We start from the raw sequence: 117,808 nt of genomic DNA on the forward strand, positions 1-117,808 counted from the left end.
TTGACTCTATCTAACCTTTAATAATTATTTATTAAAGGTCAATGAGTGTTTGAGTTTAAAATAATATTCAAGGTACAATAATATAATATACATATATAATAATAGAACCTCCATAGTATGTAATATGAATTATAAAAGAAATACTTTACTTGAATTTCTTATTGCATATAATTTCTAGTTTTAAAAAGATATACGCATTTCTAAATATGTAGATAATATAAACAGAAAAGTCCAGTCGCTAAGAGGCATTGAAATAACTGGAGTAAAACACGCTCAGCAAAACTCAAAGCGATTTTTCTAAACGTTCATTCTATGGGATAAAACTTGCTCTTTCCACTCACGAAAATTACGAGACCGTAAAAAGTTTTTCAATTAAATCTTTGTTTTAAAAGAAATAACTTATACAACGTAAGACATGCATTAATTTCTTATATATAAGGTAAGGTGACTTTATACATTCTAAATAAAGATTATAATATTATGAACTTAATTATATTTCAGAGAGCTAACTAAGGGTCTATTGTTTACAGGACAAGGACATAAAACAGGTAATGTCCCGAAGATTAACGCTAAGTAAGCGGAAATGTAAGGCATTAAACTCTTAAATGTGATTCAGCATCGGTAGAATGAATTATACGAAGGAGCTCTTTAAATGGTCCGGAAGATACGTTCCGGGCACCCTAATAATGTCCTTGACTTTACTTTCAACAACTAAGAAAAAATGTTATTGTTTTCTCAACTCGAATTTGTTAATGTCGTTTGCGAATTCGGAATAATATATAATTTGTCTAAGGCTCACGAACATTAGGAAAATGAATTTTGAACTTATTATCAAAGTTGTGAAAAGGTAGAAAGGTGCTATAAGGTTTAATTAAACTATCCCATTTAGGTTAACTTTATTCGAGTGATGTTTTAGAAATACCAGTTTATCACGCGAAGTAATTACTGTTCCCTGTAGTGCTATATCCACACGGCATCCTTGAAAAGCTTATTCTAAAATATACGTCAAGTTTACAAAATACCAAAACTCGTGTCAAGTTTTGAAAATAAAACTTACAAAAACTAAATAACAAAGCGTTCTCGACCTCGATGCGAGTCTGAAATTCGAAGTTGTTCAAGAGCGAGTGATCAATAAGAAAGTGATTGAGCAAACGTTAACTAACATTTTGAAGCCCAAGAGTCGCCCAAACGGGCCATGAATTAAATGGCTCTGCTAATATTGACCGGTAGGTACGTTAATTTGTATGTAAATCGGTTAAGCCACAGTAGAGGAAGGCTAACATAGGGTATAATGGATTAGAACGCAGTGATTTATTATGGTCGAATAGCGAACGGTATCGATATTTTTAAGTGTCACCCGTTGGGGACAGCTTTAATCTTAATTTATTTGTGGATTTGAGCTTTTTATAAAGTATGAATATAGTTTACTACGTAAGCAGGAAAACCTTATTAACGACTAAAGGATTTTCAATGAGAAATTCGTTTGATTGCTATGATGAATAAGTAATCTTATTTATCCTTTGTGATATCTTTTGTGATTGAGTCATTAAGTCATTGAGATTATGAAATTATTACAGTACCTAACTAAACCTAAATAACAGTACCTACTTACCTCAGAAACAACGTGGAATACAATTATTCACTGAAGATAAACTCCTCTTTATAATAATAGCGGTACATTTCTGAAAAACAAAATACACATACTACACTCCAAATGAGGTCAGGTTTAGACAACACTCATAGTGGAGGCAAAAACAACTGACCGAACAAAAATGGCAGAATATTAAGATAAGGATAGCAATAACGCTTATATTCTCTGGCGCAAATTGCCCCACTTTAAATGCAAATTATCCACGCAATGATCGCTTTCACACGTCGGCCGTTTAATTACGCGGTACATTGTGTTTTTCATTGGCTGACGGAGTCTGATCGTACGTGATTTTTCAGGGATCATTTTTAGGGTCAGGGTTTGTTTCTTCAAACTCCTATTGATATTAGATTGTTATACAAATTTACATTACTATGGGCACGTTATATTAGCAGATGTGCTGAGATTCTAATTTAATATTTGCGATATAGAATTACAAGGGTAGAGAGTACAGATTCAGATGTCCAACATTCAGTATACGAAAATAGAACTTGTGTATTCGACAGTATGAGTGAAAATTCATTAGTATCATTTTTCGGCCTATGGCTAGACATAGGCCTCTTTTATGGCAAGCCGTTAATAGGGTCTTCACCGCCTATTATAGCCAGTACCCCTGCGGAGTCGTCACTCCATCGAGCCGCCAGACATAATATAATAAAACCAGATACAGACCAGATCCCTGACCTTTTACTCGTTAATTAAATTAGCAATGCCGATGCCTTTTTGTTTCAAAGTGTATTTCGTTATAGGTATCTCTTAAAAATAGAAAATCTTCTTGATAGCCGACTCGCTTTTAAAATATTCGGATGAAAATCTGTAAATGGTCAAAAATTAACTAAACTGTAACTAAAAATGATTTATCCACAATTTCATTAAAGTAGGTAAACAGTAGAAACACTCCAAAACATACGCGTTCAATCTAAAAGTATTTCGTCAGAAGAGGAAAGTACCTAAATGTCTTGTATTTGTACAAGGTAAGTTTATAAGTTTAACTCCAATATAGAGAACCCTTTCCTCTGTTTCAATACCAACTTTGCCGTTTCTAAATATAAGAGCAAATTGTATAAATATAGATATTTCAAACTTTAAAAAATGAATTGCACGTTTAATAAAATATATATTCATAACGTTTGCTTATGATTTATGTAAATTAGTGTCAAATATCATCCAAATGATTAATTATGTATGCCGAAATATGCAAACACATATAAAGCTTAAAATTGTGCCAACGTTTCAAATTACAAACCAAATGTGTATTTGTTACAATGTTATTAAAAAGTTGTCTTCGTGTAAAATTCATATTTAACTGCTAACTATCCAATACTAGAACATGTATTTAATATTGCGTTATTGTAATGCATTCTAAGTTTGTAACAAACGCGAACGACTTCTGTTACAATGAAAGTCACGATGTATCGGCGATACGTTATGCTCTATAACGTATTTTCCGCTACATCCTTCATCCACTGGCTTTATCTCGATCACGTCCCTCCTCACACCTCCTCTTTCTAACAATTTACCTCATTAATTTTTCCTCTCGTATAATGAATTATTTTTATTAAACTCTGATTACTAAAAATGTTAAATTACATCTATGTCGTAGCGATAGACTTGAATGGATTATCATATCAAGTCGTAAGTGATTAAATAAATTATGTGTTTTAACAATTTTCTCCTTGACTAATAGGTCATGCTCCCATGTGTTAGTTAGATAAGCATATAGGCTCTAACCAACATGGAAGGTACAATATTTTTCTATTGAATGATATGATATAGATACAGCAACGTGTGAACAACTTACAGGCTTCATTACATTAGAGAGACTATTTTTATGACTTCTTTATATAATGAAACAACGGTCAACGACATCCATGAACAATCACGGATATAGTTAACGACCGTGTTGCTGTCCTTAAACATAAAGGAAAGCTCCTACACGACAAACAATAAATAAAATGAGAAGTTCATTTAACGCCATGGTTACGTATACGTGGATTACACAAGTTTAGCGTTAATGAAAACCAGGAAATGGGACTTACAAGGGAGAGATTAGGGAGAGAGAACAAAGGATTTGAGCGCGCTTTAGACGACCTAAAAAGAAAATTACAAATGAATGATATTTATCTCCTGTAAAAGGGAGATCCATTAAACCTACATTTCATAATAGTCGTTAAATTCAGATAGTAAATTTAGACATTAGCTTTGAAGAAAATGTTCAGTCTTCACCTCCGACATTATTTCCGTTAAATGAACTTACTAATAAAATCCTTGTATATTTTTAATTTTAAATATACGCTTCACCAAAAAATATACTGTACGAGTACATATAATGTTAGAACTAGTAGGTATACCCGAGCATTTTATGGGTATTTTTATTCACGTGTGGTTTCAAATTTTACGGCAGGCGATATTATCTTAGAACTTTGTAATTTTAATCTTCCTCCGCTTTGGTTTTGCTTTATAACAACAACGTAACTGCACCGCAAATTAATATAGGTACTCCAAGGCATACATCCTCCTGCCGGCAAGTAAAAACATAATTTATGTGGTGCTCCAATTACGAATTTGTGTTTATCTTATTGTTGGGCGTGGTTGCGGAAAATTAATGACAATGTACAGTAAATGATTATAAATAATAGATATTTAAATGGTCATATCTAATAATAAACGACCGATTTTTAACTACATATTATGATAATTTTGACTATTAACATTACTGCGAAGCTGCAAATCTTTTTTTTTTAATAATTTATTTTAAATTAAAGTCACTAATTTAAAAACAATAAAGACTCAATAAGAACTTCACCGAAAAATTTATGGTAGATCATATTCATTTATATATTTTGTAAGTATCTTCACAAAGGTAAATTATGCATGTATCAATACGATGTTTCACATTGTAAGATATATTCTATCTCATTCTTTCAATTCTTATACAACATTAGTGAAACAAAATCAAAATAAGATGTTCATTACTATTCAGTGCCGGGTAGGCTTGGCCCAAAGTAAATCCTTATTTATTATGATGGGATTCTTGATACCGGAACTTGTGTCTCTTGGGAAGAAACATAATGTTTTTGTGGTTGGGTGATAAGTGAATTTTTGTGTTCTTTACATGTTACATTCAATGATGTAAAAACGGATACAGAATATTGTCAGATAAAATCCATATTATTATGAATGAGGTAACGAAATTGTTCATTATTTCTTAATTTGTAGCAATATAGTCCGTCAATTCTAAAAAAGGAGGCGTAGCGAAGACGGGAAGTTTTTAATATAGATACATTCAATCGAATTGAGGAAAGCTTTTTTTCTAAAAAGTAAATAACTCATCCGGTAAATTCCTCAGAAACAATTTGGAGAAAAACAACATGCTCCATTCTAATACACGAATGTTACCTATTCTTCCTTTTGTTTTAGTTTTTTTTTCTTTTTGTTTCTTGCTACTAATGTTTTTCAATGATAAACTTTGGAAAGCATCTTATACTTACCTATATGACAAACCATTTATCAAAAGGAATGCGTTCATTGACCCATTCCTATTTTCAAACAAAATAAGTAAAGAAACTCACAAGAAACATTTCGAGTCGTCTATTACCATAAAAACAACTCTGCGTTATGATAAATGGGGAAAGTTTTTATGTCCACGTGAAAACTTTCCAATATTACCCGTGAAATGAAAACAGCTTATAAGAAATTACTTAATATAAACAGATATAATTGAATCTATTCAAATATAAAGCTCCTTTTAAGACTCTGCAATATCTATTCCTTTAAAGATCTTATCCAATGTAATCATTGGATGAACTAATCCGATTTTATAAATCCTTTAACTTACACGAAGATACGGTATCATAAAAGGTATAAGTGATATTAATTTAGCTTACCTGAGCAGGCAATGTTTATTAGTTTCAATATTTTTTATAAGTAAAAAAATTCAACAGTAAGCCAATAAATAATTGTACATACTTCTATCGTTATCTTTGATAGATATATAATTATTGACAGCTGGGAACAAAGTGGGAACAAACAAAACAAGTGGGTGGGAAGGAAAAGGGTTGTTTTCACTATTTTCTTCGTCATTTTTAGGCTTGCTATTACAATGAAAAGCTTCCTCGTGTTCTATCATATACGTAAGATAATATCGGAATTGATTCAGCCTTTATTTATTTTTGTGCAACACATTTAGCGATTCACTTCTATTTATTTAAATCTTATAGATAGGAAATACATTAATAATTTATAACGCTATTTAAAATACATAAGTCAAAATTTTGATATTAATTAATTTACATTTTTAATCCTGATAGGCAAAACTTTGCAGCAATTAATCAAAATTATTTTCTAACAACCGGGTTGCGAAGAAAAGCCCATTTTCCGTGTATAACGTTATACATATAATTAACCCGTGTGGAATAAGTTATAATTGATCATTTTAAATTGTTTATCAAATTTAGTTCCACTTCCAAGAAAATAGAGAAGTAAAACGATTAGAAAAAGTTTCGATCTGCACATAACAAACAGGTGGCTTATCATTCTGCGAAATAATGAGACGACGACGAATATTGTCATAAGTGACTACTTAATTAATCTATTAATCAATCAATACGTGCGTGTGTATTTAGTTAATTAATTTGGACTATCTAAACAGTTCCGGCTAAAACCACTTACAAGGCCTAAATCAAGCGTATTCGATACAGTACTAGCACAGTATTACCATTATTTCCTACAGTAAGGAATCGCCTTTGATGTCGCGCGATGCCGCCGCCAGCGTAGGTACTTACGCTGCCACACGAAAATACGCTAGGGTTGCAACAAATGGGAAATAAAACAATTGTGATTATTAAATCTGATGTAATTATTTGTTCATAAATATAGAATTACAGATATTGCACTGCTAAATATTATTTACGTGGACACTTTATTTTTGGATGTTCTTACTTGTATATTATAACATTTAACTAAGTAATGCATTCGCATTGGGATGTACAATCTGATTAGAAAATAATGAGGACAACATATATACATAGCTTTGATTTTAATTCAACTGATACAATTAATACAATCTTTCTGAAATATTGTTTCCTTCTGGGATTTCAATGTAGATTTACATCCGTAAACCGAACAGTTTGTGCGCGCCATAATAGAATATGTAAGTACCTATGTATAATAAAATTATTACACAAAAAATACGACTGCGTCATCCTTTCGCGCTAGGTAAAGCAAACTAAGCGTGTTTGCTTTACGCGGCCCGCGTCGCCCGACCCCCGCCAGTTCCCCTCCGTTTCTCTGCACAAGTACATTCGTCGCACTACTGTAGGAAATAATGGTAATACTGTGGTACTAGTATGTTTCGTTAATTAAGGGGCCCTGCTCCGAAATGTATGTTTCTAAATCATGGTTTTTGGATAGAAATCATCATATTTAAAATCCTAAAAAAATATATAGCACAGATAAACGTTTGATCTAGTGACTTTTTTGGATAAAAACACAATATTAAACATTTGACTCGATCAAAAAAAAATCAGAAGTAACATCGATTTTAAAAGCATAATCAGTTTTATGAGAATTAGGGGAACGCTATGTTTATGAAAATTTGACATTTCATTTACTAATCAGGTTTTACAGGGAAATTTTTGGATAGATTTTTAATTTAGCCCTTATTTTTTTCTATATAAAATATAATACGTAAAATGCGACTCGCGCGCACCACGTCAGTGCCGCCAGAGTCCAGCCGGACGTCATCGAAGGAGGACCTGTGCTAGTTTTGCTCCCGACCACGTTGCAGTCGCCGCTCGCGTATTAGAACCGAGCGGCGAGTAAAACGGCGAGCATGTCACGGTATAAATAAATCAGTAGTTTGATTTTGTTAGTTATCCTAGGATTATTGTTGTAAATATAAATTAACTTCTTATTCTATACTATTAAACGAACAATATTTGCATATTAATATATTTGTTTGTAAATACAGTGTGGAAATTTTCGATGGGCCCTGGGTGAAAGTACTAGAAATACTGGAGATAGCAAATATCCTTTATTTTTAAAAAGAAATAGAACTGCATTCAAAGATTTTCAAAAATTCATTTTCTTCGACCGGGAATCGAAAGAACTATTAAAACCGCATCAAAATCCGTTGCGTAGTTTCAAAGATTTAAGCGTACAAAGGGACATATAGACTAGAGTAGATAATTTTTGAAACAAAAAAAAATCGCAGTCGGATGAAACCCATTAGAAAAGGAGGGGAATATGATGAAAATTAAAGGAAAAATAAATTACGGTCAATCCGAGTTCGGGAAAAGGGAGGGGGGAGCTTTTAAGAGAAAAAAATGGTTTCTCTTGATTTCCGACAAAACTACAAGTCCTACGGAAAAAAGTTCAATGGCAAAGTTGTAGATAATAAAAAGATCTACAACTTTTGTATTGACAATTTTTTCACATAACCTCAAAATTTAGGTGAAAAATTCAAAAAACCAAGTTTTTGGTTTTTTATTTTTATCTACTTCAAAATTTATTTATTTTCTACGAAATTTGGTGGAAACTTGCTTTATTATGTCCCAAATACACTGTAATTTATTTGACTGAAAATATTTATATTTTCGCCTTATTTTGAATTAATACCAAAAAAACAACCTAATTTTCAATCGAAAAGTCACCCGTCAAAATATCAGCTTTTTTCAAAAACTTGGAGAGCCTTTTATTCATTGAAATCTCTACTTTCATATGGTGTAAAAAAAAATAAACATTACCATAGTAAATGTTCTCAGAAAATGCATACAAACAGTGTGAAAATGAGATTTACTAAATCAGGCACACTTCTCAAACTACCTGAAATGTTTTTATCGACATCATTTTGCTTTTGAATATGCTGTAAAATATTATACGTAGAACAGATAATTTTTTTTCTTTTGAAATATTACCGAAAAGCCGATACAAGAGAAGATATAGAGTTCGAGAAGTGTGCCTGATTTAGTAAAAGCTAATTATGACACTGTTTGTAAGCATTTCCTGAGAACATTTACTATGGTAAGGTTTATTTTTTTTACACCATATAAAAGTAGAGATTTTGATGAATAAAAGGCTGCCAAAGTTTTTGAAAAAAGCTGATATTTTGACGGGTGACTTTTCGATTGAAAATTAGGTTGTTTTTTTGGTATTAATTCAAAATAAGGCGAAAAAATAAATATTTTCAATCAAATAAATTACAGTGTATTTGGGACATAATAAAGCAAGTTTCTACCAAATGTCGTAGAAAAAAAATAAATTTTGAAGTAGTTAAAAATAGAAAACCAAAAACTTGGTTTTTTTAATTTTTCACCTAAATTTTGAGGTTATGTGAAAAAATTGTCAATACAAAAGTTGTAGATTTTTTTATTACCTACAACTTTGCCATTGAACTTTTTTCCGTAGGACTTGTAGTTTTGTCGGAAATCGAGAGAAACCATTTTTTTCTCTTAAAAGCTCCCCCCTCCCACTTCCCGAACTCAGATTGACCGTAATTTATTTTTCCTTTAATTTTCATCATATTCCCCTCCTTTTCTAATGGGTTTCATCCGACTGCGATTTTTTTGCACTTTTTATTATTTTTAAAGGGATCTACCCCAGTGTAATAGGGACAGTGAAAGCGACTTTGTTTTATACTATGTAGTGATTTAAAATTATGTTTTAAAAATTACCTTGCCTGAGATCCTCTTTTTTATGGGTTATTGAATAGGAATAGCGGCAAAGTTTTGAAGTACTAGTAGAAAGACTATTATGATGTTGGTTGATCTGTATTCAATGAGTATGACAAATATTATTTTTATGAAACAACAATCCAAGATGGCGCCGACGAAAATTTGACTTTTTTCGTGATGGGTGTCATTTTCATGGTTTTTGGGGTAGCAATTAACGAATATGAGGTCAAAACTATAATCCAAGATGGCGCCGACGAAAATTTTACATCTTTTCGTCATGGGTGTCATTTTCATGGTTTTTGGGGTAGCTATTAACCAATATGAGGTCAAAACTAAAATCCAAGATGGCGCCGACGAAAATTTTACATCTTTTCGTCATGGGTGTCATTTTCATGGTTATTGGGGTAGCTATTAACCAATATGAGGTCAAAACTAAAATCCAAGATGGCGCCGACGAAAATCTTACATCTTTTCGTCATGGGTGTCATTTTCATGGTTTTTGGGGTAGCTATTAACGAATATGAGGTCAAAACTATAATCCAAGATGGCGCCGTCGAAAAATTTACATCTTTTCGTCATGGGTGTCATTTTCATGGTTTTTGGGGTAGCTATTAACGAATATGAGGTCAAAACTAAAATCCAAGATGGCGCCGACGAAAATCTTACATCTTTTCGTCATGGGTGTCATTTTCATGGTTTTTGGGGTAGCTATTAACGAATATGAGGTCAAAACTATAATCCAAGATGGCGCCGTCGAAAATTTTACATCTTTTCGTCATGGGTGTCATTTTCATGGGTTTTGGGGTAGCTATTAACCAATATGAGGTCAAAACTAAAATCCAAGATGGCGCCGACGAAAATTTTACATCTTTTCGTCATGGGTGTCATTTTCATGGTTATTGGGGTAGCTATTAACCAATATGAGGTCAAAACTAAAATTCAAGATGGCGCGGACGAAAACTTTACATCTTTTCGTCACGGGTGTCATTTTCAAGGTTTCTGAATTCTGCTCGAAAAATATGTAAACGGTTGTAAGAAAAATATACTTACCAAATTATCGACGGTAACATTGGGGATTTGTACATAGCTGTCTCAAAAACCTTGAAAATGAAACTCATGCCGTAAAGATGTAAAATTTTCGTCGACACCATCTTGGATTTTAGTTTTGACCTCATATTGGTTAATTATAGCTACCCCAAAAACCATGAAAATGACACCTGTGACGAAATTTTGTCAAATTTTCGTCGGCGCCATTTTGGATTTTAGATTTGACCTCATATTGATTAATAGCTACTCCAACTCTTTGAAAATGACACCCGTGACGAAATTTTGTCAAATTTTCGTCGGCGCCATTTTGGATTTTAGATTTGACCTCATATTGATTAATAGCTACTCCAACTCTTTGAAAATGACACCCATGACGAAAACATTTCAAATTTTCGTCGGCGCCATCTTGGATTTTAGTTTTGACCTCATATTGGTTAATCGCTAGCCCAAAAACCACCCACATTTGCTACTTAGGAAAAGTTCAGATTTAAAGATAATGTGACGAATATAATTTATTTCATTCCGACCGTTTCTCGGAATAACATACATTTACTAAGAAGGGTTTAATATATTGCCGGTAACATAATATTATGATGTATGATAATAATTAATAATTCATAAAAAAGTATTTTTTACATTTCTTAAAAAGCTTCGATATTGTATACAATAATACAAATCATTAATTGATTATTATTCAAATTGTTGTAAAATAGTCACACTTTTTTAAGTTGGTTGAATACACTAACTTACTTATTACATACTTATATTCAATTATTATTTTGCCTTTTTTATTTGTTTTACTTTTAATTATTATTACCAATATTTTCAGAAGAAAATAAATTAATGTATCCAGAACGAGAGTTTCATTTTAAACTTTAAATGTATGTATAAAATAGACCAAAAAATTTTTACGAGAAATTAACAATAAATTATCTTTTATATTGTTTCTATCGATTTGAATAATAAAATAAAATTTGAAAAAGGAATGTTTCCTTTCAGAAAAATTTGCTTTCCCTAGTATTTCAAGTACTTTCCATTCAGGGCACATCGAAAATTTCCACACTGTATATATACAAACAAATATATAAATATGCAAATATTGCTCGTTTAATGGTATAGGATAAGTAGTAAATTTATTTATCAACAACATTCCTACGATAGCAAATAAAATCGAACTACTGATTTATTTATACTGTGGCATAATCGCCCGCCTTCATAGGTCACCGGAGTTCATGCCGCGCCTGCTCCTGCGCAACGCGGGCGCGAGCCATCTCAGTGCCTAAAATGCCTAAACTTTCAGTACAAGGGGCTCTTAAGAACAATTAGTGGCAGCACACAGTTCTCACGGTTAATACGAGACTTTTTGAAGCGAAACTTATTCAGGCGCGTTGAGTGTAAAATTTCATTCGCGTCATGGCTATGACCATGACGCCGTCACGTCATGGCGTAAGGCGACGCTTTTGGTCTTAAAACTTCAAACTTTGAATTGATCAACAATCCTGAAATTACTATAAATACCTTTTCTTATGTAGGTATTTACAGTAAGTAGGTAAGTTTGAGATTTTCTTCTTCCATTCTGAAGGACTTTTCAATTTAAAATATTTTTATACGTATAAATGTTAGGAACATTCAATTACCCATGTATGTAATATGTTTTTCTAAATTAAAATATGTATTGCCTTATCTTCTTCGTAATCTACAATAGGTAAATTTTCCGTTTACTTTATCTTTTTTCCACGAGACGCACGGGAAATATTGAAATAACATTAACTTTTCGTCTTTCTTCACGTAATAAATAATAGGTAATAATGTAGACCACAATATTTTATTTGTATGTAAGCAAATTACATGATACAAGGTGTATGTATATGTATATGAATATATCATGATTCATGAGATAAAGTCCTCATTAAAAAAAATGTTTTGTTGACTTATTGATCTTAATAGCACTAATAAAGCATCAAATTGCTTTAAATATATATTTTAAATAAGGTGGTAAAAGGATTAATATAGTTTCATTTAACTCTATGATCTAGGCATTCATTGTTTTCAATTCAATATTTACCTTTCACTAAAATAACATATTCCAAAATAAATACAATACTCCGTTTCGACAAACCATATACATTATTCACTTTTATTGTATTCTTAATGTTCCCGAGCATACAATATTTATAACTCCCAAGGCTCCAACACTGACGATCAAAATAAAAAACTATGTTACGCTTTGTTGTATGAACAATAACAAATTGGTGTTGGATGGGTGTAGAAAAACTACGGCAGCCATTGTCTCATTTCCAAGCTCTAGTTATAATAGTTAAACAATGAATTGATAAATTTAATACCTACTTATAAAATGCCTGATAACGATCAAGTTTGAAATACCTCAGCTACGGTAGGCTTGAGTTGTATTAGTAATAAATATAAATTACTATTTCTTTGCACTATTTCTACTCCTAAGATAGACTGATAGCACTATATTTACATACCTATATGATTATATCTGTAGGTAAATTATATTATTCAATAGAAACAAATTCAACACGCCAACAAGCTACTCAAATTCAGTTTTTCCTTTTGTTTTCCCAATCACTTAGTTCCAATGTATATAGATACTAGATAGTCACTTTAACGCTGATTCGAATCTCTTCATCGCTAATCTATCAAAGTAAGAGTGGATCTTTGTATGTTACGGTAAACAACCTTTATACGTAAAGTCCCGCTTTTGTCGCGCCTCTATAATTAATTAGAAATGCCTTTGTGGGGGATTCAACTCAACTATTCGAGCTTTACTGAGTTCCCGAGATATTACAAGTTATGTTCAAGTGAATATCAAAATGAAATTCACGAAGGTACTGAGCCCTTAGCTTTACCGTATTTTATAAATGTTGGAAACAATAGTTTGAAGTGCACCCGTAAACTCATTTCTTTTCTATTAAATTTCTATTAGAATTGAATGTTTTATTACTTTCCATTTTAAGAAATAATGCAGACTATGAATTGAGAGGTCTTGAACGGACGACGACTAAACGTTATTGGCTCTTTTCTATAACACGTGTCAGCTGCAATATCAAAGTAAGAGTGGATCAAGGAGTTGTTGTTAAAAAGTTGCAGTCAAAAGAGCCTCAAATCGTGTCAATAGTATAAAACTAAGACTACTGCGCTTGTGACTGCGCTTTATCATTCACCAGTCTTGTGTAACAGTGGTGGGAACTACCGGAGTGGTTTTGTTTTCTAATAAATACCTCTTTTTCAGCGTTTTCTTGATTTACAACTCTGTAGCTTGTCGATATGAAGAAATTATAAGAAAATTCATTCCGATGAATAATTGCATAAAGATAGAGTTTTTAGTTAGAGCATAAAATGCCGATGTTGTTGAAATCAATCCTAGGCGAAAGTCTAAATATGTATTTGATTATAACTTAAATCGAAGCCATAATCGAAAAAATAAAGATATATTATAATTTTTAAATCTACATCAATCATATAGCAAATTCCATTATGATTCATGTAGATTCAAAAATTTTCTTCAGAATACTTTTCAATGAATTAATAAAGAAATTGACTCCATACGATTATTGCGAATTCCGCTTTACACCTTCTTTGAATTACGAAATAAGCTATTATTTATTCAACAATAAACAGCTTTTACAGCTGCGACAATTCACATCGAGAATTTTTTTCCTTGAATTGGTCGAAGAGTAACTTTTTACTTTTATCGGATCGCTTTTAGATAAAGCAGTCCATAATTAACTTTCATAAACTGTTATATTGTAGTAACTATCATTTTGTAATTTCTACTCCTTAAGGTTTTGTTACATATCATTTGAAAAGAGCCTATTTCCTAGCAATTATAGCCAATTGAGCATCCACTCACAAAAAAAAGACGTGTGGTATTCGGGGACTGCCGCGGTAAAGCTATTGCATAGCATGCCTTCAAGCCACACCTTCGCCGTGCCCGTTGGAGTGGGGAGCGTGAGGATTTTTCGTTACGGAATTTCTGGATTCGGTCCCCGCGCTCAAGGCCCGCGATAGAAGCTATGCAATAGCTTAATAGATTTACGGATTTGAATTTTCTTAGTAATAATCATTTATTTTTTAATAGATTAAAAAAGAAAGAAGTCAACTTAATCATCCATCATTTCATGGCATTATTATAATCAATATTTAAAGTTGTTATGAAATAAATAGGACATTGTTATCAATTCACCATTATCACATTATTATACTATGCATTTACATAAACTATAAATGTACCCAATTGTAATTGCACCTTCACCATAAAATGTTGTATCCTTATCATAATAATGTATGTTATCCTTATGGTTTTGCGGGTTGTCTGGCAGAAATCGCTTACAGCGATAAGACCGCCCTCTGTACATGTTTTAACTTTTATCGCTCTTCTGTTGTAATCCTGTATGTGTGTGCAATAAAGAATTTTTCATTCATTCATTCATTCAAATTTCAAACTATACTTCCATTTGATAAGTACATTTATGTAGTTGTTCAAATTCGTTGTTGTAATGGTAAATGTTTTATTTAAAGTAAAAAAAAGTAGTTCATTCGTCTCATTATCGTTAACCTGATAAAAATATTACAAAATTATTAAAAAAATATCAATATAACTTAAATTAACGCTCTGTTAGAATTTTCCACGCATATAATTAATAAAGAATGTGTTTTTTCTGATAAGAGAGAGAGAGAGGGTGTTTTTTCATAAGCTGTCCAAATTCACACGATTAAATATAGTTGATAAGATAACCATTTTTATAAATTCATTTATGATTCCGTGCATGATGTATATTGGAAAGGTTCTATGCTATTTTTAGGGTTCCGTAGCCAAAATGGCAAAAACGGAACCCTTATAGTTTCGTCATGTCCGTCTGTCCGTCTGTCCGTCTGTCCGTCTGTCCGTCTGTCACAGCCGATTTACTCGGAAACTATAAGTACTACAGTGATGAAATTTGATGGGAATATGTGTTGTATGAACCGCTACAAAAATATGACACTAAATAGTAAAAAAAAGAATTGGGGGTGGGGCCCCCCATACATGTAACTGAGGGATGAAATTTTTTTTTTCGATGTACATACCCGTGTGGGGTATCAATGGAAAGGTCTTTTAAAATGATATAAAGTTTTCTAAAAAACATTTTTCTTAAAGTGAACGGTTTTTGAGATATCAGCTCTCAAAGTCGTAAAAAGTATGTCCCCCCCCCTCTATTTTTATAACTACGGGGTATAAAATTCTAAAAAAAATAGAGGTGATGCATGCTAATTAACTCTTTCAACGATTTTTGGTTTGATCAAAGTATCTCTTATAGTTTTTGAGATAGGTTGATTTAACTGTAATTTATTATATTTGCTGCTACGGAACCCTTTGTGCGCGAGCCCGACTCGCACTTGGCCGGTTTTATTTTTTTTAATATACAGTACTAGGAAAGTAGGTTGGCTAGGAACAATATTGAAGCTATGTAACCTTGAAATAAAACTTAACAAGGATCGTAAATGGCACCTTGCAGTAAGTTTTCTGATATCGGTGTAGTAGTAATGATCTATTCTTAAATTTCGTAGTAGTTAGTAGTTGTAGTTTATGGTACTTAAGTGAAAAGGACGAAATATAAAAAAAATGCCATACATTTTGAATATATTTTATACAGCTTGGTAAAAATAACGAAATCCATTAGGTCAACAGCACTTTTTTCTCAACAATTTGTACTAAGTATTGTTTCGCGTGTTTAATTATAATTGAATTGACTTACCTTGTTCGTGAGGTGCTGGTACTCGCACCCGACCGTCATCGACTCGTCTCTCCATCTCAATCGATACACATACACGCTTTTTACATTATGTGTTTTAATTAAACTATTTTAATATTTGTTTATTAAGAAAATGTGTTAATTCCGCTTGAATTATTAGATTATACTGTTTTTTTGCTAGAAAAATATGTATTTTAATTAAACAATTTACTTTTTTTCTATTTACAAAAATTAAAAGTAGAAAATTTAAGCATCATTATTTTTATCTCATCATTAGTTTTATATCAAAAATCATTATATCTGAGTTGCATTTATGTTTTATCATTTACTTATTAAAGCTTTCTTTCATCCTTGCTTCAATGTATTGTATACGATAAACGGCATACGTTCATAATAAAGCACCGTAGAGAATGCTACAAAATCGTAGCACTTGCTACGCGCACGCTACAGGTTTATGTAAGGACTTTCGCCACGTAGGTAAAAAACATTGTATATGAGAAGAACAAGCATAGAAACGAAGTAATCAAGTTTATAAAATCCAATCTCTGCTTTAAAGTAAAGTCACGTAAAATAATAACTTATTTCTAGATACATAAAGCGACATGGTATATTTTGTTTATGAATTAATAAATTAGATTTTTTTCATACATATTACACTATTCATGTTTTACTTATTTGAGTTTAATACAGTGTAATGAAATAATATATTTGATAAACTTTTACGATTCTTAAAGGAACAACGACGAAAACAATAAAATAAATATCTATACAAAATATAAATTATACGTACTGACTTTCAATGTGCTATTTAATTTAACTCACTTAACTGCTGAAAATTTTATCAAGGCAGAGCTTTTCACTCAACGAATTTTTAAAGTTTACCGCCCTTTTCACGATACAACTTAATTTTTAATTAAAAACTTTATATAAATTCACTAAAAATGCAAATATTTTGCTCAAAATGTATGATGCGAGTATTTTTTAATACTCTAAGTTTTTGTTTATTGTGATTTATTTTAGGGTCTCCGTTACGGTGAGCAGAAAGCACGCTCGCTCGGTTAGCGGCTTCAAGCGCGACTGACCGTGGATTCTCAGTTCCCACTTGGTCACAGTAAACCTTATATAAGACCTAAGCCATTTCGGATTTAAACATCTCAAATGTATATTCTATTTATGTAAGTGCACAATCGAAACTATAAATCTACAAGAGAGATGTTTTATGTTTAAATTTTTCATTATCTATTCGTCGCGCTATGTTCGATTTTCCTTTGTTTGGTGGAAATCGAACGCATTAGCATATTTTTATTTAATGATAACAATGCTAAGTGCTTTCATTGTAGGCATTGAGAGGATTTTAAAGAACGTTTTATGAAAATGACAAATAATTCTAATTTGTTTCTATACTAGATAATCAAACGAATATTAAAATGATTATATTCTGCCCTAACAGCCCTAATAGTATACTCTGTTTATTATTTATTTAATATAAGAAATATTATTTGTTGATTGCATTATAGAATTCTATTTAATTTTATGGAAATTTTTATACTGATTCTCATTCTGTATTAATTTTTTTTACAATAATAACTGAATTTATTTCAATGTAAATATTACATTATACTGTATTATACATAATACATCATATGTTTTAACAGATATTTTCGTTTTATGATGATGATTACCGTCTCCCCTGGTTACATAAAGTATAAGTGGCAAAATTTCCCAAATACTTCGTATAACTTATATAATTGACTAACGAAAACACCTGTCTTTAAAGACTGCTTTGTAATATAATATAAACATGGAAAAAGAGATAACTATAAATATTTATTCCATTCCGTTTATTTCTATTTCGTTTTGTCTTTTTTTTCCACAACGCCATCTAGAACTTACCAACAAAGCTTCTTGTACTACTCTCTTTGATAAATGTGAATAAGTCCTGACTAGCCTGTCTGATAAAGCAATGTAATGTTTTAATTCTACTACATACAAACAATTAGTATACTATATTTAAAACTGGCTCACCAACTGCGGCTTCGTCCTCGTAGCCAAAGGTAATTCCCATGGGAATGACATGTTTCACCACGCTAAAACTAGCCCTATGTGACTCTCTAACCTAAAAAATATCTCCTATCTCCGAACACAAAATCGTATTATAAAATCGTTCCGTTGCGGCATGAAAAAAAGACAAATAAACTAATAAATAATCATTTATTATAATATTAAAATCAATAAAATTAATTGCAAGGATATCTTGCATAGATGTTGATATTAGTTACCTACCCTGGAAACTTATTTCACGAAAATATAAAAAAAGTACTGTAGGTACTTTATCTCGATAATTACATCGATCATCACGATTAAACAATTGTTTACAACTGCACAGAACATAGGTCTTTCAATAGTTGATGCAAGGGTCATTTCAATAGTTAGTACCAATCTAACTATAACTATCTAGTATCTACTCTATTAATGATAGTGGGAATGAACAAGTATCTGCAACTACACCGAAAATGATTAATGTATTTTTTAAAAGAGTAAGGTACACTTTTTTGTTTTTCACATAAATTATTAGGTAATTAAGTTACTCGCCTCAAGACTTCGCCTAAGTTCCTCGACATTGTGAGTTTGGGGATGAACGTCTATTTTATTATTTTCTTATGTCTTCAGAAAAAACAACATTTCATTCTAAATATATGTTTTATACGAACGAAAACGGTCTCTTTTATCAAAAAATGGAAGCCTCTATTTTAAAAGCAAGATAAACATGATAATGAAAAATATGTTTACACATGCACAAAGTCTGGGGAGAAACTTAAAATAGTTAAACACTCATAAATTAGAGACAATTCTGTTCCTATGACATAGCTCTACATATCGTTATAAAACGATTTAAATAACAAGCGTGAACAGAAAATTCAATAACAGAAAAATTTAACAATAAACATATAAAGAGCAACAGCTCCAAGGCAAAGTGTATTTCTAAATCTTGTCTAGGAACACCTGAAATTGTTTATGGTTACAAATTTTTATGCAACCATAAATAATTTCAGGTAACAGAAATGCAGCTGACAGAAATGTAAGAAAATACAATTAATTCAAGTAAGATTGAAAGGTTTTTAAAATATTTTCTTTTTTTGAACTCAGATTTAAATTATGTGGCCTTTTATTAGATACCTTAAATGTATTGAATGAAAATATTATAATTAATATAAGTATATCTATTGCAGAAATTTCCCGAATGTGTGCAAATTTCGTCCTTGCAGTTGCAACCCCAGCCCCTGTGGACGATCAATATCAGTCACAACACAAAGTGAGCGGCGCTGGTCGGTACTGTCTCCCGGCGGGAGCGAATTCACTGACATCTCTACTTTGTTGTGAGTATTTTCTCACCTAATTATATTATATTTATTTCATGTTTATGACAATCTTTACAATTCAAACCCGTAGTGAACGTGAAATTTACGTTTTTTTACGTTTTTTTTTTTTAATTTTTATCTTTCATTTAATTTATATGAAATAAAATTAGAATTAACAATTCAAAATGAATTAAAGCGATTGATGAATAACATTCAAATAATGGTAAAAAAATGTAGAGGTATGTTTGAGCGCGCTTCACTCCGAAACAACCTGTCGCATTAGAACCCTTAAGAGTCTGGATAATATAGAAATTCTTGTAACTACAAATAATATTTAAGTATGTTTTGATTAGCTTCTATATACACATGCATGCTTATATAAAGAAAAAAATATGAAACATTGTCCATCTCTTTAAGCTATTGTTTCCGCAAAATATGATTGATAGGTGTGACTCCATAGTCCTCTATTATAGGTATAGTAGCTTTCCACCCATGGCTTTGCCCGCGTTGTTTAACGAAATTCTCATGGCAATGCCATGTTGCACCGCTCGCGCTGTAAAAATTTGCATATGCAACTCTAAAACCTGCAAACAATGTCCAGACAAAGAGATCATATTATAGCATTCTTCCGTTGCGTTATGGAGAAAGACAACAAACAGATGTAACACCTTCGCATTTAAAATATAAGGAAGAATTAATAATATAGGTCACGATAGAGTACCTACTCATTCTATAGATAATTTTAATTTTGTAGAATGATAAAGGCTATCATATTTCAATTGAAGCTTTTTAAAGAAAATTAATGAGTAGGTACTGCGTCCAAAACGTGGCAGGATTAAAACTAGTTAATATACATTGTATGTTAACATTGTGTTTTAATTTTCCAGGTCCAGGAGAATTACATCAAAATGGCATCCAAGCGAAGTAATAGCACTGCAATTAAAGGCAACGCGTCGAAAAGAGCTCGGTCATCACGAGATGATATCCAAATTAATCAACAACTAGCAGAAAAGGACAAATCGGAAACTGAAAATGGACAGTGTTCTTCAATAGCTTCTGAAACTGCAAGTGATTCTAACAGTATCGAAGGAAGTGAATATAACACCGATGCTATTATTTGCAACACATCTAATGAAGAACCTAATCATGACTCTGCAGAATTGAATTTAGAACAATCAAAAACATTGATGTCTGAAAAACAAGAGGGAACAAAACAAATATTAGAAAATCATGATCTCTTTAAATACACCACTGATTTACAAAACAATTCATGTGATATAATATCAAACTTACATTCTGAACTAGTATCAGAACAAAAACGAGCAGACGAAAACAATGAAGATCGTGGAAAAGATTTCAATGCTAACAATGTCGGATCTTCCCTTATGAATAGTTGCACTGATGGTTCTGTCAATTCAAACATCGTGATAGCAAGTACAAGTAACACAATATTATACCCAGTGGAAGTAACGATGCCAAAAGAGACAAAAACTTCATTCAATTCAGATAGTACTAAACTTGAACCGGGCATCCAACTTAATAGTTATTTGATGCAACAGGAAGAAAATGTTTCGACTCAAGCTGAAGTTAATTCAAATTCTATGACAAACACCGACACAGTTAGCCTATCAAAAAATGATGAAGGCAATGAAAGTAGCCAATGTATGGAAAATGTATTAATTATGAAATTGCAGGAACGCAAAGATTCGGAATATTGGTATCCAAGCAAATTTGAAAGTGGCATAAACGCTTTAAGAAAATTGTTCACTTCGGATGACGATATAGAAATGAATGAAAACTCAATAGACGTACAAAAACCATCAGATACTAATAATAATGATACAGATATAGGCCAATCAAATGTGTCAGAAACTGAATCAAATAATCCAATTTCCAACTCTGATAATTTAGAAATATTTGATGATCGATCGGAAACATTTGAAACTAATATTGACGATATTATGAATGATTCTGAAATATGGTCAGTTGAAGATTCTCCAAGATTCGACTTTTATTTAGATGGGGTAAACCATACTTCCTTGGATAATGAAGAAGATGATGAAGATGAAGACGGAGATGAAGAAAATGGCGAAGATGAATATGATGAAGATGAGTATGCAGAAGAAGAATATGAAACAGGTTCTTATGCAACAGAAGAATTAACTGAAGATTCTGATGACAGCGACAACGAATCACAACATAGTGAACCGGGAAAGCTGACGAGAATAAAATCAAAAGTCATTGAAATGTATAAAGTAGACGTTAAGGCTGAAGAAACACCTGATAAGAAAATTCATGAAAACCTTACAGTTGAAAGAACTTTTCACAGTATCGAAAATGCAGCTAAATTGCGAAAACTGCGAAGAATTCTTGAAAATAATTCAATTCCACGACCTCTTGAACGAGGAGCAAGTAAATTTAACATGGTTCTAGGAGAAATACCTGATATAATAGAAGTATTAAGAGCATATCCGGATTCATCACATCACGCTCATGTTCGTTTTATTAACCCGGAGCAAGAAAACTGTCAGAGTACGGTTGGCGATGTGTATATCAGGAATGAACCAAGAAAAGTTCTTAGCGACTGCTCTATTTGCTTGCTTACTTTTTGCGGATATCCAGTTTCCACCTTTTGTGGCCATGTTTTTTGTGAAAATTGTCTTGAAAGAACATTAACATTTCACAAACAATGCCCTACCTGTAGAACACAATTGAGAAAACCTTATTATCACAAAATTTTCATATAAATGTTACATATTTCAAATAATGTATACTGTCCTTGCACAATAATTGTAATGATTGAATTCCTCTGTATGTTTAAATGGTTTTCTGTTCAACATAATTCGAAAAGACAAAAATAGCAAATTATTGTACTATGTAGACATTTACTTCATTACATATTGCAAAAATTGTATCAATTCTATGTCAAAGTGTTAAGGAAATATGTACAGAGCGTAGAGAGTAGGTATTTAGTAGGTAGTTCTTAACGAATTTGATATAGGATATATTTTGATGTAAGATCAATATTATTATATACTATAAAGTGCTAAATTTATAGGTGTATATAGTTAAGTATTGTAAAATTTTATAAAATTTATAAATATACCTAGTTAAATAAGGAGTAGGCTTAAACAATAATGTAATAATATGTTACCATTAAAACCCATTTTCCGTTGGAACAGGTTTTCCCTACTTAGAATTAATTGTAACTTAATGCCTTTGTTATAACTAATTCTAACTGGGGAAAACGCGTGAAAAACTAAACCTAGGTCATTTACACTATAATTTAGTCATATCTTTTTGTGTCGATTACTTTTCATCATAATTATTATCAATATTATAGACCGTCTAGTTTATAACGCGTTTTCCCTAGTTAGAGTTAGTTGAAACAAAGACCTAAAAAAAGTTACAGCTAGTGTTATGTAGGGAAAGCGTGTTCTGACAGAATACGGGTTTTACCTGTAACATGTTTATTTGAATGAAATAACACCATCTCACAATGAATCTCACAATTACAAACTTTTTTAGAAAAAAATACTCTAAGTATTTGTGTAGATTAGGTTAAAATATACATTAAGTTGAAACAACACTGAAGTTTTATTTCAAATAAAATAGTATAGGTACCTTTGTAATTGTTACGTACCTAACATCTATCAATAAAAGATTTACTAATTCTCAATAATATTAAGTATATTGAATATCCAGTTGAAAGCTTAGGTTGAAAGCCTTGTAGCCTTGTATCACTTTTTATACAATATAACAACCCTTTGTAGAAGTTATATCCCCTCATACTCAATGAGGCAGATGCATTTGACATCTATTTGACTTTTTACCTTGATGTCCTACTAGACTGAGACTATTAAGTCCGCTGGGAGTAAAACCTTTGATAAATAACTATTAATCCATCAGTCCCCGGAATCACAGACACAAGAGATAATCTATTGTGTCGCGCCCTGATCGGGGCGCTCGGTGGTCAATGGGTTAAAGTAAATTTTTAGAGATATACCAAAAAAAGACAAATATATTGTACATTTACTCTTATTCATTTACCCATACAATCCTTTTTTAGAATTACTCATAATATTAATTATCACCTTCAAACAACAAATAAACCATTTTAAACATATACAATTTAACCCTTTACATTTTAGACAAACTACAAATAAGCCAACTGACAATAGTTGTACAGTATATATTGCAATTGAGTAAAAGTTCATGAATAAAAGAAAAATTTAAAGTTGTTTTTCACAATGTACTTAAAAATACTTTTATCACTGTGCATATCATATTCTAATGAACAACTGGTTTCTTAAATATCATTACTCATTACATTTCTTCTAGGTTCAAATAATAATACAATCATTCCTTACTGTCACCACTAGTGCTTGCTACTTCATCAGACTGCAAATGTTCAATAGATGTTGACAACTGTTCCAAACTCTGTACGAGTTGGCTCATTTTATCTTTGGATGAAGTATTTTCAAAGGTATCCTCTGAAGGTTTTTCTGGATCACCATACAATCTAAAGTGCAATCGAGCTAAATGTTCTTGTTGGTCCCTTACATTTATCATCTGTTCCATACTACATCCAGTACTAAATGCACTCAACTTCCCAGTATGAAAATCATCCAGTAATTCCAACAATGCTTTTTCCATATGCTTCACATCTGGCGTTTCTTTAGGTATATGTTTAGGCCTGTTGTTATATGCGCGCATGAAGTCACGGTGTTGTCTTCGCTCATTGACGTACGACATTTTAGTTGAATCGTTCAAGCTATTTCCTGTATTCGTAAATGCTTGGGCATTTTTAGATGTTAAACTTGCAGCTCCACTAGACATTTTGTTACTTGTTACAGGCGATGTTGCAGACAATGACACCTTCTGCTCTTCGTCCTCGCCGTCATTCTGCATTAGTTGTTGTGTTTCGTTACTTTCTTGCAAATCCAAGCTCATGTAGACAGTACGAATTTAGTAATTTACTTTGGTTATACTTAAAAAAAAATTATTTGTTTGTGATCTAAATAGTTTCCGATATTTGTAATTGTTAATTCGTTTCTATCATTACATATTTTGATAAAAAATAAATATTTATTTTAATATCATCAAATGTCAATGTCAATATTCAAATAAAATGACACCAACCTTTTTTGCGACTAGAAGACATGTCTTTTTGACAAAACTTACTGGTAGATAATAAATAATAATCGTTCTGTGAATCTGAAGCTCAGGTCGCCTTTCCATCTTCAAGAAAACTTCCGCAAGAAATGTCCGACAGTCTGTCTGACAGTAGCTTGCAAGTTTAATACCGCGTTTCCACCTGCAAGTAGACTTGCAAGCTGCTGTCAGACAGACTGTCGGACATTTCTTGTGCAAATTTTCTTGCAGATGGACAGGCGGCCTTAACACAACGCATATAAAAGTTGAAGCATAATTTGAACAGACTTTCTTGCCAAATACCGGAATTTCTGATAAAAAGCATACAAAAATTGGAACTCCTCAGATCATCAAATCGGTGATGATGACCGAACAAACCATGAACAAACTCACCTGGAAACCAGCTAAGCTGAAACCCGAATAGAACTTACTCTATTTTTATCTTACTAATATTATTAACGTGAAAGGTTGTGATTGATTTGTTACTCTTTCACGTAAAAAACGCTGAACAGATTTTGATGATAATTTCCAGTGATGTAGGTTGACACAATGCATATACGTGCCTTTGCCCACGGGTGAAACCCCGCGGCACAGCTAGCGTACTATTTTATACTATAGGGTCAGAAACACATTTACAAATATAATTTTCTTAGGGAAGGTGGAACCTATAATGCATCTTATATTCTTTGAAATAAAACAACCAAATGATATTGATAAGTTTATTTAACATGAAAACAAACATGCATGTACATTTTTGAAATGTTATTACATTCTGTTATTCATAAAGTGCAAATATATGCTGCTGTGAATGATTAAACAAAATATTATTATGAACTAAAGCCGAGTGCAACTTAAAATATTTTCGAATGGGACGGACTGTTACTTTAAAGGTTGTTGTGGTACCATAGTATATTATTTGGCTATAGATGGGGAATTTGTAAGCAGTCTTTTTGATTCCGCCGCGCAGTCACCAATTTCATTGAAGCCAAAGTAAAAACACAAGAATAAAAAACGTAACCAATGTATTCCGATATTAAATTATTAGAATGTAACTTCTTTCGTTAATTGTACTGCTAAGTAATTTGACACGTATTTGTATAGATATCAGTATAAATTACCACCATACAGTATTTTTTAGACAGATAATTGCATGGTTACGTGATATGTAAGAAAATATAGTGAGAGTACATTTATAACTTGTTACTTATACTTCAGCTTTTGTATTCAATTTCGATCCAAAAATTCCAGTAATATTCCATAAACAACTTTTCCGGAGTTGCGAAGGCATCATAATCACAGTAAACTATTTTATACAACGAAAAGGTATTTCGTTTTTAAGGCAATTATAAAAACTGAAAATGAAAACAGATGACTATTGTCACAGTCTAATGTCACTGCATTGCAAAATAAATGAAGCAGTAACATATTATTTTATATTTAAAAAATAAATAAACAATGCGCTGATCTGTTAGCGTAATACTAAAATGTTAGTATATAAAGTATCCCATAACAAAACAACATACACAATAAAGAGAGTAACTAGTAATTTCGAGCTTTCTAAATTTTCAACATTACGGTTATAAAAATACTTAAACCCGAGAGAGTACCAAGTGATCACAGATTCTGAAAATTCCGTTCTTATTAGTACAAAAGTAACCAATATTGAAACGGATTCACCTATTAACTACACACAGTTTGAAAATCTGATACTTGCCCATAACAATATATCTATAACTACCGGATGTAATTTATTTTATTGACTTTTAAAACACATGAGCATGTACCAGTTTTCTATTAGCCTAAAAGACCAAGGATATGCTAGTACATATTATCTACTACAGCTACATAAGAACATTTGAAGGCCAGTACAGTAACTAGATAATAAAAATGCATATTTTGCTTTGGCAATTAGGAAAGAATGTCATCAAACATCACTTTAGTTACTTGTATAAAATATAAATAAAATTGAAACTCGTTAACTATAAGAGTACTGGCGTTCAAATGTAACCGTTGGAAGTAACATGACGGTTGGTTCATGGAAATATTTTCTTTTATAATATGGAATAAAAGTAATTTTACCTATTGTCACCTCCGTCACTATTTACTGTATTGAACACATAGCCGTGATTGTAGTGAGCGTCAGGTGCCGAAATTTTTGTTTGACCAAAAAGACCCTGTTACATATCAAGCTACAAATATACTAAGCTTATAATATCAATACAATCATGCCCCAGATCGACTAAGAGATGCGTCGAGGCCTAAATTGACCGCCTACACTAGGGTTAGAGACACCATAACAATATATATGATTACCCTTACGACGATTATGCTTATTAAGCTATTAGAATACAAGCTTCAATATTAAAGCGAAACGCAACAACTATCGACTTGAGTCGTATAAAAAATCGTTATAAAACATAAGTTTTTAAGCTTGGATATGGTTTATTTCCACTTTATACTTATGCAAAATAATTAATAATAATAAACAAAAAACTTAAGGCCTGCCAAACCAGGTTTCAAATAGAGATCCAAACGTTAACTAGGAAGATACAACCATTGTATGCTCAAAATATCTTATATTCAATGGTCCGGAACTACAGTTAAATTATTATGAATGTTGGACTTTTGCTTAAGAATTCACAAAAATAGTTTTACAAACAATTCTGTTCTTTCGTAAACAGATAATAAACAACATAGAAAATACAATGTACTAAGTATAGTTTTATTGTATTTTCATTTAGAATGTAATGTTTAAATTCCCTTTGTAATTATGCTGGTCTTTTTAATTTAAATACAGACCAAAACTTTAAACAATGGAAAATATCTTGATAAATCAACCTAACAATCTGCAAGATTTCCCTACCTAAATTTTAAGGTCGATATTTCGTTCGTAACATTGTGACCGAACCACACGGGACCAGTTTCTATATTTTATCACTGTTTTTCTCAAACCTGTTATGTCCATAATGTTCGACAAAACTTGAACAAGCGTGTAAGATTTTTTTCATACACATAAAATATAGAAACCGGTCTTAAAAATTAACTATAGCTTTTGTAAATGTAAATAAATTGAGGAAACACGAATTTCTCTCACAAACCGCAAATTCAAACAACGCAATATTTCAAAATAGTATGTACTTTTATAGCTGAGGTTCGGAACACATTGCGGTGTGGTATTTGTTACACAAATTCGGGTGAGCTATATTCGATGCGTAAATTTAATCGTGGATCGGTTAAAAACACGTCAATTAGAAAAAAAAAAACAATTAATATGGTTTACCCGCGTTTGTGACGTATTTTTTATACAGTAAACGTAAATACTGAGGTAAAAGCACTGACTTCAATTATAATAATACACTGGGCTTGCTATTATGAAATAAAAAAATGTATCAAAGAATTTATCATCTCAAAAATATTCGGTTTAGAGCGCCAAATAAGGCAATTTGTGTGAAAGATGCAAAACTGAATAAAAGTAAATACGAAATTTCTAAGATAGTTAATTTAATAGCTCAGCGAAGTAGTATAATGAAGGTCAGTGGGTAAAAGTGACGAATTTAATTTTACGTAATAAGTTTTGCAAATTTAAAATAATGCGATCAAAATAAGAATAGGAATGTTCCAGCTACTAAGTCAATCAATAAAATTGTTTTTCAACATGATTAACAGAATACAATTAAGGCTGTGCAATAAGAAGTTACATATTAAACAGTATATCTGAAATTCCCATTATTTTCTTGATCGCATGTACAGCGGTCTCGTGAGATGATTTCGTTACCATATTATTGTATACAATATCTTCGACATAAAGCGCATAATCACTGATTCTCAGTCTGTCTTGACAATTTAAAGCTTCGTAATAATCAACAGATTCGATGTACATACGTTCAATTTTTAAAACTATAATTGATTTTCACTTTCAAAATAGCGGAAGAACACACAAACTGCAATTTCCAGAGTTGATAAAGAGTTAAAAAATTGGTTGTCTGTAAAGTCGGTTTACTGACGATAGTTGAACGTGACAACGTCCGATTGTGCTTCTTTGTCGCTCGTTCCGCGCTCTCGCTTGCACTTCAAGCCTTACATGGAACGCCTCAGAGCGAGGTAACGCCGCATGAGTCATGTTTTTTCGTGCGTACAGCCGGCGCTATCGAATTGTACGACGCGGTCAAGAATAAACCGCAGTAGGATTCTATTCTAAACAAATATGATTTAAAAGTTACAATAATTTTCCATAATACAGATTTTCAAAACCTAAAAAAAAAGTTCGCAAAAAATTTTTATAAAGCAGCTACCACTACCACTACCTCTACACAAAATTAAAAAAAAAAAAACAAAATCATCTCACGCGAGCGCTCACAACTACCGAGTACAGAATACACAACGTGACGTTCACTTGAACTCGCCGCGCACGAACGCGTCCATGACCTTCGGCACGTGCTCGTCGACGCCCACTATGTCGAGCACGCCCTCGTGGTTGCCGTCTGTTGTGCCCACGCGGTGGGACGCGAGAGATAGCACGATTAGCCTGTAAAAATATGTTATTTAATAATTTTTGATTTTGAAATACTTTGGTTTGTAATTGAAAAATTACTTTCGATTACGAAAATTATGTCATCAGTAGAATAAGTAAATTATTCTTGGGTCTATAGGCATTTTATAGCATGGGCCAAGCATATAACAAAACAAATTATTAAGAAGCTTCTAACAATAAAAATTGAGGTTTAAACTTTTTGTAATTCGAAGTTATGTATGAAAACTTGTAAAAGTTGAACTTCTATATAAAGAAGAACTTTATGTATAAAGACAAAAGACAATTTTATAACTAGAACACGAATTGTTAAATGAAATTTATCAGGAAATGGAACAAAATTGCTAAATTAGGGAGTGGTATAATCAAAAGTAGCTCTTACTTCGCATCCGGCACGCCGACTTTCGCCCTATAGCGCTCCAGGGCCCTAACCGGGCAATGGTCTATTATCTCCTTGTCAGCGGGGGGCGGAGGCCCATACCGACCGCCGGGGCCTCGCCCTCCACGCGCCGTGATATCGAGCTCCATGTAACGAGTGCATCGGTCAATCATGTTGATGAATACGTCAAACTTCATGTTCATCTTGCTCGCCCACTCTATTGGAGCGTCCATTTGCACGCGGCCTAGGTTCGCTTTCTGTGTTGAAAAAGAAATTATACATCCTTTAAATCTAGGATGGATACAGCAAATTAGTTTCTTGTATAGAAATATTAAGTAAGACATATTTTTATTGCTTAATCCCGCTCGAAGGACCAAAATAGTTATGTATACAAACGAATTAAAATCAATATGTAATTTCCAGATAAATAAAAACATAAGATGATAAGATTTTATTAACTTAATGACGAAACAATCTATCATCAAAGTTTAATAAGTAATATTTACCCTGAGCACAAATTCGGCTTCCTCGATGTTGCTGAAGTTACGTTCAATGGAGACAAGATCAATGCCTTCCTCAGTGAACACGGCGATCTTAGCCTCCTTTTCACGCTTCAGTAATTGTAGGGCCAGGACAATTGCTAAAAATAAGAAAATTATTATTAACTATAATATAATACCTTCCATTTTCATTAAAATATTATTTATGTTATTTGGATTATGGCTAAAAATTCAACAAAAATATTATGCATTGTAATACTCTATTTTCAATTGTGATGAAATATAATCTATGCTATAATTAATTATTTGCATACTGAAAAACGTCTTTCGAAGTTTTATAACATAAGATAGACGAGATGTTTCAATGCAGGTTTTCACAAACCAAAAACCTAACTATAAAAAATGAAAAAATAATCCTGAAAAATATGGACAATCTGAATAAAAAATTGCAAAAATATTCACCTGCATGTCCAGGAGTCACATGTTTATTATAAAAGCACTCAGCGAACAGATGTTTCTTGCTCTCCGTTTTCTCCGTGTCTGCGTCCCCACCGCCCGTGGCGGGAGTGCTTTTGGCGTTCGTCTTCTTACCCTTCTTTGGGACTGCGTAGCTTTTGCAGAAATGACGACCTGGTTTAAAGAAAAATTGATATAATAGAGTTAGGGCCAATTTTTCAATGCTTGGATTAAACTTATCCGTCCAATAAAGTATTACACGATAATATTAAAATGTCACGTAAACTATCAAATATGGGCAATTGGAATACGTTTTTAAAATGGTAGTTTTATACATTATTCGACGAATAAGTTTTATCTAAGCATTGAAAGATCGGCCCTAAATGTGTACAATTTAGATGTAATCCATACTAATATTATAAATGCGAAAGTAACTCTGTCTGTCTGTCTGTTACTGAATCACGCCTAAACTACTGAACCAATTTGCATGAAATTTGGTAGGGAGATATTTTGATACCCGAGAACGGACATAGGCTACCTTTTATTGCGAAATATGTACCACGGGCGAAGCCGAGGCGGACCTCTAGTAAAGAATAAAATAATAAATATTTATTCTTGAACGAAAACATCTTAGTATAAAGACAAGACTAAATAATATGATAGACATAAAATACGAATTACAATTTTATTCATCTCTACAAATACAGTGTTCAAGACTTATTTTACATAAATAACTGCATCAAACCTTTTATTTTAAACATAAAAAATTAGGTTTATTTGTACCAAGATAAAAAGACGTGTGGCACTCGGGGACTGCCGCGGTAAAGCTATTATTGCATGCTATGCTTTCAAGCCACACCTCCGCGCCCGTCGGAGTGGGGAGCGTGAAGTTTTTTCGTTGCGGAATTTCTCGATTCGGTCCCCGCGCTCAAGGGCCGCGATAGAAGCTATGCAATAGCTTAAAAAGCATACCTTTAAACATGTGGTGTCTCATATCCAAAGTGATCAAGTAGCGAGCTTTGGTGGCGGGAGTGAGTGTCCAAGTCTGGTCTATGAGCTTGTTGAGTGCCGCCAGTACAGCTGGATTGGGTGGCTGATCGATTCCTGCGTAATTAATTATAAAATTAGTATAAAACTTTATTACTTAAAAATGATGCTGAAAAAATCACAAGTAATATGGTAGGCTTTTGAATTGTAATAAATAAATGCAGACATATTGGAACCATTGGCCTTACAAACAATGCAGAAACTAGGTCAGGGTATTAGGAATTTTCATCTTGAAGGTCCATTGTGTGACTTACCTATTTTAATATTATTATATAAACTAGTACTATATTTAAACCAGTATTCTAAATCGCCTTACATGTATTTTACACCGTTTGAAAGCCATACATTATTTCATAAAGTATACAATGCTTGATGTATTCCTTTCATAAAAGAATAACAAGACAAAATGCTTTTATTCTTTCTTAAGTTCTACTGCCAAAATCACTAATTTTATGACGAATTTTAAGCCTTTGGCAAGTCGCAAGCAGCAGCTAATTTATAATGTTTAATATAATTCGCATACTCAGCATTGCATAAAAAAAGGGTTAAAAATTTTAAAAAATTTTGCATTAAAAAAAGGGTTAAAAATTTTATAAGATTCGGATGGTCTATCCGAATCTCAAGATTGAATATTCCATTCACAGTATTGTAACAATGGGCAATGCTCCATGTAATTGTAATAAAAACAAAAAACTATCATGCAGGATCAATTGATCGATTTTTTGTGATACTTCCAAAAGCCGGTTCACAATTCATTTGTTCACATTTTTTTTTTACCATCAAGTCCATTACTTTTTTGTGACAATCTAACAATTTTATAACATAGTCAACCGCATTGCGGTATAAAAAAGTACGACGACGAAGCTTAAAGTTGTATAATGATAAATGTCTTTCTTAAATTAACCAGGTTCCAAATCCTAAATTAGTTTAGTTATATACGCATGAAAGGGTGATAACGTACATGAATCCTAACATTAAAAATGTAGTGGTGATTGCCCAGTGCAAATATAAGCATTATGCACTTCTCTATGTAACCTACAAGTGTGCAAAGTTTCATAATCATCTATTTGTACAATTTTGTAAAAACAGAGTGCAATTTTCATGTATCAATAAATAGATAATATACATTTTAATAATAGTTAATTTAAAAACTGACCCCAATTCTTCACTTCCTTAGGGTGTCGGCGGGTGACGGTCCACTCCCAGAGCTGAGTCTTGCAGTCGAATATCTGTCGAGCGCGACGACGTTGTTGCTTCTCGAGTGCCACTTTCGCCTTTTCGAACTTCAGAGGCCTAAAGAGGATAAAAAATTGGTCAAGTGGGAGTCAGACACTGAAGGTGCGTCCAAAAAATATGTATTTTATTTACTTTTTGTTCATACGTAAAAAAAATATCATCAATTTATGACGGCGCCGACCGTTGCTAAACCTTATTTTTGTATTATTTGTTGTTACAAAAAGAATTTATAGACAAAAAGTTTTATTTGTGTTTATCACTTTTTTGTATTTTCCTACCTGGTTTTCTTCTTATAGTTGCACAGAGTGATATAAACTTCGATCGGAGTGACTGTCGATTTTTTGATGATATCTTGATTGTTGAGGAGCGAAACCAAGATGGCTGTAGTGGTTGATTCACTGTTCAGGTAACCCATGTTGTGGATGCGTTGGATGTTATACAGCAGGTCTTGTAATTTGAATTGCGGCAAGATCGCATTCCATACCTGTGCAATGTAAAATAAAACATCATTATTATAATCAAATTCAAGTTTGTATGATTTATCTTATAAAATTCAATAATCTTCTATATTATGGTACAATAATGTTGTTTGCAAATGCACGGATAAATACATTTTACATTTGATTCAATATGTAATTTTCAAGTAAGTAATTCATATAAATACCTATTCACATACCTCTTGTGACGTAAGCAAATGTCCGGGAACATGATCCAAAGTGAAGTTATTCTGTTCAGCTATGATCGCCGCCGCCACTGGATCCTCACAATGACGCATATCCTCCACCTTCTGGATGCAATCAAACACTTCCTTGGTGCCCTCAACATCGCCCAGTAGTTGCTTTGCGCGTTTCAGACCGAATAGTGCATATTTCACCACTGCTTGTCTTGCTGCAATGTTAATTTATATTAAACTAGCTTTCCGCCCGCGGCTTCGCCCGCTTTGTCTAAAACATAATAAATTATATACTTAAACCTTCCTGTTGAATCACTCTATCTATTAAAATAACCGCATCAAAATCCCTTGCGTTGTTTTAAAGATTTAAGCATACATAGGGACAAAGGGACAGAGAAAGCGACTTTGTTTTATACTATGTAGTGATGTTGTATAAATATTAAAGAAAAATATGCAAATTATGTTAACTGTAATATAAAAACGTTTACCTAATAAGGGTGAAACAAATTATTCATATTATATTCTAATGGGAATAAATTGATTGATTATGTACAACATAAGTTTAGTTATAGTTTTTTAATAATGCAATAATAATTAACTCTATAGAAAGATAACGCTATATGCATTGGATTTCTTACATGAAAAATATTAATTAAAATTTCAGCTCAGTTGCACATCTTTGGTACATGCAATGATTATGATTATAATGAACAGTTGAACACACTAATTAAAGAAGTAAATTTATGATCATATGCTCTCATGCTATGTTTATGGTATTAAATTTATTTTCAAGTGTTTTTCTTGCAAGAAAGGCAATATTTTGTAAGTGGGTAAAAACTTGAGTTCTTTAAAATATTATTTAGATTATAATTTATGAATTAAAATCACTTCACATTAGAGTTCTATCTTAGTCGTAGTAAGTATAACAATAATCACAACAAATAATGGAGTTTATTATATTTTCTTGTTTAGAAAAATATTGATATATACTTTCATTTAATGATAAATGTGTCAAGAAAATTGGCTTCATTTCATAATAAACTTATGAAACTTACCATGATCATTTTCAGCAATCTTTAAGTGGGATTTCCGCAACAGTGTTTTGTGTGATCGGCCATGTCTCGCACGGACCCTAGTCATTTCCTTGGCAAGCTCCACGGGATCCTTTGATGTGTACCACTCCCACACATGCTTGCACCAACCTCTACCATTACCTGATAACAAATTGCCATAAAGAAAATTTTTAAACAAAAATATAAATCATTTTGTACTTATTGTGATAGATTGTAATGCTTTTAAAACTTACCAAAGTAATGATTTATAATGTATATTGGAACTTAAACTTACATTTGCTCGTACTTAAAGTTATATGGAAATTATTAACATGTTATCCATATTTTAATATTAAAACATCTTCCGATAGAATATTAGAATAAATTATATTATACCAGTATGCAGGAGCCTTGTAAACTTATTGAACTGCAACATTTCTTCCGGAGTCTTGCACACTTGCGAAGCAGCTTTGTAGGAAGCTTCCTTGACAGCACAAGAACCCAATAGAATGCACTTAGTCAAAGCAAATGCTATAGTCTCAAAACGTGTGTACCAGCCATTTTCATAAGCCTGAAAGAATTGCATTAATTTTATTGTAAACTAGATTTCCGCCCGCGGCTTCGCCCGCGTTTTCAAAGGAAAACCCGCATAGTTCCCGTTCCCGTGGGATTTCCGGGATAAAACCTATCCTATGTGTTAATCCAAGTTACCCTCTATATGTGTGCTAAATTTCATTGTAATCGGTTCAGTAGTTTTTACGTGAAAGAGTAACAAACATCCATACATCCATACATCCATACATCCATACATCCTTACAAACTTTCGCCTTTATAATAGTATTGAGATACATATATTTTATTGTAAATACATAAATTTATATTTAAAAAAAATCTTACTGTTTTTCATAGAACACAAAGTTACCTTCAGGATAATGTTAACAACTTCTACATTGTTAGGATCGGTTTCAAAAACTTCATTCAATGCCGGTAATTTATCCAGTTCATAATATTTATGTGTTGTCCAACATCCCGGATAGTATCTCGGAATTTCATTTCCAGTGTGTAGATATCTTGTAAGACGATTTCGTAACTTAGGATCGAGGGTAGACGACGCCGTCATTTTACGGCTTTATAAAGTAATCGTAGTTCGATATTATCGTAAGTTGTTTAAAAATGAAAACAAACACGTAAATAATGTGTACCATTCAGATACAAGATCGAGATATTTTCTAGACGCCTTATGCCTGAAAAGAAACAAAACTATATTAAAGGTAAGTGCACCATATCTTCAGTTTAATAGTTTTTGTCGGTATTCGAGCGAAACATGTGTCAGTAGTGAAGAATTGAGGATGTGGCCAGAAAAAAATGGACAATGGAGGGGTCACTATGAGAAAATAAAATGAAGAAGTGAAAATCAGTGGAAAAATTCAAATGTAACTGTATATTAATTCACACTCAAAAAACAACAGCTAATTTCTAATTACATGCTTAGATTTATTGCATCTATTCATTACCTTCTTCGTTTTCACCAATGCATCAAAAAAGTGTTTCGTAAAGTTTGACAATGATGTCAATTATGCTATGTTTTTTTTAAATTTTATTTTTCGATTATTGATACAAGGGATTTGAACTGATGTCTTAGCGGAATATTATTTTTTATTTTTTTATAAAATGTAATCATAATGTTGTGAGCTCAGTGCATGCTTATACACTTGTGCTTATACATATTAATTTATTCTTTTAATATGACGACTATTTTAATGTCGGTTCAGCAATCACCTTCCTGTTCGTGTGCAAATATCATACAGCCACAGACATACAGCCCTGTGGGCTGTGAATACAGCCCAACCGGAACCTATAGACATTCGCCCACAGCATTCGCCCGAATAGCGAGACGGAAATGTATAATATTTTACCGCGTTCACACAGTCGGTCGTGTTCGTTTTTCGCCTCGCTTTTCGCAAGATTGTGTAAATGCGATGGAAATATTATGAACACTGTGTGAAGTGTATGTAACATATAAAGTTGATTCGTCATTCTACTGCAACAGCTGGTGATTCTCAATGACTGTATTTTTTTATGCGTTTCTTATCTCAGCACTTTTGATTTGGTGTACCCGGTGTTAGCGTTAGGCCGCCTTTCCATCTGCAAGAAAACTTGCGCAAGAAATGTCCGACAGTCTGTCTGACAGCAGCTTGCAAGTCTACTTGCAGGTGGAAACGCAGAATTAGACTTGCAAGTTGCTGTCAGACAGACTGTCGGATATTTCTTGCGGAAGTTTTCTTGCAGATGGAAAGGTGGCCTTAGCTATATTACGTATTCTGTGCCGGTGTACCACGGTGTAGGTACCAAGAAGCTTATATCTAATACACTGGAGATTTCAGTATGAACATTAACTTGTTACAAGAAAATATAACCTTGAATGAGGCCTGTATGTTTTAACTTGCCAAGTTAGGTGTGAAAGGGATAAAAAAGCATACAGGCGTCATTCAACGTCATATTTTCTTGTTACAAGTTAATGTTCATACTGAAATCTCCAGTGTATCAGATATAAGCTTCTTGGTAGTTTTATTTCAAAGTTGTTCCGATCAACTACACTACACTATATTAGGTACTGGCTCTGTGGTTCCGATTGAATCGTAATGACATTGACATTTCCATATTTTGCTAAAGATATAGGTAATAGGACTTATATGTGTAAAAGTCATTTCTGATTTCATTATTTCTTAAAAATCAAAGAAAATACAAATACTACCTAAAAATTACACCGCTAATAATAAAAAAAACTTGCTATTACAATTTAATTAGGTTGCAATTCACATTAAATTAGCTTGGCCTATTATTTGCCTCTCGGTGATACATTTTTTAGTTAATTAATTTGAATCATGATGGGAGACGTTGATAAATGGATCGAGATTGCTAAAAGGTGTAAATATCTACCAGAAGACGATTTAAGAGAACTATGCAACATAGTTTGTGATCTACTACTTGAAGAGCCGAATGTTCAACCAGTACAGACACCTGTAACTGTATGTGGTGATATACATGGACAGGTAAGTTCTAAAATATTTAAGAAGCAAAATATCCTCCCACTTTTTTGTTGTTCTAAATCTATTTTCATATGCGTTTTATTTTTATTTTTCCTGCTACAATGAATCACTAGTTAAATAAATATACATACTTTTTGATAAAAAAATGTGGATAATCTAATTAATTATGGTCTGTTTTTACTTTACAATTTGTAAAACCAGAAAAATTTCTATTGTAAAAGTAAATTATTATTATTTCGTATAATTTGATATTTTCTTTTCCAGTTTTATGATCTAGAAGAATTATTTAACATTGGTGGGCAAGTGCCTGAAACACAGTATATATTTATGGGTGATTATGTAGACAGAGGATACTACAGCCTTGAAACACTCACTCTTTTAATGGCATTAAAAGCTAGGTATCCCGACAGGTGAGATGTCCCTGGTTTTGAGTCCTTAAAAGTATTATTAATTAATTCAGAAATTCATAAAAAATTTAAGAATCAGACGACACCAATGGGAGTCTTATAAGAAATGCTTCTTTTTCTTTTACCCGTTTTTTATGGATTATATTACATATGCATTTATGTTAGGGGTTCATTAAAGCTTGCAGCTCTGCATCTCTAATTAATATAAAGACAATGAAACAAGGTGAATATCATCTACTTATCTCTGATTTATTATTGGTTTTTTAGGATAATTTTACTCAGAGGGAATCATGAAACATGTCAAATAACCAAGGTGTATGGATTCTATGATGAATGTCTCACTAAATATGGCAATGCAAATGCTTGGAGGGACTGTTGTCGCGTATTTGATCTGCTCACTGTTGCAGCTGTAAGTTCTTCCATAAATAATTTGAGTATAACATAAATTACTACATGGATCTTATCTTTGTGTATGGTAAATAATTGGCTGCATTTAACTGTATACCTATTGTCAAACTATATAATTTGTGTGAAAGTAAATGGTTTTTAGATTTATTAAAATTTTTGTCAGTTGATGTCTTAACTTACCTATACTAGATTGACTCAATGGTTTCACTAGCAGAAAGTTTAATAATATTATTATATTTCTTTTACTTGTTCATCCCAAGCATAGGGCAAGTAGTTACTGTAACAGACTTGTGAGAGAATTTTTGCATAACTGACTAGAATTAATTGTTCCAAAATATTGTAAGTATTTGAATTATGAATTTCCTTTTTTTAGTTAATTGATGAAACAATTCTTTGCGTGCATGGAGGTCTGTCTCCAGAGATATCAATGCTAGATCAGATACGCTGCATTGACAGAAATCAACAGATTCCGCACAAAGGTGCATTTTGTGATTTACTATGGTCAGATCCAACTGATGATGAAGATGTTCAGAAATGGTAAATATGTTATGTATTATTGAATAAAAATGTACTATTCTTGAAACTTAGATATCTACAGTCTCTTTCAATCTATCTAGCAGTGTCATTTTAATTATAATAATAACAAAATACTCTACAGAATGTAACTAATAAAAAAAATTATCAACAGGGAAATAAGTCCTCGTGGAGCTGGTTGGCTGTTTGGTAGAATGGTGACAGAGCTGTTTATGGAATATAATGAACTTAACCTAATATGCAGAGCACATCAACTTGTGAATGATGGTATGTAATTTTTTTTCTTTCATAAGATCTCAAAATAGATACAGTAAAAATCCTAATAAATCCATGAATATCTTAAGTTTTTAGTTTTTTGTATACTTTATTATAAAACATAAATTATCATTCACTGTCATTTTTTTTAGGTTACAAGTATATGTTCGACAAAAAATTAGTCACAGTTTGGTCAGCACCTAATTATTGCTACAGATGTGGTAATGTAGCATCTATTATGGAATTCAAGACTGTGAACGATTGGAATGCGAAAATATTTCAAGCAGTACCCAATAGCGAAAGAGAAGTCCCTCCACAACACACTACCCCCTACTTTTTGTGAATTTAAGTGCAATTTGTGTATATAAGTATTCCATGTTTGTAATTCTATACAATAAACTGTTAATCTATAATTTTGTGCCTTTCCCAATTTTTTATGGTTCGAAAAGGAAAAAAGGGAACCCCTTGTAGAAGCCAATATAGTCAAAAGCAAGCAGCAAGAACTATTTATGCTGCAAATTTTCGACATTTGCAAAGTATTCAAAACCTACTGCGTACTTCCCATGAATACAAAATCTATTCTATAACAAAGATAGTTTAAGTATATTGAATAATAAGTTCTATTAAATATAGTTTATGTTTAAACAAAATATCCAATTAATGTATTTTTCATTTCATATTTGATGATTATATATCTGATGGATGTGGATATTATTATCTATTGGAATATTTTAATTAAAAAATTATGATATTGCAATGTTTGTTTTAGATACAATGAAGCTTATAATAAAACACTTGTTTGCGTTTATAAAATATTTTTATTTTTTGGCTACAGAATGATGAGACAGCCAACATGAACTGGAGTTGTGACGCTTACAAATATCTCTGATGGTAATGTGTTTATGAATTATACAATACTATGACTACAAAGATTTACTCCCTGTTATAATCAAAAGTATAATCAAAGTAGGCTTGATCGAAACTCTGTACTCTAACATAACCGTCTTCACCACCAGAAGCATAACTTCTACCATCAGGGTGGAATGCCAAACTGTTGATAGGACCAAAGTGACCCTTTACACGTCCAAACTCTTCTTCAAACACGAGATGGAAGAATCGCGCATCGAATTTACCCTGTCTTGTGGATGTAGTTGTTACTTCCATAGCATCCTGTCCTCCACCAAGAACAACATGATCCAGTATGGGGCTGAGAGCTGCAGAGTTTACAGGACGCTCCGTTTTATATTCCTTCAGTAATTCTAAAGAGCTCGTGTCAAACAATTTCGCCGTTTGATCCTTTGATGCGGTGATGAACATCGTACCATCGCGCGATAATTGCATGTCGTTTATTTGACGGGAGTGCTCCTTGATTGAGTGGATTTTCTTTCCAGTCTAAAAATAGAATTTTTAGTAAGATTAAGATTTATTAAGGGCCGATTTTTCAATGCTTGGATAAAGCTTATCCGTCCAGTAAAGTATTACACGATAATATTAAAATGTCACATAAACTGTCAAATATACGGGCAATTATTAGTATACGTTTTTAAAATGGTAGTTTTATACATTATTAGACGAATAAGTTTTATCCAAGCATTGAAAAATCGGCCCTAAGTATAACAAAAGAGGTAAAGTTACAAAATTGTTTTTAGAAGACTATTGCAATATGCTATGTTTTTCATGTGGTGCAAATGGTGATTATACACTTTATATAAAATAATTTTTCCACAACTATTTGAATGAGTAAATAATGAAATAAATAAAATCCTGTTTTTTCTTGCTTCTTAATCTCAAATTTTACCTGCACAGGTTTTTGCAGTATATGTACAAACATTTTGAATACTACAACCACATACCCTCAAGTCCCATTGGATAAGGTCTCCAGCTTCATGACCAGTAATGATTGTCTCATCGAGGGAACCCCAAATCATTGATGTTACTTTTGAATCGGTAATTTCCCACTTAAGAATAGGGGAAGCAGATGAGATGGAGTCATCTACTGTTCTTGTGTCAATAATAAACACCTAAAATAAAAATTCATGAATAACATTGGCACAGGATTCATATAATAATATTTCACAGTATTCATATTAACAGAGGGAAAGTTTAAGAATAAAATCTGTGCATGAAAATATTGTATCAGATATCATAATGGTAAGTACGAGTATGTTCTGGAGTTTCTTAATAAATTGATTTCAACACACAAAATATCACTACACAATATAAAACCAAGTCACTTCTTGTTTTAGTACAAAAGTTATTTAGTTTTAACCAAAGTGGGCTACACCACTGGGTGCACAGCTAGTCATAAATAATATTGTAAGGATTTAATGATTTTCCAATAGTTTACCTCACAAGGGTGTCCCATAGCTTTATCTGTTGTATAAGCAGCTTGGTAGGCACTAAAGCTGAAGTTACATGTCCTCACAGAAGAATTTGTCTTTATTGTTGCAATATTCTTGCCTGTTTCTAAGTCCCATAATCTGAAATCAAAGTATTTGCATTACAAATTTATCAATAAGAAAATCATGCTTGTTTCCACACACCCATAATATTAAATTTTAAATAATATTTATATAATTAACAAAAGACCATTCTCATGCTCTAAGCGTAGCAAGTCGAGGGGACTACTGAAAACTGGTGCCTCTCCAATAATATGGAGAGGCAAATGCTGAGTAGTTCACCTAATCACAAATACTGACCAAATATTAGAATATATCCAATGTATTTTTTTAATTTGTAAATTTTTATTGTTCTTTTAAAGTGTAAATAAGTTGTAAGTTAAAATGTTGTATTTGAATTGTGATTAAATGTATTTTCTTTCTTTCTTTCAAATATACCTGCAAGAACTGTCACCACCGCCTGTTATAAGATGGATGCTTTGCCAGTCAACGTCAAGGCACCATACTACACCACCATGACCATTGAATGTGCCCAAGCGTTCACCATTGAGTGACCACCACACATTTGGCTTGGCATCTTTCGCTGCAGAAAACAGTAAGTCTCCTTCACGGTTGTATTTGATCTGTGTTATAGCACGCTCGTGCCCTTGCAACATTAAGGGTTTCTGAAAAAAGAATTGACTCATTAATTATACACCGCACTGAATATGTTTATACGAACAGTTCTATCTTAAAAATGATGCAATAAAGCTAGACGTTTATAATACAATATTTGAAATAACATAATCAATTACCATTTTGAAGAATTTGTAAAACAAATTTATTTTATTGAAAAATATACTATCGTAACATGTGGCGGTAGGTAAGCCAAAATGACTTTGACATTGGCACTTAGCAGATATGCGGAATGCCGAGTGAGACTCTCACTCGCCTGAGAGCGTTTTCACATTATCCGATCCGATATCGGATATCGGACGCCGATAGCCGATATCCGATATCGGATACAATTTGCCCTTTCACATTGTCCGATAAAATCGTTCCGATATCATCATGAGTGTTGCCAGAAATTTTTAGAGAAAACTCTTAGAGAAAACTAAACTAAATTGCCAGTTGATAAAAAAAGGTATAATTAAAAAAAAATCTACGATAAAGAAAAACAACTTCAATTACTGCATATTATGAGCTATTTACTAAATATGTACTTAGATTACAAAATATCTTTTATTTTGTAATCTAAGACTAAATAGTTTTGATATCGGTCATTTGTATAACATATTATACTTATGTTAACACATTATAAATTAAATAAATTTATATCAACACCTACTACAACCTAGTATTAGTTAATAGTTTAGTAATACATAATAGTATGTGAATACCTTTCAAAATCTATTAAATGTATTTTTAGCAAGACGTACCTAGTCATTTAGTCATTTTTTCAGTACATACATTTATAAAAGTTCATGTAGTAGGTACCTATGATAAATTTATTAAGTGATACAATCTTTGTTCACATTTTCTTTTCTTTTTCATAATACACTGTAATATCCTAAAATAATATTGTCACTCGTTCAAATATATTTGTAATATGATTGTTGTAATTTCCTGTAAGTAAAGATACATAAATTATTTTATTGTCATAAGCAATTATTTTAGAATTAAGAGTTTTCAAACTTTGTATTCTTTGTTGTTAATTCAAAATAAAAATAAAATCGGTGTGAAATCTCCTCCTTTTTTTGAAGTCGGTTAAAAACAAAGCACTCAATGACAACAATACAATAAACAGCATAACCAACATTCTAGTAGGAGGAGGAGCTAGGCAGAATGAGATAAAATAAAGATGATAGACACTAATGTTTTCGAAGATAGATATTTGAATTTAAGAACGCAATATATTTTTGTTTACTTCAGTTCAGCCAATTGCCGTATATTTTAATACGGCAAATAAAAATACCTGCCGTATAAATCGTATTTTAAATGCCTATAAATACTTAAATGTGTGTTTTCTAAATAAAAAAAAGGTTTCTTTTAATAGAAAGGGTTTTAGGTTAAAAGCAAAGAATTTTTTTAATGATTGAGCGCCCTATAAGACTGAAAATACACAAACTAGTGCTTTTTTGCTGTTGGTATACTGCCTTTTCGAAAATTGAGTTGGCAACACTGAACATTATCGTCCGATAGCCACTGGGAATATCGGTGTCGGCTCCGATATCCGATATCGGACCGGACAATGTGAAAGACAGGCACATATTTCATACATTTTACTTCCCTCCGATATCGGATATCGGCTATCGGCTTCCGATATCCGATATCGGATCGGATAATGTGAAAACGCTCTGAGGATGACAATCCAAGAGAAAGTATTAATTATGGTACTAGTATAGACTATAGTGTTACATATATTATCTGTGCTATTATCATCATAGGAATGGTTATTATAATAAAATAGTTAAAAAATATGAATATTGAATGTTAATTGTATTAAATGCTGTAATCTATACTAATATTATAAAGAGGAAAGGTTTGTATGTATATAATGGTTTTCACGCATAAACTACTGGACCGATTTTGATGAAATTTGGCACAGACAATCTTTAGACCCTGAGAAAGAACATAGGCTACCTTTTATTGCAAAATATGTACCACGGGCGAAGCCGGGGCGGACCGCTAGTTGTAAATATTTTAGTAAAAATCGTCTTTGTCACAAAATGAATAAAGTGACATCTATCGTTCTCTTGCGTTAAGCGTCTTATTCACGGTCCATCCCCGACGTACGTCGGCTCAAGGCCGCGGTGCTGGATGTATCCTACTGACGATCGTGCGCGCATCAAGCATGGCTAGGGTTGCTAACTTTTATTTGAAGAAATGGAGTATATCTGATTTTAAAGGAGGTAATTATAGAGTAAATAAATATTTTTAAAAATGTATTTTTTTGTACTTTTTGCAGTAACTAAGAATTTTTCATTATTTTTAAATGAATTATATGAATCCAAACATTCCAAATCTAAATTTATATATTTCAAGAGCTCATTTTTAATTAATTTTTAATGAAGCTCGGTTTCTCTCTTCCCGCCACTTCACATTCATGACCGAAAAGACTCTTTCAGTAAATGCTGAAGTGGCGGGAACAGAGAGTATATAGCTAATCATTTTTTTTAAACAAACAAATTCGTCCAGATATTTTTTTTAAATAAATTGCCATTTTTCTGCAGTGGACTTTTGCATAAAATCTGTATTATTCAACAATTCACCTTGGAGTTCTTTTAAAATAATAACTTCTGAATATTGTAAACTGTCCATGTGTACAAGGTTTATCCAAAAGTAATGATAATTGGGATTTCCTGTGTACATAAAAATATAAAATAACCGTTTCTTGCTTGCTCATGTAACTCACTAAGTTATCACAAAAAATCATATCAATAGGCCACGTTTCCAAGTATTTACATTAATTTCTGTTGGCAACACTAATCTGCTGTACGTCCGCGCTATCCACTGTCCATCTGCACGACGTTCGCGGTGGTGGGGGTGCTCGCTGGATGAAAAGTTGGTCGTGCACAGGTCGTGCACATCCAGCAAGATAATAATAATAATTATTGACGTACGTCAACGCTATTCACTGTCGTTTTGCGTCGTGCATCGTGTATGACCTTGGCGGGACGTACGTCAAGATGGACCGTGAACATACCGTGAATAAGACGCTGTAAACGCTGTCGGCTGTATTCAAGTGTAATGAATCAAAAATAATTATCATATTCAATGATAATTAATGCGATTCGCGCACACTAGATGGTGTTGCTATACATAAAAGAGTTTTAAATACTAATAGCACAGACTAATAATAATATACTACGTATACAACTAATAGTATGAATTTTATGGAAAGCCGATGATTGATTGATTTTAAATAATAGTAAGTATCATTATTTTCAAGCAGAGTATATATACAAAAAAAAATCTCTTTTTACGTCTCTATCAGATTCAGGCGCGATCCGCGAGGGGGCATCACAGGGTCATGACCCCCAGTCCCCACCCAAAATGGCCTTGCCCATAAAAAAAGGCCCTAAACTTTAGAAAAAAAAAAAGATAGGTTGCACTCCGGGAGTGCCGGCAGAAGTGAAAACTTGATTATTAACGTTGAGCATGTTTGATATCCATCCGTCTTACGCTTTTTCGATCAGGTCACGTGTCCTGACTCGAGTTTAAGATTTTATACCCATTACAGAAAAAGTGCTCAACGCCGCTAAAGAAGTTTTCACTTCAAAAATGCTTCAAAAACGTTATTTTCTGCCCTCTTTCGACAATAAAGTAGAATACTTCCATTTGTTGTTCGTTCGTTTCGTTAATTTAAAATTGTGTTTTGTGACAATAAAGTCTCATTTACGGCCTCGCAATATTGATACAAACGTCCATCCCATCAAGACCACAGGACCCTTATGATGCTATCCTTCTGTGATCTGCCAAAGATAGACCTATATTTTGGTTATCCCACAACCTGTCTCTGAGTTCTGGTCAACCTTTTCCATGTTTTAGTCGTCAAGTACTGTCAAAGGCTCTCCTTTTCGGGACTACTACCTAAGAACCTGTTATGTTGACAGTAAATCACCAAACGAGCTGAGCGAGCGAAACGAGCGTGCTTGGGCAGCTCGCAGCAGCTGGCAAGCCGCAAGTGTAAGCATCGACTTTTTTTATATGAATTTAAAAACGGCTTCACCTGGCACCTGATTTATCTTAAGCTTAACAAATTATAAGTACGTGCCATAAGCATAACCTTCCTCCGCAACCGATTTTAGTTAGTCTCGAGGAATTGGGTTAAAAAGGTTAAAGGTTTAGTATATAAGTTATTAGGTTTTAGTTTAGTTTTGACTGCCTCCTTGGTACAGTATTTAACTCATAAGCGTAGAAGCGCGTAGAGCGTAAAAGAGCGTAGGCGTAGCGTCCTGGGTTTGATTCCCGGTTAAACTAAGAATAAAAAAAATCTCGGCCTGGCAGGACACAGAAGGCTGATTTTGACTTGTTCGCAAAGAAAATCGAGCAGTGAAATAGATGCATAATGCATCTGCCCCGAACCCTACTAGACGACTAGAGGACATGGCATTAATTCACTAGACAAAGCGGGTGAAGCCGCGGCGGGCGGAAGGCTAGTATTTGTTAAGCAACAAAAAGAAAACAAACAAATATTTCACATACATTTTATTTTCTTAAGTTATTAACCATTGATTTCCAAGAGTACAACTAAAAAACAAATTAAAGTACAAACACGTTTTGCATTTCTAACTAAACACAACTGTAGGTAACTTCTCTTGGCAAACCAGTACACGATTCTTTGACTTAACATTACCCGGCGCACCACTCGAACGAGACATGAAAATCCAAATACAGACATCAAAATCAATAGTACCTACTAACAGTCAAATCTTAACTTGGTCGAATTTTAACAACAGCCTTTTCCATCGAGAAACATTACAGCAATCAGCAACTAATGTGATTTGCTACAATAAACATAGAAACCCTAAGGTATTTTAATACTTAAAAATACACTATTTCTGAAGCGATAAGTCTTGAAATTGAGCGAGCCCAACTATTATAAACACTTGAACAGCACACTCAACCATTGAAATCTTACGATAAACGATAATGATGTTTTAACTTCGGTTGTACACAAAATTGTTATGTGAGGCACTTTATGTGAGACTGCGTGGTAATCATCCCGTGGCGATTCTAAATATGTAAATACTTAATTGTGTTGTTCGTTTAGAAGTCTTTGTTGTAAGTATGAAATAAATAAATAACATGAAGCGCACGTGTTTGTCCAAACGTAACGAACGAACGCGGTTAATTTATAATTAAACTTGGGGTATAACTTGAAGTAAGTAATAAATGTATATATATAGATATATATGTATATATATTTGCCTTTTGAGTTCAAAAACTCATCTATGACACGTAATTACATACAACAAACACTCGTCAACATTTCCAAATATATATTATTCTCTTATTATGGTTTTACAATCGTCATGTAACTATTTAATTACAACGTCTAATGTACACAGTTTTAACCCTCCTTTTACCGAAATACATACATACATGAAATGCTATTTTATACACAACAAACTTACTCTACAATGTGAAAATATTGTTGTCGCATTTATTAATGCAAATATTCAACGTCTATCGGGTTTTATAGAAAGTGTGAAATGCATATTTTTTTTATTGATTTTAACTTATAAATATATTAACATCATACACTTACGAATTAAGATTAATTAATTTATATCAGTCAAATTATTTTCGCGATAGTATCTAGGCAATTACTGACTTCTGTATAATATGTATTCGAATATAAGAAGTTAGGCTACAATAATTATTATACCAGCTGCAGCGGTGTACAACAAGTAGTACAACAATAATTATTGTTAGATTCCTAAAATAATAATATCATGTAAACATTTAAGTTGAATCGATGCACATTAAGGGGGGTTAGGCGGTCAGCGAAAATTCAGCTATTCGGGCCTGAGGTAAGCGGTGAGGGGGTCCGCGTTTAGTATGGAATCAACGTGCTCGAAACTGAAAATCGTAAGCGCCATTCACATTTTTATCAAAAAGTGAATGAAAATATTTAGTATTTTCTAAATCTAAAACAGTCACGAAATCGAGAAGGTAAATACCTATGTATTTGTGATTTTATACGAATTATTATCGTAAAATACAGTTGTAATGAGAATTTATATGATATTTTAGAGGTAACTTCAGGATTTTTTTTTATCGAGCAAAATTTTTCCAATCGTGTTTTGGAAACAGTCATCCCAACACACATACGTTCTGTAATACATATTAGAAATTTCAGTGCGAAAAAACTTCAATATTTTCAATTATAGCTCATAGAAAACAGTCCATTTTTTCGTTTTCACCTACTAAGGGCCCTTAAATGTAACTGTGAAAGCCTGAAATTATACGGGTCGTTGTTAGGACCACTTCAAAAGATTACGGCAGATTTAGAAAGCAGAAATAAGAGTTTACTACACATATCTGTATCTAGGTAGTTAAACATTTTATCGCTGATGTTAAAAATGTAGTCACACGAGGTGTTTATTCCTAAAATATTAATTTAGAAGAGCAACGTAAAGCAGAAAATTACTGTACAATTGGTACTTTATGTACTAAAGTATAGCCTCGATAGGCTTAGTCTCCTATTCTAATTAGGTACTCGCCAGTAATGCGCCAATTTCATCGTTACTCACTAATACTATCCTTTGTACAACGCCAATAACATTCTTACATTCTATTTATCCTTTGATACATCGCCATTATTAGTTTGCACTAATATTAAACTATTTTACTAACAAAATAAGTGTCATTATACTTACAATATCATAAACAAAGAAGAAGAGCGATGAACGAATCGCAGTTATTCTAGTTCTTCATTGATTACACGTTAAAAATCTAAAAAGGCATCTTTACCTCAGACTTTAGATTCAACACCGTCGTGTTGATGGTGTTTTATAAACTAATTATTTAAGATTAAGTTATTACATTAAATGAATAATAAATATGCGTAGATAATCCGAATAATGATAATAAAAGCCTTTTTGTAATGGACAAAATTTTAAGCACCATACATATATGAAGGACAATTAATACGTATGATATAAAAACAATATAACATTCAAAGAGGCTAAAAATTGCAATGAAAGCGGTAAATGAGGGTGATTTCGATATTTTGTCGCTGTTTCCCTATCACATATACGTAATAATCGCGAGTAATATTTATAATTATAAAGAAAACAACAACATGACTTTAGGCATAAAATGGCAGTATTGTAACTGGTTGTTTTTCATAATTTATGTACAAAAGTATCTCCTAATACTTAACTAATGGTAACACGATGAGGAACGGACGCGTGTCGCTCATTCAGGTAACAGAATTTTCTAATTAAATATTTATAGTAACAACATTATACCTAACTTATAAAAAAATTCATTACGAATGAATGTACATTGTAAGTAGATAATATTTGTATTTCCCAATATGATGTATGCACTAGTTGGATGATTTTATATTTTTTAAAGGTGTGACATAGGTATTATGATGAAATGTCGGATGAAAAAATAAGTGAAGATGCGTATTGTTAAATGGTTTTAAAATAATGTAGAAGGATATTGTGAAAATGACAATGTCATGAAAGTCTATACGTATGTGATGAATAGAGTCGAAGTCTGCATTTGAAAGTTTGATCAAGGGATGTTAACGCGTAAAATTTTAACCTAGAACCTAAGTCCTTATAACGAACTTTTTGGTTTTATAATTACTTAATTTTTAAATTGGCGTACATCGCCGATACTTATTCTAATGGTAACTGTTCACCGTTGCTGGAACGTTTATTACAATTTAAATATTAAAGTTAATAAAAAAGATTAATAACGGCACATAATTTTAAAAACAAGAGGCAGTGATCATTGACAGTGTCAGTTGAGACGTCAGTTTTTACTTAGAATTAATTTTAAGGCACATTAGTGACCCGTAACGAGTCCAAACAAATTGCACGCCTCATAAGCGAAGCGTTGAGGTGGGTACTACTGTCACTTCGCGCAAAACATCTGATTTTTCAAACTTAAAATGTCTTTATGTATCATACATTGCACTTGTAAGATAATACATACACACACATATTAAGAAAAAACACTATTTTTAACGTTCATGATATTTTTGATGTCATTTTTGTTATTTAAACTAGTTAAAAAACAGTTTAAAAAAGTTCTGTCTTGGACGTCCGTGTGTCTGTATGTGCGGATCCTTTTTCTTGTTAACACGATAGCGACCGAAATACTTTACTAATCGAGTTTTTTTTTCTCTTACGCTTGAGTATGCTCAGGAATAGAACCCTTTCATTTTTCAGGGTCTGATTCGATGTGGTTTAATTGTTATTAAATAAGCAAAAATAATAATTAATAAATATTTATTAAAAAAAAATTATGAGGCGTGCACTTTTGGATTTTCCAAATTATTTTTTACTGCGATAGGTAAGTCAAGAGACAAATTTTAATTACTCAATGAGCTGCCGGCCGTTTTCTTCTCAAATAATATTGAAGACCTAAACTTTAATTTAAACCATAGATTTAAACCATGAAAAGATTGTAGGTAATTTGTTTCGTACAAGTCACTAGTGTACCCATTTTATATTAATCAGTAACTAAACTATCGATACCATGATTATTATGACTAACGTGTGATATATTTTACATCCCTAAATATAGTTATGTACTTATCAGGTGATTTTCATAATTATTATGTATCACGACAATGATTATGTAAGGTGAACGTGAATAATACGATGATACGATAAAATAAATAATGAATGATGTTATAAGTTAATTAGAGTTAATTGTGAATGTTTAGTTATGATAAAAATACTACGATTAATTAACACTCAGTTATCAAAGCTGGTAAAGCTTTAGTATTATTTATTAGGAGTTTAAATTTAACAAACCACGCAGTCTGTATAATCTTTCGAGATAATAATGTTTAGTTATTATGTATAAACGGTTCATATAATAAATTTGTATGAAAATTATTTCAATGTTGCTTTTTATCCATGCAGACTAAAGATTTCTATTCTTCCGAAATATTAATAAACAATTTCGTGAAACACAATGAGATACTGAGCACAAATTACAATTGAACACATCAAAGGAAGCGATTACATTGTGTAATACGAAAGTCATGCAAACTACATTAAAACAATGTTTTTACGAAATAATTTTACAAGTATACACAGATATAAAAACGGCGAATAAAGTACATATAAAGTTTACAATTTGAAAAATTTACTGAAGTTATAAGCTATTTAGAAATAATGGGATGGGATAAAGTCATTTTTTACAATTTTATGCGAGATGTTGGCAATAAAATGCAGGAATTGTGACTACCAAATTCAGGTGCGTTTCGCACTATCTTGCTATATAAGTTAGGATTAAACAGTAGAGTTGTATACAAGCAGTCTTGGTAAACACTGAGAATAGGTACTTAGTTCTACTTACGAATTAGTCATACAAAATTAAATTAAATTTTTCAATAATACACACCCAGTAAAAATAATTCTACTGGTAAAACTCTAGACGATATAAAATGCAAACTAAAACAGCAATATTTCATTTACAAGAAACAACTTTCTAAAAACAACGACTTATTATCTAACACCTATTATAAAAATTACACTATTTACAGAAATAATATATTATGCGGTTCTCCGATTGACAAATTTAAATAGCAACATAATTATATATATTTAATCTATGTAACACTAAGTAGTATACACTACCACGTATAAAACACGCATTCAAGTCCCTGGTACCTAAAATAACTATTAATCATAAATCAGTCTGTCAATTGGGACGTTATAATTCCTGTTCTAAACAATATACCAAAACACACATCGACTCAGCATTACTTATAACGTACCGCACTCTGTTCGCACTATAATCACATTAAAATAGAATTCTTTGCGAAATCAATCGTCCAGATGTTTGCAACGGCTCGCGCGCTGACTATCGTAGTAGGCGGGATACAATCGTCGAGGACTTATTGTCGACACCCGAGGCGTAGGAACAACAGCGACAGCGAGCGTTTGTGCTAACCGGTGGTGAACACAGGGTGGTGCGCGTCGGCCGCGGATTCATAAGAGGAGGGCGCGGCCGCGCGAGCGAGGAGTCTGCCGCTCGTACATCGAGAACTACAAACCCTGCTCGGCCATATACTATCTGATCTCAGCGGAGTTCAGTACGAACGGCACGTAGAACATTTTGCTCTCCAACAGCAGGTTGGCCGCCGCTTGGATCTGGAAAGTAATAATGGATAAATTTAATATTATATGAATAGATCATTTAACTTTAATGGAAAAAATTGAAACATGTAACATCTCATCACATCACAATATTATTGAGTTTGGTAAAAATAATTTACCTCTGGTATCCGAGCGAACAATTCCTGTAGTCTCCCAGGATGATGTGGTGCAGTGTGTTCTAAGTAGCTCCGAAGAACTTGTACGTAGCGATCTTGAATACCTTCCAACTCTACCTCTGTTACAAAGAAAAATATTTATAGTAATGGGTGTAAAACAAGTACAGTAGAATCCGTTTATTATGACTCCGCCTATATTGACCAACCGGTTATTATGACGTAATTGCACTACGAAGTTTGGTTTTCATATAAAATTCTTTATAAAAAGTCGGATATATTGACTTCCCTTACAGTGACATGCCGCTTATTATGACCCATTTTTAATAAATTATGTCTGGTTATAATGACCGGCATGATTCTTTACACGGAAATGTGGGAAGATTATGTTGTCATTGATAGCGATCTCCTCACATCCGAAGAACCCACCGATGAAAATATCGTACAGAACATTAGGGCTAAGGAACAACTGGAAAGTGATGGGGAAGAGGCAGTCGAGGAATCACCATTACCTACCGCAGAAGAGGCATTAAAAGCTGCAGAATTATTATCACGATTTGTTCACAGCAATATTGAAAATGATAATTTGACCAAAGCTATGTCTTCTATACACAATAGTTTTAGAGACTGTTTTTAACAATAAAATGAAAAAACAAAAGCAGACAAAAATTACAGTGTACTTACAGTAAAAAAATATACTTGTATGTGTTATTATAATAATCTGCTGATTACGTGCAATTTTGATTTTGATTTAATATGTACGTATACATATGCAAGTATACTATGTTTCTGTATTAAAATACTTAAATACACACATAATATTTACATAAAAAGATTTTTCATTTCTCATAACGCTTTGTATGACGTCCGCTTATTATGACGTGTTTGTGGATTCCCTTCGATGTCATTATAAACGGATTCCACTGTATAACAATGTAGGAGGGCGCGCTATCAGGATCTAAATAAAACTCCTACTCGCCTCTAGATGGCGCTCTAAGACAACGGACCAATGCCATCAAGCGTGTGGTGCGGCGGTGACGTCACTCGCTCAGTAGGTCACTCCGATAGCGGGGCAACGACCGCGGCTAGCCGTTGACCTCCGCGCAAGCGAGCTCGCGTCCTCACTTGCTATTGCCGTCTCTCTTACTTGCGCGCGCTTTTCCGAGATATTATACCTACGTGTTACGTTACGTCTAATATTCTGGTTTTAATTTATACGACTTTTCGGTCGCAGTATTTGCGTTTTGTGCTAAATATTTTGTGATAAGTACTTTTATCAAAATTTTGCACTCAATTAATATTATAAATATGCCAATTTTGCCCTTGAAACTAGTATGAGTACTTATAGAATGTTTTGCAAAATGTTCATAATTTTGCAATTGGTTTTGATCGATATGCAGTGGAATGAGTTAAGTTCGCAATTACGTATCAAACTCGTTTATCGAGTAGTGTGAACGTTACACAAGAGCGCGGGACGCGAGCTAGCGCGGCTAATCTGCTTTTTTTACAGCCAGCGCTCAGCAAAAGAGAAAGTTCCCTTCCGCATCTCGCTTTTCGTAGAGAGTGAAATGCTGTCCCGTTCAACTGACGTAACTTAGCTATTATACGCATTGTGCTGTTGCGTTCTTCGTTACGGTGATAAATCTTTACAGTATGGATATTTATGCTGTCCTTTATAACAAATACGACCATTGTTGTCTTTTTACTTGTACTATATGACCTTTAAAAACTTTCCCCTTTGAACAGGAGTTTGAAAGAGTTTAATTTAAGCAACAAAAAATAATTTTCTTTAAGGAAAACGTTACAATAATGTAATATAAATAAGAATTACGTTTTCATGATGAAACGTTTCATAAAAGTAACATTTCTTTCGAAAATAATGGTATAGAAGTAAAAGTTTAAATCGCTCAACATATACGAAATATTGAGTGCTCAGTTATACACCCACACTAGCGCAGAGAGGTTGCGCAAGCGCTTTCCATTTCACCAGAGTCGTTGTACATAATATGAATGTTACGGTACAATTGAATGAATGAGAAATCATATATCGAATAACAAGTTTCATAGTTACTTAAAAAGTATGTACATACATGGGTTGATCCAAAAGTAATGATAATCGACATTAAGCAACTTGATTATTGTTAAAATATTTATATGCATATCTCTAGATAGTCTTCTTAATAGAAAATATACTTCATTCATTTTTTTCTAAAATCAGAATTTCCTTAGAAAAAAATTAACTTTGACAACACCCTTAAAAACCCCTCTACTGTGGTCATCCCTTCACTATCGTCTTTAAATTTCATGCTTTCTAAGGTGTTTCTTGTGCCGAACAAAGAGATAGAAATCGCTAGGAGTTAGATCTGACAAATCGGGTGGGTTTTCAAGCAGTTGCAGTACCGATTTTTGAATGGCAGCCATCGCAACTGACGCCTTGTGATCCGATCTTCTTCTCGACGGGTAACATTCTCGGCATCCAACGTGCGGAGACCTTTTTCATTTGTAATTAGTGTTTGAGAATGCTTTGAACGCTCAAAAACTAATTTCCTGTGTCCTCCACTATATGTCTGATGGTTATACTCTGATCCACCAACACGATATCTTCTACTTTTTTTACATTATCTTCAGTGAGGGACGAGGATGGGCGACCTTTGCGATGTTCATCTTCCATGGATGATCTGACCTGTTTAAACTCCTGGACCCAGAGTGCAACGATGGAATATGGAAGAGCATACTCCCCCAATGTATCCACCAAGTGGATGTTTACGTCTTTGATACATATTTTTTTCAAACAGAGGTGCTCAATGATAACTCTAATTTCATTTATCGCCGCTTTTGATGCAATCTCTTCAACAGTTCGTATTCAAATTAATGTAACTCCTTGGAAACATAGCCTGCTGATAAGATTTTTTTATGCTAACTTAGTGAGTGAACGAGCAAGCAAAAAACATTTACTTTTTATTTTTATGTGCACAGGAAATACCCGATTATCATTACTTTTGGATCAACCTAGTATATGAAATGAACTATGCTTTATTTTAAACGCGCGTTTCACAAGTGAAATATATTGTGTGCGGTGAAAATAAATTTCAAACATAACAAGCCAGTAGTGACCTAGTTACAGCCGCGATAATGCAGGATGTCACAGTTTCATTGCGTTGGGAATATGCGAATACTTATCGAAAAGCTATTTTCCATTTCATGTTCTAATAATTTTACATATAGATGTTTATGATTTGTTTTTAACTTATATGAATGTTGAATGCGTTGAGAGATGTATACGTACGTTTTTGTCTTGCATGCGTTTAATAGTGTAAGGATAATTAAGTTAGTTACTCTAGTATTTGCTCGTATTTATCCTTATTGTGAGTACCTATACTACGATGACCCTTTACTACTTTTTATGAAAATATAAACAGTTAAAGAATTTGAAACAAATAAAATTGATTTTATCGTGTATTTATATAACGAGACATGATTGAATGTAATAAAATAATTTAATACAGTGCATAATAAGACACCTAATGGTTTTCGGCGTCAACTCGCTGCAAGTAGGTTACTTGTGCCATAAATCATAATCATCTTAACGAGTAATGTTCACGTTCGTATCTCAGCTATCAAAATAACAAATTGAAAGTTATTCAGGAAAATTCAATAACTGTAATATAATATAATTTCCTTGTAACAAAAACGCAGTAAAAATATGTTAAGCTTAGCATTTTATGTAAATGCGTTCATAATAAAATAATTAAATGAAGATGTTTCGTAATTTTATATAAATAATGGCAAACAAAGAGTACACCAAACTATGCAGAGAATTAAAATAAATCTTAACATATATAAATCTCGTGTCACAATGTGTGTCCTCAATGGACTCCTAAACCACTGATTATAATAAAATTCGCACACCATGTGCAGTTCGATCCAACTTGAGAGATAGGATAGTTTAAACATGCCATACCACGGGCGAAGCCGGGGCGGACCACTAGTAAATAATATAAATTTTAAAATGAAACGTCAAATCGTTTCGAGCGCTACAAAAAGTATGCGTTGAGTATAAACACGCGCTATAAAGTACATATTGAGTGCTTGTTAAACGAGTAGTAATGAGTCAACGTCACATAGGATGCCTAGATCGTAACTGACCTACATTAACTGTGGGGCGATGCACCCCTGACTCGTCTATATGTGGATTACTACCGCGTCCGTACTGCCATATACTTGCATATAAAACATATATTTAAATCAATTACGCGGCCCTTAGCATACGTATGTAAGATTTCGTCAAACAATTTTACAATGACGCATCTGACGTCAGAGGCATGAATAAAGGAACACATTAAAATAATTAATTATTGTTTCATTTCATAATACTTGTATACATTGGCGTTTACTTAGGGAGAAATGTGTTTATGCTATTTAAAGTAAACAATGAATTATTTTGCATATGTAATGTTCTCGCTTTATCAATACGGAAATATTTTGTTTATATTTGATCAACCCAATTCCCAAATAACTGCTTTATTGCCCTAATTGGTGAAAGGTTATCTGTTCTTAATTAGCACATTTGCAAACGAACTTTAAATGAAAATAATTATCGTATACACTACTTTCTTCACTGAAGTTCATAACAAGAATGAAAGTACCGGATGACTCAACCACTTAAACAAATTTTCGTTTGCTAAAGGAGAAATTTTCACATACTTTTCTATTGCATACTATAATAAATTTAATCATTTGTTTTTAATAAAAAGAGTTACAATCACATAAATTACTTACCCTGATTTAACAGTATGTAGACTTTCAGGCAGACATATTCTTCCATCTGCAGATGAATACGCCTAAACACACACGTGATCTGAGTCATTTTCTCAACCACCAAGCCCACGTCTAACCGGAGCTGTTCCAACGTGATGGGGCGTCCCATTAGTGATGTTAAGCAGTTTTGTAATGTCCTAAGATTTGCGTTAACCTGAAAATAATATACTATTAACAAGGGCTCTACATATCCAAATTGTGTTTATTTTAACGTAATACTTCATTTTCTTGAAATACTCTAATAACATATCATATTCTCATAAATTTTAAATGTTAAGATACAAATAATTTTAACGAGATTGTAATAAAAATGTTTGTCATTCTATGTATATCTTTTGTAAAAACTCATAGAATTGAAACGAAGATTTACTCATTTGTTACAATAAACAAAAAAGAATAGAGCTTGATTTGCGGTTCACGTAATTGTAACACATAAGCGAGAAGGAAATGCACTAGACAATGAAACAGTTTTTGTGTAACTACCGCGATTACCAATGCACTTTATGTAATACATGCAACATTCATTTTTCTTCGTTTAATTGAGTTTTTGTTACTCTACTTTGATTTGTGTACGATATTTACACATAAGACAGACAGAATAATTGGTTGATTTTGAATGGTTTATCGTAGAAACGCGTAGTCTCGTTGTTTCAATAGATCGGGTTATGCATCACGAGCATTGGAGTGCAGTTTGAGACGACTTTCTATCGCTTATGCAACGATGCAGATCACGTAACTGCGCTCGCGCATATGGCGGAAGTGTAAAGCGAATGTGACCGCTCGATTACCACTCAAGTGAGGCTAGTCTTTAAGATTGCTATAAAATATCGAACTCTATCGACAATCCTATATTAGGAAGTGTTTTGAAAGTGCTTACTCTATATTTCATAACAATTACGGTAACAGGATAGTTTTTTTTTATATAAATTGTACAATGCGTATTACTAACCTCTTGCATAAAATCATGTTCATGGTCTGAAGACGGTGGAGCATGAGCCAGTTTTCCATGCATCGCTTGGTATGCTGCAGTTGTCAATACTGATATCTCATGCCATTTTTCCATCAACAGCTTTGAATGTATTTCCATAGGTATTTCCATTATGAACGGCAACTTCTTTGTCCACGCCACCATTTTGTGGACAATCGAGTCGCCAATTTTACATAATTTATCACCTATTTCTGATGTGTCATGAAGGAGATCAGGTAAATGACGCACGGTTGCAATATCTTCCATAGCGTCACAGTCGATCAGCGCTCTGATCATGTGCAGTGCTCTATCAAGCGGTATCGCCCTATCTCTTGACGATGATACAGCACTTTCCAGTCTTGCTCTCAGGTGAACCACCTAAAAGTAGAGTTATTGGGTGAATAATAACTAATTGCAGAAATGTTTCAATTAGAATGCTGTTGCGATTTGGAGCGACTTACCTCGCTAGGGTTTGTTAAAGCAGTCTTAAGTATGGTCCCGTTTACGAGGTTCGGTGGGAGGGGCGGTAAAGGGTCCTTAGGTTTTTCAGGAGGCGATGCTCTACTTGTTGTTGTCGCTGCCTTCGCATTTGCCTTCTTATGCTTTCTATACTTTACTTTATATAGATTATATACGGCGCCACTATTTCGGCCTCCTGGCATACGATCTTCTCTCACAGCTGTTAAAGAAAAAAAATATGAGTAAATAGTTTTATATACATTAATTGAAAAAATAAAGACTGAATTTATATAAATTCACCTTGTAATACCATTCCTTGTTCTATGCATTTTTTAAATCGACAATATTGACATCTATTTCTTTGCGCTTTTGTTATTTCACAGCCACCATCCGCTACACAAGTATAGACTCGTCGATTTTGAACTGTCCTCTTAAAGAATCCCTTACAGCCTTCACAAGTAATGATACCATAATGGAGACCTGTTGCTTTGTCCTCACAAATCATGCAGATCATTGGTTGTTCATCCTCATCGCGTTCAGTTTCAGGGGCGTAAGTCCGGAGTTCAGGCCGAGTTGCTATCGAACTGGCGCTTGGAACACCTGATACTCCTCCCGCTGCAGCACTAAGGTTTAATGCATGCATTTGTTGGTGTGCGGGTAGTTGAGAAACATCGCCGGCCCATAACAGCTCCATATTTAGCCGTGGTCCTTGCGTTCGCCTCAATTCACCCAGATTTAATAATAACCGAGCTGCAGATTCTTCACTACACGTATTGGGATCTGAAGCAGGCGGTGTCGGTGTATGCGATGCACTAGCAGCTGGTTCGCCGGTGGAAGTAGGTGCAGGTAATGTCCAGAACATCGTTCGAACTCCACCTGATTCGCCCATAATAACAGCTGGCGCTCCTCTCCATTGGGTCGAACTTCTTGGCCCTGATTTTGGTTCTAGCGGTTGTGGTGGGAAGTGTCCTCCAATTAGTTCAGGTTTAACTCCATTAATGCATGCTGCTGGAGGCCAATGGTTCGGTGAAAGCGACGAGTGGGGACTAGGAGGTGGTGGTGCCAGGCTGCGAGGCCTGTACGGCTGAGGTGGATCTGGCGGTGGTGCTTCTAATTTTACCGAAGAAAATTGAGAGGAGGGAGAGGAATCATGTTTTCCAGCAGAAGAGGTTTCTAGTTTGATAGCAGCAGGCGCTCCTTCAAACTTGATGACTGAATTGGGCGGCGCCGACCGAATAACAGTTGGATGGCAAGCCGGTGAAGGCGAGGGCGAGCCGCCGCCATCGAACACGGGCGGCGGGTGCGGCGGCGTGCTGCAGCCGGCCTCGGCCATGCGCGGCGATGGTGGGCCCGGGTCGGGCGACGACGTGCTGGTATCGGCTGCCGATTCGCCTGTGAACATACGGGAAACAATCAACAATAAACCTAGAAACGCGCGAAAGAAAAAGGGCATAGTCTTAAAGAAATGATAAATAGAAACTAGGTGAAATGTCAACGACCGCGCGGCGTAGTCGCAGTTTAGAAGGTGCGGGGCGAGACGCAGGGACGCGACACTGCACTTCCCGCCGCCGCCGACTAGATTAGCCGGTTGCGTCACGATGTGAGTGTTGCGGGCCCGACTACATAGAAAACTAATCAATTTAATGAAGACAATCTCATTGGTAAAAGCACTTGTACGTACCAGCGTCCATTAAATAATATATACCTTCGTTCTATCTGTAAATCCACTAGACGTTAAATAGTAAACAATTTAATGGGATTATATAACAATGCGGAATACGGAAAGGATTGAAAATATATTGAAAATCTAGGAAGCGTGGCCGCACGTTGCAGTGAGCGAGCGCGAGATGCGGTGTGGAGCGCGAAGAGAAAGTGAAAGCAGCGCGGGCGCAGATGCGGTGCGCGGCCCGGAAGCTTAGCGTTCGCGCGCGATTGTGCTCACAAAGGGCGCTACGTGGACTATATATTTCATGTTACCTATACCTAACACGAATATGTGTTTATTTATAAATTTATAGTACCTATTTCATATTGATTTATTTACATTTTATAAATTATTGCGATATTGAAATAGAAAAGTGTAATTGCATTTCTTTCCAAACCAAAATAAAAAGACCAAATTAAACCCGAAAAAGCATACAAATGAAAAGCTAAATTACCGATATAAGGGCACTTATAACTTTACCGACTTTTTACTACTAAATCCATAGGCGTCGATTACCCTTAACATTTACATTGCAGGCACTCGCATTAAACTGAACACAAACCGCGATCGCGCGTGCGAAAATTGTTTTGTTTACGCGTGGAAAAGTCACGAAGAAAGTTTTCCAGCGCCGACTACGGGCGTCGGGCGCGCGCAGTGAGCCCGACCTACCGCAAGAGCGGCAGTGCTCGCTCCCCGCACGCTTCCCGGTCCCCTCCAGCCACTATTAGGTCACTCAGACGGCCGTGCGTGCGAAGTGCAACCGCACAATGACTAGTGCAACGCGTGTACCGCTCTCGCTTCGAGGACGATCTCTATTTCACTCAGCGTCCTTTGCCACATCATTGGTGGGGACCGATCTTTCTAGCCGCGTGATGCAATTGGTTCTAAGGTCCTAGGTAGGTGCATAGATAAATGTAAGTTTCATATTACAGTTATTATATTGGTAAACTTAATAAACATTGCCAACTGTTGGTACTGCTGCCTATTTAGAGCTTACAATTTGATGGTGCAACTGAAGTTCGGTCACTTGGTTTGGCAATGCTATATATTGTAGGATTTTAGACATTATGTGCAGATTTGCACAGTATTTGATTTATTGATTCATAATTACTTGTCAATATACAAATGAATTAGGAAAATGGCAATTACGGTAGAATGGGGTAAACCCAGGAAAAGCACTATCAAAGAATGATATTTGCTATTAACTATAAAGCCCATTGATGAACAATACACAAAAACAAAGTTTTAATTATCAAACACATAAAATTAATTTACATTCAGCTTCAAAATCTAAAATCCCAGTTCATCATAATATATGTAAAATTATTCACATAACTATACCGCTAATTGTTTGCTAAACATTTTCGTACAAGTCATTATCAACTATTCTCGGAATAAAACACGAAGCACGGAAGCGTCGAAAACAAAAGAAATTGCGTAATATACGTCTGGTTGAAAGATATTTTTTCGATCGTTGCAAACGAAGGTCGCACGCGGTCACCGACCGAGAGAAAGTAGGTCATTCCTACCCCATACACCTCCCTTAAGAGCTCCACGTGTCGCTGCGCTGGCTCGCCCCTTCAGCCCTTGTCTATTAATAACATCGTTTCATTATATAATCTTACGACCCTTTTTCTTTCATGATTTATTTTTATCTTACAACCGATCAATAACTTTACAGAATTTATTTAAACTGAAAAAATAAAAAAAGGAAGCTGTTAATAAAGTATCGAGTCTTAAGTAACAACTTTTAATGTCAAGCTCAAGATAAAAAACGAAAACAATCGAGTGGTCAGTGAGGCGTGGACTCACAGAGTCATTTACACGTAAAAGTAGATCCCGCTTATCTCTAGTGAATGCACACAAGTGCATGAATATCGCACGCAAGGGGTGCGTCACGGCACGAGCGCGACGCGACTCGCGAGCTCCGGGCCCCGGCGTCATACGACGTCACACCCCCGACGCGCGATCTACGTCTCGATCAACGTCACATCGCTATCTAGATTCATGCAAATCTATAAATAATTAGTCTAATCTATTTTTTACACATTTCATTACCGACGAAATCCAGATCGAGAAATCCTCAAGTTTAAACTCCGCAGTCCATTCATCTTGTCAGCTCGATTATTAACGCCTCGAGCAAAATGTTACGTTGTATGACAATGAATACATCTTTCTCTCTTGTATTATTCATGAGGTCACAATGGCCACAATTACAGCACGATCGTTTAGTGCTTTCTCCTCGTCATCATTTATATTTAATTTCTTTACCGATAACTTGAAGTGTAATTACGTAACAGTGCTTTGAAAAAAAAATTCAAAAATAAGATTACAAATTTGGTGAAAAGGAAAAACCTTTAATTTCATCTATAATGTCGTGGAAATGTTCCTAACTTCCTATGGTGGTTTATTTTAATTGCTTTAAATAAGCTACGCCAAAAATGGAGCGATTTTCAGAAGAATTTTTATAATCACCGTTCAAAATCCAACATTTAAGAATGAACCCGTTGAACCGGATCTTATTTCGGCGGTTTATTATTTCGTGTTTCAAGTGAAAGTCCGCATTTCACATCACTTGGCGCTCTTGCTAGTTATGTTAAACATCAATTATTATTCAACGTTTGAAGATGATGTCGATTATCAAACGTTTTTATTTTATTTACACGATTACATAACACTAAGGCACTCTCACATGGTTTGAAAAACACTTCTAATTATTTATAACGGATTTTTATTATTTTCATAAAAACTTTACAAGTATCCTTTTGGAAATTAGTCGCAGATAACATGACATTGACAGAGTCCTTGTGTATACCACCGAATTTCCTACTTAAAACGTGTTTGTATTATTAATAGTCGTTGTACTGCGCATTCAGTCTGCTGTTGAAGATGACTGTTCCTACAAATTTAGTCTTATGAAAAAACATTGTTTTATAAACTAGTATTCAAGTCAATGTACACAGATGTGTGTAGGTATTAGTCGAAGTTACATTTATTAAAATTATTCAGAGACAAGATGGTGTATTAATAGATACTTAAAGATTGTTCTATTTTAATTAATTGAAGGTTAGGTCTATTACACGCTAAAGACGTCAGCGATTAATCGCAATACAATCACGTTGAAATGAAAACGAAATTACAGTAACGAGTCGAATTCGCTATAGCATTCGAAAGTGACAGACGTTCCGTGAGCTGAGTGGCAAGCGGAGATCTTGATCGGAATAACAATAGAACGTTCCTGACCTTACACTGTTAATATGATTCTGTTACTTGCATCAAATGGAACGTTAGGCAACTGTCTAGGTTTGCTAAGACATTTCAGGCGGAAAAAATGTTGCTGCTACGTCTCTACATTGTAAATTCACATATAGAATTTTCCTAATCCATTCAATTATATAGAATTTTTTTCAGAGCTTGTCAATATATTTTGTTGACATTCACCTAGTTTCTCTATACATACATATTAATATAAGGCATACAACACCAACAGTTAAAAGAAAATTACCAGAAGAACGGTGAGACATTCATTTAATTCTCTTTATTACGTTGATTATACGCAAAACTATCTTATCTACGACTGAATGACTCACCTTTCTGAGGATTAAAAAATGAGTGACTTACCATCGCTACTACATCGGGAGTCAACTTTCCGCCTCTTTAGTTTGAGGTCTTGGAACAGACTCATGTTGTCGAGGTCACACGGGCCGCGGCTGAGTGTCATTATTCCTGGGGACAAATAAAAGATAAATTAAAAAATCGCATTTATTAAATAGTTTTAAAAATAATTGTAATACGAACACTTTCAGGAATCTACATTTTTTCTCACATCACACATCTACAGTTTTGGTATCAGCCAAATGGTTTTTTCATAACCAAAAATTCTATCCATCTCCTAAAGTTTTAAAATATATTTAAACCACACAGCTGACCTGTATTATTTTGTTATCAGAGCTAATGCGTTTGTGTGGAAAAATAATAAATGAAAACTCAAATGTATTTCATTATAATATGTTAAGAATGTTTGTCTAAAATTCATGTCTAAATTTCATCATTATATTTGTATGTTTCATAGATAGTTTAGACGATTTAATAAACGAATTACGTTTCACTAAAGATCATGGTCACCTTAAATAAAACGCCCAAATAATACTCACTAGTTCGTTAAATGTGAAATTGAAATCGACATTGAAGGGCAAACAGCAATAACCGAAACCATTCCTTAGAATAATTTCCGTTCATTGTTTTCATATCGTTTTATAGACGTATATATATTTGACGTTGCAATACCATAATATAGTTCATATTTCACATGTTCAGCTACAGGCATTTATGAGTTACCTGAAATCTACGTCGTAGATCAACGTGTATGGAATTATGTACAGTGTTATCGCCACATACGTCACCGTACGTATGTTATCCGTCATAATGACCAATGTGCCCGTGTGCACATTAATTACTGGTCAGGTCCTTGACCTTGATTGATTTGTTGTCTTTGTAGTTGTTGTCTATATAGTTTATTCTACTCGTCCTACAAATGTTCGAATAAAAATTTTTCGAAGCACGAGATACTTCAGCTCTTTGCTACGAAATAAAGAGGATATTATAAATACTACGCGACTAGTTGTAAAAAAATCGTTGTTGTGTTAGTATATTGCGCAGAATTGAATGATGTAACTTATAGTTCTGTCTGCGACGAAGTTAAATGAATTAGAATTAATGTGCAATGTAGCATGTAAATATATTTTTGTCTGATAAAATTTATATTCATTAATAACTCAGGCCCCGGAATCACAGACACAATAGAAAATCTATTGTGTCGTGGACCGGTCGGGCCGTTCGGGGCTCAATGGGTTTTTATAATAGTGGAGCTGAAACAAGCAATTGTGTATCTAGCTTAATATTTTACTTATATTGAGTTAAATGTCTTTTTATACTCTCGTAAAAGTAAACGTCATATTTGACGCAACAAAAGTTGAAATAAAATTTATGACGGAAACATTACGCACGTCTATGAATTGAGTCATTTGTGACCATTATTGTTTTATTATCGGTTTATTTATTTTAACGTTAGGCGATAGAATTGATGACCGATTACTGTTATCTTAACATACTGTGAAATTTATTTATTAGTTTGCATACACTTGATTTATGATGCCTCTAAAGAAACGCATGAACGTCATAGTACATTCTTAATTCTTCGACAAATAATTAATATAATTAGACTGACGTTTAAGAAATGTAATGAAACAAATTACTAACGTGATAATTTGTTCAACCTCGTGTCTAACATTGAGACCACCCTAGAGAAAATCTCGACTTGGGGCCAATCAAATTTAGTTGACTTCAATCCGGCCAAGACACAGGTTTGCGCGTTTACCGCCAAGAAAAGTCCTTTTGACGTATCCATTAACTTTCAGAACACCCCTATCACAGTAAAACCTAGCATCGGAATCCTTGGGATCGAAATTACGTCTGATGTCCAGTTTCGCGGTTTTTTGGAGGACAAAGCTAAAGTAGCTTCGAAAAAACTAGGGGTGCTCGCCAGGGCAAGACGGTACTTCACACCTGCTCATCGCCTGCAATTATACAAGGCACAAGTCAGGCCCCACATGGAGTACTGCTCTCACCTCTGGGCCGGAGCGCCCCAATACCAGCTCCTACCATTGGACCGCGTACAGCGACGAGCCGTCCGAATTATTGACGACCATAAGCTTTCCGATTCGCTAGATCCACTTTCATTGCGGAGAGATGTTGCATCTCTATGCGTGTTCTACCGGATCTATCTATCTCGCCACAAATTAAAGTTCTACCCCCACCACCTGGATGCATGGCGGTCTACCACAGTGCGCTTTTCCCGACACTTTCTACCGAGAACGAAGACCTTGTGGAACGATCTACCATCCTCGGTGTTCCCAAACAGATTCGACGCAGAGACCTTTAAGAAAAGGGCATATTTATACCTAAAAGGCTGGCATCACATTCGCGGTGGACCTAACATCGCGAATGCTTATGGGCGGCGGGCATCACAATTTCCATCAGGTGACCCGCCAGCTCGTATGCCTGCTTAGGCGATTTCAGTAGAGTCACTCGAAATATTTTGAAAAGACATATTCGATTAGTTTTCAAGCGTATAACGGTGTAAAAAATAACTGGAGATATGTTTTTTAAGCACAGAGCAAACCCAAAACAATTGACATTCAGAAAAAACATGGTACACAAGAGTTGTTTACGCATGATTTCAACATTGTTTCAGTTATCATCGAAATAAATTTGAGCGAGTCAAAGACCTTGATAATACGGCGTTAACGAAGCAAATAAAATGTTCGATGTTGTGGTCGTCGCGACTTCTACGACGCGACGCTAGTTTATTTAAGGTCGAATTAGACTTCCGCACCGCTTCAGAATATAGGAAGCTGTGCATTCAAATATTAAATTTAAGTATGTATTTTTTATTTCTTTTTATTAAAATTTTAAATTCACTTCAAAACCTAATTTGATTTAATGCATAAAGTGAACTTATCAAGGAGTTTCAATTAATTTGTAAGTCTTAGGCAATTCATTTCGCAATTAAATCATTGTTAAATTATTGGCAGTTCTGGCCTCATCTAAGTCAAGCTTTGTATGATTTTTATGCCTTTAGTCATGCGATTTGTTAATAAAATGACGATTTTAGTTTCACCAAAGTGTATTTTGACCTTTAGAATACATTCTGCTGGCTGCTATAGTTTACTCTACTTTTGTATTTAAGGTGGAATTTGAGGTGAGGTGGTATTTTTGGAATTTCTGTATCTACGTAGAACTTCTTAAAATTATTTGATAACAAAAAATTCTGTTTGTGGGTTCTTTAACTGCATAAACTAAACTAAAACATGTAGAACGCCTGAAAGGATTTTGATGTTTAGGGTATCGTTAAAAATATACCGAGTGGGGAACGACGTAGACAAAATAAATAACAGATTAGTTATTTTTGATGGATAATCCATATTAGCATTAGCATACATATTGACATTTTAAAAATGATAATCTTAACAATAGGATCGCAGCGGTCTACCATCGATGCCTTTTTCCCCTACTAGAGGCTTTAGGATTAGTAATTAATCTATCAAGGTAAGGAAGGACCTCGATAAACTATACCCAAATGTCTAAGTGCATTAAAAATTCGTAACACGAAGTTCATCTCAGTGGTCAGTTAGTCGGAAGTGAGCACGGTTCCGGCCACAATGTCACTGCCGAACCGAGGCCGACTTGTTTCAGCGACAACGACCGCCTACCTATGTACGAGTAAATTACGACGATAATTTAATCAGGTAAAGAGCTTTATTAGCCAACTATTAGGATATAGGCCGCTATACATATACGTAGTTTTGGAAGAATTCTAATCGTTTAGCTAAAGAGCTTTGCATCAATCCAAAAAACTCAATAACAAATCTCTTTTTATATTCTACAACTTTTTATTAATGAAAAAATGGAAATCAAGCTCTATTATGTTATTTTAACTTAAGGAAATACAACCGTCAACAATGACGTTAAATGTTAAAATATACATCTATAAAAATATTGTTAATTTGTTGTTTATGACGACTGTTCTTTATAAAGTTTTATAAAATTATGCAAATTTGAAGTTTGTAGTTTAATTTATATTAATATGGACATCAATGCTACAAAACTTATATTCGATATGCATGATTTATATTAAATGATATTAATACGTATATGAATAATAATATGAATTAACATATTGATTACGACACTAGTACGGATAATAGGTAAAAAATAATTCACAATAATTTTAAGGTAAACTTAGTATTTATTAGTGTTGCGTTGATAGGAAGTAACATGAAATATTTTAAGTATAAATACGCGATAAGAAGCGATTTGTTTGGTTCTATATTAAAATAATTGCGCAATGTAAGTGGTAACAAAAGATTAGGGCAAAATGTAGAGAGCTTGATCAGGACTGTGTTCTGTGTAACTTAGCCTTCAAATATATGCCTTGACATTCAGGCTGTGCACGATCACGCTGATCAAGCGTTCTATTTTAAAACCTCTAGTTACTTCCGATTAAATGACTTCCTACATCATAATAATATATTATAAACAAGAAAAACATCTTAAACTTGCCAATGTCAATTTGTTAATTTCTTGTCCTGTATAATGTATTCGCGGAAATATACCCAGCATTATTGAACAAACATAATGTTAGTTATACGTCAACTATACATAAACTATTCTAACAATGAACATTGTGCTCGTTAACAGCCATTATTATTGAAACCGAACACAGATATCCTCCCACTACAATGTTTTGAAAGGAAGCAGTGACATTCGGTACCTTTTCGCTTTCACCGCATTGGAAAGTGAGCGTAAAAAACGCATTTTGGCAACGACAAAACGATGAGATCATCGACCCCATCAAATCATAGACTATAGACAAAGGGCGGCCATTTTGCTACAAAAGTAAAAGTGTTACCATATATTAAAACAATTGTTAAACAGTCGTGATTCATGAGATGATTTAAGAATGTCACGGTTAACCCGAAACGTGCTAGCTTTTGTTTCGAAATACAAAACAGTTATTGAAATTTATATCGAAGTAGAAGCTATTAATTTAATAGTTTTCAATAAAATTTCGAGGCAGCTTTAATATATTTGAATAATGGCTAGTTTATGTACTAAGTAGGATTATTTAAATTTATTTTCATACTAACTTTCCGCCCGCGGCTTCGCCCGCGCAGTCAAAGAAAAACCCGCATAGTTCCCGTTCCCGTGGGATTTCTGGGATAAAACTTATCTCATCTAGTCCTTTCTCGGGTATCAAAATGTCTTTATACCAAATTTTATGCAAATTGGTTCAGTAGTTAAGGCGTGATTGAGTAACAGACAGACAGACAGAGTTACTTTCGCATTTATAATATTAGTATGGATTATTATATTGTATACAGTTCGTAAATTATGTTTTAATTTATGCGTTTTATTTATCTGTCGGTCTGATATAACCTTTTGTTACAAACAAGAGGTTATATCAGACCTTTAAAGATTTATTATTAAATTGGATATTTCTTTGGCACACCATAATTTTTTAACGTACATATATGTTAGTAATAAAATATTTATTAAATAATTGAAGGAAATATAATTTATACGTCATCGACCTGCATATTATTAAATATATCACTACCATATCATTTACATTAGATATTCGTAAATGTTAACTTTTTTTATAAGCAACTGGTGAAAAAAAAATTAGATATATTTAATAAATTTTGCGGTACACTTTTAATTCTACCAAATATTAATTTGTTTTAAATAAGGTCTTTAAAAATATTTAAAATAGGCGTTTATAAGTTAAGTAAATATTAAATAACTTAGAAAACTAAATAAGTTATAAATGAGAAATATCATCTCCTATCGAAGTTATAGTCAATATTATATAGACGTAGACGTAGCGATCACGTAGCGAGATGCTACGACAACGACTACGAGTAACGGCCATAATCGTTCTACGCTATACTGGTGAGATGTTTAAAATTTATGTATTTTTGTTGGAAAATAACATTTTAAATTTATGTTTATTATCATAAAAAATTACCCATTGTAGAGGTCATTGTCTGCAGTTGAGATGCGTGTGTGGAGGCGTCATGCGCCTCTGGCTCCAGCTTTTCGCCCGCCGACAGCTTGCTTAGCGCTTCAATACGCACATCACACAAAGTTCCACAAATTTCTCTAATTACCGATCACCTTTTCAACTTTTGTCTCCGAAATATTAATGTAACACCAACTATCAGCATACTTTTTCACCGCAGCACTTAGCACGATCAGTACGCGGGGGGCGGCACGGTTCCTGCGGAAAAGCACATGAGGATAGCGCGAGCGCAGACGGAGTTCGCTTCGCGACTGCATGCGCGCTCTCTGAACCTCTAGATTCGGCAAAATCACGATAACGACTGCGCGCGAATGTCGTCATGTCGAAATTCGAAACACTTTCACCTAAATATTCCGCCTCCGTTTCGGCGGACGCGGGCGTCGCTCTCGGCGCTCACGCACACACCGTCATGTCCGTCCGTACTCAATTACGTACGCTGTAAAAATTGCGCTAGTGTTTTTCGTAGCCGACCTTACGATCGTAGTGCATGCTGCCGAAATATAGTTATCTCTGTCTCGTACTCATTCACCGTTACACGAAAAGTTTTTTGTTTCATTTTTTTTATCTGGCAGCTCGTCGAGGACAGGCGTGTGAGTGTGCGATTTCGATAGCGGGGTCGATGAACCTATGAAGGGATTTCGTTAAGTATGCAGTTGAATTTCAGTGTTAGGATGGGTTGCAGTAATCGGTGTGGTATGGCGTAGCATGGTGTATGCGATACACTGACAGAGGGGAAGCTACTTGACGCTGTCGGAAAGTAGGTCAGCCGCGTGCGCACGCGCTACTTGATGATGGTTTGAACGATCTTTGCAGGTTTCAAGTGAAGTTTGTGAAATCTATGTTTTACAAACAAGTATTTATTTTTTGTCAAAATATATCTTTATTAAAAAGCATACAAAATTAATTTTAAAGTATTATTTAAATGTCATATAAATTTGAATAAATTGAAAAATAATTTGGAAAATCCAAAAGTGCACGCCTCATAATTTTTTTTTAATAAATACATATTTATTAATTATTATTTTTGTTTATTTAATAACAATTAAACCACATCGAATCAGACCCTGAAAAATGAAAGGGTTCTATTCCTGAGCATACTCAAGCGTAAGAGAAAAAAAAAGACTCGATTAGTAAAGTATTTCGGTCGCTATCGTGTTAACAAGAAAAAGGATCCGCACATACAGACACACGGACGTCCAAGACAGAACTTTTTTAAACTGTTTTTTAACTAGTTTAAATAACAAAAATGACATCAAAAATATCATGAACGTTAAAAATAGTGTTTTTTCTTAACATGTGTGTGTATGTATTATCTTACAAGTGCAATGTATGATACATAAAGACATTTTAAGTTTGAAAAATCAGATGTTTTGCGCGAAGTGACAGTAGTACCCACCTCAACGCTTCGCTTATGAGGCGTGCAATATTGATCAGTTGATATTCGCTTAACCTACATTGCAGCCGCCTGCCGCTTTTTGTCCAAAAGGTTAGACGGGCCGATGGCACAGTTTGGTGTTGGATTACATTAAAATAGAGTTCATTCGCATCGGCCTCTATTCGTGTATATCTAGATTACTGATTCATTGTGTTAACAAAGAACAATTTATATTAAACAGGTAGCAATTTCCTATTATTATTTGTAATTAGCTGTATGTACTAAAATATAATTATAAAAGATATCATTCATTTAAAACCATAATGTAAACAATTTTATATTTATATTATAAATACATAAGAAGAATCTTTGTTACAAAACACTTGTTTGCTTTTATATTTTTCATTTCTATGAACTGAAAGAAATGACTTATTAATAACAATACCCAAGGATATACAGAACTATGCGTCGCATGCGTCGATGGTCAGGTAGTCAAATATATATTTAGACGGTCCAATGAATCTGGGTTAACAGTTAACTATTCTCTTGTACAACACTCCCGAAGTATTGACGCAACATATTCATGGTCTGAAAACAGGTAAAAGAAAACCCGGCGTCCCATTTAAAAGTATTCATATACAGAAAAATCGACGTGAATCATGATATCCGGAGTTGCTTCAAATTGCATTTTTATGTGCAGCTTTGATAATTTCTTTCCTGTTTGGCGATTAATGTGCCCCTCAGTTTTATTAAGTATGTATTTATTTTAAGCGGCACAATTCTACCATATAAAATATGGTCGTGAGATCTTCCAGCCGTAGTATTAAGTTTTGATTGTGACATGTGTATTCGAAACCCACATCTATGAAGACAAATAAAGCATCCAAATGATCGAATTTATTTTAGTTTTTCTTTTATACATCAAATGTGATCTGGATATACGTAACTATGAAATGTTGCTACAACCTATTTATGAAACAAGTAAACAAAGATTTGATAATTATTTAGCAATAATTTATCAGTCTTTTGTCATCTATGAATTAATCACATTGCGCTGATATGCAAGAATACTCAGACCAGTTTTCAGGAAATACCAACAGTTGAATGACCTACCTGAATTAATTTTAATCTAACGTATTAGACGCGAAAATAATAACATCTGATAAGTACTGCCATATCTCGCAATGAATATCTACTTATTTTTATGTGTTTTCTTTTATTATAAAACTGTATTTATAACAAATTTTTGTACTAGCTACCACGAAAAAATCTTGGAATAAAAATTAGTCATGTATCTATGATTTAATTCAGCAACAAAAATTTACGTTGTGTTCGTACAAAAGTATCTTTCGCGTGTTTTATACACGCAACTTCATTTCTTAAGGAGGTTTATCAAAATAAAGATCAGGCGGATAAAAAATGTAATTAATGTATGTGTCAAAATTAAGGGGCCAACAACCCATGAATATTAAACTTATAAACTACGTTCGCTGGTGACAATCCAAATTTCGCCGATAAAGGTGTGAATGACCTCGCCCATCGGTAAACAGTGCCGAAAAGTGATCACGCTAATGACTGTATTGTCCAATTATTCTATACACTTTGTCTTCGATCCAATCATGCAGTGAAGAATGGAATTAATTAAATTATTTTAACAAAAAATACTTAAGATTGTGTTACATGTAGCGAACGTCTTCCTAAGCTTATTTGTGTTTTTCAACGCTACTTATTCATTATAAAGTATAAGCTGAATGAAATTTTGAAATTCCAAGTCCACAAAGGTAACAATAAACAATAGTTGGATGTCAATGACACACAAGAGCCTTTATTGTACAACAATTACATTTCGGTACGCGGTAACCAAAGTAACAATTAATGAATGCCAGCCCCAAACAGTTCTCAATGGATAGATGTTATCGCTTTAGAAAGTTTTTGGAATAGAGCATTGATCGATCACTGTAAGCTACGAGTAATGTGCAAATGTCTTATATGTACCTGCTGTATTAAAAAATAGCATATATTATGTATCACAATATATTATTATTTACGCAGAAGCATATTTTATATAGACTGCATCTTCTATTCCGAAATATCTAGGTATTACATGTATTCTAAATATTTATTTTTTCGTCTAAACTTATGTAGGTACCTGTATACTAAAGTTTGATTGTGATCATACTTCTAAAGATTTGCAAATTATACTTATTCAGACAATATAATGTAGAACTAGAAATATGAAGAGATTTATTGTTCATATAATATAATATATAGGTATATGTATTATGTTGTTATATAACGTCAGCATTGTATACGCACCGCGTACCCTCGTGTCGAATGCCCGCGTCACCATTCGGTTTCACAACTCTCATCCACCATTGCTGTTTTCACTTTTTGGCTGTCAAGAACGCAGCAACGACAAACAAACTAACATTTGTTCTATAATTCAATTCCAAGAGGACCTAAGGACCAATCGATACATTGGGTTGTAAGACTTGATAGTTAGCACTTAAGTTCAAATTACGAAAATGGCAATCTGAATTTAAGGCGGAAAATGTACAAGCTAGTGTATCAAATATCAAAACAGAAGGTCGTATGAATGAAGGCTACTTACATAAACTTGAGCCTTACCGATAGGATATAACGTTTAAAATGAAACAGCAAAAATGTGTGTTAAGGCTGTTATCACTTATCAAGAATAGTTGTAGAAACGTCGAGGCCGGTCATTGACCTTTTTTGGTTACATATTCGAACCATCGAAACAAAAGGTTTATTTTAATAATTGAGACATAGCAAATACCTTGAGAATAGAGTTCTAGTGGTGTCTTAGCTGTTTACAAGAATTGTTATTAGGACATCGTATATTAGGACATTTTATATTAAGTCTAGTTGAATATATATTCTTTTCAGTAGTCGTTGATCGTGAATAAAGGAAAATAATAATTAAAATACATATATAAATTATATATAAAGGAGTCTGGTATATTTGAAAAATGTAATATTGTTTGGTTGATAATGCTTTTCGAATAAAATTACACAGGGAAAAATATGCAATATCAACCGAACTCAGAGGTCATAGTTATCAAAGAAAAATATAATTTGTCAATGTTTCCGTTACTTTAAGGACGTCTCACTATTAATACGGGAAAACCACACTCTTGCAAGCACAACCCAGCACGATTACAACAAACCACTCGGTGCCTTCAAATAAACAAAAAGCCAGAGCCAAAACAATGATTTCAAGCTGCTTACTTGTCATAATAATAGCACGATTGCAATAGCTGACATTGCCTCTCACTGGCCTACGTAATACGTAAGTTACGCAAAAGGTCTTTACCCTTGTTTATTTGGGACAGATTTATTAAGTGATGTTTTAATTTACGAGTATTAGCATCTGTATTCGTATTTGTTGAGTAATGATGTACAATGGTTTCTATACTGTCACCTCGCTTCAATCACTTTTCTATACGTTTGAGTAATACGAGCTTTTAGCGGCTTCGCGCAGACATTCACTGTTTATTTTAGTATTTCGTAAGGCTGGGTTTGTATGAGAACTGAGAATGTGTTCGTTATTCATGTTGATAAATTTAAAATATATTTTTGTATCTCAATACGTAATAATTGCGTACTATGTACAAAAATATACGACGAAGCAAGAGGCTTTGACTTTTTGAGAAGGTCGTTTAATTACATTTATTTTTTCCTCAATATAACGAACCTTTTGAGAAAACGGTATCTGTAACTGTGAAATATCGTTACAGGTGCTATCTTTACGTATGGAAATAGAAGTATGGAGGTGCGCTTTCGTAAGTCGATGCATCTTTACGTAAGCTTTCATCGACAATGTCACAGTTATGTAAATGGCCGACAACACGGATCACATTGAAACGTTTTTCCTGTTCGCTGTATAGAACCTGTTCAAGTTTTAAGCCACGAGTCAAGGCTGGAGTTCATGTATAAGTTTATATCTATTGCGAAAACGATATTTATTACAAAATATACTCCTAATTTTCCAGTTTTCTCTTTACCACTGTATGGTTTGACACATTGAAACACATTGAAAGACGTAATATTGATAAAATAATTATTAAAATGTATTTATTATTTACTCTATACCATTGTAAAGGCAAGTGATTTAAAATATACATTTTGTTACGATTGTCCTTAAATAAAATTGTTAGATCATATTGCAATAGATATTAAATTGTAATAAAAATTGAAAACACATATTTAAAAATAATGAAATTAAGTTATTTAGCATTTAACTCGGTCAGTCTGTCTGTGACTACACGCAACCGCGTTACGCGGACATTGTCAATATATTACATTATGTCCATGCATATAATATATGATAAGATTTATTTAAATTAGTAGGTAATTTAGAATAAACTTTGAAAACTCGTTTTTACCTTAACATAGACATTTCATGGTTATTTAAAGTGTTGTTTTCGCTTTAAAGTCTAATTTTAATATTGTATCTTTTGTAGATAATGCCTAGATATAATAATGAAGCTATCTAAACTATTCGAAGCTCCAGTATTAGTAGATTAATATAATCGTAATTTGTACGCTGTTGCTTTATTTAGCAATAAAATGTTTGTAATGTAGTTCATTATGTTTGTAATGTATTTAAATTCGGGATAATTGGGTCGGTCGAGATCAGAGGGTTAGTATGGGTGGATAACACGCGAACGAATCACGCGATCGCCACAGTAACACACTGCTAAAGAAACTAAGGAAAATGCCTTCCGGGGTGAACGGCCTCGTTGCGTAAAGAGCGCGCGGTGGCGCAACGTGCGCGCGCGCCCCACCTCGAGCAGCGACATCTACGCGAATGGGGGTGATGGAATTTTTTTCGACTATTAAATAAACTATTAGTACCATAATTTAATAACCAGATACCGGTTTTTCGACTTGAATGCAAAGTGTGTAAAAAGACGTAGATATCGTGTTTGTTTACATTTTGGTAGACAGGAAATTCACAAAAATTACTACCTATGACTATTATTATCAAGTTTATGAATAATGATAATACGAATTTTTATGTCCGTATGTTGTCTGCAATGTAAGGCAAGTGACGAAATGAAACATAATACCTAGGTCAAGGTTTTGCTTCTCTTCGAAATGGGAAAATTGCCACATATTGTCGACCTTAACTTGTGGCGCACGACCAGTCTGCATGTGTCGCAAGAACTCAAGCTTAAAGCGAATTTCATACTCTATAGGAACCAATATCACGACCATATAAAGCAAATTACTTTTATTTACATACGCACTTCAGACGAATTGGTATGAGACAACATAGTCATGACTATACGCGGGACATATATTGCTGGGTAGTGGTTGCAACTTGCAATGCTAGTGTGCTCACCGAGAATTTCTGCAAAACTTACAACGACATGTTTTTGCAATTTGTTTGTTTACTATTCAGGAATGTTTGTACTTTAATTTAATAACAATTCGTTTTACTAACGGGCTAATAAATGATTTAATGCTGTACTGGTTTATCTAGTTACAACTCAACCATCCATAAGAACAATGAATAAAAAAAGAAAAATAATTGTGGACGTTTAGTCATTCAACCTAACTAACAAAGTAAGCAATAAAACTAGGTGTAATTTTAAAGACAGATATAAGGTTTTGTGTATTTTGAAATCTATCTAAGAAGTAAGAACACTATAAAAGTTTATTATTGCCGAGTCTTAATAGCTGTACTTCAAAGACTTAATTTACGTACAATTTCATAATGAGTTAAGGAAAGTTTTACTAAAGATTTTAATAAATAAAACAAACATTTCTATAGTATGTCAAAGAAAATGGAAAGTCAGTTATACAACAGCGACCAGCGACCAGCGACCACCTGACAGAGCCGTGAAAGGCATACGATTTTAATGTCAGCCGCCGTGGTCAAGGTTTTGTGTTTTGAGCGTTTGCTTCACGCGATTTTATCTGAGTGTTACAAGCATTGACTCCAAATAATGAACAAGTATTGCCATTAAAAGTTATGTATTTGCACATTAGTGCATTGGTTCTGTGGGAACTTGTGTATTGAACATTTTGGTCGCAGGATATATCTTGTTTGTATGATTTAGAATGGCAAAGAGGATTTGTTACCGCGTGAGTGAAATTTTCTATTTCAATTATTTATTTAATTTCGGTTAAAATGTGAAATGAATTTAGAATTTAGATTAGGTATATCAAATTACTCAATGTAAAGAAAAACTTTCTACGGTGATATCCCTATTGCTAAAAAGTAAGCAAGTTAAATTAGCTAATAAAACATTAAACACAACATCAACAAACAACAAATCCGAAGAAACATTACACCACACAGAACAAATACAAAAACTAGTATAAAACGCGCCACGTAATAAAAATACCGACGCGTAAATAATTCCAACGATAGTCAAGAAAGCTTTAAATTAACAACGCATAACGAAGACAGATAAAAGTTTTCGTTCGAGAGTGAGAGTATTGCCGGTCTAGGCTGCGCAGGCGCTGTAACGGCTTTGTGCGGCGCAGACGGTGCAACGGTACCCGGTGTAGTGACGTCACAGAACGGTAAAATGTACACGCGCCTTTACGGTACATCCCGTAGGACCTATCATAGTGGTAGTGATGGTCGGGTTTGTTGATATCGACTTTTTTGGCGGGAAATGAAAATATGAAAAAAGTACTGAGAAAAGTAAATATTCTTAATAATGAGCAACTGGCATTAATAAGTCATTTAGAAAATTAAACAGAAGCAAATTGAAGAATAAAAGTTATTCATATTTCAGTCATCATATTCATATTTATATTGATTTTGACTAATCATAAAAAGTAAAATGCATTGTAGAGTTGAGATGTTTAAACACTACAATTAATTTTATCTAAGAATAAAAATAGAAAGAATACGTGAAAGTTATTTATGATAGGCTCCAACAAATTAAATTAAGTTAATCCATCGATATCGACAAAGCCGCTCAACACAACACTACTGGTCAAGCACCATAGACCTTAACCACTTTCTCTTTCGAACGCTACTAAATCACGCACACATTCACAGGTAGATTTTTATGTATGTACTGTATTGTTTCTATGTGTGCCATGACGCCAGTTACATAATGCAAGTTTGGCTGACGCATCCAAATGAAAGGTCAGTATCTATTTATAGGGTGTATACATACGTTCACTTTCCATAAGAATATATTTGATTTGATCGTTAGATTCAATTTAAAGATCGTTAACCTCTCTATTACATATTCACACTTTTACAACTTATTTAATGTATCAATTTATAATGTATAATTTTTATTTAAAAAGTTTCAGTTTAATGTCAACATTTCGACTAGAAACTGTGGAAATTGTTTATTTTTCCATTACATGATGAAGCTCTTTGTTTTCTTATTGAATCAAAATTATTCTACACGCATCAATGATTCAAATACCTACTGAAAGTAAAAATATTAATCTAATCATCTATTATTATTCGTGTCGTTTTTGAAATACCATTTTAATGATTTGACGTGACAACACAGCGATTAATTAAACGAATATTATTTATAGCATTATAAATCCGTTCTATCTGGAGGAAAACGCGAGTGCCAGTGGTTCAGAGTCCGTGACTCCTACATCATTGTCACAAAGGTTCAGACGCAAGGCCACCGCTCGCAAGCCCTGCGTGGGAAATCCATTGCCCTCATGAACGCGACTAGATTAACCTAAAAACTAATATTGTTTTAATGAATCGAGAAAATTCTAGATTTTTCTAGAATTCTTAAATGTAAATAATATGATAGGATGCGTTTAACGAAGTTTATAATTGTTCAGTTGGTTCGTTCGGTTTATGATAATGTTTAATTGCAAATAAGTGTAATTATATTATGCAGTTATTACGATGGCTATTTGCACAAGAAAAAAAATAAGAATAGTTTAAACAATAATAAAATAGTTATATTTCATCAGACATTTTTATAATATTTAGTAGATTTTGAATATTATTATTATAAATATTTATAAAAAATAAATACTATTATCTAATAGTATTTCTTTTTTAGATGAATATGCACATGTGTATATTCATCTCTTAACTGCTTCCTTAAAGAAAGCATTTCCTGACAATTAAAACATTCTATTATTAAAACGTTAAGAATTCGGTTCAAAATCAACCGTAGATTCGTGCATCGTCATTATAATTATAAAATATGACTACAATTAAGGTTATTTTTAAAGATAAATTTAAAGCAGTTCCGCCACCAGAGAGTTTACCATTCGCAGAAATACTCACATGTGGTTCGTATAGGCAGATGACTCAGTTATGGTTTTATGACTTAACTATCATTGACCCTAATTTCTAACTGACAACTGACATACACTTGATCGTCATATTCACTTGCAGTTTATGAAAGTACCTATTAAATGGAAATGATCACAGTAGTATAAATAAGCAGCGTGAATAAAACGATTAATTTAATTACTATCAAATTGATATTTTATTTAAATGATAAATAATGAACAGTAAAAAATTTGAACCATCGAAGTTATAATTCCAATTTGTAACTCTCTCTTCCTACTCAAGAAACAATTACTGTAAGGTACTAAAAGTATTTACATCGGCAGTTGGCAAGTTATTTAGAACGTAACTAAATTGGCTATCGCGTTCTTTGTATTCAAATTGTACTTGGTTTTTACTTTTACTATAAAACGCTATCGTGTGGGAGCGATAATAGAGCATGTTAGCCATATTATGAACTATTTACGAAGCGTGACGGTTGCAATGTGTGCGTACATGTATTGTCGGTTTCAATCTCGAAACTAGGGCGGGCAGTCATCCCGACGGTACAATGCAGCGTTATGCAACTCTATCGCACGTCAATTTACGCGACTATGTGTATGTCTATTAGGAAAGTTGCAAGCTATTGTCTTGTAAAAATTCACGTACGTTATGTGTATATGTTATATATATTATGTGTATCGATATACTACTTTATTCGTAATCTTATATAGTCGAAAAATAAGTGATTTTTCGAGTAAATACAAACGTTATTGTTAAATGTGATAGTACTTCGTGCCTATTCTTTTATTATATAATATTTAGATTCAATCATTTCATAACATAGTATATGAATAGCATATGTATGCTATGGTGCAATAGCTATTACTAGTTAGTCGAGTCAATACTGGTGCGAAGTTATTAAGTGTCCGATCGATTTTTTGCATGACACGTTCTATAATTCCAAGAAAAGTTCATACAGTTTGTGCAGGCATTTTTATCATAGGTCCTATATTTTTTACCGTTATACATACGTTACGATATAAAAGTGAATGTTTTAACATAGTGCACAATTACGCACCTAGCACAAACATATTACAATAATACATTCCTAGTGACAATGCGTCACCTTGCCAGCGTACATTGACGCATCTACGTTTTGTTCGAGCGACCTCATGCTTAGTGCGTTTTAGAATTACTAATAACAACATCTAATCTCATCTATCCCGCTCACTCCAAGTACTTTAATTATGCACGAGATAGAGACAGACACGACGTAAGGAATTATGAATTTTGTTTGTGTGAGACCGACGCTCACCTTCAGCAAGGTAAGATACGGCCGGCGCTAACAAAAATGAAGGGCTAATAGATACTTCGAACATTTGAAGGTAACAACAAAGCAAATAAAGTATTAATTATCAGCAAACCTTGTTCCCAAATTTTAAGGCATAAGTTGGTAAAATCTTGTGCCGAATTTTTGACTTCCTTTAGAGTAAATTATGTTCAGAAAATTATCCAACTACTTATTCTTCCCAAACAAGAAGTTCAGTTAATTATAATAATATTATATTATGTGCTTTCGGTGAGAAAGGTATAAAATGAATTCTTTTGTCTAAGTTTTTAAAATATTGTTAAAATATAAGTTATCACCAATTTTAATAATTTCGGAAAAGGGATCAAAAGCTTTTTAAAATGAAAGCGTTATTCAATATTTCATATGAATATACTTTTGATAGCTCTAGTAGCTAGTGCTGCACACCGCCTCTGTATGTAGAGTGACGTCATTCACGCTTTGCATATTATCCTTTCTAACTTTCACTAACCTTGACGGAGTCACGATAACAGAAAAGCTCTTCTAATAAGCTTTTCTAATGTTCATTATTTAGTTTAATATTTCACTTTGTGTTTATACACTAGACAATTAAATATTAAGTAAAAAAAAGTCTTTAACATTAAAGTGTACACACATAAAATACTGAAATGGAAAAGCATGCCCTCGGTACGTAATTTTCTTTGTTCTCAAGCAAAAGAAAGTTATCTTTATCATCTACGTAACAAGATCCATAACAGCTTGTACGTTTAAGATTGTAATATCATAGCGTTCGTAGTTCACGTCATCGCCCATCATCCATATTGCAAGTACCGTCTCGCCTTATCCGTAAAAGCATCAACTTTGACCAACTTAAAAGTAAAATTTTAAAGAGAAAGTATTTCGTACGGTCAGAGATAAGGCCAACGGGTAGCATTTGCACTTTGTATACAAAGATGAAATTTTCGATAAAATCAGATTTTATTTTTGACACCTTTAACTAATGAATGTATGACATTTTTGTTTATCAAATTAAATCAAATAGGTATTTCATTTTTTAATTAACGACAAAAACATGAAATGTTAATTTAATTTTTACAAATACAAAATTACTAGAGTAAAACATACCTTGACTTATTACAAAACAAAAAAATATATAAAGCCTTTTGAAATAGTTAATAAAAATTGCGAATTGTATTTTATTATTCTATAATATGATAAGACAACTGTCTTGATTAAAAAACTAAGCACAAATTTCCAAATAGTTTCTATGTAAGTATATGGTCTATCTATTAGTATATCTATAATCAATACAATTTTTGTTCAATCCGCGCTAGCCAATAAAGCGTTCAATAAAGATAATCAGTAATTTAGGTAAAGATTGTTATGCGGAAACGAAATTTGTTTACAATGTGATATCTGTACAATAGTGCAAGAGACAGGTTGCCCGTCAGATAACCTAAACTAAAATGCGAACGAATATGATAACGCAAGGCGTTACGCGCCGGACCGCTGCTACAATCATTAGATAAACATATAGGTCACTGAACCGACCTAGTTTCGATTGAGAGCCACCACGACGTTATGTGCGTTTTCGTTAAAAATCTACGCAAACACTAACAGTAACCAACGCGGTTTACATACGTGCGCGTACGCAAGCTTGTATTCGCTTCAAAATCGAGGCGATTACTGAAATATTTTTTCTGTTGTTTCGAAACAACTTTAATTGAAGAGTTATAGAAATGATGTATCAATAAGTATGCCTTTTTTATGTACGACATAATGTTATTAACTATCAGTGAAACTTGAGCACTAAAGTAATTATGAAATATTTGTAAAGGAAGTTAAATACTCAAATGGAACTCTATTAATTGTGCACATAGAGTAATGCAGTACGCAAAGTACCGTAGTTCATACATTCAAATATAAAATTGTATATTTTAATGTTATTATACAATAAATCATTGCTTTGTAAGTCAAAAGACAATTATGAATTAATTGCTTAATATACCCAATATTAACTTATTGTTTTTTACATTCAATTTTATATCTAAACTCGAAGTGTTAAATAATCACCAATAACATTTAGTTTAGTATAGGATATCGTTGTAGCAAGATTTTATTAAAAACATGCTGAAAACATTCCTGTAGGCTCGTAGCGTTTTAAAACTTGAATAGCTTTAATATTATTCTTAATTATTCAAAGAAATATGATGTTATCGACAAGCTTTGATATTATAGATTGGCATATTCGCTAGTATCAGTGCTAGTATGTCTGTTGTGACAATAATCCGATAGGGGGCGATAGTACAAAACATCTCGTAGCAAATTCAATATGGCCGCCGGTATCTATTCTCCTTGAATAGTTTAGCCTATAAATGTGCGTATTTTTCAATTATTATACCGAAAATTCTTATTTTAAATGAAGTAGCTCATCAAATTAATAGAAAATATAGTATTGCGCATTAGATGCACATAATATCCTTTCCAAAAATCCAATAAATTAAATAACTACGACAGATACGTAGTTACTTTACAAAAAAATGTATTTATAGACTAAAGAAGGATTCTTAGTAGCTTTTATTATGTCCCTATAATTTATTTTGGTTAAAAAAAATATGATAATAACAATGTTATTGTTTAACGTGTAGAATTATAGTAATTTCGGTTTTATTTGTGGATAATTTTTAATACATAGTTTTAAAGTTTTTCGGAGATTAGTAATTTATATCTAAGCTTTTTGTCAAACACGTGTTGCTAGAGGTGTGTGCGTGACCGTTAGAAAAAAAACAAACAAACATTTAGTAGATGAAAACGAGAGTGTAGGTATGCCGTCGTGATAATATAGCATGGAAGCTTTCAAAGTGTACCGTAAAACATCGTCTCACCGTAAAACATGTTTTTCAAGCTCGCCTGTTTGCTAAGAATAATGGTGTTTCTGTCCATTCAACCGAGGCAGATGCGCGCGTATTCAGTTCGCTTTTCATAAAATAGTCCATCACTGATTCGTGCCATACACGGCGTCGTAAAGGTAAGCGTGAAGCGTACCGTCAGTCGCGCTCGCGGTTGGCGCCCGTACGGAAGTAGGTTAGTAACTAAAGTTTTGTTTGCGTGAGGCTGCGGCGCGCTGCACTCCGCTCGCTAACGCTGGCGCGCGGCCCTGCTCGCTCGCCCCACCGCCCGCGCGCTTCCCACCGCGCACCCGCACATCTTTCACTTTCGGGCTTCGGGTCGCTGCCGCCCGCCCTCGCACCTATTGTTATACCGCGCTGAAACTCCGCTGAGCACTCACGATTTACATCACCCTTTCATTCACGTTTTGAACCCTTACGTAAATTATTAACGCATAATGATTACACGCACCTTCCATTTACAGTAAATCCCTTAGGAATTATTTGTTTTTTATTTACTGTTTTTTTTAAAGTACCCTCTGACTACATCTCTAAATTAGGTATAAAATATTCTGACTAACATACAGGAAAATGGCGCATATTTTAGCTATATGAACAACATGTTAGAACAGTGAATCAGAAGCTTGTTGGCTGTTGCGTTTAAGTCTGTATCATTATTACATTCCTAGTTTTGTAATTGATACAACGAATCTTTTGTTTGCGCTTTATTTAGATTGACTTGATACTAGATGCGTAGCATTGAAATGTCAAAATTAATGATAGAGCAGAAACAAAACAAAGCTCAACGTGATTAGAATTGCTACATCATTATAGTGTTTCCCGATTACGATCTAATATATCTGTACCGGGTTTCTAATTTGGAGTAGTCTTTGGTATCAAATCTCCCATTCGAATATGGAATAGAATGTGTTGAATGCGGTTGGGTACATCACACGCATTCGCAGAGTGCTCATTGTCGGTGGTTATGTAAGGCAGAGGCCGCATCGATGCCGCTGCTGGAGTCAACGTACGGCATTGACACGCGGCCGTTCCCCACTGCCTGCGCGCTGTCGCCCTCCCCTCGCCTCCTCACCGCTGCTGAAACCAGCAGCTGCGAAATTGGGTCACGAGCTACGCCGCCTCACGTCTAAACCGACCAATGGATTTGGACCTCTCCGTTTGTGAGCAATTTGTTAGATCCGAGTCATTAGTCGAGAACGCCAGGAAGCGACTCGGCTCAAGACAAACTGGATCTCGTAGAGCGACAAACAAATAACGTTCAGTTTAAAATAACTGTTTCAAATTGACGAGACGAGTATCAATGATAATGCCCAAAATATTAGCTTATTTTATATTAGTTCATTTTCTATTTATGTAAGTCAAAAATTTGTTAAATTTTAACTATTGATGGACTTATAAACAAAATTATTTTTGTTTTATTATCGGGTAGTAAAATATAAAACAACATATTTATTCTTATAATGACATAAATAGTTTCTAATATTAATGCATGAAAGATAGAGAAGGAAAACAGCAATGCACCGGCATCGAGCGCTAGAGTCAACGAACGTCATTGAAGCGTTACTCGATGCTTTTTCTGCTCTCTGTGTAAGGTAATAAAGTTGAAAATCTTCTGTCGCAATTGCACAATCTAGCCTTGGCTCTTACTGGCCTGGCTGACTTAGACATTCTATCTACTTTTACGAGTACATTGGCGAAGGCTCCAGTACTTGGTACTTAGATATCTTTGTACTTAGTCGCTGCAACTAGTATTGCACACGCCAACTCGACGATTGCAGATTTAATTTGTTAATAATAAAATAATTGTTCATTTATAACAAAAGTATTGTCTCTACCATAGTTATTTTCAATAGTAGTTTCGCATTACTGTTAAACCAATATTAAATATGCCACATACCTAATTTAAGTTAATTCATTGAACTTCGATATTACCGATGATTATGACTTTGGAACTTTTTTCATTTTTTACTGTCAATAAACATATTTGAGGAAAAATATGTTATAATAATTTAGCAATCTTTAAACTTTAATAGTTCAATTATTATATAACAATTACATAATAACTATCGAGGAATGGTCACCAATACATGAAGTTGCTGATGTCATGATTTCCGTTTGAATCATATAACACCCACAACACATAGTACGGAATAAGAACTGGATCATTGTGTATATTAGTCCATTAATAAAATATTCTTATGACTAATCGTAATCTTAGGCTAGGTTATGGTTGGTAAGGTAAGCGCCTTAGAAATAATAAACGCAAACAACACAACATACAATCACCAATCGCGTTACATTGTTTCATTTTATAGTAAGGTTAAAAATGTTTGTTTTTAAAGCAAAAAGGTATAATAACTATCGATTATAACAATTACGTCAGTAATATCAGATCCTTAAATGTTAATATCGACACTAATTTACATTGAAAGCCAATTTATGAAGGTCAAGTTAATACTATTACATTCAATTAAATTTTACTTATAGTACGAATTTAAATTATAAGTGATAATCAAAGCAATTTATAAGCCTCTAATATTAGTTGTTCTCGAAAATTTTGCAATACATATTTAAAATAAATTTTACAAGATGCATCGACTGCACTGCAAGTAAAAAAATGATTGCTTTCCGATTAAAATTTTAAGTTGACGTCAGTACTTATTAATATGAATAATTATTAAATATAAATAATTATTATTAAATAAGTGGAAGGCATTCAAAAAAATAATAATTATCATTAACATCCTGCTCAATGCACAAGTTTGACTAAATCTAACATTTACGCTAGCAACATGACCGTGAATATGATTTATTTCGTATGACGCAATTACGTCCAATTCAAAACAAGTGAATTGATTATATTATATGATCGGGGGTGGCGTCAAGTCGCCCCAGTTTTGGGTCGCAGGCTGCAGCGGGTGAACGAACGTCATTGACCCAACTAGTACCTGCGCTGTTCGCCCCTAGCGGATAAATGTGGCCATTGAAACTGCTTGGTAACAGAAATATCGATTCGTGCAACGTTCAGATTGTAATCATTTGTGGATCTTAATCGTGGTGGCTAATGCTTATGCATGTGGAAGACTGCAGGTAATGTTTAATAGGATTTTGGTGCATAAATATTGTAAATTATTTACTGAAAATTTCGAAAAAAATAAAAACAGCAGTAACGACTTTTCTGTATGAAAATAAAAAAGGAAGTTATTATTGATATGCATTAAAGAAAATAGAGACGTAGAGTTATGAGATACTTCTAATATGTATAAGTAAAATAATAATTATAACATTTAGTATTCATTCACATGTGAATTAAATTTTAATTAACGCAATTCATATTTTGCGTGAGATTTATAGAATTGTTGGGAAATTGCAATTTTTGGAATGTTACCTACACTTAGAACTTAGAAGTTAGAATGGCCATATTGCAAAACTGTGGAACTGTTGATAGAATCTTGTATTATTTATTGTTGTTATTTGTTTGAATTTGCATAAAAGTGGCCCATTTATATTACAATTTATTGATATCTGAGAGCTCTACCGACCCAAAAGTTATTATAGAATAGATAAATCCTTTAAAACATGAACTAAGTTATTGCAACCACATTTTCAATAAAAAATTTAAAATGTGCACAGTTTTTATAAGGCTCGTTAAAGCGAAGGATGGTGTCAAGTGATCTTAACCCGGGTGCACTCTGGAGGGTTTTTGTGTATCACTAGCTTTGTAAGGAGGGGATGGGGAGGATGGCGCGGGGAGCATGGAGGATGGAGGATGCGAGGTCAGCACGTGCGAATGCAGAGGGTGAACGAACGTCATTGACCTACCTCGGAGGCCTACTTATAATGTGCCGATAACAACCCCGCTGATAACACTTGTTTGCGCTCCTATTAATGCGCCGCTTCTAACATCGGCGCAGAATTTATGAGTGTCACTTTATTATTAAAAGTAAAGTATGGCTACGTAACAATACCATGTTATAATAATAAAATAACATTGTGATTTGTGTTACGCAACAATTTTACGAGAGAATGAAGAACGTATGTTAATATGTTGACGTGTGTATTATGTTAAATATACAACTTAAGATACAAATTTTTTTGTTTACATTTTACGACACAATCAATTATGTATAACTATTTTAAAATTACCAAAAAAACAAAATATGATAAGCCCAAATGATTAAATATGTATCAATAATATTCTTTCTTACATATTTAATTATTCTAGCCCTTTATTCCACTAAGCTTTAATGCAACATAAAGTCAATCGGGCTCAAGTTTAGTTAACTAGGTAACAAGTCGCTATTAGTGCGTTATCAGCACAGATAAATATGTTCAAACCTTGCTCTACCAGCTCTATGATTTTCCTTCTAGTTCCTGCAATTTTATGTCAATGTCAAGTGTAGCTAGATTGTATTTGTTGGTCGTTAAATTATAATTGGTTCATAATTTGGCCATTCAGCTCTTTAATACTACCAACAATTCGATACATGTGCTTCTAAATACTACAACTTTGAAGCAATTGGTTCCAGTTGTATAAATACAATAATTCGAATTAAATTATTTATTAGTTATTCATTTTTTGTGGAATGAAAAAAAAAATTTACGGAATGGCCGACGCATTTAAAACCAATGTCAATTTAGCAACATCGATTCAACCATTGCAAATATAACTAACTTCTATCTGTCTAGGACTGTGAGATCGCTCCGACGTGGATTCATTATTTTACTCCAACGACATAGCGGAGTATAGATTCAAAATACTTCCCTTATATCTTACATTTTAATTAATATATCGAATTTAAATTAATCTAAGGGACTGAATCTACAACTCTACTACTAATAAATCGACTACTAATCTACAGCTTAAGAACTTAACGACGCGACGTTATCCCAATCTTTTCCCCTCGTAGCAGGGTAGTTATCAAATCGCTCGCGCTCGCTCTTAAAGGTATCAGAAATATTAGTGTCCGCTGCACCGGAGCCCATTTCCGACACCCCGGATCAATACAACCCGGGGAAACGACCCCGTGACCTCGGCAGAAGTAGGACATCGCGCAAGCGCCTCTCATTAACTCGGTGCATCCGCTGCCATTTTGAATTGCTAATTTTCTATCTACCAATAATTGACGGTGATGTATGTAGAAGTTTTTATCCTAATTATCCTTTGAAATTGAGCTTTGTTTATATATTATTTCCTTGCAGTTTTGAAAATATTTGCTACGGAAAAAATTATACGTGAACATTGGAATTTCGTTCTAAAAGTTTTATCATCACAAAAAGGATCTTAGTACTCATTTAATCATGAAACCACTAAGTTTTAAAAATATTAGTCAAACTACGTTCCCTGTACTACAAGGTCCAATTGCGTTGACGTCAACTGAAAATTAAACTTTAAAGGTTAAATGTCACGTTGCAGCTCAACTCTACTAGGATAGGATCGATGGAAATCTAGTGTTGAAATAAATATATAAAAATCGCATTAAAAAACCTGACAATAAATAAAGTTTCAATGACACTGGTTTTAGTAATAAATCGAAGCATAATGTTCTCTTTAATGTTATTAAAAATATTTATTATAGTTAAAATATTTAACGAAAAACGCAGAAAATAAAAAAGCGTTCATTTTACGGATTTGTATCGTTTCCATTTTCAATGACCAATAAATGATACATATAGATATAATTAATTTTTAACTGCAATTGTTAAACATTATATAAAAAAACGATCGAATGATGAAAATAATGAATAAATCGGCTGTCTATCTAATCCTTATTATAAAGACTGCAATTTCCACCAAATGAATTAATAAAAATAATCTAGAAAGCTTTACACAAAGATTCTATAAAAGTACCATGCCTAATACTCTGGATACTACGGACAACTTTATCGTGTCGAAGAGGAATTATAAACGATAGAGCTACGGAATGTTACCTCGAGTAACACGTTGTAATTATTTAGTATACATTTTGAGTGCGTCGAGCATTCAGGCTTATAATATATAGGCAGTTGCAATGCCAAGGTAACTGCCAAAAGGCGGCGTGAGGTCAGAGCCCAATGTCAGGGGCCCTAAGATTTTGTGTTTACAGCTCTCAATGAGGCTCATTTTGTAAGCCGATTTAATTCTATTTTTGGAGCTTATGCATGTTTGTATTTATATCACTGTAGAATATAGAATATTCTAAAACAAAGGACGATAGAATGTAGATGATTCATGAATAATGTAGAGCATAAATGAAATCTTATCAAATAGTGATAATTAACCTATAAATACGGACTTATGCTTCTTACGTATTGATGTTTTCACTTTCGTTATAGTGTTTGAATTTATTACAAATATAACACTTTTTTACAATAATGATATTTTATAATATGTATATTATAATAATAAAATCTGACAACATACAACATATATTGCTTAATTCACGTTTAAACAAACGATGCTAACATCAAGTGATGTCGTAAACGTTTTGTGGGATAGCGTCAACTAATTAAGGCCAACCAAAATAAACTTTGAAATAGACCAACGGAAAATCGTTAAAAATTTAATGTTTTCATTTTCATTCGGTCAAGTATTTTTTGTTCTTGGTTATTTATCAGATAATGATGTAATGAGGCGGAATTGGTTCTTATAAACATAATTACAAAGACTTAATTTTATCTGAACTTAATTTACCCACAAAAGGTTTAGATAGAACTTTCTCCATATACGAAGATTTTTTTTAAATCAACACGTAGGTAATCTTTTAAATTTGACCTTTAATTGAATTATTTGAAATGTAATTACATAATTATTGTAAGCTCTAAACTGGCTTATCGTTAATTTTAATTTAATAAAATATAATAACAAATACAAGTTTATAATCAAACCATAAAATTGGTGATTAAGTTGAGCTTCCAAGCATCTCAAGTCCAGACATCTTAATAACGATTCAATGTTAACGAACGTTATCAATTGGAAGTTTATACTATCCTTAAAGTTTACCTATATCAAAACGAAAATCATACAAATTAAGTGTTATATTTATTTACAGAAATACAAAAAAAATATCACGTAGAACATCATGATGATGCTTTATGATGAAATCGTAATAGTATCGCCTCGGGTTATGATTACATTAATACCAGATTTATATAGGCAATCTTATATGCATGTGTGTGTTTATACATATGGCAGTGACAGTGGCTTGACCCCCCTTTGACCTAATTTCGAGTTTCATCCAGCGGGTTCGTGACGCACGCGTACGCGTATGTACTTATAGAGGTACATGTATAGCTCAATGAGTTGAAGTTCGGAGCGAGCGTGACCACAATGTAGGGACTCGTAGTTATACAGGGTGTCCCAAAAAGTATGGATGAACTGAAGCCAGGAGGTAGAGGACCTAGAGGGCTATCCGAATCACCCCCATGTATGTTATGCGATTTTTCGTAGTTTCGGAGTTATGACTCTTTTTTCAATTTTTCACTTATCGCCGAGTACGATGAGATTTTGACTCATGGTGACGTCAATTATTGCGGTAGATGCTTAATTTTTTTTGTGTGCTAAGCTGAAAGATAGGCCAATTCAGTATGGTAACATTTACTGTCGTAAGATCTTTGAATGGAATAAAAAAAAAGAATTAAATGCCAAGAAAGATAAAATCACCCAGTAAGTTCACAACTTCAAGGGCCCGTAAAAAATAAAATCACATAAAAAAAGTTTTCTGTTTGGCTTTTAAAAACTTGCTCTATCCATCAGGTAGCTACCCTAAAAATTTAATTTTATTATTCAGAAGGCTTCAATCGAAAAATTGAAATCTAAATGTGGTAAGTGTAAAAATTTAATTAACATGATGATTAATAAAAACAAATTAAAACCAATAACAAGGTGTTTAATTACCAGAATTGTTTAAAATAACCCCGCTGTTGGTCAATGCAAGTGCGATATCACCGTAAAAAGTGGTATTTAAAATGTCTGAATGCCCTTTTATCATTTTTAATGGTTTCTTTTGCTACTATGAATTTCGGGGTTATTTCGTCCAAATTGTGGCTTTCTCTCGTTTTTGTAGTATTCCCTCGGAAAAAAATCAATGGGATTTATGTCTGGCGACCGTGTAGGCCAGGCTAAAGAGCAAAGATACCCTGAAAGATGGATTGGTCGTTGCAGCCTGCGCATGCGTCGGTGACGCCTGCCTTAAAGCCTGGCCTACACGGTCCCCAGACATAAATCCCATAAATCCCATTGATTTTTTTCCGAGGGAATACTACAAAAACGAGAGAAAGCCACAATTTTGACGAAATAACCCCGAAATTCATAGTAGCAAAAGAAACCATTAAAAATGATAAAAGGGCATTCAGACATTTAAAATACCACTTTTTACGGTGATGTCGCACTTGCATTGACCAACAGCGGGGTTATTTTAAAAATTTCTGGTAATTAAACACCTTGTTATTGGTTTTAATTTGTTTTTATTAATCATCATGTTAATTAAATTTTTGCACTTATCACATTTAGATTTCAATTTTTCGATTGAAGCCTTCTGAATAATAAAATTAAATTTTTAGGGTAGCTACCTGATGGATAGAGCAAGTTTTTAAAAGCCAAACAGAAAACTTTTTTTATGTGATTTTATTTTTTACGGGCCCTTGAAGTTGTGAACTTACTGGGTGATTTTATCTTTCTTGGCATTTAATTCTTTTTTTTATTCCATTCAAAGATCTTACGACAGTAAATGTTACCATACTGAATTGGCCTAGCTTTCAGCTTAGCACACAAAAAAAATCAAGCATCTACCGCAATAATTGACGTCACCATGAGTCAAAATCTCATCGTACTCGGCGATAAGTGAAAAATTGAAAAAAGAGTCATAACTCCGAAACTACGAAAAATCGCATAACATACATGGGGGTGATTCGGATAGCCCTCTAGGTCCTCTACCTCCTGGCTTCAGTTCATCCATACTTTTTGGGACACCCTGTATATAACAGGATTAAATAGGATAAGAGATAAGCTCATAAGATAATTATTAATACTTGTTTTTACACTGATATGACTGACTGAAACCTCACACATACACAAATTAATCTATACGTCAGGTATATAAGAACTCATTTTATATTCCTCCTACCTACAAGCTTGCATAAAGCTTTATACGATAACATAAAATAAATACTTTTCCTCGTAGATATTAAAATAGATTAATCATTCCTATCCTTCAGCTTCAGGTACTTTAGTTTATAATCCACAATACTAATATTATAAATGCGAAAGTAACTCTGTCTGTCTGTCTGTTACTCAATCACACCTAAACTACTGAACCAATTGTCATGAAATTTGGTATGGAGATATTTTGATACCCGAGAAAGGAGAAGGCTACTTTTTATCCCGGGAAAATGACGCAATCCCGAAAATCCCACGGGAACGGGAACTATGCGGGTTTTTCTTTGATGCGCGGGCGAAGCCGCAGGCGGAAACCTAGTTGGTATATAAATAATTAAACATAAGTAAATTAAAATTAAAGATATGATAAAGACGTTGCATTGATTGATCTATTGAATGAAATATTTCCATCAGTCAATTTTTTGTAGGAGAAATGTCACCCTCTTCCAGCTGAAATTTTGGTTTGATTAAATTGCAAATGATATTATTTCTGCTAATCATATAATTTTAATAATAGTATAAGATTTTATCCAGACATACATCTTCTTTTAAATAAGGATTGGTTAGTCAGCGGGTTAATTTATTATCTTAGATTTGCCCCTAGATTGTGTAAAAAATCCCTTTATTGCAATCGATGATTGCGTACATTGAGGAAGAAAATTTAATCAAAGAATAAAATGGTTCGCGTAATCGAATAAAGCTACATTTTCCCCCGCTTACATAAACATGAAAGCCTCCTCTGTTGATCTATAAATAAGATGCCATAATGGCGTCTAGGGCGGCGGCGTTACCATGGCAACGTTGCAGTCGCACCGACCCAGTTCCGCGGCCTGTCCAAATGTTAATGACCTCCAAAACCCAGGTCGAAGTTCACGCTACACGAGTAAGAGATTACCACCATCTACCCTATAGATATCTTCACGGGTCACCCCGGGTATTGATCGGATCATGTTGCTTTCTGGCTTGGATTTAGTCACGTATACCGCTATTTTGTTGTGATGAATAGTGATCTTAAATTAAGAAATATCTTAATAATAAAATAATCACAAAAAGAGTAATAATTAAATATGTATAAAATAACACACTATTGTTACGTGCTGATTTTTATATTCAATTAAATTTTAGATTAAAATTTCGTTAATGAACTTGTTAACGCATAACTGTGAAATTGATGATATCTTTGTTATGTGTTGCTACTTTATTGTAGAGTTTCTGAATGGCAATCATAACTTTTCGTTTAAATTTCTCAGTCATAAAATGATAAACTTTATGAGTGATAAATGCGTCTGCGCATTGGTTTAAATTTTAACAGTTAAAACGCTCAAATGCACACATGGAAAGGGAAATTTAAACATATCTAGTGCTTAGTTTAGAGTGCCTAGGCGACGTGTATGTGTATCGGTGTGTGCACGGAATCTACACGCACACACGCGCAGTTATAATATGACTGCGACGTTACAGTAACATATACCAGTTAAACCAAGGACTGAGTAATATGTATTTTGATGCAGATATTTCGAACTGGACGAGAAATGTGTCCTTTAAATAAAATAGAAACATTCTAAATTAATATGATAAAAACGCTGTGTAAATTATATTATGGTTTTGTACAATCTTCTGAATAACAGAGGATTGAGATTTTTATATCGATTGATTTAATTTTTTTGTACTTTATTGCAAGAAAAATGTATATATTCTCATAACAATTTTACTTTAAAGTTTAAACTAATTGGCTAGAAAACCACTCAAAGAAAACTGTAGCTTGATTGTTCTGTGCGTATTTTCAGCGCGTCGATCGATCTCTACGTAATTTTATTATCCCCGCCAAATTTTGATGCGTCCACGTTCAAGGTGTTGTCAATTTATATTCTTAATCTAACAGTTAGTCGTTTTTATGAATAAAAAATATTCAAAATATCATAATTGTTTCTCCCAACGCGTATACAGGAATAGCAGAGCAGGCCTATGATATACTAAGTTCTGAACTAAACATAAACTATATGATGCAAGAATAGGTTCATACACGATATCTAAATTCAAAATCTGTTCACCAAACCAAGTACGGTTGTGTTGCGACAAAATGCAAGGTATATCAGTTATTCCAGCCAATTACCACACAATTTAAAGCACACTAGCTGGAAATAGCTCAACATTCTTCTTTAAATTGTATTAGAAAGACGTTACAATTGCAAAAGTAGTGCAAGCGATACACGTATACTGTACAGTGTTTGTATGTGTGTCCTTAGCGAGTGGGTACTTCGCTAGTGCAGGGCGGGAGGCGGGGGCGGCGCCTATTCCGAGCGCGAAACTAGGCCGGCCGCCGACCGCTGATCGCGGTCTAAAGCATAGGCGGAAGGATTTAATGCGTTATTTCCTAAATCATATACAATCCTCACTGTAAATGTTAAAAATTTCGCTGTGTATTTTGTATTAATTTCAGTGGAAAGCTCAGGTTTTATCGCAGCTTGTAAAACAATGTTATCAATAAAAAAAGGCTCATTTTTGCTCTCCTTTGACTAGAATAAAATAGCATATCAACAAAAAAATTTCTGCTGCCCAACTTTTTGTGGTCAAAACTCAAAATTTAGTAAAAATTTGCGACGAGAAACAAGTAGGTAATGTTCGAAGCTCAAAAGGCGTAGGATAACAGATTTTTTAAAGTAACTTTCCAATAACGATATCTTATTGATGACATTATAATTAATTAGGACTTTTGTCTATTATTCATATAATTTACTGCTTACTCATCATCATAAAAAATCATTTTGAATTGCAAGATAATTCCTTACGTTTGTAAAAACACTAAAAATTGACATGCTGCATTTATGAATGATGTGTAAGGTTTTGTCAATAAAGTATTATTATGTAAATTAAAGTAGAGGTTAATCACATGGCAAGCCACACGTGACTTCGGTCAACGACAGTAGATGTTATGTATTTGCGAATTCGATCCCTTTCATAACTATTCGATAATAGTTTCAAGAATATGCTTAGCTCACTTGATGTAATGCAGACTTAATAGAAATTAACTATTTAAACTATATTTAATGCCTAATTTATGAGTGTAATGTTGGCGCCACGATAGTGAAAACAACGAGAAAGTATCGAATTTATTGCACTCAAGCAATATAAGCAATATATATTGTACTTGACCATGCAAAGTTAGAAAATAAAACTTATTGTATTTAATAAATAAGTGACTTTAGCCTATTAAGAAGCCATATATTATATTAATACGATCGAATTGTTCCAGAATCACGGACGTGTAGGTACGTTCTGAATATATTTACTGAAACAAGCGAATTCGGTCACACTTAGGCCATCTGGTCTCCTGACTCCGGACGCGTGACGATGCCAAAGAAAAATTACTTCTAAGAACAAAAGTTCAAGAACTACAAAAGCGACTCGACACAAGCTCGTAGGTTGAGTTTCAAGTTTTCGTCGAAACAGGAACTCGATGATAGTATTGCAGATTTAATTAGCTAGTTCTTTGAAAAACTAATAGCCAACTCACTTTTTAAACAACAACAAATTTTCTCTCATAATTACTTACATAACTTTTTTCTGTGATAAGAAAGTAACTTTCGTTTTTTATTTAACATAAGCAAAGCAAATTAAATTAGGCAATCTTTTGAGTGGATCTTTTTTAAAACACTTAAAATACAATTCAACACTATAAATCAATAAGTAACTGTCACGTTTATTAATGCGACAAGTTTAAAGTTGGAGTAGTGAAGGTTATATTTCGATTAATGTCAATAGCAAGTTAGGGGATTGAGTACGCCTCGAGCACTAGTCTCGCTCTCATATAATTTCATTGCGCAATATCCGCATTCCCATTACGCTAATGTATACATAATGCCATCAATATACCAATCTATAGAAGCCCAGAGCATTTCGCTTGCACTATAGAAAGTGAGTCTTTGTTTTCACTGTGCCGGTAATGAGGGGAGATCATTGCCGTTTTGTTAGCCGCTTGACTCTATCTCGCTCACGGAAACCAAAAACCCCGTAGAAATTATTTTGAATAAAATTGCCATTGTTATTGTACACACGATAAAAAGGGAAATGAAATGCCATGTTTATGTATTGAATGTGCTAATGCAATGAATGCAGGTGTAGAAAAACCTTGACTATCTTTGCAAATGCACTTTCACTAAATATCTACACATCGGTTACAAACTGAGCATTGGGCTATTTACAATGCTCGAATACTGAATAAATATTTTATACGTCGTTGCGATATTGTGCAGGTACTTTTCGGACGAAGCGAATTATTCTTCTAATTTCTGTGTCACGCTATCGCAAAAATCCTTCAAATTTTTATGTCAATGTGTAACGTAAATGAAGTCACGGTCGGTTGTCGATCTCTTTAAATTATAACAATCTTTCTTTATCGCTATTGTTTAAAATGCTATCTTCTGTGATAATAAGATAAGGCGACAGCAAAACAATATTTAGAAGACATACCGGCTATAAACCAATTTACAAGGTCTGACCTAGAAATAAAACTTCTATTAGTAAACATTTACATCCCACATCAAGTACAAAATATGATTCATGTAAGAACTAAAAAAATAAATTGGATGAACTAAATGAATTTAAATCTTCAAATCCGATACGGAACTTTCATCGAAAAGCAATTTCACAGCGTATTGTAAACGCGTCTATCTATACTAATATTGTAAAGAGGAAAGGTTTGTATGTATGTATGTATGTATATGGTTCTCACGCATAAACTACTGGACCGATTTTGATGAAATTTGGCACATATAATCTTTAGACCCTGAGAAAGAACATAGGCTACCTTTTATTGCTAAATATGTACCACGGGCGAAGCCGGGGCGGACCGCTCGTTGTTTTATAAACTATTAAGATAAGAAATGTTGCACAGCTAAGAATTTCAATTGGAATAATTTGGCTGAATTAGGAGGCGCCAACAAATTCGCACAGGCCACGGTCTCGGGCTCGAACTTGTCCGATTTTTATTGCGAGTTTAAAGAAGCGAGCGAACTTGCCCCACTGACCACGGGTGGCGATTGATATAAATATAATGGAAGCGCGTCCCGTGATACAATTGATGGCAGATGGCTGGGCGATACCGCGCAACGTTCAGATTAACAGCTCCAAGTTTTCTGTGAACTGAAATCTATAAATATGGCCTTGCAATTCCATTGCGTCAAAATATGCAGTCTACCTTTTGTTCTAATTACCATAATATAACTATTATGTAGTTTTTGAATTGTACCATGTTAGGTTTCATGTTTAATGTGTCCGCTAACATAGGTTTTAACACTTTATTGTACAGCGGATTCATATAAAACCCATGCATGTCGCAACATAGATTTTAACAAAAATTACCATCGCGTATAAACGTGGTATAAAATATAAATTAATGAATAAATTTCCCTTTATCATAACGATAATAGTTCAAAGGGAGCTCCTATTAACCTATTTTCGTGAACCACTGAAGTGCATTCGAATGAAGTGCATTTTGTTAAAACTGCACAGATCTGCTGCGTGGGGCGCGGGGACTCGCGGTAACCTACATACCGGTCAACACTCCGGCTCAGTCAACACTCGCTACAGGGACATTAGAAGCGTTTGCACAGCGCAGTCGACTGGCCTACTGCCGTTCCAGTAGTCGTTGAAGCGTATGCTCAAAAATGTAACTAGGACCTAGGTGGATACTGAATAGACAGATCTATGTTATGCAGTATGTTTTGTGTATTCTTTTCACGTAACCTGGTTAAATGGTAGTTGAAACAGATACTTTTATTGGTATAGTTTTGATGATGATGAGCGATGCTTTTGTATGATACTAAAGTTGTTATAAACATCAAAGTTAATAGTAATAAACTGAAAGTATGGGTGTATCTATAATAATTATAACTAACCTTAACACACTGATTTTCAGTTCCAATCGTACTTAATGCACTCACCTGTAAAAAAAGAAAATGTATAAAAATGGGTCTTTACTGTATTAGAAACTATGTTATTAGACATAAACCTAATACAATGCCGTAAATTCTTTTTATTATTCACCATCTGTTCACACATTTTATAACCTACATCCCAAACATATTGTGATTGACCTACAAAATAAAACTGTATATTTAATTTCAATATAATTAAGACATTAAAATTTTGCGATTAACTATAAATTTATTGCTTTTTTCTTTAGAATATGTAATTTATTTAGAATACAAATTTTATAAAATACAATGTTTAAGTTAAAAAAAAGGTTAGGAAGAATGTAAGTGAGAAATGTCGACTATATTGAATTGAAACATTGAATTTTGTAAATTCTATATAAAATGCAAATATAAATGGTAAATAAACCGAATAGCCTCAATAACATACTCTATATTGATTGCTTATCAAAATTAACAACGAAAAAATATTTCAAATTCTTATTACTTTATATTGCAGATAATACTATAATATTCTGGAACGTATTTTCTTTTTGAAATTTTATTATGAAATTATATTTTATGAACATGTTAACTAATCAGGCCAGTAACTTAACAATAGATCCATGTCGTGTAAACAGACTAACACCAGCATTAGATGCGACTAGACAAGGCCATACCTATCAGTGAAATGTCGAGAAGGAAAGAGAGGGAGACACAAAGTATTTATCGCACACATAACAAACACTACAAGTGCAATCTACACACACACTTGCAAATTTTCTATTTCTATTACGTGGTCTAGGGTTGTCTATTTGTGTTAATAAAAGCGACATACTATACGTATAGTGTATACTTATGTGATATAATGTGTTGTTATCAAGCCCTCTTTCAAATATACACAACATTTATGGAAAGGCTAATTCTGCTTTACATTAACATTTAAATGTTGGATCTTAGAGTTGTACACTTAATCATTTTATTTGTATATTCTAATATTTTAGACTTCAGAGAGATTTGCGTTTGCATTTGTTTATTTATAATTTGTATATAATTTATTAATTATACCTTATTTTCTGTATATGAATTTATAGTAAAAACAATTTAATGAAATAAAAAGTATAGGCAAAGAGCATATAAAAATTGCACACCACTAAAAGATTAATCCAAAAATTCCAATCATGCAATTCACTGCAGATAGCGATATCTATTGTGTATTTCACACGTCCTAAAAGCCATCTATTGATGCCTACAACAAAATCGTGAAAATCTTATCGCTCTATAGGTACGTGCTAGAAAGTATATCGTCTAGACTACAAAATAAGGAGGTTAGAGACTATCAACAAAATTGGGTGAGTGTAAAGCGCACTCGATAACGATAACCGGCCGAACTTGCGATTGCGACAACACGTCCTAGAACCCTCTTGAACCCAAGTACCCTCAATAACTACCAACCGAAACGTAGCACAGCACCAAAACAACGTGCTAATAATATTGTATCGCTTATAAAACTATGTTGTGAACGTTCGATTCAGAACAGTTTCCCAACGCTTTTTGTCTAGCCTCTGTGGCGTAACTTATGCCTTTGAAAATCTTCATCACATCTTTATATTTCACAAGATCATAAGTGCTTTTCCTTGTACTGAGAAACTTTTTTATCGGTTTTATTGGTTTCAATAGCGGATGTCAATTACTAGTCAGGGTATAATTTTATAGAATTGCAATCAATCAATGTGAGGTTAATAAATAATTACTTCCTATATAAATATGAACTCCAATCGCATCTTATCAAAAAAATAATAGAAATTACTTTTAATAAATTAATGAAAGACATTTTCACGAAAATATTAAAATAATCACTGTGTTCCGAGCACACGTTTCCCATAGAAATTGGGTTATCTTGATAGATCGACCTCAGTTGCAACACGTCCAGGAACGCGATAGCAAATGAAGAAAATGATACTTATGAAGAGTCGTGTTAAGAAAATATATAAGCCGAAAATATAAAAAAAATGTACGTATTTTTATAAAATATATATCAAGGAGTGCTCTCTTTTTTTAGAACTACATATATTGTTTTTAGTTGAAAAGCTAGAAAAAACTTTTTATTGTCATACAAGTAAATAATTGCATATCTGACTTTTAAACATTATATTTACTTAACGAACATAATATATTTTAAATTTTAATTAATCCGTATCAACTTTTTTTTATTCTATACGAACAAATATATCACGTAGAGTCCGGTGAAAATGAAAGTAATGTTGTAGATCATTCAACGTCTCTGCGTCTACGATAACCTTTTGAAATTTGTTTTGTTTGAAGCAAAGTCCCTGACGTCGTCCTAAATGTTCATGTGAGACTGGCACACTGCCCAAATATAATTAGTCATCGTTCATGTGGTTAAAATGCGATCCTAGAATGGCAGGTTCTTAGAATCGGCGACATTTGGTTAGATAACAAAAATAAGTTTGAGTACATGTGCCATTTTCAATAATTTTCTAATTTTATCGTCTTATGCATATTAAGATATCAAATGCCATTAATAAAAGATAGATATATTCAAAACTTACAGTTGATAGAGTTCACTTAGAAACAGTTAGCCAATAATACTTTCATGAGTTACATTAAAAATATTGATTAATAATTTTGTGTGTTTTTAATAAAGTTATAATCAAACACAATCCGTGTCCGTTTATTATCTATAAAAAAACTATTTATTTTATTAAAAAGAAAGGAAACAATTTAATAAAATAGAATTAGTGAATAAATTAAATATATTGTTATAATTAAAAATTATATCATATAAAAATACCTCCGTGTATTTATCAAACAGATTTAATTAAAGAAACGCATTGCAGTTGCGTCGCTTTACAGCTGTAGCCATCTATTGATAAGCGGCCGAAGTACATTTCGGCCACTCGACGCTAGATGGCTGAATTTTCAATTCCAATGTAACTCGCGCGCTATATTAATTTTACCTGAATTATTTTTATGCGTTCGTTATGTGTTCGTTTATTATAAATAATTTTATTGGATGGTTACAAATATTTTAATATGCAGAAATAAATTAAAAATAATTTAACCAAAATATATTCCATTCCATTTATCGTCAAATTAGGTGTGGGTTTATTACTTTTTTATATAAAGTAAACCGACATGTAAAATAGTTTTATTTGGATTTATATCCCAAAAGCTCGAAAACATTGTCTCTTGGGAAATCCAGTCTGTGTTATACTCGTATATCATTCATGCAACATCGATTTAGAGAGCGTCTACTAGACTTAAATTAAGTTTGCATTGCGGTTTGGTGGTGTTTCTTGTTTTATTGTTCATTATTATTTTATTAGTTTGTTAAATTAGTACACTAAATTAACAACAAATAATTGTTCAGAAATGGTCTCACGAAAATATGAAGATATCTCAAAAAATGTAATATATAATGAAAAAACCAACATAATTAAGATAGAAACGTTTTCTTAAATTCACATTATTTTTAGAACAACTAGACCGTATGCGATTACATTAATTTTGGCTACATTGATTTATGCGTTTTGGATTTTTCATCTTAAATACGTAAATCATTTTATTCTATGAAAACCAACATAATTAACATATAAACTTTTTCTTAAATTCACATTATTTTTAAAACATAATTTTTTGCTATTACAATGCATTACATAATTTTTTTTGCTATTACATAAATTTTTGCTACATTGAATGATTTGTGCATTTTAGATGCAAAAAATTCCAGTATTTTTTATTGTTCATTACTTCTTAATTAATTTTCCTCCATTCATAAACATTTTTCTTAGCCAAATTACTCTAATGAGCACTGCACCTATAAATAAACTACACAATTCAAGCGATCAACAATAATAGCAAAATATAAAAAATAAACAGTGCACTCACTCATGCACAGCCCAACCCCCAATAAAGTAATTGAACTTCAGCTGCATCTGTGTGAATGCACTAGGCACACTACGAAATCTAGACCCGAGTGCAACGCTCGGATTCGTTGGGGTAGGTCTCAAATATTGCACGAACATTTGCACTATGACTATACGTGTGTAGTGCGAATATAGTTGATTAACACGTAAACAAAGGACGCATGCTTGGACGGATCAACAAGATTTACACCTTTCTAGCAGGAAATCAACAACACTCATTTGGTCTAGTATAATAACTGGGATTTTAATAGGAGCGTTTTGGTCTTTTATAAAATTTCGGTAGGAACGTTTACTATGTGCTATTAATAATTTTATTTATTTAATAGAAACGATACTGCATTTGTAGCACTCTGCTCTACACTGCAAAAATATTAGATAGAAATTTACGTATAATTTTTATTTTTCAGAACAAGACTGAAATAATGATTTCAGTGAAAAGGTATACCAAAATATACGTGTACCAAAATTATCTCTCTCTTCTATTAATAAAACAAACATAATTTATTGATAAAAATCAACCATAACACACCAATCGCGAAAACACAATCAAAACGTCCAACACATGCAGTGTTTACCTTCGCGTTTGTGTGCCAGACATATCTACATCTAGACGTCTAAATGTCTAGATAAGGGTGCATCGTTGGCGTAGGTCCGGGGGGGTAGGTCGCGCCCCATCCCCAATGCACTAAGTACTAACGCAATCAACCACGGCGGCGCCTGCTGTGACACTATGTTTTTGTTCGCAATCTGATTTGTTGATTTGCTTTTAATTATATATTGCATTTTTGATTGGTTTTCAGACATTCAATGTAATGATTGTTCGTGATTTAATTCTAATGCACGAATGTGATGGGAGCTTTTTCATGTGTTGAGCTTTTAGATGCAAATCTTAACAGGTATAGGTAATTATCTACTTACTTTCTAACAAGTAACAATCATATTATTAATAATTTATAGCATTGAATACCTATAGTATACGCATAATAATTACCCAATGGCCAATTTTCGTATTCAACGATGTTGCCAAAAATGTATTTTTCACTATATAGTAAAATAAATAGTACGACTATTAATCAACAGGTGCAAATATCGTGGTGTTGTTTTTGCATTTCTAAGAAATAAGTGTTTATTAACTTGTTGCATGCCATGAATACCTAGAAATTTAGCTTGTTATAGTTCAGTGTAGTCAAAATCTAATATAACATCAAGAACTTCTAAAACGAATAATTAAATGGACGATTAGCAAATCTTAACTAAGATTTAATTGAATTATGATAAGTTCCGCCTACGTTCGATCAGTATTAATATAATATGAGTTCCTTATGTATATCAAAAAGATATATCGTGTGAATACTTTCTTAAAATGCGAAACTAATAATAAATAACAATTGATATGCGTATAACAATCTATTTGCGGTTAGCTCGGCGGCGGAACCACCAAATCATAACATTCGATAGATATTCATTATGTAATACCTACACCAATGTTTATTTACCAATACGTATGTCGTCCCGGTCATCGACCCCGCCATCCGTTCGGTGAATTTCGACATTGTCCGCACTTTAGAAGGGGATAGCTTTATGGGAAAACCAATGGGAATGAATGCGTGTCGTCTGAGGGTAGAGACCTTGAGCAAAATCAAGGGTAAGGCTATGTAAACGTGTGCGAACTCCGGAAATGTATGTGTGAGTGAGTCGATAACCGTTCTATGTTTGGTAGAAGTATGGTATATGTATATCTATAAGCTTTTGGAATCAGGAAAACTTAAATTATATTTGCTATCAGAGCGCTACAAATTTACATATTATTTAAAGTAAGCACTACAGCCGCAGTATAAATGATTAAATTAATGTCTTTATGTATCATGAAATTTAAATAAACGTACATTTTTATATGAAGGTATTTTAAAAACAAAAATATAGCAGTTCTGGAAAAAACATTACGTAAAGCAATAAACATTGCGCCGCCATAAAAACAAAAAGAACGCATGTCAACAAGCAACAACTACGACCACGTGCTACATCCGAAATAGACATTCACGCAAACATCCACGCATAAGACACACACACGCGACCACGAGGCCGCGGAGCCCGCGGAAAAATCAATATTTTGAGCAAAACTACTTCCCTTAACGTACAAGTGTGCGTTAGCTACCTCGCACCCGAGGCCAAATAAGGTTCTATCGAGCTCCGAATTGGCAAACCGAATCACGCCTTATCCATTGCGGAACAAAGTGTAATTTTCTCTATTGGGTCGGGGGGTAATTGAATCATAAGGGTACTGTGAAGTAGTGTTGTTCTGCTCCAATCAATCGGATGGCCCGTTCTCGCGGCCGCGTGGCGCCGGCCGACGACCCCGGCCCGGTCGTTACCCTGCGACAGTTGCACCCTGCTACCCCGTGCCGAGGCTCACCCTTATTCTGCCGAATCTTGGACCCGAGCCGCACAGCGCTGACATTGACTCAGCACGAGGTTCAACGACCCTCTTGACGTTTCCGATTTCCGGGCTCACCTTTGCTTTTTTTACTGTATGGTATTTTTAGTACTTGACAGTATTTATAACGCCCGTAAAATTAATCGTTTGTTTGATTTTAAGACACAATGAAATTTGCCACTTAAACTTGTGTTTTATTTTTAAAGAAACACTATTTTCTAAGTAAATAAAACATAATTAGAATTTGCACGTTTCTTATACAATTAACACTCTATTTTTAATTGAGCTCATTGTTATTGTTTGTTTGTTATTTATAATGAAACTCAAATAATTATTATGAAAAAGCACGAATGGTTGCAGCTTTTTAAAAGAAAAATTAAAAAGCGTACTGAACGCGTCATTCAGGAGTCAGAAAACACGCGTCTTCCTCATAATGAAATATGACTAAGACTACTTAAATTTGAACGTGCATTTTAATTCACGCTAAAGTACTTCTGGTCCTGCTAACAGGAGCCCGTTACTGATTATACTTGCACAACCATAAAGTAGGTATATTATTATTCTCAGTATATTTTCAGCCTATGTTGCCGTATTTATGAGCTACCTATAATCTATATTTATGTGTTATATGGGGTAGAAATTTTCCAAATCACGCATATTAATATATACAATGATATATTGTAAAGAGTATATATTATTTCTCACACAATAATTATAATTATGTCATTTTATTTGAGGTATGTTTCTGAATAAAATTTGCATTATAGTGATGTGTGCTCTTCGTCTATAATTATTATTTGATTCCTTAAATATTTTGATCACTAACGTTTTCTTCCCAAAAATTTATTATATTTAACTTTATTACACATTGCATTTTTATTTATTATACAATATTATTTATCTGAGCTGCAGTCATTTATCAAGCAAATAATAAATTATGTTTTCAAAAACGTATTTACGTTGTCACTTGTTATAAGTAGTCAGTATTTAACGATATTAAAATTTTCAATGGACCGGAAAGAAAACACGTCCATACAGTGACGACAATGAAAAATTAAGTTTTATTTTTCTTAAGTGTGCTTGAAATATATTTGTCAAGTGTCTTCGTGTTGTCGCTTCGTTTAAGTCGGTGTCGCCTTAAATTGGTTTTAATTTTTAACTAATAAATCTTATTCTCAAATTTGAACATCGGTCACAGCATACAATTCACTGTTTTCTATTGCATTTTGTCAATTGTTAACTTTTACCAATTAGTCTGGGTCTTGCTCGTTATAACGCTCGCTATGAAGTGCTCAAAATACTGTATGAATGGAATGCGGTAAACTTCTATATATGTAATTTCTACATATTAAATAAATTTGCGAATAAAAGAGGAATCTCATTATTTAATGAACAATTTTTATAATTTAAAAAAAAATAATAATTTTGTGTTAAAGCTTTTTCAAGTGTTTAACACTTAATTGTTTGTTTTCCTATTACGCTATTCAAAATAAAACACTCAATCTGTTCTTTTGCGAACATCGTTTATTTTAAGACGAAGTAGGCATGTCTGTGATCCGATAGATAACCGTCAGACACTTACACGCACAGGCATACAAATAAACGCATAAGATGCGCCGCGCTAGTTTCAGCAACAGCTGTAGGTTTAGGCGGCCCAAGCGGTCGGGGTCAATGCCCATCTGTATTTTCAACATGTGCCGACGTTTTCCGCGTTCCACGGAAAGCTCGCCTGTCATCCCTTCGGAAATCTTCGGGATTCTTCGACTCTCTTAGATTAATGCAGCTCCAAGGAGACTCAGAGACTTCGGATAATGAGAGCCAAAGAGGTTTTTATATTTAGCCATTCCTCTACGTGGATGCTCTTTTTATATAAAAGAGCTTTTAGCCGAACGATCTCGAGAGCTCTGCACGGAAAACGTTTTTAAAAGCAATGATCGTTTAATGGTTCGAATCGAGATATTAAATATTTGGTTTATGGAAATTTTTCGAGTTCGTGTAACCTTGGTTTCTGTGTCATGTTCTAAAACTATTTTGGAGCAAACAAACTTGATAAGGATCGACTTTGCAACGGTTCTCTGGTACGAATAAAGTATGCCAATAGCGTTGAAGTGGCCTTTGTGCAGACCTTGTCTGAATGAAATCTCATCACGAAAGTCGAAACACGCCCAGTGTCACTCTGTATTCAATGTCACGGTCTATGGTGTCGCTGTTATGTTAATTTCTTGGCTTATATTAGATCTCGTATGCATTTCGTGTTGTACTTAAAACAAATGAACATAAAATCACGTAAAAACAACTGCTCTATGATTTTCTGAGCCGTTAAAGATTATAATATGTTTAATTTCTTCATATTGCATGAACTAACAAAACAATGTATTATGTAGGTATCTATGCAGCATAAAACTCTCAAAAATTGTAGAGATAGTCAAGTTCGCACATTTAGGATGTATTTCATCACTTCGTGACGTATTCGCGTATAAATACTGACAGAAGGTATAATTAATAATAAAATGATCATAATCTAATTAAGATCTAATTATTACTTACTCAGTTCTCATGTAATTAAAATTTAAATCTAGCAAAAGTAATTGCAAAGTAAGTTAAATAAAATTACTGTTTCGCCAATTGCCAAAATATTGGCGTGGATATATCATTTGAGTAAAAATTACTGCTTCATAAAAACATTTATCAATACAGGTACTATAAATACGTGCGTAGATTCCAATTGAAAATAAGTTCTTAAAATAAATTATAACTTATAAAGCTATATAACAAAAGAAATATCATCAAAGTCGGTCCATTAGTTCTTGGATAAAAACTGGATGACACATAATCTTCTGCCTACAGTTTTATTATATGCTGTGATTATATAGTAAATGACAAAGCGATTTTGAAAACGAAAACTGAAAACTAGAATGTATGTAATGAATAGCTAGCAAACACACGTGCACAAACGTTCTAGAACATTCGAGATTTTCCTAAAATCCCTCACAATGGTCCTAAGTGCTGAGTTGCATTCGCAGATGCAGTGTTATTGGTTTCGTAACATTACAATGATGGCTGTATGCATGAGTCATGGCCGGCCAAGTTCAGTGTCGCTCGTCCGAACTTGAACCCACTACAAGGCAATTACTATACCGGTAGATATACATGTAGGAGATATACGAATAACTGTTTCGGATGTTGCGAGGTTCAATGTGAATTTATTGAACGTTAAGGACCATACGATTCGTGCCGCATGCCGAAATTATAAATGAGAATGCTTGACCGAAATATTATATGTATATTTTATTTGGTATCTTTGATTTTTTCAATTCCGTTAAGACATAACATATACATATTGGCTGTATGTATCAATCATTGCGGTTTGTTTTGTAAGAAAATTAGAATGGAAACAATGTCATTAAACTATCTCTACATCGACCATCCTTTATAGTAGAGTTCTGAAAACTGTACCATGCAAATTGTTCTTCCTTTCTTAATGTGGCCAATACTTGAACACAACATTTATAATATTTTAAATTCGGATTATTTCAAAGCTATAATATATCTTGCAGTGTAGTGTGGCCGGCATCAATGATAAGGTACGTAAACAAGCACAATCGTCTACGTGACAATGACTTGGCTTCATATCGGTTACACATGCGCCGATAAACGAACAATCACCGCTCATATTGAGATATGTTTATTTATATTTTTATCCGTTTTTATATTTGTAACTCTCGTTTTTCAAAGAAATTTTCTGTGGCATATGTAGAAAAACAATGCACGTAAATTACCTTTGTATACAGTTAAATAATAATAATATTTACGTGATTTTAAACGTACTTAGTAGTTGAATAAAAATTCTACGTGCTAATATAGTGCACAACCAAAAAATATGGGATAGGTACATTGTTAAGCGATGAGAAGATTAGATTCAAACTCACTGATCAGCATTCTCTAGAAAATTTTACAAGAATTTGAGATTGTGTTGTGTGAGTTATAAGTATATATTATGTGTGTGTGTGTGTGTGAACCACACTTTTGCAGATATAAAAGTCAATGAATCGTGCTATTAATATGTGTATCAAGTTGAATACCCCGTGACGAACTAGTGACTAATGTATACGTAACATTGTTTAATATGGAGGATATTGAAACCAATTTTATTTCAATCAATTGTGTCATTGACTTCACCCTTATGGTCATCGATGGTCTAATCTTCATTCAACTATCTCGATGTATTCAATGTATGATTAGCTTTGATTTATTATTTATTAATGCACTGTATATAAGCATTATGCTCAGTAACATTTGAATTCGTATGCATTACTGTAATATAAATTAATACCTCTATTTAAAATAATTACTGCACTACATTTATCAAGCAACAAAATAATATCTAAAGTAAAAATACTTCGATAATTTGCAATCAAAGGCAAGCAGCTTTAACGACTTCACTCATTTATTATCAAAGCAATAATAAAAAAATGGATACATGACATTAAAAATAGCTCTAGTTTTGAAATGATTTAATATCTAATCGTTTTAATTTTATTCAGGAAAACCCTTGACCTTGCCTTAACACTTTCCGTAGAGCTAGCTTGCCTTCAATTATAAGAATTGCATTTAACATACCTCAATTACGGAAGCTGTATGTGCACTAATCACGGAAGGAGAATCTCCGATCGTCGATCTACGGAACATTGAATCGTAGTACGAGGGCATAATAAATAAACGTACATTATATTTGGAGTTCAGTCGCGGCCGCCGCGGGGCCAACGACCGTCCTTACCGCGACACGGAGCTGACAGACTACACCCGTCTCTTTCTAGCGGAGATCGCGCACCGCGTTCCATGCTATTACCTCTATTCAAATCAATTGAATATGTTTTAATACCGTTCACTAATTTATTCAAAAGTATGCATGTCAATGTTTTAATCATAATATATTTATCACTTTCGAGTGCTTCTGGATTTAAATTTTTCCGCCCCGTCGTATTTTTTATTGAATACAACCCGCCTCGTTATTTGCATCGTTGGTCGCGAAAGCAATAAGTCGTGGTTAATGCAAATTGATTGCAGTTTCGCAGGAATCGTACAATACATGTTGCAATGGCTAATTAGCATCACAATTACTTAATCAATTAATTAAATAATATATGTAGAGTTTGTTGTTCAGTGTATCTGCGCACTGCGAGACGTCTCTTGTAAGTTATCGCACTGAGATATTATATTTGTAGATTTTGCGTCAATTAGGCGGTCACAATGTATCGACATCAATGTAATTCATAATTTTGGTTGAATCGTTTATTGAACAGAATATAATGGAAAAATGAAGCCCGTCGTTTCATCTACATTCACAATCATCAATGATTCATGTTTCGTATTTTCGTATTTATTAGTTCAATATATTTTCAGTTCACTATATTTTAGGGAACTTAGGAACTTAGAACTTATCCATTAGACTTGTTTTTTTGTAATCTATCTATAGTTTTAACAAATACCGAAAAATAGATAATTTTGAAATTAAAACTCTAAAATATCACACCTACCTAACATAACCCATCACAGTTTTAACTCTTACCTTTACTAATTTATATATTTGTATCTTTAGTAGGTTTTATTCGATTATAATACCATTGATAAAAATCCTCCCATATCTACGTAATATTGTAGTTAACTTAATTAGAAGTGTAGTTTTGCATTACGAGCTATGTTCCAACAATCCGGTGGGAGTAGAAACACGCAATGCATTTTAAACTACTTCTAAATGGAGCTAGGAATAAGTCAGTTGTTACGAGCGACTTACAGATAATACCAGTTTATGTCATTGTCTTTATTAAGGGCTTATTGTTAACGGAACGGGTAATGCTAATAATGTAAGGTACATATACAAAAATTTCAACAAATTCATAATGTTGACATAGACATTATTTACAGGTCATGAAGTACTGTTTATTTTCTCAATAGTTTTTATTAATTAAAGTCTTAAAGTTTTTAAAGTTTCATCTTTTCTTGAACCAATAAATCAGCTTGGATCAGCTTTATGTACGGTCGTTACTTACTAAAAATAGATATATCGAGGTTTTTAATGATAAGTAACAGATTTTAAAGAAACTTCAAAATCAAAATAAATAATAATATTTTCGAGGTACTACAATTTTTTTAGCTCACGGGCTACGCCGCTACACGGCTCTACATTTTTATAAACCAAAATTTGAAGGCCTCCGTAGCATCAATTATTACTTCGAATTTTAATAAGAAATAACAAACTTACAAGATATTCATTTAATGTCCTGATTGTGTCGTCATGATCATTTATTTATCAAACTATAGGTTCTCTTTCGCACGCCTAACATTATTTTCTCGATATATGTTTGTAATACAGCTTATTTGGAATAAAATAATTTGTAAGTAAGGTGTATTTTAAAAGTAGGCATAATTATAAATCAAAAATCATTATTTCCCTAGAATATTCTGCAATATTATTCGTAGTGAGCGAACGGAGAAAGTGCTACGCGGAAGCGTCGTTGCGGTGCGCGATTCCCATGTGTTGTTCACATCGGTGTCTATTACTTAAACAAACATAATAGTAACGAATAAATAATAGAATATAAAAGAACAAGGATATTTTCCCTTTTTGTAGTAGTAGAAAAAGGGTATAAATTGAATATTTTATTTAGAAACTAACGCTTGATGATTAACGATGATACAAATGGAATTGTCGTAGTTTCTTTATTTTTGGTTACGTCAATACATTATTAAATTTTATTTACATTTAATTTATATTAAATTTATCCAATGACTCATTACAATTTACATAAACTTAATTATTTAAATAAAAATGTATCATGATAACACTTTATCGTACATAATTGAATATTACTTCTTTTGCAAAATGACTTATTATTTTTTCTTAATTTTGCGATAATTCTCTAATTCATTAATATATTTCAAATCTCAGTAAAATAAGTTAAATTTTCCACTCCTGCCTAAACTATAAGAATTCACTTCAACCAGTAAGCTAATTGATTAAATTTTAGTAGAGTTTTCTCAACTTGTCGATATTTTTTGGTTCAGTTATAATTTATGCTTATTTATTACAATCAACAAAATACATTCAGAATAATCATAAATGGATGAAGCACCGAAATAGACTTAAACAACCCAATCTTATTACAGGAACTGTAAAGTTGCCTGTGATTGGTTAAGCATTTTCTATTTGAAAATGAACTGATAACCATATACGTGCAATGAAATATACCTCATATCATGTTCACTGTACGTTGTTACAGTACATAGTGATCTATCAATGCGAAATGCAGTTACGTGTAAGTACAAACTAAACGCTTCCGCATGCAAGCAGGAAGTGAATACTTTCCCTTTTGCCTATGCGCAGCAGCCGACCGCACTACATCACTATAAACCGACAAACGTCTAAATTACTCTATAACCTCACGATAACTGACAATGACTGGCATTCGTAATTTGGCCGCGTTATAATGCAGTTAACTAACGAATAAGGTTAAGTGCCCGCTCCTCGAATGCCAGCTGCGTGAATGTGGTGTATCTTAATGAATTACTGTTCATAATTTCAGATTAAATAACACAAGTTTTATATAGATATTTGTATATCTTGTATAGGGCAATTGCAATTTATTATTAATACGAAAAAAATGCATTTGCATTTTTTTCGTATTCCCTCTGTCGTATGTGTCATGCGCACAATTGTGGATTTAAATGTTAATAAACAAGAATCTAGTATCAAATTGCAGAAAAGAAATTATATAGGTCAACAATACGAATAAAGCCAAAAATAACAATCACACAAATTACGTCAAATGCTTGACATCTATTTTGGCCAAATTAAATGTAAATTTAACCCTTTTGGAGTTTTTCACCTTTCAATTAAAGTCCGGTTTTTCGATTCATGAAAGATTTGAGTAATACGACAAAACCGGTTACGATAAGGACAAACTTGTCTATTTTTGAACTTATAACACGACGGGAACTCCCGATAATAATCAGAACTTGTTTTAGGTGTTTTTAAGTGTATATCGACGGAATTAGAGACGAAATGGCGCCTACAGTTGACCTATAAACCTTTGACGGACATTGACTCTATAACTTTGTATAAATCAAAGAGAAGTTTGCCTTTGTGGCGAAATAATTGAGTTAATTTCATATTAATTTTCATAGAGAATATTTCAAATATTTGCCGCAATATATTCAGTACTAAAATAATAATTTTTCTTTTGCTAAAAAAATACAAAATAGTCAGGTTTGTAGATAATCTAAGTACATATTAAATGATTCGATCTTATGTATAAAAATGTACATCGCAAAAAATTATTAATAACAGAAATGAAACGGTATCTAACCTTGTATTTGTACTGAAGTTACCTTGTACTGAACCTACCTTAACCATTTAGTAATAAATTATCCATTACTAACCTATTACAAGATCAATCAACCTACACGATACTATAATAAGACACCTCAATATGCTACAAAGAATAATCAACAACCAAAAACAGCTCAAAGATCCGTTAAGAACAGTTGGTTACTGTTATCGTACCTGATTACATACTTCGGCCTTTTTTCGGGAACCCGAGACTGTTTTAAAATATGGCGCAAAACGATCGAATGTTGCGGAGTTCACGATCGGGCGGTGACCTCCCGAAACTGGGCCGGTTATTCTGTAGGCTGTATAGCGTATAGTCTAGAACCTTTTGCTCGCTTAGGCTATCAATCATCCCTTTGCTACTGTGTTAATAGGTGCTGGTAGATAGCTTAATTACGTCGTCGGGACGTTAACCCTAAACCCATTTTATGAATTGCAAAAAATAATGTTCGCAAAAAAGTAAAACTTAAACCTAGAACTACTTTAAAAGTTGTTTTTATATCTCACTTTATTAAGAATTTGTTAATTGTGACAGATGTTTCGGTAATATAGTAATCAAAATTATAATAACACTTAGGTGAATAACACTAATAAATCACGTGAAACTTTTGTAAGCTTTTCAAAGAGTTTACCGAATAGCAACAGTTAATAATTTTCTATGGAACTTATTGTTTTAAAGGAAATACAATTAGTAATTATAAAAGTCAAAGAAGTAGTGCGATAATAAATTTCCGCAAAGCGTATAAATTATTATGCGATAAAGCGTGTTACTACTTACGCCTTTAGTATTTATAATTTGGGTCAGAAAGCTTTCCAACTAGAAAATCTCCATAAATTTTACTGCCACTGAACAATGAAATACGTCGGCAGTGAAAAAGTAAAAGAATAACCTTAATAGCACTTTGATTTTTGGCAATCATTTTGAGATTTTGGAAACGGTAGGTAAGGTAACCTTCGTAAAGTTGGTTCATGAATTAGGCGTGATGATTGCAAACTCTAATCAATGTGTGATAACATTTCGCGAGTGGTGAAAGCGTTGTTATATCACCGCATATTATGTACTATAGGGACACAATACTTTTATTCAGCGATTAAGAATTTTCACGAAAAAAAAAGAGTCAATTGTAAAACGTCATTTGTCATGTCATACTGAGGTTAAAAAGGAGCACGTTGCAAGTTGCGATCTCTGACTTCTGAGGGAGCGTTGCTAATCTAACTGACCTATATAATGTGGGTGAAAGACCTCGTAAACTACTACTGCCGTGCATTATGACCGCCACAATACACCACAAAATCCATAAAAACAATAAGAAGCCTTAACCCGTTTTAATACGGGATAAAATAGCCCCCACACGACTACAGCTTTTAATGCTTTACGCGGAATCATTTTGTTTAGTGCTCATTTATAGCTTGAATAATATCTAAAACGAGAGCATGCGATTACATCAATGGGTGCATTTCACTTTTACACATATTTCCATCCTGTTGTGAAATGTATCCTAGTGATAACTGTATTTCGAATTGATATAAAAATAAATGAGCAGTCTTTTAAATGTATGCATATTGTTTTAAAAATGAAGTTAGTTTCTACGAGAATATCGACGACTAATACAGCGCAAGCGTGGGTGGATCCTAGATTGGTTATTATGTTCTATTTGGAAACAGCAAGAAATCTAAATACATCAGTTTTTATTGTAGTCTAAATAAAAGAGAGCTAAGACAATGTATTCCGTAGATCATATGTCATAGTATTTAAATATAAACATTATTTACGGGGTAATGGCCTAATGAGCATTGTAGCGTTTCCGTCACTATTCGCGAGGGCGGATGTCATTACACTCGACCGAATTTTAAACATTATTAATGGAGAAAATAAGAAAGGTTACGGTTAACACAATATATGGGACCTACTTGATAATATGTACGTAATTTTCTTGGATATTAAGGAACAAGGAATGATGTATGAGACAAATGTTTAAACAATATTTAGACGGCGAGAAATAATTATTATTTTTAATATGATATATCATGTTAATTGTCGCTTAATTGACCTTATTGGATTAATTAAAAAATATCGTTACAGGTTTACTTTTAAGTCCGTTTGCATCGAAGTGATATGTTTATGACATAATAATGTGCAAGAAACCTTTATTATAAGCTATTACTATTTAAGTGCCGTGCATATTTTGTCAAAATGAGATTCTAAGATATCGCAATGAGCTTACATTGTTGTGAAGAATTGTAATTAATCGATTAACGCAATATCGGGTTTATAGCCAATAAAATTTGCGATGAAAGGTCACTTAGCGCAAAACTAAGTTTGGAAGAAGATTTAGATAGGGGATAGATAAAATTATAGATATGTATAGTTTTACTGAATCTATGAAATTGGCTAAGTTAAAGACAATTTAAAATTACTACAAAGATTAAGGTTGTCATATAGTATTGTGACGATAAAAGTAAATACGGCAAAAATGTTACAAAAATGATGTGCTCTTCGGCATTCGGTGTTATAATTATCATTAAAAGAAAAAATAAAAGGTCTTTTTAATAGATAAAATTATGAATTGTAGGTAGGTAAGGTAAATTGTAATAAGGACACAAACCCACATCAAAATTAAGGCCAGTTATAAAAATTGAAAAAGAAAAAAGGAGAAATTTAAACAACAGAAAAACTTACATTTTTATACGTAGTCAGCACAGGTATCCTTTCAGCCTTTTTCCTTCATCTCTGCAAGAGGGGAGAGAAGATAAGGCGAACAGGAGCCTGCAGAAGATATGTAATTATAGAAAACTTCCCGGAAAAACCTTTTAAAAATATATTATGTTTTATAAATTTCCGTAATGAACTTGCGATATAAAACATGTCATCCGATTAAAATAAATCTATGCTTTATTTATTTATTAGTTAATAATTACTTATATTTTGACAAAATAAATGATATTGTTACATAATATTGTCCAAATATAGCTTAGTTATGCACGCATTATTAGTGATTGTTTAGTTACTGGTGTTTAAGGAAATATAAAACGTATTTCAAAATAGATACATGAACATACGAGTACAATTATTAATGAAGAGGTCTTGAATTATATAAGATAGGGTGAAAGGTCTGCTATGCAGTCTGCCAAAAATCTCGTTTATATATAAGTAGGCTATTTCTTATTTGTTTTATGTGACTCTACAATAAAAATATACCACAGCTTTTAAGGAACACTTCTAAAAATTATCTTTTCATATAAAATTTAGAATAATATTTGAAATAATTTAGAACCTACATAAAAGCTCTATAATTATGATCTTTGAAAAATAGTAGAGCAAATTAAATAGTAGAGTCCGTAATAAAGTATCTTTTTTTTATCTTAAAGCTTAAATTATTGTTAAAGTGTATGTGTTCTTTATTAATTTAGCACCTGAATTTCTTAACAAGATGCAGCTTTCAGCAGCATCACCAAGAAAATCCTTAAAAAACAATCCTTGAACGCAAGTCACTCTTCACTTTACACAAACGTTCACAATCCACTGAAAATCTAGAGAGCACCACATAAATCCAGGATCACGTTATGAGTTCAGTCGTGGCATGTAAGGCTAGCGCCTCGCACAACGTACATAAACATGGGAGGTGTCAGCGATCGGGACAATAGATGCGGCGTGCCGGGCGGCGCGAGCGGCAAGACAGCAACGAGCGCTCAGCGCGCCGGTGGAGCGGTGACTGACCGGCACACTGCCACGCCACCCCGCCGGAGCGCTCCTGCGGGACCCTTCCGCCGGGAGCGGACCCTCGCTCTCCTCCACGGCCGCGCTGTCACCCACATGACTCATCCAGCCGGCCACCATCCGCACATCCAGCGCGAGCGCTCCGACACCTTCCACACCTTCGTGAAACTGCAATGTCTTTGACCTTTGCGTGCTCGTAAGACAATGCATTGAATGTCAATATTTACGAACCACGTGTAGTTTACAATGGCATATCGTTCGTATGAGAATGTTAAAATGTAAACTGTGTAATCTACCGAGGCAACCTTCGATCGA

The 117,808-nt window shown here is 33.4% G+C and overlaps 6 protein-coding genes across 13 annotated transcripts; 2 read left to right on the forward strand and 4 right to left on the reverse strand.

The window, feature by feature from the left end:
* Positions 1-19,435: 19,435 nt before the first annotated feature.
* LOC149909471 (uncharacterized) lies at positions 19,436-23,049 on the forward strand. Its single transcript, XM_090117513.1, has 2 exons — positions 19,436-19,501; positions 20,371-23,049. The coding sequence occupies exon 2, from the start codon at positions 20,392-20,394 to the stop codon at positions 22,228-22,230; it is 1,839 nt and encodes a 612-aa protein (XP_089973639.1). The 5' UTR covers positions 19,436-19,501; positions 20,371-20,391; the 3' UTR covers positions 22,231-23,049.
* A 456-nt stretch (positions 23,050-23,505) lies between these two features.
* Positions 23,506-24,583, reverse strand: LOC149909472 (uncharacterized). The gene has a single exon (XM_090117525.1). It carries the CDS (start codon positions 24,434-24,436, stop codon positions 23,843-23,845), a length of 594 nt encoding a protein of 197 aa, XP_089973651.1. The 5' UTR covers positions 24,437-24,583; the 3' UTR covers positions 23,506-23,842.
* A 759-nt stretch (positions 24,584-25,342) lies between these two features.
* LOC149909473 (RNA-binding protein RO60) lies at positions 25,343-36,147 on the reverse strand. 2 transcript variants are annotated; one of them, XM_090119447.1, is made up of 12 exons: positions 36,023-36,147; positions 35,431-35,752; positions 34,905-35,079; positions 34,512-34,670; positions 33,460-33,671; positions 33,062-33,267; positions 32,704-32,840; positions 31,473-31,604; positions 30,507-30,674; positions 30,051-30,184; positions 29,548-29,801; positions 25,343-29,162 (listed from the first exon to the last, which is right to left on the reverse strand). In XM_090119447.1, exons 2-12 carry the CDS (start codon positions 35,626-35,628, stop codon positions 29,027-29,029), a joined length of 1,911 nt encoding a protein of 636 aa, XP_089975573.1. In that variant the 5' UTR covers positions 35,629-35,752; positions 36,023-36,147; the 3' UTR covers positions 25,343-29,026. The 2 variants fall into 2 exon arrangements, with proteins under 2 accessions (XP_089975573.1, XP_089975574.1); XM_090119448.1 differs by having other exon boundaries at positions 35,431-35,768; positions 36,023-36,066.
* A 1,046-nt stretch (positions 36,148-37,193) lies between these two features.
* PpV (Protein phosphatase V) lies at positions 37,194-39,575 on the forward strand. The gene is made up of 6 exons (XM_090119450.1): positions 37,194-37,561; positions 37,823-37,968; positions 38,233-38,374; positions 38,747-38,910; positions 39,062-39,174; positions 39,315-39,575. The coding sequence occupies exons 1-6, from the start codon at positions 37,394-37,396 to the stop codon at positions 39,503-39,505; spliced, it is 924 nt and encodes a 307-aa protein (XP_089975576.1). The 5' UTR covers positions 37,194-37,393; the 3' UTR covers positions 39,506-39,575.
* A 382-nt stretch (positions 39,576-39,957) lies between these two features.
* On the reverse strand, positions 39,958-42,474 carry eIF3i (eukaryotic translation initiation factor 3 subunit i). The gene is made up of 5 exons (XM_090119449.1): positions 42,356-42,474; positions 42,000-42,226; positions 41,510-41,642; positions 41,016-41,183; positions 39,958-40,554 (listed from the first exon to the last, which is right to left on the reverse strand). Exons 1-5 carry the CDS (start codon positions 42,356-42,358, stop codon positions 40,096-40,098), a joined length of 990 nt encoding a protein of 329 aa, XP_089975575.1. The 5' UTR covers positions 42,359-42,474; the 3' UTR covers positions 39,958-40,095.
* Positions 42,475-51,301: 8,827 nt separating this feature from the next.
* Positions 51,302-117,332, reverse strand: Hr4 (nuclear hormone receptor 4). Of its 7 annotated transcripts, none has more exons than XM_090119453.1 (9): positions 117,190-117,332; positions 116,456-116,542; positions 64,086-64,190; positions 59,060-60,151; positions 58,762-58,979; positions 58,283-58,678; positions 57,295-57,487; positions 52,522-52,637; positions 51,302-52,396 (listed from the first exon to the last, which is right to left on the reverse strand). In XM_090119453.1, the coding sequence occupies exons 3-9, from the start codon at positions 64,183-64,185 to the stop codon at positions 52,316-52,318; spliced, it is 2,196 nt and encodes a 731-aa protein (XP_089975579.1). In that variant the 5' UTR covers positions 64,186-64,190; positions 116,456-116,542; positions 117,190-117,332; the 3' UTR covers positions 51,302-52,315. The 7 variants fall into 7 exon arrangements, with proteins under 7 accessions (XP_089975579.1, XP_089975578.1, XP_089975577.1 ...); XM_090119452.1 differs by lacking the exons at positions 116,456-116,542; positions 117,190-117,332 and adding exons at positions 70,054-70,305; positions 83,931-84,072; XM_090119451.1 differs by lacking the exons at positions 116,456-116,542; positions 117,190-117,332 and adding an exon at positions 83,931-84,121.
* Positions 117,333-117,808: the final 476 nt, after the last annotated feature.

This window comes from Colias eurytheme, chromosome 3 (assembly GCF_061535395.1).
Source record: "Colias eurytheme isolate Ceu_HAF_F1 chromosome 3, ilColEury1 Martin Lab GWU primary, whole genome shotgun sequence".
NCBI lineage: Eukaryota > Metazoa > Arthropoda > Insecta > Lepidoptera > Pieridae > Colias > Colias eurytheme.

Bases quoted from the DNA above. Each gene is read 5' to 3' on its own strand.
- LOC149909471 (XM_090117513.1), top strand. From the start codon at position 20,392: ATGGCATCCAAGCGAAGTAATAGCACTGCAATTAAAGGCAACGCGTCG.
- LOC149909472 (XM_090117525.1), bottom strand. From the start codon at position 24,436: ATGAGCTTGGATTTGCAAGAAAGTAACGAAACACAACAACTAATGCAG.
- LOC149909473 (XM_090119447.1), bottom strand. From the start codon at position 35,628: ATGACGGCGTCGTCTACCCTCGATCCTAAGTTACGAAATCGTCTTACA. The intron at 34,671-34,904 runs GTATAATATAAT...ATTTGTTATCAG, and splicing joins TACAAGGCTCCTGCATACTG to GTAATGGTAGAGGTTGGTGC. The intron at 29,163-29,547 runs GTAAGAGCTACT...ATATTTTTACAG, and splicing joins GTCGGCGTGCCGGATGCGAA to GCTAATCGTGCTATCTCTCG.
- PpV (XM_090119450.1), top strand. From the start codon at position 37,394: ATGATGGGAGACGTTGATAAATGGATCGAGATTGCTAAAAGGTGTAAA. The intron at 37,562-37,822 runs GTAAGTTCTAAA...TTTCTTTTCCAG, and splicing joins GTGGTGATATACATGGACAG to TTTTATGATCTAGAAGAATT. The intron at 38,375-38,746 runs GTAAGTTCTTCC...TCCTTTTTTTAG, and splicing joins ATCTGCTCACTGTTGCAGCT to TTAATTGATGAAACAATTCT.
- eIF3i (XM_090119449.1), bottom strand. The intron at 41,643-41,999 runs GTATATTTGAAA...CTTTGATTTCAG, and splicing joins GGTGGTGACAGTTCTTGCAG to ATTATGGGACTTAGAAACAG. The intron at 41,184-41,509 runs GTAAACTATTGG...TTTTTATTTTAG, and splicing joins CTATGGGACACCCTTGTGAG to GTGTTTATTATTGACACAAG.
- Hr4 (XM_090119451.1), bottom strand. From the start codon at position 83,988: ATGGACAGAAACACCATTATTCTTAGCAAACAGGCGAGCTTGAAAAAC. The intron at 58,980-59,059 runs GTGAATTTATAT...TTTCTTTAACAG, and splicing joins ACAAGGAATGGTATTACAAG to CTGTGAGAGAAGATCGTATG. The intron at 52,638-57,294 runs GTAAGTAATTTA...TCTTTGTAACAG, and splicing joins CTACATACTGTTAAATCAGG to AGGTAGAGTTGGAAGGTATT.